The sequence below is a fragment of the Mchenga conophoros genome, linkage group LG23 (genome assembly GCF_057382185.1).
Source record: "Mchenga conophoros isolate Kocher_MC1m ecotype Shallow Benthic linkage group LG23, M_conophoros_male_GT1.1, whole genome shotgun sequence".
Classification (NCBI taxonomy): Eukaryota; Metazoa; Chordata; class Actinopteri; order Cichliformes; family Cichlidae; genus Mchenga; species Mchenga conophoros.
The window spans coordinates 13,277,451-13,421,629 of NC_140547.1; the positions used below are offsets into that span (position 1 = coordinate 13,277,451).

General features: G+C 42.6%; 4 protein-coding genes across 7 annotated transcripts; 2 read left to right on the plus strand and 2 right to left on the minus strand.

Moving 5' to 3' along the window:
- The first annotated feature begins 747 nt into the window (after positions 1-747).
- On the plus strand, positions 748-6,351 carry dpt (dermatopontin). The gene is made up of 4 exons (XM_085264180.1): positions 748-1,225; positions 3,604-3,729; positions 4,546-4,653; positions 4,823-6,351. Exons 1-4 carry the CDS (start codon positions 957-959, stop codon positions 4,887-4,889), a joined length of 570 nt encoding a protein of 189 aa, XP_085120306.1. The 5' UTR covers positions 748-956; the 3' UTR covers positions 4,890-6,351.
- A 15,789-nt stretch (positions 6,352-22,140) lies between these two features.
- zbtb11 (zinc finger and BTB domain containing 11) lies at positions 22,141-35,265 on the plus strand. Its single transcript, XM_085265986.1, has 10 exons — positions 22,141-22,708; positions 23,424-23,671; positions 24,599-24,830; positions 24,914-25,935; positions 27,761-28,078; positions 28,161-28,581; positions 31,983-32,100; positions 32,181-32,339; positions 32,884-33,059; positions 33,255-35,265. Exons 1-10 carry the CDS (start codon positions 22,399-22,401, stop codon positions 33,794-33,796), a joined length of 3,546 nt encoding a protein of 1,181 aa, XP_085122112.1. The 5' UTR covers positions 22,141-22,398; the 3' UTR covers positions 33,797-35,265.
- Positions 35,266-35,348: 83 nt separating this feature from the next.
- On the minus strand, positions 35,349-69,660 carry tp63 (tumor protein p63). 4 transcript variants are annotated; one of them, XM_085265987.1, is made up of 14 exons: positions 69,441-69,660; positions 64,104-64,238; positions 61,427-61,556; positions 50,498-50,755; positions 42,870-43,056; positions 42,666-42,781; positions 42,264-42,373; positions 42,045-42,181; positions 41,775-41,857; positions 41,568-41,692; positions 38,172-38,317; positions 37,771-37,918; positions 36,803-36,896; positions 35,349-36,704 (listed from the first exon to the last, which is right to left on the minus strand). In XM_085265987.1, exons 1-14 carry the CDS (start codon positions 69,491-69,493, stop codon positions 36,408-36,410), a joined length of 2,019 nt encoding a protein of 672 aa, XP_085122113.1. In that variant the 5' UTR covers positions 69,494-69,660; the 3' UTR covers positions 35,349-36,407. The 4 variants fall into 4 exon arrangements, with proteins under 4 accessions (XP_085122113.1, XP_085122114.1, XP_085122115.1 ...); XM_085265988.1 differs by having other exon boundaries at positions 42,057-42,181; positions 69,441-69,658; XM_085265989.1 differs by lacking the exons at positions 61,427-61,556; positions 64,104-64,238; positions 69,441-69,660 and adding an exon at positions 54,327-54,497.
- Positions 69,661-113,108: 43,448 nt separating this feature from the next.
- Positions 113,109-143,387, minus strand: tprg1 (tumor protein p63 regulated 1). Its single transcript, XM_085265461.1, has 6 exons — positions 143,229-143,387; positions 142,828-143,087; positions 141,675-141,766; positions 138,143-138,319; positions 117,762-117,915; positions 113,109-114,124 (listed from the first exon to the last, which is right to left on the minus strand). Exons 2-6 carry the CDS (start codon positions 143,065-143,067, stop codon positions 113,930-113,932), a joined length of 858 nt encoding a protein of 285 aa, XP_085121587.1. The 5' UTR covers positions 143,068-143,087; positions 143,229-143,387; the 3' UTR covers positions 113,109-113,929.
- Positions 143,388-144,179: the final 792 nt, after the last annotated feature.

Sequence of the window (144,179 nt, forward strand, 5' to 3'; positions counted from 1 at the left end):
CTAACTTGAAGCTGTTCCTCTAATTCCCTATAACCATGCAAAACAGGTCACAAATGTAGTGTTTAATGTCTTTAAAACGGCTCAGTAGTTTCCCTAAGCAGCTTGGCTCTTGTGTTTTTTTTTTAAGTCACACATTGCACGAGCAGGGGTAATCAGTGTTTTCCTTTGGGACTATTTTCTTGGCATGGTAGTGAAAATTCACAGCACAGCATTGAGTATGTGGGAGTGATTCGCACTTAACTTCAGCGCCCATGTTTATGGTCACCCTAAGCAATTTCCACATAGTAAATTTAGTATATATGGAAAACTTCATGTGGTGGTTGAAAAAAAAACATTCTCGGGCTAAAGGCTGTATATAAAAGATGGAAATAGCTACTGTGCTGCCATCCACTGTCCATTTAGAAGTTTGCTGTCTTGTATTTGTTTGTTTGTTTTGCTTTTATTTTTAACACCAGATGCTTTTTTTGAAAAAGCTGAATGGCAAATGGTCTTTTTATTCAATTTCTTGCGGTTAAGAAAAATACATCATATCAACAATTTGTATAGTTTTTCATGATTTTGAGCACAATATTTATACAGACCTGCTGTACTGCTCAGTTTTTGCTTAGCTGTTGCCAAACTTTTAAACAAAAAGAATTAAACATTTGGAAAAAATAAGACATCAAATATTTAAGATGATTTCATCCTCCATATTTAGACGGTTAACATGTGAATGCATTCTCCAGAGGATTACAGCGCTGTCTTTTAAGGTAAACCTTCATCTGCACTAGGACTTTGTGAAAGCTCTGTCTCAGAGTCCACCTTAAAATGACGCGAGGTCTACTTGTGGATTTATCCTGCCAGCAGCAAATTACACATCACTCCTGGATACAAAACATCTGGACAACAAAAGGCTTGGAGGAGTATAAGCTGAGGCAGATGTGAAGAAGTGCAGCAGATGGACTGATCTCCTCATCATGAATCCAGCTCTGGTGCTGTTGGCGTTGCTGGCCTCAGTGGCAGCTCAGTCTCAAGACCATTATGACATGGGCTGGGTCAATGGCTACCGTCAGGGATTCAACTTCCAGTGTCCCCACGGTGAAGTCATCGTGGCCATCAGGAGCTACTTCAGTGAGAATGATGGCTCCGACCGCCTGTGGTCGTTTGAGTGCCAGCCCACACCTGCGGGTCTGGGGGAGCCCAGTGACTGCTGGTGGGACGACATCAACCGTGCTGGGATGGAGTGGTGGGTCCGCTAAGTCTTAATCTGTCTTTTACTTGCTTGGTGCCAACTTCTATTTGCTTTTTAAAACTTTGACAGCTGTGTGCTGAGGCATGCTGGAAGACAGTCATATGCGTCCCAGGTTTATAGTTAGATCAGAAAATGTCATTCATGTTTAAGCAGTCAGCTGTAAGTCGGCTCATAGCAGTAAATCATTTAATGTGAAGATGCACAAAACCCAGTCTGCTTAACTGTTGGAGTTTACAATCTTTCTGAAAATGACATTATGCTAAATGGCTTTTAGGGGCTTTAGCCAGCTACTTGCAGCAATACCAAAATAAGTGATGCACAGTGATTGAGAGCATTAGGTTGTAAATGCACTCAAGGGACAATCCCCAATGGAAACATCAGGGAAGCAGGAAAATCTTGTTTTTCCTCAGTGGAGCAGCTGTGGACACGCTTGGATTTGTTCTTTTATGTAATAATTATACAAGTAATGCATCCCGGAGCCAATAAGCATCACTCGGCTGTTAACTTCAGGCAAATCCAAGAGGCACAGCTTTGTTGGTTGTTGCTCCAACTAGCCCATAAATGCCACTGTTACTGGGTGGATCACTTAAACACAGCAGCAAAATCTCAGGAATAGACGTCACAGGCTCAAACTCATAGGTTTTGTCATGAACTAAAGGTGGAGATTAAAGTGCAAAGCAGAGGAGCGAATATAATCCCTGTGAGGTGTGAAATCAATCAATCAACGCGCCACTGAGAGTTTAAAAATGGTCCAAATTCCACAGTAAAAAGATCAATGTTTCTGTTCTCCCTGGAGACCCAGTGCAGTTTAACGTCCACATCCAGCCGAGTTAGAAGTTAGCAAGAAGTTAGCTTGTCTATCTACAGATGATACACCAAGTTTTGATTGAAGGATCTCTAAATCAAACTGAAACACCGCGCTGAAAGAGCTTTGAATATAAACAAGGAGATTAAAAAGCAGTTTCTAAAGTTTCCACATATGTGGCCACCTGGTGGCTAGCTACAGAGCTATGGTTAATATAAACACATTAGCACAGGGAAGATGGAGGACAAGGGTCAAACTGTTCTTAATAAAAGTTTATAATGAGGGTTCCCAATAAGCAGAGGACCAAACTTCAGCTAAGAAAACCTCTGAGACAATCCGCAGCACATGGTTAGTCATTTATATGATAGAGGAGGTTCTCAGAATAGTAAGAGTGCTGAACCTGTGAGGACAGGAAAAAAAGTATTCAGTTATGACAGAAACCACCACATAAACACTAGCCCCTGCACTTGCTCCACTTTATTTACTCAGGCATTTCTTACATTATAAGCAGATGCAACCAGCCAAACATAATTTGAAAACAGTAATTAAATTACTTTTTAAGCTGAAGTTCTTTGGACCTATAAGGTTGTCATACTCAGAGTTAGTATGTAATAACTTTCAGCTGTTCTCAGACTTTCCACATATTTGTCCTTCTGTTATTTTCATAAAACATTGCTTTTTGTTCTGTTGTTTCATTCAGAGGAACAGATCCAGGTCCTCCTGGGTCTGTATGAATCACCATCTCACTGCAGAGCAGCCATAAGTGTTTTCCGCTGAAATTTCTGGGAACAGTGAATTTTAAAGAGCTTCGTCCAATTGTGTTCTTTAGGGATATCCGTGCATTTTGTAGGCCACATGTTTCACGTGTTTCTGAACTTTTGCAATATGCCATTCATGAAAAAAGGATTAAAAGGATCACTGCAATGCACAATAGGCTCTGACAGTAAGAATCCACTAAAGCGAAGAAGAAAATAAAATGAGTCCTTTCCAACTTGACATAAACATTTCTGACTAACTATCAGTTCCACTGAAAGGTTGATCTAATTAAAGGACTTGGGTCAACCTTTAGAAAACCGGTTTGGGTCTATGATTCAACCCGCTGTTTACACAGAGACGTCAGTCTACAATTCCCCCTCCAAACAGACCGCTTATCTGTTTCAGATGACTCTTTCTGGTTTGGACAGCAGAACACATTTGTGCTCTTTAGATTTATTTCAAGTTGAGCTTGACTGCACCCATCCCACTGATTGGTCTGCAAACACTGTGAAGGCTCTTTACCGCAGCCTCGCCTGCCCCTCTTTAACATAGCTGTCTGTTTGAATTACACCAGGGAGGACAGTAAACTGCAGGGAAACTTAGCCCCCGACTGAAAGGCTGCAGGCCAGGTCCATGTTGCCATGACAAACGTCTATGCATGCTGCATGTCTTTAGCCCAAACATAAAATAGCTGGTCTTTCCACCAAACTGTCTAAATGAGTCTCATCTAAAACTGTTTCTCAGCTTTTTAACTGTTGAATATATATTAAGTAAGTGTTACTCACTTAATGACTTTTATACTTCTTTGCAGGACTTCAACATGCACCCGTAACGGCCTGGTAGCAGGTGTTCAGAGCAAGTACTTTGAGTCCACTCTTGACCGGGAATGGCAGTTTTACTGTTGCTTCTACAAACGCCGCTGTCCCTACTCCTGCATGTAGGTTTTCAGATTGGATTTCGATTTTTTTGAGTGGGGATGCAAAATTCAAACAGAGAAATTGTGAACAACTTGAGGTTTTGAAGCGTCAAGCAGAAAATTTTAGACGTCATCAACTTTTTGAAACCAGACTTCACAAGTCTGGTTATAAAAGGATTCCTGACTCTAATAACGACCATAATGTGACCACAGAATTTGATCATAAAATAACGACAAAATAAAACTCGTGTTTTAGTGACTGAACCCATAAACTTGTCAGGAAAGTGCTTACTGAGCTCATTGAATAAGGGAGCTGAATGTTATTTTCTCACGGACTTCTATACAACTGGATATATCTTTTTTTAAGCCAGAGGAGTCGCCCTCTGCAGGCCATCAGTAAGAATGCAGGCTTAAGGCTCTTTAACTCACTTTCAGACCCAGTTGCTAGCCATGCCTTACATCATATCCTTCAGTATTACCTCATTTTTTTCCCAGTCAGACCACATTTAAAAAATAATCACACTGTTATAAATAGACTTTAAAATATCAAATGACACCATTAACCATTGAGATCTAGGCTAATTTTCACATAGACTTCTAGACAGTCGCACATCTTTTCTCCTGCCGCCTGCTGGACATTAGACAGAATTCAGGTTTAAGCCACATTAGTCTGACTTACATCTTTTGTACAGTATATAAGATGTTACTTAGTTGGCTTTAACGATGCTGTTAGGTAAACTGTGAGCGTGGTATTAATGTTTTTATTTGTATTGCTACAAAACAGACTGACTCAATCAGCAAATGGTTAATAAAATTGTGATTTGCGGCTTCCTGCAGGAAGACCACTGACATTCCTGAATACTACAAAGAAGAGGGAGAGCTAGTTGTCCCAAGTTATGGATACTTTATCCGAGGTGCCCAGACCACCTTCAGTGGAGTGCTAAGGTTTGTCAAGAACATTTTTCCATGTCTAACTGCAGCTGTATGTTTATATCTCAAAATCAGACCTACGGGATCAGAATTTATTGGCACAGTGGACGATACATGGAGGAAACGATAAAACTTGATTCACGTGTTGTGGTCACACTCACAAGATGTTCTTTCTTTCTTTCAGAGATCGGCAGTGGAAGTACATCCTGTGCAGAATGACAGACTTTGACTGTGAATTTGACAATTTATAGACATGTGAGGAGTTTTTTTTATCGGTGCATAAACATTTTTAATACATATTCACATATACATTTAAAGGTGACCTATTATGCCTTTTATTTTACTGTCTTATATCTCCTGTTCCACTGTCAGGTGCTCATATTAAACACGGCCAAAGTCACAACCCCTGTGAGCCAAATGCTCAGGGAAGATTCAAACATACCTGTATCCATCGCTTCAAACAGCCAATCGATCAGTGAAAGAGAGATAGGCGGTTGCTTTTTGGTAAAATTACCCCTCACAGTTACTGACAGCCGAAAGCTGTTCAAACCCTCTGTATGAGAGGAGCATCCAATCAGAAACAGTTGGTTTAAAGGGAGGCAGCTTTTGTATAACGTTTCTGCTCATGTTCATGGACAGAGATTCTCCCTTTTTTGTTTGATTAGACCTGAAGCTAATGTGTTTCTACAGGAAGTGCTGTAAGTTTCAAGACTCTTCATATGGGAGGAATCAGCCTGGCAACCGAGAAAACTGATCTTTAGAAAAAAAAAAAACTCTTCCTTTAATCCAAACCCTGTTTTTCCGCAGCTAATGTTGCAGGTAATTGAAAATCCAAAAGATGTTTCAGGCATTTTAAATGTTTGACACCACGGCCATTGGGGCTATTCCTGTTAACTTTATTTAAATGAGTTTAAACCAGAAAAAACATGAGAACGAGCTGCACCAGGGCCCCGTATAAGAATAAAATATGAAGTTGGAAATAGGTCCCCTTTAAAACAGCATAATACTGATGTTAATCATAAGTGACTTGGTTCATGTTTTCATCCATATGTATAGTATACATATGTATATTTTATTTTATGCATTTTTAACCACTGTTTCTATTAGTCTGGCATGAAGAATATAAATATATCATATAAACAGTTAAAATGAACATCTCCATGGTGGTTCTGGGGGGATTTGGGCTTCTCTGGGCTCTCTGGACAGCTTCAACCTTTTTTTGTTTGTTTGTTTGTTTGGTTACTGGATGAAGTGGAAGTCCATTGGCAGCACGTCACAAACAAAACAAAACAAAGTGAATTTGATACTCTGTTAATGGCTGTGGAAAACACAGCTCATCAGGCTCCCCTCCAAGATTTCCCGAACACGTGACTTTCATGCACATAATGGCATTCACAGAGCTGACTGAGATACTCTGCTGGTAGTAACATCGGATCAGTCATGTTGGGAGCAATGAGAGGCTCTCTCTGAGTCACTGGCGAAACAAGATTTGCATGCAATGAACGAGGTCCCACCTGCTTCCTCTGTCCATCCTTTATTAAAGTGTCTTGTCCAGTTTGGCAATTATAACCTGTACTTAAATCCATGTAACCGTGCTGTGTGAAAACCTGGATTAAAAACCTCATTTATTTAATGTGAAACTCTGTTGTGTTCAGTTTGAATTTTATTTCACCTAAAAATATAATAAAAGGGAAATAAAAGGCTGTGACGGTGGCAACAAGAGCTTTTATTGAAACATTAAAATAACCACGTTAGTATCTCAGAGAAAGAATAATGCAGCTACCCAGCTGTGATGACATCAGCAGCTTCTCTGGGCTTAAATTGGCTTAAGGTAGACTCCAGACTGCTTCATATCGCCATAAGCAAAAACTCAGAGGCAGATTGTTTTGATTATCTGTTCAACAGCTCACAGGGTTTTATAAAGAAAGCTGCGTTCAAGTCACACAACTGAACAAACAGATGGAAGGACCACGAGAATGAAAGTGTGCAGAGAGGTAAGAGACTGTGGAAGGTAAATCCCCCGGTAGCGCCTGTAAAGCTGATTAGTGAACAAATATCATGTTTGTTTATTTTTCAGTGACGTTGATTCCCGATGGCGTCGTGGTTTTAAGGCGCCTTAAAGTCATAAAACATGACAAAGAATGCTTGACCTGAAGCGCAAAGATTTATTCTTGTATTTGAACACAGAAAAGACGGAAAATAATGAAAATTTTTTTTGTAAATATGCTTTTAACACATCATTCAGTTGAAATCCCAGAAATGTATGTTGATGAGCGCAGGATAAAGTTTCAGGGCTGAAAAACACATTTAAGCTGTGTTAGAAACTGCAACCAAGACTCACAGTATACATGGCAACTGTATATTCCAGATAAGCAGATAAAGTAAGCATAAGACACACACCTTAACTAGAATTTAATCCCATATAGTGGAGTTAAAAAAGCCAAAACCTATTTTGTTTTTTTAAATTAAATCTTTCCTCTAAATCTTCCGAATAGCACATCAGGTCCCGACGGCCTAATAAAGCATCTAGCAGCCACTTTGTCCTCGTTCTCATCTAGTTTGTTTTGGATTTCTTTACCAGCTTGACTCTCAAAATCTGTCCAAACTTCATGGAATGAGTCGGGTGAAGGTCACTGGGGTCACTGGAGTGTCTTGAAAAGAGCTGGGGCTCGAGCCAGCAGCTGTTTGTTTATGGCAGCTGCTATCGCGGAGCACGAGCCAAACGCCGCAGCCGATCACAGCTGTCCCCTGAGGCAGCGGGCGGCAGACAGCCACACGCCTGCAGCGGCCTCCCGCCCTCAGAGACCTGAAGTCTCTGTGGTGCAAGTTTCCTTCCTGAACTGAAAAAGATGGGGAGATATATTGTCCAGCTTCCTCCTCTCCACCCACCAACACGTTTTCATTACGGGCAGATGAAAAACGATTCTTTCAAAACAATACTCACACTGACTATAATTAAAGTTTATAGGAGGAGCCACAAAGCTATTAAAGTCTCCTTGCTGCAATCACTTTTTGGATACTCTATAGTTAGACACTGTATAATTAAGAACTAAGTATGCATTTGAGGCAGAAAAGCAAGAAAGAATTTTAATTCTGATGAAAACCTGATTCTGTTTTGGACAAATCCCTCAATTTTAAAACGATCACACTGTATCTCTGCTCCCTTTTATGACCACACTTGCGGGCGTAAATCTGGATTTATGGTATGTAATATGGTAATGTATTACATGGAAGAACATTATATAAAAGATAAATGGAAACAGCTGCTGTACAGCTTTGCATGACAAAACAGTAGGTAGAGTTAGTGTAGTCACCTAAACATTAAACTTAAAACTAAAGTGTGGAAAAAATGAAATAAAAGACAAAAAAACTAAAACTAAACTGAAATTATATTGTGCACTTGTCGTGTGTCATGTCATTTGCCGCTTTTGCAACCTGGCCCCAGATAAGTGGAAGAAAATGGATGAACAATGAGACAGTGCAGCACCTCCATATGAAGGAAAAATAAGAATAAATAATAAATAAACGGAAAAGTTTAAACAATGACGATAGCGCCTAGCAGGGAGAGTTCAGGAGCTAATCAGAACTCTTGTTTTAATGGACGTCTTGAACCATTTGCCAGACAGGTGCAGCTGGAACGGGGTTAGGGTTAGTGAGGATACAGACTGATCACTGCAAACTGCAGAGGTGGAGCTGATATCTGGCAGCTTTGTTCAGCAGTTGTAATGACCCTCTGGACAGCTTCCTGTTCTGCCTTTGTGCAGCTGAACAAGCACAACAGAACTCTTATTGCACATTGGTTTTCTCCCCTCAGTTTCCTGAAGTAAAAGATGTGTTGTTGAGCAGCCAAAGTTGTGTTGGAGCCCCAGGACAGTTGTTCTCCTTTCCCTCTTCTTATAAGCAGACTCCATGTTGGGGATGAGGCTTGTATTAAAAGCAGGATTGTAGTCAATAGAAAGCATGCAGACATACGTGTTCTTAAGATCCAGGTGCTTCAGTGCTGTGTGCACCTGATCTCCCTGTAAGCAAACTGATAGCGTTCAAATAAAGTTGGTATAATACTTGAAGGTTTCCTGATCAGTCTCTCAGACTGATGTTGTTTCAGTTGTTCACCTTAAAGTTGAAATTAGTTTTCGAGGCCGGCTGTGTGGGGTCGCTCAGTCTGAATCAAATATTCAATAAAGCATAAAGTAAACCTATTTCTAATCTTAGCGTTAGAAAATGGACAGTTTCCTTTATGCTGAATGTCAACGGTAACTGTTGGGATGAAGAGAGCCGCTCACATGTATTCAAAATGATCGATCACAAGAGCACTTAACCATAATGCCTGTTTCATCAAACACCAAACACTTCTGTGAATAAAAGAGCGCATGGGATGATTGTACTCAAATCTGAGTGCCTCTTTCTCTCTGCTCAGAATTTAAAGCCAACTGGTGCCGGAGTTCATTAGCTGTGAAGCTGAAAGAGTTGAATAACAGACTGAGTGGCTACTGCATTCATGCTGGAAATCCTTTTGAAAATTGTTCTCAGTCTTCACAAACAGTGCTCGGAGTGTAAAGCTGGGTAAACACTTATTCAGAGCTGGCTTAATTGTCTCGACTGTTGTTTGGTGTTAATACATATGAAGACCAATTAAAATGTTCCAGAGCAAACCACCTAGACTGATGCCCAGCATGTTGCAGGACATCTGACAATGTCTTGATGCATGCTCAATCATGCAGGTAAATAAACCAAAAAGGTTGATTCTGATCATCTGGACGTAGCGTTTTCATTGGGAGAAACGTTTCATCACCCATCCAAGTCACTTCTTCGGTCTCAGCTGACTGCAGGTTTCCCCAACCTTATAAACACTACATTTGCACAAATAGTTCCTTGATCATTAATATGGAAATTGCTATGACCACTGATCAACAACCACTGATCAGTGACCATGAGTCCCATTCACAGAGAGTTGGGGAACGGCTGCAATCACAGCATTTTAATGTGGTGGAAGATGCACCCTTAGGCCCCCTCCTCCATTCAGAGGTGGTCTGTCCCTTTTCACGTAAATGGCCTCCTTGACTCCGCGCTCAAACCAGCATTCCTCCTTGTCCAGGATCTGTACATCCTCATCACTGAAAGAGTGTCCACTGGCCTTAAGGTGTAAATAGACTGCAGAGTCCTGGCCTGACAATGTAGCTCTTCTGTGTTGTGCCATCCGCTTCGCCAGAGGTTGTTTGGTTTCTCCGATCATGGCAATCCTGATGGCACTTAACAGCAAACACTACGTTACTCTGTTTGTATCGGGGGACCTGATCCTTGGGGTTGACCCATTTTTGGCGCAGCGTGTTTTGGGGTTTAAAAGCCACGGAGACGCGGAGTTTAGAAAAAAGGGTCTGAACTGTTCCGATACTCCTGACATACAGGGAGTGCAGAATTATTAGGCAAATGACTATTTTGTCCACATCATCCTCTTCATGCATGTTGTCTTACTCCAAGCTGTATAGGCTCGAAAGCCAACTACCAATTAAGCATATTAGGTGATGTGCATCTCTGTAATGAGAAGGGGTGTGGTCTAATGACATCAACACCCTGTATCAGGTGTGCATAATTATTAGGCAACGTCCTTTCCTTTGGCAAAATGGGTCAAAAGAAGGACTTGACAGGCTCAGAAAAGTCAAAAATAGTGAGATATCTTGCAGAGGGATGCAGCAGTCTCAAAATTGCAAAGCTTCTGAAGCGTGATCATCGAACAATCAAGCGTTTCATTCAAAATAGTCAACAGGGTCGCAAGAAGCGTGTGGAAAAACCAAGGCGCAAAATAACTGCCCATGAACTGAGAAAAGTCAAGCGTGCAGCTGCCAAGATGCCACTTGCCACCAGTTTGGCCATATTTCAGAGCTGCAACATCACTGGAGTGCCCAAAAGCACAAGGTGTGCAATACTCAGAGACATGGCCAAGGTAAGAAAGGCTGAAAGACGACCACCACTGAACAAGACACACAAGCTGAAACGTCAAGACTGGGCCAAGAAATATCTCAAGACTGGTTTTTCTAAGGTTTTATGGACTGATGAAATGAGAGTGAGTCTTGATGGGCCAGATGGATGGGCCCGTGGCTGGATTGGTAAAGGGCAGAGAGCTCCAGTCCGACTCAGACGCCAGCAAGTGGAGGTGGAGTACTGGTTTGGGCTGGTATCATCAAAGATGAGCTTGTGGGGCCTTTTCAGGTTGAGGATGGAGTCAAGCTCAACTCCCAGTCCTACTGCCAGTTTCTGGAAGACACCTTCTTCAAGCAGTGGTACAGGAAGAAGTCTGCATCCTTCAAGAAAAACATGATTTTCATGCAGGACAATGCTCCATCGCACGCGTCCAAGTACTCCACAGCGTGGCTGGCAAGAAAGGGTATAAAAGAAGAAAAACTAATGACATGGCCTCCTTGTTCACCTGATCTGAACCCCATTGAGAACCTGTGGTCCATCATCAAATGTGAGATTTACAAGGAGGGAAAACAGTACACCTCTCTGAACAGTGTCTGGGAGGCTGTGGTTGCTGCTGCACGCAATGTTGATGGTGAACAGATCAAAACACTGACAGAATCCATGTATGGCAGGCTTTTGAGTGTCCTTGCAAAGAAAGGTGGCTATATTGGTCGCTGATTTGTTTTTGTTTTGTTTTTGAATGTCAGAAATGTATATTTGTGAATGTGGAGATGTTATATTGGTGTCACTGGTAAAAATAAATAATTGAAATGGGTATATATTTGTTTTTTGTTAAGTTGCCTAATAATTATGCACAGTAATAGTCACCTGCACACACAGATATCCCCCTAAAATAGCTAAAACTAAAAACAAACTAAAAACTACTTCCAAAAACATTCAGCTTTGATATTGAGTTTTTTGGGTTCATTGAGAACATGGTTGTTGTTCAATAATAAAATTATCCCTCAAAAATACAACTTGCCTAATAATTCTGCACTCCCTGTATACTATTGGTTTTCGCTTAGGCAGCAGTTGTCCTTCTCTCCTGGATCAGCTTTATTTAGGCGCCTTCTCAGCTTTGACAAATGTCCAGCTGGGATAACCACATTTACTCAGGGCCTTCTTGATGGGATGTTCGTCTGCTTCCCTGGTGTTGTAGGATCCTGATTGACACCCAGTTTGTGCTCCAGTGGATGATGAGAGTCAAACCTTAAATACTGATTGGTGTACGTAGGTTTATGGTACCCATCAAAGCTGACAATGAACTAAAATCTGAGAAAATATACCTCATTTCAACTTAATTCCCTCTCATATCATTACAGTCCAGGGTTCTGAGACTGAATTAATATTCCAAAACAGGTTCCTAGTGAAAAAAGTGAGTTTCTGCTTTCTGTGTTTACTTTGCTGTTTTTCTGGATCATGCTCACATAGGCCTCCTTCTTTGCATGATAGAGCTTTAGCCTGCATTTCTCAACGGTGAGCTGGTTTCACAGACACTGATTTCTGGAAGTGTTCGTGAGCCCATGCACAGAATCTGTCATCTGTTTTTAAAGCAGCACTGCCTGAAGGCCTGAAAATCCAAGGCATCAAATACTGATGTTTGGCCTTGTCCTTTGTGCGCACAGATTTCTCTAAATTGTCCGAATCTGGACAATATTATGTTGTGCATTTTAAATAAGACAATAAGATACTCAAAGTCTTCACAAGTTCACGCTGAGGAACATTATTCTGAAACTGCTGCACAATTTGTAACTCCTTGTTTTCACGCTCTGACTCAATAAGATGCTCTTTTTATACTCAGTCATGTTGCTGAACTGTTGTTAATTAACCTAATTAGGTACAAAATGTTCCTCCAGCTGTTTCTTTTTAGTACTGCCTACTTTTCCAGCCTTTCATTTCCCCCCTCCCGGATTTTTTTGAGACGTGTCACTGCCATCAAACTCAAAATGAGCTAATATTTTAAATAAAACAGTAAAAGGTCACAGCCCAAAGTTGAACATGTTTTCTATTTTCTGCTGTGAATAAAATAGGAGTTTATGACATCTCAGGATTTTTTCTCACACTGGGAAAAAACCCCACAGTTCCTCTAAAACTAACTCAAATCAAATGTTCTCAGGCAGCAAAGAAGTGAGCGGCTTTGTTTGGCTGTTCAGGGATAGACCAAGTGTGCGAGTATCATGCAGCGCGACCCTGACCCAGCTCCAGGGCTTGCACAGCTTGCCTGTTTACTTTAGGGAGCCTCTGCTCGCTCCCACCGCTCTCACTCGAGGGCAAAAACAGCTGCCTGGATTCACGTCTGACGATAAGAGGTTCCACAGCGCCGTCTGAACACAACTCATATTGAACGAGTCTTTATTACAGAACTGCACCAGTGTTCTGAGAACACATAAATCGTAAAGGTGTTTAGTGTGTATGTACAGGGCAGGGGCCAGTTGGAAGCCCTTTAAAGGGTCAGTTCAATCAAAAATATTGATCCATGTGAATTCAGCTTCAATCCAAAACGTGTGGTGGAGTAAATTCTATATGCAGTGCTCAGAGGATTAAAAATGGCATTTAAAAGAATAATTAAACAGGAAGAATCTTTTGCAGAAACATTCTCATTAGTCTGGATAATCCAAAGAGCTGACTTTTAGGAATTTTAATAGGGACTATTTCTTTCTCAGGAAATCACTGAAGGAAAAACTTTTTTAACCACAAACACTGCAGAACTAGATACCACTGTGGCTGAGTAAGGACACATGGTTTCTGTATTTTCTGGTTTGGTTAAATGCTGGATTTTGGTCCTTTTTAAAAAGTTTAATTTGTTTTCGTTCGCACTGAAATGAGACCGTGGAAATTTAGAGGAACCACAGTCAGAGTCAGCGACTTTAAATATGCAGGATTATGGAAGGAACTGGATAAACAACAAAAATGTTTACTTCCTGTTTTTTTAATTTAAACCGATACAGGCCAAAATCACCGGGTTGGATATCGCATGAAAAGCAAGAGAATAACCAAACAAAATCATCACATCAACGACTCAGACACAACATGATGGTGAAGTGGATAATGCTGCTAGAGTGCTGTGTTTTGCTGGGAAACACCAGTTGATGTTACTTTGCTTTGTGTCACCCGGCACAATATCACTGCAGACCACAAACTGTATATTGAAGATGAACATGCTGTCGCCAACTGCTTAGCGAAGTCCCGTTGAGCTGAGAGCTTTTCTCAAAGCCAGCTAGTTGATTTTGAATCTGTGATTCATCGTACCATTTTATATGGAGCAGATAAGCATTTTTTTCTTTTTCTAAATAAATGTGAGCAAAATATCTACCGTCCAAGAGAAAAGTCGACTAATTATTGAATAACTGCCAACATATTACAGCAAAACAGAACTCTGTAATGCTTAAAAGAGATGTGATGTATATATACTTGCTAAACCGACGGGCTAATTCCTGAAAAGTTGGAGAAACAGATAGGGATTAAAAAGAGATGAAAAAGATCAAAACGGAAAATAGAAATAGAATCGAAATATACAGCTGGTCTCATAAACGCCCCCACTCAGTCACTTGGAGGTTGATATGTAATCCTCTTTTTGCTCCTGCACACTGTGCACAAAACTGCATATTTCAGAAAATGTGATGGAACCTTCACAAAGAAAATAGAGCGGCAATAAATACTAATAACTGTGTGAGTCCAATAGAAGAGCTCTTTGTTTTCCATCAGGCTTTCCCATAGACTATAGAATTGAAAGTAAATTTGGAGTCACACTGTGAAATGATCAGGACCCACACAGAGTTCAAGTGTCAATCTGAGCACCTTTATTTTTAAATACAGCATTTCCTGCTGATTTGGCCCAGTATATATTCCACCGGGAAACCAGCTTTCCAGTTCCTTCCCACACCACACACTGCTCCCCTGACTCCAGGCCCTAAAAAGGGGCTGAGTTCATTGGTTGTAATCCCTCTCACCTGTCCCCTCCATCCTCCTTACCGCACCACCATTGCAGCAGAGCCAGAGAGCACACCCCTGCTGCACACACCCTGCTGGTCATTACAAAAAGCACTTATACATTGGTTTTGCTTTTCAGACAGAGAATAATACATACAGCTTATGCTGTAGACCAAGGATGCCCTCACTGCAAAGGCACATGCCGACAGCATCAGTTTCCCTCAGCAGAACAGATGAATGAATACAACAAAGAGCTCAACGTGTCTATCTGACCTCCAAATTCCCCAGGTTCCATTCCAACTGAGCATCTGCAATTCGTCCCGGAACAAGTTTGATCCACCAAGGCCCCACCCAGCAGCCCACAGGACCCAAAGGATCCACTGCCATCATCCCAGGCCAGACACCACAGGACACCCACAGCGATCCATGCAGTGTCCACGTTTCCAAAGGCTGAGAGCTGTCTGTTTTAGCTGCAGCGCACGGTACTCTCGGCACGTATTTTTAATGTTGTGTCGGATTGGTGTCACAGTTTGAGCGATGTGCTGTAAAGACAGACCTGTCAGCAGCCTGTCAGCTCTGCAGAGTTATTTCCAGCACAAAGAAGAAAAAGGCAAAACAGAAGAAAAGTGTGAATTATGCAAGAACGTTTGCAAAGTGCAGAGTAAACAAAAAGCTGACAAAAGTTTAAATACAAAAGAAGCGGCACAGTCTGTATTCCTTTAGGAGAGTCGAACATTGGTTATGAATCATCAAACCGGGGTTAAGTTAAGTGCGTTCAGACAAATGTGTTATTACCAGGTTAGTTATTTAAGACACTGAGAAGAAATCAGTGTCTGTCAGTGTAAATGGGTACTCAAGATAGCAGGTTCATTATGTGTGAATGAACCTGCTATCACAATAGAAGTACATAGCCTTGGTTAGCAGTACGTGGATAGTAGCATTAATGTTGGTTATGCATTTGGCTAATACTGGCCAGACTTTAGCTTTAGGACCATTGCATCCCAGATTTCTTTGGAGCCAGAAGTGACCGTATATAAACGGGAGGACAGACTGCTTAATTATCAGCTAACACAAACTGCATCCAAACACTGTAAGAGTGCACCACTCAGACACAGATCCCTGCTAATTAATACTGAGTAACATTCAAATAAAATCCTAGAACTTCATTCACCAAACTGGAGCTCAGACTGCTTGGATGGACTGTTTGTACAGACTCCATATTACTGGTCAGATAATTGCATTAAATGACAAACATAGTCCAGAAATTCAGTTCAGGGACTGTCATAATAAACATGTTTATTCTTGTTTTGTTTTGTTTTTAATATGGGAGTCTGAAGGGGCCGACTCACTGCTGAAGACTCACGTGGACATTAGAGGTGCTCCAGTTTTGGGCACTCAATTATCCAACTGAGGCTGAAGCAGAAAGCCTCCCCGCCCGTATGAAAAAGACAAAATGTGTTTTAATTGCTCATAAATCTGCTATTCCTGTAAAAGGACGCTTAGGTCAGTCTTAGTTTTACTTTAATATTTGTTACCTTTCTATAACGTGGCACACAAGTGGCAGAATGCACAGACTGTGCAGATCTCAGTTTGGTGTCGTGAGATCAGCAAATACAGAAGCTGTACGGACAAACAAAAGCATGTGTAAACCTGCAGCTTCCTGGGCAGATGTGTCCAGGTGTGTCCTCTGCCATCTCATATTCCTCAACCAACGCCTTCAACCATCTATTGGCTTAGTGGGAAGAAAATGAAGAGTGAGCCTCCCCTTCCCAACGCGTTGGCTCTTGGGAAATATTCTTTGCATTGAGGACTCAGGAGGGAGCTCTGTGCTGGTGTTTACTCAGTCGGCTCATGATCACAATATTCCAGTGTCGGATAATAAAAGCTGGTTGGGATTTAAAGTTAAGAATAACAGCTTACTCACTTTTTTCCCCTCCGGCTCTGCACAGCAAAAAAAAGTGTGCGATGCAGCCAAAGCATTGTGGGAACACGAGGTGTAAGGTGAGCTCAGTGACCTACTGGCTCCCAGCCTTCCCTTTGGTTTTCTCACTTTCTCTGCTTGCAGCCCCCCTCCAGACAAAAGCGTCATTATTGCCCTTGGATTCTCTCGCTAGTGAAACAGAGAGTTAATGAGCTGCTTTACGGGCTGCGATGTCAACAGCCGAACGGCTCCGCGATGAGTAACCGGGGATCTGATGTTGACAGTAATTCGGACTCTTGGTGGGAAATGTTACACCGCAATGTTTCCAGGGGTGGTTTTGTCTCACTCATTAGCTGCAATGAGCTTGTGACTGCGCTCCCTGGAAGCCGAGAACCAAACGGATGGCGATGTCTTTGTTTTTAAGAGGTGTCGGAGCGTATTCTGTGTTTTCACTGCGCGTCCCTGCAGGTGAAAGGTCAAAGCGGTGGGTGTAAAAGATGCGAGTGCATTAATCTGTCTGTTGCCTGGAGGCCCAGAAAGAGAGAAAAGGAGGACTCTGACCATACTGGGTTGCACAAAACAGGCTTTTCTCACACCATGGAGCACGTGCTTGTGCCTCGGGTGTTCGGAACCCGACCGCGGGCCGGAGTTTACACACTCACCAGGAGTTTCTCAGGATATAGAAAATACAGCACAAGGTACAGAGCAGCGCTCACAGAGCACAGGTGAAGATGGCACCTTTTCTAGTATTTTTCCATTAAATATGTAAACATATGTCACAAGCTGACAGAATCAAATCTTTAAAATCCTTTGACTCTTTTAATAATTTAATACAAATATACACTTTAACAAGCATCAGTGGGAGAAAAGGTGGATGATAAAAGATGGATGTACTCACCTTGCCATGACCCATTTCTTAACACCACTATGAACTCTTGAGTTAGTCTTTTAAATCTGATCACTGAAGAACTTGTCATTTTTTAATACAGCTCATAGTTAGGGCTGGATCAGGTGACCCCGAGTCCTTCCTTTGATATGCTGCAATAGGTGTAAGATCCTGGGGGTTTCCCATGATGCACTGGGTTGTCCCTCCTCACTCTCTATGTGTTTATACAACACTTTATAGTTATTATTCATCTCTGCTCTCTTTAGGCCTTTTGTGTTAGGAAAAAAAACAAAAATAGTTAAGACATTGCTGAAATGTGAGAAACTGCAGTTCCTCAAATGGCCATTTGAAGCTGAGGCATGTCAGTTCCTACAGACTCGTATGTTAAACTTTACAGCAGGAATAAACATGTTTACAGCCTGCTGCAAAAACAGTTTTAGTGCCCACAGCAAATATATCCTTCCATAATAACTGTATGGGGAGGACAGTCAACAGGTGGCTGTAGCTGAGTTGCCCCCTGCTGGCTGTTTGAACGGATGCTCACCTTTTAGCCCAGAAATCTATGGTCAGTGTTTTTCTATATAGCTAATAATGTGACGCAGATGTGGCAGAAAATTGATCACCAGTAAGCAGTTCAAGTCCATGCTGGTCTTTACATTATGTCTCCTGGCTTCACCAGTTATTCTTTTGCTGGTTCATCTACTGGAACAGCTAACTGTATTATATCACGCTGGTATTGCACTCATAATGAATTTGGAGTGAAAATATTCAGTGTATTCCCTCGAAATTCACACATTACATTCTGACCGAATGAACCATTCAAACATCAGAAGGTTGCCGGCTGTTTTGCAGCCTGTTTGCTGCAAACACCCGTGAAATGTCCGTCTGTTTGCCAGCCAGACAACAAAGCGCTGAAGAATGAGTGAAAGCGATGACATAAGCAGAGCCGTGACCGTGAGCATCGTCATCCGCTTGTGACCTCTGTGCAGCGAAGCTCAGTGACGGTGACAAACTGTGGCGACGTCCTCCGTCAGCAGCTCTGAATAGCTTTCTAGAGCTTTCTGTCCCTTTTCTGAATAAAACTGTGAGCCACATGTTCATCTTCAGGTGCTCCTATATCTTCCCTGTCTCGGTCTGGAAGAATTACTGCTGGCACTGTGATCCTTTCTGGTCCTGTGTAATGGAAAAGTACTCCAGTGCCAGAGACTGTAGCAAGCTTTCTATCACAGTGCCTGGCCTTGGGCACAGCATGAGCAAGACAGTGACAGATAAGGCAGTCTCCATTCTCTCGGGTCTCCAGCTGAGTTTGTCCTTAGACAGGCAAACACCTTTATCGCACCCAGGAGACTGAGTCACACACAAGATCTTCTCGTCTGCTTAAAGCTGCAGTTCAGATCTATTAGTGCAGCAGGAAAGCAAATATACAAAACTAAAAGTCTTTCTTGACATTCACTTAGCAGCAGCAGTTTTATTTACCAGTCCACGGGCATAAAGTGAGGACTTATTTTAGTTAAAAGTTTGACATTTGAGTCAGTTTTGTGGTGTGGAGTTAGGTAAGACTAATATCACTGTCATGATGGAGTGAACCTCTGAGCCAGGAGGTGAAGCTTCCACTCTGCCAGTCTCTCTGCATTCCAACGCTCACCTATGGTTGCAAACGCTGGGTAATGACCAAAAGAATGGGGTCATGGAAAACTCAAGACAAACAAACAAGACCTGATAAATCTGGAGCTTACGCCGGGGCCACGCCTCCGCTGCTAATGTGGAATTTTTTAGGTCTATAAAATGGGGCCTCTGTCTCTTTGTGGCAGGTATTACTGCAGCTGGTGAGCGCAGTACTGCGAGACAAAGAGTTGTCTGACGAGACAATATTGGGGATGAGGATGCACTTTCAGTATAAACTAGTTATGGTACAGATTAAACTGATGTTTGTGGTGAAGCTTATTCAGCTGTCTGGGGATATTTTTGTGTTTTCCCTCCAAAAAAATCCCTTTTTTTTCTTGTACTTTAGGTTTTCTCTAATTGTTTGTGCCTTTTACACCATATTATAACTATACATTTTAGAGATACAGCTTTGAATAAACTCTAATTATGCACAAGTACTTCAGAGTCCACACAAATGAACGCTTTTTAGTTAATAACAAAAAATATCATCTCAAATTTTTGACATTGGAGAAATCTGCAGAGTTTAATGAATGCTGTAAAGAAATGTTTACAGTCGATATTTCTTCTGTGAGTGGAAAAAACCACTGGTGGTTTAACAGCAAACGCACAACCGAACACAAAATGGCCATTCCAGCGCGTAACAGGGGCAACGATCGGTGCTGTTTTTCTCCTCGGAAATGCCCGAGGCTATGCTGACTCTCTCTCTTATTTCAAGCTCTGAACTTGAGATTTTTTGGCTCATGCACATCTATGCATCACATGATGCAATGTGCACTTCTTTGTTACAACATGTGCACTGAGGATGAGTACATCTTTGAATTCTGAATGCATGTCTGACCATAAATGAGCAGGCTTTTTAGTCCAAATGTACAACTCCGGTGAGAAAGCACATAAATTGCTCGTATGGGAGGCTTTTATTGATAAACTTCCATTCTGTGATTCACTATGAAGCTGGGGAAATCGATGATAGTGGCTAATAAACAGAGGAAGAGGGTCCATTAGGACATACAGATTCCATGGAAGCTTTTTGTACAAAATAAATGACTCTGAAGTTAAAGCTGTTATCTGCTGTCAGGGTAAAGTGGTAAGAAAAGACCTGGTTTTCAGCTTTATGGTTAAAGTAGCGATCTAAAAAAGTGATCCCAAAGCAAAAATCCATCCACCTGGAATCAACGCTCAGTTATTCAACAAAATCTGTTTTTTTTTGTTTATTCAGAATGATCGCACCACATAAAGTATATCACTTTGAGCTTTAAAGGTGTGGCTATCCACACGTTGTTCATAAAAATTTCTAAAATGAACTTAATCTGACGCATTAAGATGTTAAACTACTGACTGAGACCTTAAACGCATCAAAACAGCAGTATGCTCGTTTTAGACCTACTTTCAGCTGCTCCCTTACTCACAAGGGAGCGCCACAGCAGGTTGATTTGACAGTTTATAAGTCTTTCATGAAATAACCACGAAGGATTTATGTCCCAGGAATATTTTGCTGATTAGGCAAAGTGTAACCCACTGCACTAAGAGCCACGTTATCCAATCAGGAGTCGGCCCCTGCTGGATATTGAATAAACAGGTTTACGACACTTCTAAAGCGACTTCGCTTTATAGAATTGGGAACTCTGTGGAGGCTTTATGCTATATTGTTTATGGATAAGGTGACATTATAGAAACATTACAATGAAAACATAAAAATTTAGACAAAATAAAATAGCCTTTAAAGCAATGTCAGTATTTAAATGAGCCTACACCCTCCCAGTTGTCTGACATGCATCATCAGTGGAGATGTCACTCCCAATGAGTTTCTTTAGCATAATGCTGCCTCGTAGATTTTGGGGGGTATATATACACACATATATAAAAAGAAAGCTTCCTGTTTGTATGATCCTGAAACGTTTGACTGAACAAAGAACCTCTCTTAGCTGGTGTTGTATTGTTTTTTTACACCAGCCTTCCTGTTCTGAGTAATAGGTGCCTTTGTCTTCAGACCAGGAAACCTGCATTAAGCTAAACAATAGTACAAAGGAGAAGGAGATTAATGGTGGAGCCAATAAGCCAAAGAGGAAGTGACAAGATGTGCAAAGTGGGCATCAAACTGTGACGTGATGAAGGAAACACAGGCAGCTCATGTTTCCCTGTGAAGGTGTCATACTTTAGATTCACCTGCTATTAATCCTCTAGTTATTACTGGAGAGACCAGACAAACGTCATGTGACACAGAAACACACTGACAGGATGCAAACGATCTTATTTTTTCCCCCAGCGCTCACACAAACACTCTGCAACACGTGTTGGGGTGTCTGCCAGCAGCAACTGGGAATAAACAATATTAAATCTCTGACTCACAGGAGAGGGAACCGGATACGTCAGATCAACTCTGCATGGGAAATTAAGCGAGATAGGAATGGCAAAAGAAGAAACAGCAGCACTTCATTTGAAGCTTTATGATACTTAAACAGTCTAGAAATCCAAGATTGATTCCATTTTCTTTATGAAAAGCAGCAGAGGAAGCAGTAAAAAATGTAATGACCAAACATCAGGCTCTGGATCTGAAACAAGGATGAGATTGCAAGTGTTACTTTGTCTCCCCCCTCCCCGTCGGCCCAGTGTAACTCTGTGAAAATATGACGCTGTGGTGAAGCCCTGGAATGATTAATTTCTTTTTGCAATAGCGAAAGTGTGCAACAGCGCCCCCCTATGGTCTGCTGGTCCTTCAAGAACCACACAATTCCTCAGATACACACACACATACATATATGTATATATACACATACATACATACATACTTTTTTCTTTTTCAAATATTACTTATAATTATAAACATTCATCTTAAAGTTATTTAGTTAGACAAATACAAAATAAATTCAAGATAAATACATATAATTATTTAGGTTAAATATTTATTTGTGGGATTTAATTTATATTTTTAAATAAATACAATTTAAGATTAATACATGTCCTTACACAGTGTCAGGCGAGACTGTGGGTTTTGTTACGCCCACTAAAGAATAATAAAGATTTATTTAAGTGCAAATATTTAATCTATAAATAAAAAATAAATACACTTTTAAATTGCTCGGGTTCTTTTCCATGACGTTAAAGCTTTGCACATTGTGCCCTCTTGTGGCAGGGAAAACATTTGCGTACTTCCGCCCCTGTTACGCCAAATCCGGTTGTGCAGCAGCCATTTTGTCTGTTCGGGCATTTCTCCCCAGTCAGTTGCGAACTGCAGTTCCACCTTCGCAAATAATTTGAAATGCGGTTGTAGCGGCTCTATTTCGCATTAGCAACGATCCGAGCGACGTCGAAAAATTTCCGTCCGATTTCGGTAAGCTGAGGAGGGCCCTCCTCTTCCAGAAAAATCCACAGTTCAGCCTGAGAAGCGCGGCTCGGCTCGGACATGTCGTGTGAGGAAAGCTACTTGGCCATCATACGCTACCTTACCGACGAGCGGGAGCCGTACGCGCCGGGGACGCCCGGGAACACCAAGAGGAAGATCCGCAAGGCGGCCGCCTGCTACGTGGTGCGGAATGGGACCCTATTTTATCAGCGCAGGTTGAAGGGCCAGAATGACTTCACGGAGCTGGAGGTGGTGCTGCAGGACGAGCGCAGGAAGGAACTTATCAACGAGGCGCACATTATGATGGGCGGAGAGCACCTGAACCAGCAGCTCACCTGGGAAGTCATCTCCCAGAAGTACTGGTGGAGAGGTGAGAGAGCGAGGGGTGCGGCTCATAGTTAGTGTGAGGAGTGTGAATGAGCCGGTGGAAATAAATACGATGAGCCTGCCTGCAGAAACGCATGCTCACTACTGCTCCCTGTCGCCATCTAGCGGCCAATGAGGAGATTGGTTTCGAGCGGATGGATGTTATTAGAAGGGAATATTAAATTAATATAAAGGAGAAAACGAATCGCTTCTTGTGCTTGCTTCGGACACATATCAGATACATGTCTGCGTAGAACCAAAGAGAACCTCAAAAATGTACTGCTCTGAAACTGTCCGATAATAATCGTAATGTGTACATTGAGATCAGATATCCTGGACAGGCGATCCAGCGTTTGCACAAACAAGCACAGATGCAGTGAGGAGGTCTCTGTTTACTGCACACACCGATGAAACTGCAGAAAGGCAAATTTAAGCGCTTTCTAACGATGCCCTGAGGTTATTGGACAGATCGAGATGGCTGGATTGGTTAGTCCTCATTTCAGATCCATCTTTTTATTCTTGGAGTAGCTTTTTATGATTCAGTGTTCAAAATAAGCCTCCCTTGTCTTAAACCTGCCTAATTTTAATCCACCACCAGTCAGGAAATGATTCCTTTTACTGCTACAGGCGTGACAGGACATGCTTTAATTTTCGCACGTGTGTAGAACAAATCAGTTTCTGGTATTGATCAGAGAGCTGCTGTCATGCATCCCCCTTAGGGATCCTGAAGCACGTGAAAGACCACATCAGGGAGTGTGCTCACTGTCAGAGCAAGCGGGGCACAGATGACGGCTCGGGGCAGCGATCGTTCTCCCGACCGGGCAGACGCAAGACTGCTGCCAACTCCAACGAAGAAGAGGAGGAGGAGGAAGAAGAAGAGGGAGAGGAAAATGTATTTTTCACAGATTCTTCTCAGCAACAGAGGTCCAAGATGGCGAAGGGGACGCCGAAGCATGAGCTGGTGTTTGTGAGTATCAGAGGTCTCGTTCAGTGTTTCCCACACATTTATGGTTGTTTGTGCTGCATGTTGATTATTTGACATGACTCATCATTGATGAAACAAAAGTCACGGTGTTACTGATGCTTTTCTTTGACTTTCCAAAGACATCAGGGGTGGTCCCTAGAATTTGGCTCTGGATTAGGGCGTGTTTGTGGTGCGTTTGAAGACATGAGTCGCTTTCACAGGTTCACCCTCATTAATGCGACTCTTACCTCCTCTGCTTAGATCTTGTTGAGCAGACGCTCATTTCCAGCCATCTTGGCTCAAGCTAAGTTAAATGAGCTTGTAGGGAGGGGTGACGACGGGCAGGAATGGGTGTGTGTGTCCCAAAATGACAAATGGCTGCGGTTCAGCTCAATCTCCTCCATCTTGAACTGCAGTTTGTAGTTCTGGTTCTGCAGCAGAACCACCTGTTGCAGGCTCTGGCTAGAGTGACCCTCTAGCTGAGAGATGATCTTAAGAACAGAACCAGGACCGCCATCGCGCTTCAGGATTCTGCAGACAGTGAAAACAGATCTGATACCAGTGATAGATTAATAAATTGTAATCTTTCACTGTGAAGACAAGTCTGGGAGGTGTTATCATCATCTGTAGCACACCTGAATCCATGACTGAAAGGATCCTGCTAGCTTGGATAGATTCCTGCCTTTGGAAGCAGCCGTCCAACATCTGAGACTGCCAACCAGCAAAAAACAGGAGGCAGGAAGGGCCTGGCTCATCTGGTTAGCATTGGCTGGACTTTCAAAATAAGAGCTGACCACTCGGTAGTAAATTGATCATGCTTGGTGTGGGAGGGAGGAGAGAATAAAAGTTGAAGTTTGCATGTGGGAGAGGTTGTTTTTTTTTTTCTGAATAAAACTGATGCTTTTCCCTAAAATGTGTTTTATTTTTCAGGTTGACAGTAAAGGCGTGGTCAATCAGTTCCTGTCCAAACACAGCCAGACCATGTTGGACAAACTCAACGAGCAGCGTCTCAACAATCAGTTCTGTGACATCACGCTGCTGATCGAAGGCGAGGAGTACCGTGCGCACAAAGCTGTGCTGGCAGCGTGCAGCGAGTACTTCAACGAGCTCTTCTTTGAGAAAGGCGCTGCGTCCACGCACGAAGCGGTCGTCGACCTCTCTGGTGAGCACTTTGGGGTTTTTTTTATTCCTTGCTGGATGTTTTCCTCCTTTGCCCAGCTTTAACATTCCTCCTTCTTCCTGCAGGGTTCACCAAAGCCAGCTTCCTCCCGCTGCTGGACTTTGCATACACATCCACGCTTACGTTTAACTTCTGCATCATGGCGGACATCGCAAACCTCGCCCGACACCTGCTGATGACCGAGGTGCTGCAGATCTGTGAGTCGGTACATAAGCAGGTGGAAGAACAGAAGCTGACGGTGTATCAGAGGGGAGACGTTCACACGGTGTTGTCGAGCAAGCCGGCCACTCAGGAAGAGCCGAAGAATGACTCTGAAACCTACATGGTGACCATAGAGAGTGACGGACAGGCATTAGTCACGCACAGCGGCGTCACCGTGTCAGGCGAGACATTGACTTTTGTTACACCCTCTGAAGACGGCTGCATCCAGCAACCGGTGGCGGTCATTACGCAGACAGTAGAAGGAGAGGAAGTACACGAAGGGGAGGCTGGACAGAGCGAGACTGTGGCCCTGATTGCACACACCGGGCAGGTGGAACCGGGCGAGACCGTCACTCTTATTTCAGGGGATGCTGAAGGTTTGGAGGGGGAGACGATGACTGTGGTCACCCACAGTGGGCAGGCCGGGGCCAGCGAATCCCTCGCCGTGGTGTCTGCATGTTTGGCGATGGAAGAGCCACAAGTCGCAGAGGCAGAAACATTTGTCATAAACGTGGAACTGAACAAAGAGAGCCCCTTGGAGGTCACCCAGCTGGCTCCTGCAGCGGTGACGCCAACTCAGGAGGCCACTACAGAGGAGCAGAGGGTCGAACCAGCACCACTGCCACAGAAACGCAAACGAGGACGTCCAGCAAAGGTGAGGAAGGAGGTGGAGATAGACGAGTTCCTGCCGCTGGAGGACGAGGAACCTTCTGCAGATGAAAGTCCCTCAGACAAGCAGGAGTTCACGTCAGATGACCCCAACAGGAGGCGACTCCGGCAGCGCTCCATCGCAGAGGGCGGTTACGCTCGTCTGCATATGGGGCTGGAAGAGGAGGAGGAGGCTGCAAAGAAAGGTTCAGCCTCACCGCGTGTTGCCACCCCGAAGGTACAAAACAGTCATCCCATAAAAAATTCGGCACTGCTTCAATGCTTCCTCAGAATCCATGTTTACAGCATTAAACAATGTAGATTTAACAAAGACATGAAAAAGTTCACAGGGGTGTGTCTAAAGCCTGAGCTCAGGCCTGGGGCTGAAGAACATATTTACTCAGTGAAAGAAGATTTCAGTTAACTGAAATCAATTTAAAAGCAAGAAATATTCGTAGTTTTTGTCTTTATCATTTTGATTGCTTTTCTCAACACTTCCTGCCTCACGAGGCTTTGTTTGTCCATACTTAGGATGTTCACATGACTCCGAGTTGGCTGCCTTCAAGCGTTTTGTGTTATAAGATCTACTCTTCCCAAAACTCACCTCTTCAACAAAACTCTCAACCTCACGTCTTTTTGTAAAGTGTCCCTATGATACAAAAATACCCTCCATGTTACAATAATTAAGAAGACTAAAACCAACCCCGAAATAAAACTAAATGAACTTGAACAATATAAACTGAAACTCTGCAAATCCATTCTAATAATGAACTGAAACGGAGTGTAATAGTGAAAAAATAATTAAAAAGCTCAAAATAAAATCTACTTGGAAAGTAAAAAACAGCTTTGCTCTAAAACTGATTTCTTGTAGAGAAAGATACTGAACCCCCCCCCCCCCCCCCCCCCCCCCCCACTGAAAATGCAAACTGGTTTTCTTTAAGCTCCGTGAGAGCCAAACAAGAAGTGCTTGTGACTAGGGATGGGTATCGTTTAGGTTTTATCCGATACCGGTGCCAAACCGGTACTTTTGAAACGGTGCCGGTGCTCAAACCGGTGCTTAAAGAATGGAGAACACAAAATTGGTCCAAAAACCTCTCATGTTTAGCTGTTTTTTTTTTTTGTAAAAAGATAACAATGTTAGCCTTTTCTGCAGCTATGTGGCATATATGGTATCACTCTTGGCTGGAAGCAGTGCTTAATCAATGGAAAAAACACAAACTTTGTCCAAAACCTTTCATGTTTAACCGTTTTCCACTTTTTCTTTGGTCATTTTAGCCTTTTTGGCCAGGGTGAAGGGAGTATCTGCCATCAAACAAGAAGACAGCCGCATGTAGCTATGATGATGTTTGCTAGTTCACCTTACATGCATTAATGTAATAACGTGGTTAGCCTGCTCAACGTAAATTACACTGGAACAACATTAAGCTACTCACGCAGAGAAGAACGGCTGCTGCCATCATCATCCGTCATCATTTCTGCTACACTGGCAGGGCTAGGGGCCAGGACTCTCCTCTTCGTGTTTTTGGGGGATGTTGCTAACTCCGGGTCTGATAACAGGCAACCCACCCGCAGTAGATGTGCTCGGTGTGATGTCTCGCAGCAAGCTATCAAATACGGCGCATTTCTGGGCTTTTAAAAAAAACGCTATGCGTCGCCAGGTGTTTCATCAGATTTGAGGTGTTACCTCCTTTGACAGTATCACAGTATCAGCTTAAAGCACTTGTTGCAGGCTGCTGAGTTTGCATATTTTGCTGTGAAGTACAGCCAGACTTTTGACCGCTCGCCTTGGGCATTTTTAATCTGTAGCTCTGCTCTAAAAGAACGTACGTACCTGGACCCGCCTACTATCCTCGGAAACGTAAAATGATTGGCTAAAATCTAAAGTGTATCACAGCTCAGGAAATAAAGCACTGAAATGTGCGCTGCTTTTCGGTCTGGTTACTACCGTTTATGTCAGATACTGGTACCCATCCCTACTTGTGACATTAAACCTTTGTTTTTATTAAAAATAACAAGATATGGCACATGTTCAAATATTTGTGGTGTTGGTACTTGTGTTCTAGGTTGGGTCGAGGCCCGGGAAGAGAGGCAGGCCGCCCAAGCAGCCTGTGGAAAGTCAGGTGGAAGCACTGCCTGAGTCTGCAACAGATCCGGCGGTCAGTGCTGCGGAGAGTGTTACGACTGAGGAAGTCGCTACTGAGGAGGCCGGGGCTCTGAAGGTTTCGGAGCCAGAGACCACAGCCAGTCCGGAGAAAATCCAGGCAGAGAGCACCGTAGACGGCGAGCACACGTGCTCCGAGTGCGGCATGTCCTTCCAGAGACGTTACTCTCTCATCATGCACACGTTAAAGCACGAGAAAGCTCGAGGGTACAAGTGCAGCGTAAGTGTTGGCGCGTGTCACTGCGTGGTGTTGAATTGTTAATGCTGCCCGCTCTCACCGTGATGTTTCTGTTTCCTTGCAGCTGTGCAGTAAGGAGTTCCAGTACGCCGCCTCTCTCCGCGCCCACCTGGCCCGACACAAGCAGCAGAGCAGCCAGCGAGCCCCCGTCGCCAAACCCTCAGTGGAGCAGGGCTCCGAGGGGAGAGCGGACAGCGAGGTGGACGAGAAAACGTCGTCATCGTCCTCGCTCACCAAGAGAGAATTTGTGTGTGACATTTGCGGGAAGACCTTACCGAAGCTCTACTCCCTGCGGATCCACATGCTGAATCACACTGGTGTGCGGCCTCATTCCTGCAAGGTCTGCGGGAAGACGTTCGCCCACAAACACAGCCTGAAGATGCACCGAGCGCTGCACGACGTCACCAAACAGTTCCAGTGCGAATTCTGCAAGAAGTCGTTTGTGAGCAAGCGGAGCATGGAGGAGCACACCAGCCTCCACACAGGTCAGTCACAGGACGTCAGCTTTCTTCTCTTTAATCCAGGATTTCTGAAAATTCTTCTTTCTGGTCAGGATCTACCTGACTGTACTTCTTGTTCTGCTTTGAGCAGTGATGGGAATAACGGCGTTACTTTTTTCATTAACGAGTAATCTAACTAATTACTGTTCCTATCGTTACAACGCCGTTACAGTTACTAACATGAAAATGCGGTCTGTTACTATTTTTCAACAAACAGACGGTTGAAGCTGTGTTCAGCTTACGCATCTTATATCAATCGCACGGAAGTAGCTGACTACATAAGTAATCTGGACGCTACAGCTTTAAGCAGCTGCGGGCTCCCGCGGACGGTAATCACGATCACTGTCTAGCACAACACCTGGAGCTCAGGGGGCAAAACAATCACATGAGGGCTGCTGTTTGACTGAGGAAGAATAAAGTAGTCGTGGTAAGCCAATCACACGACAACTTCAAGACAAAGCAACAAGGTGATATATACCAGTTTTTAAATTGTGCTGATAGGCCACGTAAAACCAGAGTCATGATAAACAATATATACGCGGTGTTTTTTCCTCAATAGTTTCGTTACGTTTGCTGTCTAAGGACAGCGCAGCAAGCACTCGCTGCTTATGAGCAAAAAAAACAAACAAAAAAACTGGAAGTTTTAGGAGTGACGGCGAGAGAGCGAGTTTTGAGATGTGAGAGATTTGTGACGTTTAGCGTGTTTGGAGTGTGTAGTTAATGTGTTGTCTTGTGTAGTTGGTGTGTAGTGTTGTGGATAGTTTTGTGTTGTGTGTCAGAACAATGAGGCGACTGCTGTCTCAAGGTAGAAAACAGGAGAGGGTCTGACACCTGCTGCTGTCAGACCTGCAGGTATCAGGCTGTGATGTTCTCCTTTATAGTGGACAGAAATATTTGGAGTTGCACAAATAATTTGTGCGGCATCGTATTGGAGGCAGAACAGCTGATTGTTCTGTAAATCGTTTGAAATGTTTTTTTTAAAAATCAAGGTAAAAGGTAAATGGATGCAACTAACTTTGTTGTTTGCAAAACTTGTGCATAGGATTTTAAAATTGACAATTTACATTTGCATTTAAAGTTATGAAATATGATTCAATAAACATGTTTGTGGTTATTACAGTAAAAAATATAACTTTTTCTACTCGGATTTTATGTTTTTTGTCTGATTTTAGATCAGTTGTGTTAATACAATATGTCAAAATGAAAACATGACTGTAAATTCAGACACGTGAGGTTGTGTTGATGATACCAGAAAAGACAAAGTAAATAGTTTTTAAAGGTAAAATGTGGAGGGAAAATCAAAAGTAGGTAAAAATGGCCCATTATACTCTGGACCCCAGAGGGTTAAACCATTTTTTAAAGTAACGCAATAGTTACTTTTCAAGTAATTAATTACTTTTAGAATATTGCAACTCAGTTACTTTTTTGAAGAAGTAACTAGTAACTAGAGCTGGGCGATAGAACGATAACGATATGTATCGCGATATAACTTTTACTCGATAGAGAAATTAAGCTATCGCGATAGACCTCGCCGCTCTTGTCCTCTTAAAATAAAATAAAAATAAATAAATAAAAGTTTAGCCAATCCAAACTAAGTAGCGCAGAGCCGAACCAATCACAGCCGCAGCGTCACGTCGCGTGACTTGTTACGTACAGCACAAGTGCCAAGCCGCACGTGTGTTTGTTTGGGAAGCAGCCAGCGGGTAATGGAGGAAATGAGTGTGCCGACTAGAAAAATCAACCGAGCGTGACCGAAGAGAAAACAGATGATGGTTCCAATGCCGGAGAGATTGTCGAACGGAAGAGCCATAGAAGCTCCGTAGTGTGAAGGTATTTCGGCTATTTCAAGTCTGACAAAAAACAGAGTAGCGTGCACTGTAAATTGTGCCGAAAGCAAGTCTGGAAATACAATGAACTGGTGCATGCGTCACACTGTGCGCCACGTTATTGTTTCGGTGAAATGAATTTCTACAATACTGTTAATTCTACTCTCTGCAGTGTTTAAATGCTTACATATACACACAGTTACTGTCCCTCCACACATACGACTCGGTTCTGCTTCTATGCCCCAGCTTTGTTTACTTTTTCCCACCGAGGCTTCTAGACTTCTGATTGGCCAACATTTCGGTACGGTTAGGAATCTAGCGCCACCTGCTGCTTTGGCATGTTCATAGCAGCGTTTTCCTTCATTTCTGCCTTTATGTGTGGACGGGATTATTTTTTAAAACGAAAACGGAAAATCTCCGTTTTCAAAAATACCCGTGTACGTGTGGACGTAGCCTCAGTCTCTGACTGGAAGCGCTAATTCGTCATTCGGCTTTTGTCAGACTAAAGTAACTGTTAAAACTGTTTGAAAAGCTCAGCTATACAACAAGGAGAGATCGAGAATTTCCTTTTAGTTCTCAGTTTATTTGATATTGACAAAAGTTAGTCAGTTTTGTCTGTTCTTCTGTAACACAAACTAAGATTTATTTTTAGAATTAATATTTTGTTTCTAAGTGGAATTGACAATTTAGTCTGTTTCGTTTGTTCTATTTTGAAACTTAAACGCTTTAGCGGCTGCCTTTTGTGTAGTTTGCAATATTTGCCTTTATTTATCTGAAAAAGTCTCATGTTCCTTAAGTACATCTACCCTGTTGAACTTATTATGGGAAATAAATATTTAAATAAAAACAAGCTGCTGATTATTTCACATTTTACTTGTGAGCAACGGCACATTTAAATCTTACAAATATAGTTATTTGGCTTATATCGTGATAGATATCGTTATCGCCTGAAATGAAAAAAACATATCGTGATATGAAAAAATCTCATATCGCCCAGCTCTACTAGTAACTATAATTAATTACTTTTTCAAAGTAACTTGCCCAACACTGGCTTTGAGACCCTCTGTGAACTGAACAAACGCTCAGCAGGTGGAGACTGGAGGGTCAAACTTGAGTTCAAAACAGGCTTTCTTTACATTGGTTGGCTCAACAAAACCTTAAACAGAGATGATGACTGTCATGATGGTGGTAGTCGACCAGGTTATGTGTTCAGCATCAGTTACCACGGTGATTTAGCCAGGAGAAAAAGAGCCTCTTTCACGATGGAGAAAACGCTTAACTTTGATTGTTGGTGGTTTTCTGTTTTATTTGTATTATTTTGGGTCTTTAACTTACAATAGAAAGTGTCTTGAGGCCCCTGTTGTTCAATTGAATTGAACTTGAGTTTTATCTTTGCAGTAGAGCTCTTGGGTTCATGTGCCGCTATGCTCTGAGGCTGCGGAGCTGTCAGGAGAGGCAGCTGATTACCGCTCTGACAAAGTGTCTATAGTGTTATATAAAAAAATCTTGGCTCAGTCGTTTGCAGTGGCCTTTATGACAACATCCCCATTTCCTTATCAGGTGAATCGAAGTACCTCTGCACCACGTGTGGAGCCACCTTCCACCGAGCCTCCGCTCTCAGCAAACACCTGAAGAAGCACCAACCCAAACCCGACGTCCGGCCGTTCGCCTGTGAACAGTGAGTAACTCTTCATCAACACCGTCCTCTTTGCTTCAGAGCCCGAGCTGCGGTCTCAGTCTGCTTCCTCTCTTCCACAGTTGTGATAAGAGGTTCTACGAAGCCAAAGATCTGCAGCAGCACATGAACAAGCACATGGGCCTGAAGCCTTTCCAGTGCCAGGTGTGCGGGAAATGTTACAGCTGGAAGAAGGACTGGTACTCGCACGTCAAGTCCCACAGCGTCGCCGAGCCTTATAAGTAAGTGTGACAGGGGTGATGTGCACCAGTCACATCCCAGAAATCAGAAGTAGAATAGCTTCAGGGAATTTACTCCTACAACACAACAGGAGCGCCCTGAGACACCTATCACCATGCAACTTCAGACCTCTGAGACGAACTTGATACGTAATGGTGGCCCCTCCCCAAAACTTCTCCAAACAGCCACATTTTTTGCTTTCACTCCTGCTGTGACACTGAAAAACAAAATGAAGCTTTCTGCTGATTATAAAACATTTTTACCATCCTTCAGAACTTCATGTTCTGCTTTTCTTGGTGCCGATTATCAATGATTTCATACCAGCTGAAATAAAACCAAACTCGCTGCCATGGAAACATGTAAAGGAAAGTAAGCGGTACCGTTATTTCACTTAAACTCCTTCACGGTTAATGAGTGATGTAAATTGGGAGGTGGGGACAGTTACAAATGCTATGGTTGTTGCAACAACACGATTGGCTGGCTTTGATCTCCGTTCGGTTTTTGCATCGTGCGCTTTGCAGTGACGCCCTTTGTTTGTGTCGTCAGATGTAACGTCTGTGGAAAGGAGTTCTTCGAGAAGGCTCTGTTCAGGAGGCACGTGAAGAAAGCCACGCACGGGAAGAAGGGCCGAGTGAAGCAGAATTTGGAGAGAGAGTGCGAGCACTGTGGCAGGAAGTTCACGCAGCTCCGGGAGTACCGACGCCACATCAACAACCACCAGGGTAAGTCCGTCATGCAGCTTTTCTCATGTAGAAGATGCTTTTTATCGCTAAAGTACGAACGTATAACAACGTAACCTAAAATGAGACCTCCCGTCACTCTTGTTGACTCTGCTGTCCTGTGAGGGCGGCGAATTAGTTTTCTGTGCTATAAATGCGATCATTAACACCCCTTCATCTTTTTTTTTTCTCTTGAAGGAGTGAAGCCTTTCGAATGTCTGACTTGCGGTGTCGCCTGGGCTGATGCACGCTCTCTCAAGCGCCATGTCCGCACTCACACAGGAGAGCGTCCATACGTGTGCCCCATGTGCCAGGAGGCCCACATCGACGCACGCACTCTACGCAAGCACATGGCCAAGTACCACGTGGACAGCCTGCCTGGGAAGATCATGCTGGAGAAGGACACCCTCCAGTTTCACAACCAGGGCACACAGGTGGAGCACGCAGTCAGCATCCTGGCGTCCGACCTGCCCCCCGAGCTACGGCCTGCGCAGCAGCCGTCCTCGGAGGAGATCGAGACGGTGCTGATCACGGAGGAGACGGTGGAGGCCATGGAGGCCGTCCAGGCTGTGCAGGCGGTGAGCGACGGCTCGGTGGCGACGCTCTCGGATCAGGGCATCATGCAGGTCGTGAACTACGTCTTGGCCCAGCAGGCGCTGACGGGGGGGAAGCTCGAGGAAAACCCTGAGGTGATTCAGACGATGGAGGTGGAGGTGGCTCACGTCGCCGAGGTAGAATAGCTGTGGGCCGGAGGACGGGGACTCCCCACATAGACTGATCACGTTGCTTCAGTCTATATAAAATGTAAAAAACAACATTCAGATCCTATTTTTCTGAACTTGTAAATAGTGTAATGATCTCAGACTCGAGGTTTTCACTGTGTGCATTGTCTGTAAATAGCTAAACAAACAGTAAGTGTCGTCGCTCAGGAGGAATGCAGGCAGAATTAAAGCTTTGGCTCAAACGTTTTCCTCTGGTCTGTTTTTGTTGTTGTTTGTTTTGTTTTTTTAGCTAATACCAAGATGATGATGACAGCTCAAGCCTTTGTCCTTGTGTTCTGTATAGTTTGTGGTTCTGTCACTGCACCAGCGTCCTGCAGGTCATCAAAAAGACAAATGTCTTCTGTAGATTTGCAGATGGTGTTTTTATGTGTAAAAGGTACAGTAGATGATTTTTTTTGTTGAATTTGATTTTTCACATACTTCTCAGTGTCACAGTAGCACCACTAAAAAGGCACAGCTTGGACCTCCTTCAGGACCAAGTCTCCTCATCTCAGTAAAACATTGAGGAGCTGTTTGGAAGCAGCTTGTAATTTATTGGTTTGCCCGATATTGTTTGATTACTTGTGTGGAAGGTAAAGCTCTTGTTGAAACTTGTTTGTGAGTCCTGTCATCCTGGGAGCCTTTTCTGTTTTTCTTTGTCTCTTGCCAAACAGCTGGCCTCCTTCTTTTTGTCAGGTAGCTTATAAAGTTACTGCAGGTTTTTTTCAAAACCAAACATTTCAGCTACAAAGAAAGGCAATTGCAGCTTTTCCTGTTTTTGGGTGTGCAGTGAAGGCATCGTGTTCCCAGTAATTTCGTTCCCAGCTGTTGACAGCTGTTTTCTTTTTCTTTGTAGACCAACACAGAAGGTGGTTCTTCTGAGAATTGGACTCTGTAGCAGGAGTTAGTTACCCTTTGTTAGGTAACTGTAGTTCTTTCCAATTTTAAAAAAAAAAAAAATGTACACAATCAGATCTCTGGAAAATGTCCTCACCATTCCTGGAAGATCCCTCAGACCTCCACATGCAGATAACAAAGAGTCTATTTAATTTTTTTTAAGAGCGTCTCAGTAACGTGTAGATTCGTGGTAAACAGAAAGCTCGCCATCTCGCAGTTCCAAGGCTTTTTGTTTTGCTTCTGTGTTTTGACTTGGTTATTTCTCATTAATGACATGGTGCAAAATGTCCTTAGTTCATCTTAGGTTGTATTTTTCTGGTAAGACAGGTAAGAGTCTCTTTCACTTCTTTGTGCAGATTCTTAGAAGCACTTTGTTGCTTTTTGCAAACAACTTTAAAGCTTCTTTTTTCTTTACACAGAAACCTTTTAGTTGTCGACTTCAGAGGCTCAACCTCCTCGCTGGTTTCAGTCCTGCTTTTGTGTTTGTCCTTTCTGCTCAAAGAATAAAAAGAACATGCAGCAGTGCTCCGACGCTTAAACAGCTTCGTGTGACTTCTTGAAATGACGTCAGCCACATAAGTTCGAGATATCTTTGAGTTTGTTCAACGCAGAAATAAACTGACACACAGGAGTGTTAACATGCAATACAGCAAGTATGGATATTTATTTCAGATTTATATCAAAATACCCTCGATATAATGAGACATATTTACAATACATTGTACAAAAATATGAAACTGCAGTCGGTTTCTGCTTCTAACAAATGCAGACTACTGGAGAGAAAGCTGGGCTAAATCCTGTGTCCACACAGACACACTGCATGTACTCCTGTGAACTGATTAATACATTGTTCTTAGTGATAAAGCTACCAAACAGTTTGGTTCATGAAGGAAATCATGCAGTTCCCTTAGAGCAAGTTAAAAAAACAGAACTATACAAATTTATATACATTTAACTCCAGTTTCCTCTACCAAAAGATCAAAAAAATACTTTTGCTCTGCAATAAACGAGAATAAAACGACATCAGTCATAACTGTGAAACACTGGGTGGAGTGTTAGGCCTATATGTGGCTACATCAAATGAAATACCATCATTTAAACACGCACGCACTCAAACACTTCACAAACAGACCTTTCAAGGCGATGCGTTGGTCTCACAACACATGAAAAAACATTTTTTTAAAAAGCAAAATACGGAAGCTACAGCAGAAAAACAAATCGCCCATCAGCTGACGTAATACTTCTGAGAAGAAATGTTTGAAATGACTCCTGCCACGAGCGAAAACCAGTGTACTCGACTAAAAAAGGGTTACAAACTAAAATACACTTTTGCTACGGCCCATAGCAGAAACACAGCCCTAATAAAAGCCCTCTTACGCGGTTCCATTCACGCTTTGACTCAGGAATGAATCGTGAACACTTGAAACCTCAAAGCAATCTGGGAAGTCCTCAGCATTTCTTAAGTGCTCTCAAGAAATTACAACATAACAATAAAATGTAAAAGAAACAAAAACAAAAAAATGCACCTTTTGCTCAACACCTTTAAAATAACTTGGCGGGACAAAATGAAAGTAAGTGCGTCTGTGTGTTTGTTCTCAGCAGGCTTTGCACTAAACAGCAGGTTTTCAAATGAAATGTTCATCAGCAGGCGTGAAATGACAAGTGGGGACGCAGCGGCGGCGGTGGCTGCGTCTTACTCTCCCTCCTCCTTGATGCGCTGCTGTTTGTTGCGGCGCGAATCCAGGTCGAAGGAGAAGTCGGACCACTCGTCGCGGGGCGGGAAGGAGATGGTCTGGCGCAGGGTGAAGCGCACGGCGTCGATGACGCGCTCGCCCCGCGCCTCGGAGGAGCCCACGCTGACGGTGGAGGCGCTGCCGGTGGTGCGCACTATGTGGGGAGGAGGGGAAAAATCCATAGCCTGTCGGTGCTCCATGATGCCCTTCCAGATGATGTGCTGGAACTCGGCAGGGATCTTCAGCCTGGACAGGTCCTAATGGTCATTACACAGGGGAGCGTTAGTATTCGCAGGGGGAGCCAATCTTCTCTCTAACCCATCAAATGACTCGTGTTGGATAGGGAAGGGCTCACCTCCATGTTATAGTTCTCAATCTGGTAGATGTTGGTTAGGCCCTGTGCTGTGAAGTAGTCCAAGCAGCCGGCGCAGCCCAACCGAATAAGGAAGCTGCAGGAGGAAGAGGAGGAGGAGCGTGTTAGAGTTTGACATTTTTAGAGGTTCTCACCAGAAATACGTACGGAATTACTCGGTATGTTTGGAATAAAGCTTAAAGGTCGCTCTGTTGATGCTCAGTGTAATTCTTTAAATAGTCCAGTGAGGTCACCTTTACAATCTGCACGGTTATGTTTAGTTTCTATTGTTTTCTATTCTGTTGCCGTAATTATGACTCGACTGTTCCCTTATTCTAATAAATCTACCGTTAAGTATTTGTAGGTAACTATAATGACACTGTCATTTCAAATAAATTCCATTTAACGAGAGGTGAAGCGTCACTGATCGTTCTCAGGTGTCGTGTTTGTTTCTGACAGTGGACTTTCCCGGTGCCCCCCTCTCACCACGCTGGCATTAAAACCAGAAAGTGGGAACGGACGCCACACGCAGCTCGAGGTTTAAACCCGCCTCTGCGAGCTGCTTCGTTCCTCCCGCCTCCTTCCAAAGAATTTTTTTTGTTGTGTTTGGGGTTTAATTTACTCGAGCGTACAAATAGTCCGAAATTACAGCAAAACGCACAGAATTGTGTCCAATCAGTGATCGTGTTGTCTGATCAGTGCAGCCATAAATCTACAGTTTTGTAGCGATGGCGAGGGAGTGTGACTGGCTGAAAAGTGAGGGGGCTGTGCTTGGTGAAACCACTGTCAGAAAAAAAAATGAACTAAAAAATGAAAAAGTGTGAAAACAAAGCGGTCTTAGATGCGTTTGGTCACGTGATCAGCTCGCTGTGTGTTGTTGAGCCTCCGCACGCTTTGAAGACGAGCACAGAGTCTTCAGAAAGGACTAAAGGTGATGAGTGGATGTGTGGCGCTGTGGTTTGGTGAGGTACCTGGAGATGCTGCTGTCCATGGGGTATGGAGGAGGGGGGGTACAGTGGGAGGAGGGCACCAGGGGCAGCTGTGGCTGCAGGGCGTGTGTGGGGCTCAGTGAACTCATGTCGGCATTCATGGGGATGTGAGTGCCCATCATGGGAGTCACTGCAGAGACAAGAGGAGCTACTGTGAGCCTTTGGGGTGCGGGGGCGTGCAGAGGTCACTCTGTACTTGACTAATAATGCATCATAACAGGTGAGGAAGCTGCACTGGGGGAGGGGAAGTGAAGCGTTCAGGTCCCCTCCCGCCTGCCTCGACCCGCCATCTTTACAAAAAACCCGGAAACACGGGATTTAGGGGAGCGCGGGGCGTCTACGACCCGAGAGAGATGGGAGGAGAAAGAAGGTGGCGCACTTACTGTCAGTGAGGCCTCCAGACATGCTTGACGGAGTGAGCGTGTTACGCTGCTGGGGGTTGATGAGCTGGCTGACGGAGGGCAGCTTGTTGACCTTTCCGGGAGTGGGCGAGGTGGAGCCGAAGGAGGGCTGAGATGACATGGAGGTTCTGGGGTGGGAGAGAGGAGGAGGTGACGGTTACTGACAGCATTCAGCAGAAAACAACATGGAAACATTTTTATTCTAGTGATACAGAAAAAAAACAATCAGTGTCTTCCCTGCTACTGTCACCAGACCCTCGCCCCAGGAAGCCAAGGAGATGGAAATATTACAAATATTTTACGCATCTCTACTGCAACTTAGTTTTTTTTATCGTTTCACTACTTTCTCCCAGAATTTCTCCTTCGACCACACGGGATATAAAAGATGGACGTAGAATCTGTTCTAAAGCTCTCAAACCAGATGTAACAGGCGAAGGGGGCTGATCAGAGTAAAAACCAGATGGAAACTGCACACTGATTCACTAGCTGGCTATTAGCACTCTAATAATAAGTGCTGAATAATCCTCTGACTCTAATAACGATCATAATTTTCAGTGTGAGCTGAAAGTAGTGCCTGAGATCATCACGCCATCAAAAAGCTGAGGGATTTTTCCCAGCAGACTTAATCTCCTGCAGAGGAGTCGCCTCCTGCTGGACAGGTTTATGAAACTGCTACGCTGGCTTCACCGTTCTGATCCAGGAGCTACATCCATCTTTTACACCAGGGCTGGGGAACTCCAGGCCTCGAGGGCCGGTGTCCTGCAGGTTTTAGATCTCACTCTGGGTCAACACACCTGAATCAAATGATTAGTTCATTACCAGGCCTCTGGAAAACTTCAGGACATGTTGAGGTGGTAATTTAGGCATTTAAATCAGCTGCGTTGGATCAAAGACGCATCTAAAACCTGCAGGACACTGGCCCTCGAGGCCTTGAGTTCCCCACCTTCCCCTGCTTTACACAGTCTATAACACAGGTGTCAAACTCCAGTCCTCGAAGGCCAGTGTCCTGAAACTTTTGCACGTGTCCCTGTTGCAACACACCTGAATAAATGTAGTAGGTCATTAGAGTCTTGCTAATGACCAGTGAGACTCCAGTGAGAGCACACAGCACAGGACTACTCGAGTCTCCAACAATAAAAAGGCTTTAGCCCCAATTTCATCTCTTAACAGGCACATTTTCCAACAGAACAACAGGGAAAATCAGCAGTGGGCGTCACAATCACTGCATTTATCAAACCTGAAAGTGAAACTCTTAATATTAACTGCAGCATTAACTTTCTATGTTTCGACAAAAATCAGCAAACGCAAACTTATAAACGGAGAAAAATTCAAGCCGAAAAACCCCATTTATTAGAATCTGACAGACAAAGTGCAGCAGCCGAGTAAAATCATCTGTTTTAAACAGAACGGTTCACATCTTCCTCCGTTTAAGGAGATCTTTTATTGAGGAAAATGAAAAAACAAGCACACAAACTGTCCCGCAGTGACTTTAGAAAACATGACCAGCATCAGCAAAAAAAAAACCAACTCAAAATTAAAATCTAGAGATTTGAGTCCAGCTCTCGCAACAATGCAAAGACGCAACACACTTAGTAAGAAATAAGAAATCTAAAATGATTCCTGTCCACAAAGTACAGTCTTTGTGGATAAAAATAATGCATGCAATTCACATGTTCATTTACAGTTCAGTTCAGATTAGGAGGGGGATCACGCAGGCCCGCAGCCTACCGAAACCCTCACACCGTCTGTCGCGGCTGAATAAAAACAAGACGTGATCATCCAGCATTTACAGCAGCAGCAGAGAGAGAAACAGAAAGTTCACATCCTCGGTGTAGAGTCCCGGGACGCACAGGAGGAAGCAGGTCACAGAAATCAGAGTTGATGAAAAGGAGGCGGAGAGGAGGTCCGTTTAAGTCGAGGGAGGAGGAAGAAGAGGAGGAATGTGGATTTCAGGAGGAGCTGCACCGCCGTCTCTGCTCTAATGCAGGTTCCAGGAGCTGGCTACCGAGACGGGTTTTTATCAGGCTGCAGGAAGGAACCAGAAAGAAGAGAAAGAGAGAGAGAGAAGAGCAGAAATAAGGGCTCACTGACAGAGGAGGAGGAGGAGGAGGAAGGAGCGAGGGACCCCAGAGAGGTCCAGATGTTCAGAAAACTCTACAAATGTTCAAGTTTGAGATTCAGGAAACTCCTACTGTACTGCAGTAACATGTGTGTCCAGAAGATGGCAGTATGCACACACAGATCACAGCCTTTTTACAGAATGGTGTTATTTGACATTTAAAGGGAAAGAAGGAAAGGTCTGAAACACTGCTGTTGACAGAACCTTTTATTTCCAATGCTGAATACAGTAATAAACTCCAACAGGTCAAAGGTTTTACAAAGAAAACTGGGAAAAGCATGCAAAAATGGACAAACGGGAGAAGGATAAACACCAAATCCCAAGATTCTGGGGGTTGGCATCAAAATCTGATAGTGTCGAATTTGAAAAACTCTTCAAAAATTCTGCACTCTCTGTCTGAAATTAAACGTCTGCTTTTTAAGCTCTTGTTAGTACTGAAGGGCGGACGGGCAGCAAAAACAGAAATAAAGTCAAAGAAAAACAGCGAGTGCAAGCACTACGTCACTGCGAGGCTGTCTGCCTTCTCTTAATGGGAAACTAGAACATAAGCAGTAATTATCATCACAGCGCTGTCAAACTATCACTTACTCCCATCTCCTCGTTTCCATAGCTTACAGTGAAAGAAGGGAGGCGGGACGAGGACGTGTGCGTTTGAGACACTTTTAATTACGCCGAAGCCGATAGATGAGGCCGAGGCACGGATTCTGTTTGCTGCTGTTGTGTAAAAACTTGGCAAAGCACCCAAAGGCGTTACCGGGAACCTTCTGGAAGCGTCTCCCTAACAAAGCGCAGCCAGGTACATTTGTCACGATTCATCAGTGTTGGCTCGTGTCCCATGAGAGAGAGCAAGAAGGAGGAAAGAAAATGACAAAAAAAACCCCAACAAAAAACAGCTTTTGCTTGGACGCGAGGCTGAGCTGATTCGGAGTAAATTCTGTGAAACGCTGGCTAACACCTACTCCAGAGCGTTTATTATCAGCTCTTCTAGCTGCAACGCTTCAGCGGCGGCAGTAAATACAATCAAGAAAGCTCATTTATCAGTGCAATCCACAATTCAAGCAACAAGTGAGCCATGTTCAGTCAGTTAGTCATCAGTGCCCTGCGTTCGAAAGACAAACAAACCTCCGCACAAGCAAAGAAGACGTTTACTGAGGCAGAGAGTGCAGCTGCATGCAAAGAAACAGTTGAATTCAACGGTGAAGCTTGCCCGTTCTGCACATCTGTGTTTCACTCCACCAAGAATCTGTTCTGGTACTCACTGTTTCTGCAGGAGGTTCTGCTGCTGCTGTCTGTATGACTCTATTGTGTGCTGCGGCAGGAACTGCATGAGTTCCAGCGACTCTTTGATTTTTACCAAAATCTCATAGATTTCGCGTCCTTTAATCTGAGGGGAACAGATAAGACGAGAGGTCAGTGAGCAGCTCAGACGCACCCCAAGCCGTGTGAGACAGCGGAGCCACACTTACAGGCAAACAAAAAACTTCCTCATCTGTGGATCTTCTCTTCTTGATGGCGGACATCTGTATGCCGTGGGAAACCTGTCGGAAGGCTGAAAAAGAGAAGAGGAGAGCGTGAATACAGCGGCCGCCGTGCTAAAGAGAACAAGTCGACCTAAGACAGAGCAGGAGGGGGAAGAAGCGAGGGGAAAGGCGGGTTAGTGAGAGTCCTCGACGCCAGCTGCATGTCGAGGAAGACCAAAAGCACGTCAGCCCGTCACCAGCCCCGGCCCTACTTACGGCGTTTCGTACCCTCACTGCTCTTTGTGGCGTCCGTTACGTGCTGCTTCCGGATGCTGTCCTCGTCGGCCTTGCGGTCGCGGCCCGGGCAGGCGCAGATCCTGGCTTCGAAGCAACGGCGCCCTAAAACCTGACCGCTGGGAGACAAAGACATCCTCTGTCAGAAACAAAGCACGGCCAACGAGGGGGGGCGACGGAGGTGGCGGCGGCACGGCTTACTCTCTGGTTTCCAGGGTGACGATGATGAGAATCGGGCGTCTGTTCATTCCGCCCACGCAGCTCGAGTTGCACATGAAATTGTACAGAATGGTGGTGAATTCGGTCCCCACCTGAGGAGGAGAATGAGACTGCAGGTGAGTGACGGCGGCAGGCGCAAAAACAGAGGTCGTATTTGGACATATTTCAGGTTCGGGTCATTTAAATTGGTTTAATTATGCAGAATCCAAATGTTTAACCAGTATTTGAAAAATGTGCGTCTTTGAAGCTTTCATGGCGGCACTGAAAGCTTTGACGGAGAGGTTGGCGAAGTGTCGAGCAGCTGAACATGACAGCGAACTCGCTGTCTGTCGCCATCCGAGTCGTTTGTCGCTTGGATACCCTGTAGGTTGATGGACAGCTCACCTGGGGAGGCTCATAAGGAACCAGGACGCTCTGTCTCCCAGTGATGGTGTCCTCCACGTACTGGGCGTGGCTGTTTCCCTCCACGCGGATCAGGTGGCTCGGCGGCGCTATCTGACCTGGAAGCAACGCGAGTCGTATGGTCAAACGCCAACAACAAACAAAGACGGCCGAAGTGAAACACGAGGCGGTGGGATTTCGACTGACCGTCGTTGAATTCGCGGCTGAGCTCGTGGTTCGGGCAGCGTTTCACCACCTCGGTCACGTGTTCAGCTTTTTTGTAAACAGGCATGGCTCTGATCACGGCACCCTGGGGAGGAGTGGTGAGGACTTTGATCTGAATGGGACATGTCTTGGCGATCTGGCAGTATAACTTCTTCAGTTCGGTCGAATACTGCAAAACAAAACGAGAGAAAACACAAAAGATTACAGAAAAGTTTTGATGGGGGATTGACTTAAATTTTAAAAGCACAGATTGATCACAGAAACACCCGAGACGTGATAGTAAATGGATAAAGTCAGGGGGGAAAGGCTTTTGGAAACCTTATTTTGGTGGAAACTCTCAGATTCCTGGTGACCAGTAAAATTTAATTAAACTAATTTAGCTTAAAAATAAGTGCACAGCGGTGTTTGAAGGACTTTGGTAACACCTGCTGCCTCAGCTGTGCACTTCTGGCTCCCCTGAAGCAAAAAGGGTTAAACTGAAGACTGTGATTATGACCCACTTAAATAAACACACACAGCACTCGGCCCTACAAGTGACTATTGGCCAACCTCAAAGATGTCTCACAGACAGCCTCTGGGACTTCCGAGGAGCACCATAAAATGGACCCCTCCAGGGGCAATTAAACAGGGCTTGGCTTTCATCTCTTTTAAAGCATCTGATGGCCACTCATCACACAGAGCAGCTTCTGAAGCGCCTGGCAGGCTGGAGCTGCATTAGGCTGAGTGCAGGTGGATGACAACGACTCCGAGTGAAGGAGCGGAGGGCTAATCGCGGCAGTCACAAAAGATTCATCAGCGACGAGCCAAAATGTGATGGTTGATCACACAAACTGGCTCAGGCTCAAGTGTGCAAGCCAGGAGTCTTGAATAATGGATGCACCTTGATCCTTGGCACTGTTAGAAGCGATAACCAGTAAAGGCATCAGAAAGACCGAGTTCTTACTAATAGGCACAACCCAACTGTGTACACAAGCCATTCAAATCACTGCTGTGCAAGCAGAGCTTTAAATCCTCTATGTGCACAGAGCTGAGGGTGGAGGGGCGGAGGGGAAATTTTCCTGTCAGTTTCATTTCTGAGTGATGAAAAGTGAACATTGTGAAAACTGCTCGGGGCTGTGTTCGGGAACAATGCAACATAAAATTGCACCTCTATTAAGTTTGCTTCCAATGAAAAGAAGCACATCCCAGGAACCGTCTGTGCTCACTTTAAATATTACACAAGCTTGGCACGGACATTTTCTGCTCTTCTCCTCAGGCGCAACCTCTCCTTTCATCAGGACAAACCTAAAAGTGCACCTCCCCGTCTCTGCCTTATGCCTGCGTTTCGCCCACTGATGCAGTCTGCTATTAAACGCAACTTTTCACATGTGCTGCTTTCCTCAAGTGACCCTCTTATAGTGACCCAACGCCAACGCTGCAGCGCTGATGCTCACTGCTGGGAAATACGAATGCAAAGCAGAAAATTTTAACAATAAAACTGCGTTTTGATTCGTGCACAAGGACACGATAGATTGACTGATGAGGGCAGTTTAAGCTCAACACGGCAACTGAACTGACTCTTCCTTAAAATCAAAGCGGCTTTCTAGCAGCTTTTAAAAAAAAAAAAGCCTCCAAGATGAATGGCTGTAGTTGCCCCCTCGCTCCTAACCTGATACTCCCCGTACGCCTCTGTCAGTCAGCTAAATGAGGTGGAGAAGCCAAGCAGAGAGATGGAGGAAGGGGGGCGAGGGTGTGGAAGAAGAGCAAAAGAGAAAGAGAGAGGTGGTGTGTAAAGGGTCTGCACAAATCTGAGCCTAAAGATCTAATCGCGAATGTTAGGCCAGAAACACAAAGTTTGTTTAGATGATATCCTACAGTTTCAAACACACACACATGCACACACACACACACACACACACGAGTGGCCCACCCCAGCCCTGAAGCTACAAACTTTGAGTGCACAGCTCTGTGCTGCTGCTGTGTTTGCTCAGCAGTGAGAGCAGGAGCTGCTGATTGCTGAAAGCAGCATGCGGTTAAAGCCAACACTGTTCAGGGTGGAGGACAGCCAGTTGACTGATGGGGATTCAGTGGCTCACACAGGGTGCGGCGCTCAGGTGTTAACATGTAATTATGAGCCTTTCATTGGTCACAATGTGAATTACACGGCCGAGGAACACAAGGCGCACAATGCAGAGCCGCTTAATCACAATCATTTGAAAGAAAACTTCTGCGAGTGTTTGCAGGAAACACACGTGATGCATTGTTCAGCTGGCACGGGGCAAAAGTAATAAATGACCTAAAGTGGCTGGACTTTTAAATTCTACGTGCACACCTGGAAAGCTCGGCTGGAAACCGTGCGGACACAGCACTGCAGCTTTCAAGCTACAACGAAAATGCGTCTCTGGGATAATCAGACTACGCGCAACATGCAATTTGTCCTGATACTCGGACATAGAAAGTAATTGCACACATGCAGCTAATGCACACAAACACACAGCACAGGAACACAGAGACACACACTTCCTGTGTTGCGCAGGTTGGGGCAGGCCCACAGTTGTAGCGTTCCTTTCTACCTGACAGGCGCTGCGGGCGCATGCAGAAGTCAAGTCCTGACAAACATCAGGCCTTAAACAAGCAACGTTTGGCGCCTCTGGTCTTGTCTTCTTCATACCTGACATGTCATGTCATGCCTACAGCGTCTCCCAAACCTGTTTAATTCAACAATAATCCAAAGAGTTCTTTTCCTCCCTCGCGCTACTTTTCTCTGAAACTGAAGCAAAGCACCTGCTTCTTAAATCTAAAACAGGGGGAAAAGTTGAACATTTTAGCGGACAATCTGCTCGGCCGAAGCTATCAGCACCAATCTCGACCACCCAATCTTAGGGATGACACCTGCCCCCGGGCAAGCAGCATCACGTAGCCGGTGTTGAAAGAGTCAAACATGTATCTGTCCCTCTTGGGATTTGCCAATCAAATGTCTTCAGCAGAACAACTGTAACTTCAACTTTAAAACTGAAAGCACAGCAGGTGGGAAGAGGTTTAGGGGAAAAAAAAGCAATCGAGGATTTTCTCCTTTTCTTTTCAGATGGAGAGCAGCCAAAGTTTGCTAAACATGCTTAAAATTATTTTCAAAAACTGTTTGATCTGCTTATCCTTGAAGGAAGCGTTTGAGCTGCCAGCACTTTTTTGTCGTTCCAACCTTCAATTATAACACAACAATGATTTCTGTGTTGAGAGCACTCCAACAAACTCAGTTTGGTGAGGTCTGATTTAAATTCCTCCTTTTCCCCCTGATGACAGACTAATATCTGCCTTTTATATTTATACCGCCACAGCATGAGCCTGCTTTCTGTTGCTGTAAATCACTGCTGCAGGTACTCTGTCAGAAAGCGGAAAAAAAAGGAATCTTGTAACTTAAACTGTAAAAGAAAGGGCTTTTCCGAGAAGATTATGGAGAAATCCCATAGCCCATATCATAAAAACCTTTTCAACTCTGCCTTTTTAAAAATTTTCCCCTCCACCTTTTCCCATCTGTAGCTTTCAGGGTTTGTCTCTCTGCGACGGGCGAGTCGTGACAAGCTTCTTGACACAAACAAGTCTCAGCCCCATCTCGTGAGGCGTGGGACGGGCCCGCAGATGTTCCATGGGCAAGTTGCGTCTTGCCGCCTTTCGCTAGAACACTCTTCTCTTTGAGCATTCCTCCTCCTCCTCCGGCGCAATGTGAGATGCAACCATCAAGCTTAACTCTCTCAAAAAAAGACAGAGCCCACTCCAAGAGCACAGGGTTCAGGAAAGAGGCACACGGTATTTACACAAGTATTATCTACAGGCCCTCAATCCATTACTGTAATCCCCCTGGGCTCAACAGCGTCCCAGTGATAGCCCGAACCATGACATTCCTCTCCTTTGACTAAATATGGTGGCAGTTAATACACACCGCAAACACAACTAGTCTTTACCCTGACAACAATGGCTGCCTCCTTTAGCGGCGCAAAGAAGATGAAACATCTCTAAACTTGTGTATTCATTTGACCCGGCGATTGTTTTTCTCTAACCGAGCGCTGGGGGAGGGAACGCCGTGCAGGCTGCAGGAGTGCCGGCAGGAAAACCGTGTGGGAGCAGTTTCTGAGAAACACTGACGTGTTGCACCTTTTGCTGTGTGCCTCATCCTAGACAGGAAGAGGTTAAGGTGTGGGTTAGGGATTAGGTGTGTCTCCATCAGAACAGTCATCAAACAGTACAGTACACAGTCCACTAAGTCCCCGTGGAAGATCCCACAGGCCTTCAAAAAGGGGGCATTAGTGGATCTATGCACAGAGCAAAGCTGCAGTGACATCTACGGTGGCTCTCTGCCATCAGTCCATCAGTCCAGCAGTTGAGCTTATTGGGCTGAGATTATGGGAGCTTTACGAAAGATCTCCTGAGATCAGGAGAGGGAGCCTCCTTTGAGATGGGAACCGACGCTGTAATCACTCTTCTTTAGAATCAGACTGGAAGCTGCAGCCCGCGAAAATGACTCTCTCTATGAGCCAATCTGGAAATCAACAAAACGATGTTCGGCGGGGAAACGCTGTAACGAATCCTCTCTGACAGGATCAACTGCATTTCAGAGTTGAGTGACATTTAACCTGGCTGCGAGGTACAAAAACAACAACAGAGCATGTGGAACCAGCCCGACCTCACAGAAAACATTACAAGCAATCAGTCACGTGCTGGTCATCATTTATTTGTGCATTATTGTTTTCAAGGCCAACTCCAGATGAGCGCTCTAAACAGGCTCTAAACTCTAAGCAGTGCAGTGCATCCACTTCCTGGCTCTTATTTATGTATGGTCAAAATCAAACTCCAATTAAAAACAGTCATTAAAAAGCAGTCTGTGTGTTTGTTTTCATGGACATAGATCGTAACAACAGGAAGTACGTGTCATGTCTGCAGTAAATAAAGGAACCAAGGAAACCTCCCCGCCTCTGTTACCACAGGGAAATAAATTGACATTTAAGTCAGACGTGTATTTTAACTTCTCAAATGGGCTCAGTTACTTGTTCCCAGTGCAATAGCTTTATATCAGCAGCACATTTGCAATCTCCACCAACACTGGTGGCCAGTTGAGGAGGATAATGATGGTGGTGCTTCAGCTCTGAAACAGGAACAGCTTAGAGTTTAGCTGTCACCGAGGGAAGTGAACAAGCTTGTTGTCGATTATGTGGTGCTGCTGATGTAAATGTCCAACTGGCTCCACAGCCTCTGTGCACAGACTGGTTATCCACAGGTGTGCAAAGTTGTTATTCTTGCTAATGTAAAAGTCATCGTAAGGAAGTGCTTTGCACAAAAGGTGATGCTAATGACTTTTTAATGGCTCTGATTTTGTAATGCTACCCATCCTTCGCTAGGAGAACAAACTTTATTTCGATTGGTTAACTGTACGAGACGATGTTGCACAACAGCACTTGTTTGTGTTTACTGCTCTCATATTTTAGCGCTCGTGCCCGTTTCTTATCCTTGTGGAGACTTTGGGCGACTGCACTTTAAAAAATAGAATTTATACAAAAAAAAAGAGTTTTTAAAAATATTTTTAATGTTTTTTTAAACTCTGAACTACTAAATAAAGTTAAGTCTTTAATCAGTGCAATGATTGTAAGTAGCAATCCCTGACTTTTCCATGTTAAGCCAGACCAATCAAACCAGTCTTGCATCATGTTATGACTGTGGGACACATCGTTGGTTCCCTGCATGTGTCTACGACGGGACGACTGCGACTGGGGCGTGCCGCTCACAAACCACAGTGTGAGCCACCTCACGGTTGCACATCAGACAAACACTTTTGTTTTTGGACTGAAAATGAGAGGGATGACTGAGGCACTGTGGGAACTGGGCAAATGTGACGATCCCACACTCGGCGTGGCCAAGGAGTAAGGCGAGATCGCCCAGCACTCCCTGAGTTTGCCTGGAAGCTACAGCACGTTAAATTCGGCGCATCAATGCGCTCAGCAGGTTTTCCTCAAAGCATTTTTGACTGTTAATTGGAAATTTTTAATAAATATGTTTCTGTATTAAGCGTTTTCTGCTCCGTTATGTAATAACTGACATGTCACAAAGTTACGTCACCCAGATTCTGTATGTGAACAGACGGGGTTTCCTTTGACGCCCACGCCGTCACTAGATGATGTGACAGCTGTCCCAAATTATGACGCAGGGACAAAAAGCCGCCGCCAATTTCGTCCGCTAGAGTGCATTAGTGCACCGACCTTGCGCCTCTGTTCCCGCATCGCCGCAGATCGCACACATTAACAACCGAGCAGGCGGGGCACTGATGCAACAGCTGTCCCTCAGCCCTGTGATGCGTAATGACAGAGCGAGAGGAGCCGGTTGAGTCTGTTTAATGAGTCGACGATGGTGACATCTAGCTGCACGGGAAAGGAGCAACGATTCAACCTGTTTACCTCTGTCATCAACAAAGCATCAGTAAACTTTACCCGACTTCTGAGGAAAAGGGACATTTCACTTGAGTGAGGTCACTGTGAGACTAATAAAGGTTTAAGCTTCTTCATTTTCACTTTAACCTGCCACACATGCAGGGCTCTGGTTTCCTGTAGAAAGTTGTTTTTGGTGCTTTGTCAAGAAGTTTTAACACTAAATGACCTGCACTGTTAGCAGTTTGGTTAGCTAAAATTAACAATTCCCAGACATTTTTGTATCTAAAATGGTCGAAATATGAGAAAATAGCACATTTTCTGTCAAGTGAGACAACTCAAGCCTTACTTACTCAAGCTAACACATTTCCTATCACATGAATGAGTGCATCCATGATTTTGACAGTGTATGCACTCTTCCCCCTGTCAGTGAGAAGTTAACTTAAAAACCCTGAGGTTCAGTCCTGATGTAAAAATATCTCAGGTGACATTCTTCCCAGCCAGAAGTCAGATAAGAAGTTCATAGGTGAAAGTGTCTCTTTAACCTCCACCCCGATAAATCATCACCTCCTACAATGATGGGTTAGGCTGACAGGCAGCACATTTAAATTTATTACACAATAAAAAAATGACAAAAGCTTTCATTCTTTTGTAGCTATAAAAGTCATATCTTTATCTTGAGTGCTGATTGTTATGATGTGTAATTAAAAACATAATTTATGGAACATAAGATAAAGAAAACATGAATGCAGCCTCTGTCCAGCAGGACAGGAACGATGGGAGATGGTGTAACAGAGTCTTTCTTCTTCTTCTCCCTATTTTCTGTCTTTATACTTAAGTAAAATTCCAGTTCATGTGTTACTTAGTGTACTCTCTTAACCTCCAGTACTCACCTGTTGATCAGAAGTGAAGCGCAAAGTTATTCTAGTTAATGCAAACTAAACCATAAACACATTTATCTGATCAATATTACAAAATTAACTTCAATTAAATATTCGGTAAATGTTCTTAGTCCGAGTCTTTTCTCACTCTGGTCAAATTTGTGAGTTCAGCACAATTATTATTAAGAAATAAATCATATTCACTCAAATCTGTCCCACCTGCAGAGGCCTATCAGTGGGGTCTGCACGACATTAATGCGAGACCTCTTGCAGAAAAGGAAGTGGAACCCCGCTAACTTTATGCAGGACTCCACAAACACTGAGCGAACACGGGTCTTACCGTCCAGGTGGCAGACTTTGCTGTGCTGGACTGCTGGAAGGACACGTCAAAGGTGTGTGGGCCTGCGTAATCTGTGTTGGATGGGATGGCCGGTGAGGGGGAAAGGGCATCGAAGGTGGAGCTGGGCTGGGCGTAGGGCGACGGGGCGGTCACGTTGTTCTGCGCGTGGTCGTTGTTGTAGGGGCTGGTGGAGGTCGAGCCGCCGTTCTGAATGTTCTGATCCATACCATTCAGGAGCCCCAGGTTTGTGTACTGTGACTGAAGATGGAGAGGAGGGGGAGGGGGAAGAGCGACAAAGGTGTTCAGTCACAGATGCTTCAGACGAAATGTTTTGTGCAAATTTTGTAATAAAGAAATAAAAACAGTTAGCCTCATCCAAACATCAGTGATTAAGGTAGAAGATTAAGACAACACATGAAATAAACACGTTCTCCCTACAAAGCCATTTCTTTTCCCACATATATTCAGACAGGACGAGTGGAATTAAAATATGTCCCCTTTAGAGAGGATGGAGAGTACTCCTGGGTGGTAGCCAGCCCCTTCTTGCTTGCTCTGCTTGCCATTCACCTCATTCCTTTCCATTTATAAACAGCACATTCCTGGAAGAGGTGCCATCGCTCGTGCTCTTTAGACGGCCATCAATCTTTCCAGGGCCTCTCGTTTATTTCGAGCACGGCTGGCCACAGCTGTCCGACTCACACCCACTGCCCTGCCAGGTGTTAGTGTTGCTCCAGATGATCAACAAAACACTAGGTTGGTAGGTTAGATAACTATTAGTCAAGGGAGTGACTTATGAATCAACGATGCCGCTTTATTACACACAGATCCATAGACACACCTGAGAGAGGTCACTGGAGTCAACCTCGGCATACCTGTGCAGCAGCGCCACAGGGGAGCGGCTGTTTGGCAGAGGAAGGGGGGCTTAAGCCCCTCAGAAACAATGACACCGGAGCTTATAAGGAGGCTGTGTGAAACAATTATGCCGGGCATGCAGGTGTTAAGAGACAAGTGTTTTGTGAATGGAGCACACACGCACGCACAGAAAGAAAGAAAGTCCTTCCTGGGGGAGCCCCTGCAGCTTTTAGTGGGGACACACACGCTCTCACACAAATGACTGATTATACGCACGTATTACAGGTCTAAGAGTGGCTCTGTGGATCTAATCAGGGGGAAAAATGGATGGTAAGAAAAACAAAGTTCTTTTTTTCCCCACCTACGCATATTTTAAAAATGAAAATAATCCCCGTTTCCCATGGGAACGAGCTCGGTGGATTTATTTCCTGTTTGTACACCGTTTTCCCGTAAATGAAGCGCGAGCGATGGTGATATCAGAGTGATTCTTTTGAACTATGGTGCAATTCCACTGAGGCACTCAGCCATTGAGAGATGACACAGCCCCAGTACCTGATGCTGGCAGCTGCTATGGTGGATCTGACAGGCACCAATTATCAATGCCAAATGATTATTCTAAAGAAAAGGCTGATGGTGGCCTCAGACCAAACATAGATAAAAGCAGAAGCATAAAGCAGACAGGCTGACGTAGACTACTTAACATTAAATACAGGGCCTGAGATAATGCTTCTCGTGGTGTAAGTGAAAATCAGGATCAAAGATGAGGATTTGAGGATAAAGCTGTAATTGACCAGATAGCGAGGTTTCACCTGAACTCATCGCGTTTTAATGTTTAATTGGCTGGAAGCAGGATATCAGCTTTTAGAAAGGGCAGCGTGAGGGACTTTCAGGCCTTCTCTTCATTTCCTTTAATCAGATCTTATTCCACTATAATACAGCCAGCATTTAATAACCACTTTAGCAGCTCTTAAAAATTCCTTCTGTTTATAGCTGACGCTGTGTTCAGGCCTCTGGGATGCCACGGCTGTGCAAAGCAGAAGCGCAGTAAATCAGCAGCAGCCTTTAATAAAGTTTACAAAAAGCTGCGCTTTCTGTTCGAGGCCTGAGAGCTCATTTCTTTGTCTGAGAGAAAATGCTGGGCTAACGCTTCAGACCAGCGGCAAAAGGACACTGTTGACCTTCACAGCGATTGCCTGAATTACCCACAACACATAGCAGGGATATTTTAAATACACGTGGCAGGGCTCATTTAGAAGTTGCTGCTGCGGCGTTGGGTTCGGCGCGTGCATGCATTCAAATCAATGCATTCCTCGCTGGGTATGCGACCAAATGAATTCACTGAATAAATATGAAATGTTAATGGTGAAAATGCTCTCTGCACTCCCGCCAAAACTCTTGTCTAAAGAGTCGGTTCGGTGCTTTTGACTCGTTTCTCATCAGTTTAATAGCGCGAGTGTCATTATCAGCAGCATCGCGAGGCAGCAGAGATTGTTTTCTTTGTGAGAACACAGATCACAGTCTCTGATAAACCCAGAAAATTCCACAGACGTAACAGCAGTCCCCTACGCGGAGCAGAAGCGCCACACTCTTTCAGCACTTATACTGACCAACTGAAAGCTCCACAGTTTCTATCTAGAGCTTCTAAAATCCTCCTGTTGCTGCTGCTTTGTGTAGCCGCAGAGCGCAAACACTGATAACGCCAAATCTTGAGAGACAGCAGGAGCCAGATCAGACCCAGCCTGAGGGGGAAAGAGCTCATTCCAGGCTCTCCGCTGACCCGCTCATCGTTGGACCAGCGTATGAGACCATCTGGGGAGGGAGACATTAAAGGCTCAACAAGGCCGAGAGGGGGGAGGTGAGGTGGGGCTGGGTGGGTGGGGGTCTATCGGCACCTCATACCTGCTGGGGTGGGCAGAGCAGGTGATTGTATCTACATCAACATACCATTAAAGCAATTACGACCCCGGACAAAACAGCAATGCCTGGCCGGCCACCATCTAATGGCTGCAGCGGCTCCCAGGAGACTGGGGACCGGGGGGAACCCGATACCCCGCACACGCACGCACTCACACTCAGACACACACACTGACCTGGACACCACTTAAAGACCCCCTGCTCAACAACTTAAAAAGACAGCGAACTGACACACCTGCTATCCGCAACCTGCAATCTGAGAATCTATCACCGCTCGGCGTTAGCTTTGGTTTGGAATTCAGTTAGTGGGAAAAAAAAGAAAGAAAGAAAAAGAAATAACAGACATATATATGGAAAAGCAAAAGCACGATCCAAGGAAAAGAGCTGAGATTGAATTGTTTAACTTAGAGTTCGGGTTGTCAATCATATTTGAAAAAGAAGAAAATAAAGATAAGATGATATGTTTGCCATCGAGCTCGGCAAACACAGATAAGGCAACAATTATGGTTTCCCTCTTAGGGTAAAATATGAATCTACAGGAACAGATTTTTTTTTCATTTTTTTTTAAAGAATATGTATCTATTAAAAACTTTTTCCTCACATTTTACTCTTTAAACTTTTGTTGTCTTTGGTTTCAACAGAACAGAAGATTTAATGGAAAGAGAAACGTGGCGCCACGTTAAATCAAAACCATTTTCAGTTTTGTCCCCCCAAATTTTCCAACTTTTACCAAGAAACAAACTCTGAGACATAGAAACAGATTAAATCCTTTCCCGCCACACACACACACACACACACACACACACACACAGCAGCCATTTCACAAGAAGGAAATATCCAGATTTGTGTTTACATTCCCCTGCTCTCTGGACTGTCACATCTGCAGTTTATGTCTCAGTTAGACGAATACACAAATCCAATCTACGGAACGTTAAATAGTGGCATAAAATCTACGCTTCAAACTACGAGGCCTTTTTCTCTGATGTGTCCTTCACGCCAGGGAGGCTGGGGGACCAAAGAATGGAAGCGAAGGCTGATGCCCTGTTTCCCGCACTGCTCTTACCTCGTTGTAAGAAGTTGTGGTCCCCGTCTCCAGGTACAACATGTTGGCACTGAGATTGAGCAGAGCTGCTGCTGTTTGCTCCACTGGCTCCAGGATTCCACAAATCTCTTTTCCTCACTCTAAAAGGAGTGATGTGGACTACAGATGCAAAGTGGACAAGCAGAAGCTCCTATAAGAATCTATGGGATGGTCATATATACCTTGGAAGAAAAGGGGGTGGGCCTGAGGAGCTTTACCTGTCCACACCCAGAAGAAGAGGCCTTGCTCTGCAGAGAAAACTCTGCAGAGAAAACGAATGACTTTGTCGACTTGGCAGCTTTGTTTATAATGAACTGCAACCAAAATAAAGCATTTCAGACGTTTTATTAATTTTTATATGCAACGACGTGACAACGCAGAAGGCAAAGCGACAGAAAATGGAGAAAAAAGTATGTTTTTGTCTTGAATTTTCAAAAAACAGCGCTGTTCTCAGACGAATTAAAACTAAAACATTTTAAATGAGTTTTTAACAAAAAAAAAGAAACGCCTCGGGTGGTTTAAAATAATTTTCCAAATTAGAAAAAAAGAGATGAGAGAGACGATTAATTCCTACAGTGCAGGCCGCTGAGTGGGAGCTGCGGTCTGGGTTCGGGACAGATACACAGTTGCTTGTTAGCATAAGAATGGCTCCCCTCTGAAGCCCCAGAGCACTCTGAATGGAGAGGCCTGCAGGAAAACAAAGGGACTCCCGTAGATTACTTGTATCTATCAGAGATGACTGCTGTAGATCTGTTTTGGAAACATGCATTGTTTCTCAGCCTGTGTAATGACGGTGGGACTGAGCCGCTCGCTCTCCTGTGACTCCAGCAGCTCCAATAAGAGTGGCCTAGTGAGTGGGATTCAATTTAATTGGGAATCATACAGTTTGTGCAGAGAAGCTTCTTACAACTGTTGGGTGATGCTGAGACATTTTTTAATGAATTGTTTTGATTAATATGAACTAAAAACATGCACAACGCAGATGTAAAAAATAAATAAATAAATAAAAATTCACAGAAAATTGACAATATAGGCTCAGATGAACATCTAAAAGAGCATGTGTGTCTTTATATAATCACATAAAATGAGAATTATTTTGACTTAAGAGGACATACTGCAGATATAATGATATTTAGATATGGCCAGCTGATCTGCTCCATGACAGAGGTAGAGGAGGAGGAGGAGGAGGCCAGTCAGCAGGGCACACATCACTCCTTTGGTGACGGGGGGATGAAAATCTTGCCCTGTGGTCAGAATGATTTGAAAGTTGTCTGAAATCTAAAGCACAACTGTGACGTGCAGTCAGTGTCTCCAATCATCAACCACACCCCGCTCAGGCCCCGGGGTTTCAGGCCTGCAGGTCAGCCTGTCACAAAAGGCAAATCAACACTTTAAAGAGCTCAAGCCAGTGGCCTCCTAAGACTCCCGGCCACAAACACGGGCCAACCTGCAGCTTCTGAGGGTGATCATTTGTTTGGCAAAACAAACTTCTAATTATGTTAAAACAACAGTGACCTGCGAAAGAGGTTAGAGTCCTCAGTTTGTGGCTAATGCAACGAAGGCAGGAGCTGAACTCCAAAACAGATCCATTTCTACAGCAACGTACTGATAAGCGTAAACATTAGATTCGTGATGGGTAACATTATGACTAAAAATGTCATGAAATAAACAGCTGGGTTCTTCAAAGACCCCAGTCGGTCACTTGAAGGTTAACTGCGTCACCTCGGCTGCTACAGCGGTGAGAAACTGAGTTGGAGCAAGCGGCGACTAAAGATCTGCAGATCCAGAGGCTCAGACAAAAGAGGCTTTGCTAAAGTTTTTCCTTTTAAAGAGGCTAGTCCTAAAGTCCGCTAGATTAGTTTAGTATCGGGTGTCGGGCTGCAGAGGCTGCAAAGGCACAGACACCTGACCTAAAACAGAGTAAGCTGCCGTCCTCACTGACAGACGCAGATGGTCGACCGAGCAGCAGAAAGCATCACTTGGGTGGCAAATCCCAAAATCCTCACAATCAACTGCCACCAAATCCTGAATCACTGAAGCTGCTTTTAGGGAAGCTAATTTATCCACAGACACATTTTATAAGTGAAAGAGAAACTGGGAACATTTTCAGCAATGATTTTTACGACCTTCACTGACCAAATGGCTGCAGAGTCACACTTTTGCACGCTAATTCAATTCTTTTATTTAAATACAAATAATCAGACAAGTGACGACACTGTAAAACAATGTGCTGGGCATCTTACCTTCATCTTTGCATTAACAGAGCAGCCGGGATGTTTTTACACCTGTTTTAGCACTGTGTCACATACATACTGGTAAGTAAAAGGGCTCAAATTCAGTGCTGCAGACTCCGTTAAAATCGAAACTTCACACACTGAGAAGATGGAAAGTATTTTAACTTTTCAACTTCACCTGCAACCACGGAAACCCACTTTTAGTTTTAGTTTCCGAGCTGAAGCTTCTGGAGGTTCAAGTACTGAACGCCTCAAGGTCCATGTGCGGGTCAAGCATGAGCCCCGAGTATTCGCACTCTTTGGTCGGGTTTAAATGTGTAACCTGTTCTTTTTGAGTTTTCCGTGTGAATCTATTTAAATGTTTCTGTAAAGCACTTTGCATCTGTTTCAAAAGTGTTCTTTTTCTATATTTATACGCTCTGTCGAGTCCTGGTTCAAAATGGGCCTACTGGAGTTGATCTTTATTACCTACTTTAACAGAAATCTCTCCGTTGTGCTATTTCTGACAATCTGATAAAGAAAAACGCTCATTTTGTTTGCATATATGAAACAGTTAAAATCATTTTGGAGAATGCCAAAAATGTTTCTACTCAGGAAAAACTCTGGCACTAGAAAATGAAATGTAGATCACGGCTCTGAAAACATGATCACTCGTACGGCCCGCTTTTCAAGTATCACCAACAATGAGCACAGAGACTCAGCCGCTTATTTCAAACAGAATCGCTTCTTTTTCATTTATCTGATCACCACAGACGCCGTGCAGAAGGAAACTGTGAAACACAAAAGAACCTTTTTTTAGCTCCTAATTGAATTTCAAAGTTTCTTTTACTGAATAAAAACATATAAACTAGTTAAAGATTTTAAACCACTGAGCAGTAAAACCCTGTTTTTTCTGCCCCAGCTCTCACAATACTGCTGAAAAACCTGGTTTCAAACATGATATTTCTTAAAATAATATCCATAACAGGTTTTTCCTGCTGGCATCCCTGAAGAGCCTCTAACTTTTCCTCTTAAGAAAATCACCTGGACTGGAAAAATATTCTTCACACCCTTGTTTATAAAAAAAAAAGCAAAAAAAAAAAGCACATCTTTATGAGATATGCACAGACTTCAGTTAAGCCTGTGTCCTCACCACATCTGGACCAGCCACACTCGAGTGCACAGTCGGCTCTAAAGTCTCATTCTGAGACAGATAAAATATTATCAAACAGTAGAAAACATTATTACTGAAAGATGTTTTCACCTGGTCACAACCTGCATGTTTTTTTGTTGAACCCGGCACCATATGAAACTGCGGCGTAAAAACACAGCTCACCATGACCAACAAAGAAAGTAACAGGGGCCCCACATCCCCACATCTAAACTCTGACTTCTTACCAAATCAACAGTCATTCAAGTGGACCGTGGCAAGCAACCGTTCTTTGGTCTTCACCTTTAAGTGCTGGAGGCAAACTGGTGGAGCATTAAAACAAAATAAAGGAGCGCTTTATGGCTGTCTACTTCATGCACCAGTTTGCTTCGGATTAAATAAAGTGTGATGTCCTGACGAATAAAGTTTGACGCCAAGCCTCTCGCTGCTTAGAAAGAGAAAAAAAAAATAACGTTGGGAGGTAAAGGCTGGAGGAAAGGGCTCAAACGCTGTGGTAACAAGCGCACCACATGTGCTAAAGTCTGCATTAAAAAGCATTAATTTCAGCTCTGTTAAATGTGGGAAACAAAAGAGAAAACCCCTCATCTGCATCTGCACAAACACTGAACACAGGGGCACTCACGCCGAGACACACAGTAGGTGAGGGGAAAAAAATCCAAACACAAACATGTAATTAGATCTCGAAGGAGCCTCGTGTTGATTGAGCTACTCCTCTGTAAAGTTGTTTAAACTCTAACCTGCGACTGAAAAGCACCTCGGTGCCTCTGCTCGACAACTGCATCTTCCACGCACAGCTGATCACAGCTTTATCTGGCTGTAAAATCAGCTGTTTGGGGTAGGATATAGCGTTTCTCCTGCCACGATCCCCGCTACATTCCTTCATGTTATTCTACCCTCTCCTTCCCCCTTCGTTGCCACCCCACCTCCACAACCTTTACATGGAGAAGACACGTACTGATAGATGAGACCTGGGACCTCTACAACAGAGGCAGGTGCTGCGTTAAATTGTTGCCCTGCAGCTACAGTGCAAAAAAAAAGAAAGAAAGAAAGAAAGAAAAAGTAGAATAAAAAGGAATTTCACATTAAACGTAAAGCCCACACAATACAAATAAGTCCCCCGGGGCACTAAACAGTGAGCTGCATTCTAATGACTCATGAAAGAGGCACACCTCCACATGGGTGGAAGAGGAAGGGGGGCAAGTTGAGGGTGGGTTCGCCCACCGCAGCTTTTCATCAAAACAGAGGTATGACTCTGTAATAACGGCTGGGGCTTGGTGATTGGCAAGCAGCCACCGGAGCGAGCTTTTAGCCCACAGCGATGCTGCCAGATCTGCTGCTGTGCCAATCGCTGCACCACGCCCCTCTCTGGTGCACAAAGTGGAAAGTGGGTGGTGGGGGTAGAGCCGTTAATCATCAGTTCAAGAGAGCACAGGCCCCCTTGGGGGATGCGCAGTGTAACGTTACTCAGCTCCCCGAACAAAATTTTTATTTGCTATTTTTTTCCCACCCTGGCTGGACAACGGCATTCCTGCACTGGGAGGGGAGCGTGCACATCATCGCTGAGCAGCAGAGCTGACAAGGACATGCCCCGTGCTACAGGTCAAACATGGATTTACAAACCTGTGTTTTAACTCAGCGTTTTCTCTGTGAGACGCAGAGAAGACCGAGGTGAAAAGATGGGTGAAACTGACACAACTGAGCTGAACTTTGTTTAACTAAAACTCAGCCCCGATCGTTTCTTTCACCAAAAAATATGGTGAGGTGTGGGATGTGAACTTTTTGGGGCTTCTAAAGTGGGGCATACCAGAAAAAGTTTGAAAACCACTGATCTAGAGCAAGAGAGATGATTTAGGAATGAGTTTCCTTGTTAAAGCCTTCACACACTATCCCCCATCAGTGCAGGCTGGATGTGCAATGAAAGCGTCGCTGCTAAGGATGCCATCATTGCACAAATGTAAAGAAAAATATCAGAACCGGCTGCGTAGCTGCAAAGAAGCATGAGAAATATGGAAGATACAACAAAAATTGAGATCATTCCTTAATTTTTCATAGTAAAACTAAGTAAGAGTGTACATGAAAAACCTAGAAATGGGAAAAATGGGAGTAGAAACACTTTATAGTTGTCACATATAAACACTGTAAATAAAAACGGCAGCATTCACCTGTATGCATATGCTGGTATAATCATCAGAGCCAACAGCCAATCATGTGTCGAACGTGTTTCCGGCCCTGACATCTCCTGCATTGAGGTTTTTATCTTTTTATCTTCTCGTTTTTTTTTTTTCCTTTTTAAAAACAGACCCAACCCCCAAGGAAACTATTCAGTGCTCAGCTTTTTATCAGCACTGCTTATACGCAGCACATCTTTAAGCTCAGTTTCTAGAAACGCACAATGTCCTGGACACCCAGTATTTATTTATTTAGTATTTTAGTATTTATATCTTGGGCCTACTAAGAGTTTAACGAGGACAATAAGCTTGGTATCAGGACTTTTCATACTGAAGAATATAAACCACAAAGACGTGGATGGACCATCTTAGAGGTTCTCTTGTCTGATGCTACGTTAGTTTTCGGCATTTTCTTCCTGCCTGACTGTGTTCGTCTCTGCCCATCAGAGACCCTCGATAGAACCTTTTATTGATAACGGTTCAACCCTCATGATCCATCTTTTCTTTGCAAAATGTGACTATATCAGCCTAACCGTAGCTCTGTGGCAAACCAGCAGGTAGCAAATCATTACACCTGAACTAGCCTGACTTCACCAATCTTCTTTTTAAATCTTCTTCTCATGGATGCTGGACTTCTTACAGAGCTTTGATTAGCAGTTAGCTGATTGTGTTGATGCCTGAAAAGCGTACAGCCAAGCAGCTGCAGAGAAGCAGTACTTGCAAAGGTGGGTTTCACACGTTTCCTGATATAAAATTCTTCTATAATTTTCCTTCCACTGCAGCTGCGTCTTGTTATATGTGGTGAAACTGGAAAAATCAGACTATCTGTACTAAGATGTTGCAAGCTTGAACTCCTTCTGTGTCCAAAGAGGGATGCGTCATGTGACAGTGACAGGCGCGCGCTACCATCAACTCACTACCTGCCTCAGAGGAGCCACCCAGGTCAAGCACAGCTCAGGCTAAATCAGATAAAATCGCCAGCTTACAGACAACATCTCAGGAAAAAACAGACCTTTCTTCACCGGTGTGTGGAACCACTCTGCACCACCTTCTCTTAACCTTCCCAGGGAAATTCCATTGGTAATTTGAAAGGAGGTTCTGTGTTTTACAACATATGTAATTTACACTGTGAATCCAATCAACTCAGAATGAAAGTGATAGCATACAGCTCATAAATGATGAAAAATGCACAAAATAATTAGCTACCGAGATAATGGTGAGTCATTTAAGGAGAAGCATGGTTTTCCGCTTTGGGGCATGAGATGAAGGCCTTGGAATTTACTGGTTAAAAAATAATAGCCCTCAAAAATAAATATTTGATTGTTTCTGTGAGTATTGAACCAAAAAACAGGCAGTAAAACTGGTTATTTAGTTTACTGGTTGCACTGTGCATTATTAAATAATGGGCTCAAACAATCCTGAGCACGTCATAGGTTACTTGTATTGTTCCTTTTATAAATTATTTGTTCTCAGGCAGCAGAATTTAAAGTAAATCATTTATTTTCCCACTGAAACCTCACATGTACTTACAGAAAGCGGTTCATCCGGCTCACGCATGGTTATGCAGTCCATGCTGATCTGAATGGTGTTTCCTGCCGACCCGTCGGCCGGACTGTCGCTGAAGTTCAGCTCGATGGGCTGGACTGAATGAATGGCAGATCTGAAACAGCAACAATACAGATTAATGGGTCGTTCCATGTAAAATAAACCAAATCTGAGAAACGTTTCTATACACCCCCCCTCAGAATCTGCTGATTTTTATTTACAGGGATTTCAATGAATTTATTGACCCATCATACTATGAATATTTTTAGCTTTTGGAGTACACAGTGATTGTTTTTAACTTGTGCTACATTTTCTAGAATTCTTGAGCCTTCATAACTTACAGTCCAGGAGATATTCACATTAAATATTAAACCCATTTAAGCTCTGTTAAGAACTGATTTCAAATCAATTTTGGACCCACTCCAAGAGTCCAAATCTAAATTCTTGTTTATAGCAGTGTGTAGCTGCGTGCATCGGTGTGAATAAACTGTCTGTAACGCAGAGGAACAGAATCGATTACTGGCATGCCGGATGTTTTATCCGTTTTCTGATAAATCACTGGCGCAGACTTCAAAAAATGAATTCTGGGTAAACTTTCAAGGTTCACCATGTCGTTAGCGTGTGGGATAGTTTGGCTAGATTGTGGTGTGGGCGTGAAATTGATCAGGCTTATGTGTCTCTCTCCCTCCTCTCTCTCATCTGTCCTGTGATTTCATGCTGTGATACATGTAAAATTATTACTCTGGGAGAAAGTTAGGGTTAGCAGCAGAAGCTCTCTGACTTTTGTTCTTGCACCGGTGCCCTCTGCCTCTCTGCAAAGTCTCACTGTTTGCTCACCCAGTGAACAGAGCAGAGACAGACAGAGCTAACAGAAGACAAGGGGGAGAGAGGAAAGTGAGACTTTTTTTTTTTTACTTAAGTCGACCTATAGCTCAGGAAATATGACACAGGAATAAAACTGACACATACAAAAGGAATTCAGGATGTTAGCTATTGACTGAAATATATAAGAGCTACACTGACCCAGCTCACAGGGACAAATGAGCCACCAGAGAACAAGACTTTAAAATACAACTGTAAATTAATTCTTTTACAAGTTAACTGTATATTTATACAATTAATAACAGAGTCCTTAATAATGTTGATGTTATTATTGACAAATAAATGAATATTGAAACTAATTTGTTTCCAGATATGAACATTTTTAGAAAAAGTACACTGCTAAAAACCCCCGTAAATGAACAATTTTTAATCAGAATACAGAATCAAGTCAGTTAAACTTGAAATTGATATAATATCAGTATAGAAGTTATACTGACAGAATACTGATCTGGTCAGTTAAGTAGCAGAGTAGCAGAGCATAAATAAAACTGAATTAAATTAAATTGAACAATAGGCACACTACAGGGGCAACCATTCCAAAATAGGAATGGTTTTACAGGTGAAGCCCACTGACATTTTTTTCCTCCACATCTTTTCTGATGGTTTTTTTCCACTAGTTTTGCATTTGGCTAGGGTCAGTATCACTGCTGGTAGCAGGAGGCGCAGTGTGCAGTGTGTCTTCGGGTCCTCTTGGTGCACTACAGTGCTGAACCTCATGCGGTACAATATAGGCAGCTTTTGGAGAACGAAGGAATTGATACCATCGACCAGGCTCATCTGACCTAAATCCAGTAGAACACCTCTGGGACTTTATGTGATGATCCATCCAATGCTGTCAGGCTGCACCAGACTGTCCTGGAGCTCATTGATGACCTGGACCAGATCTGAGATTAGATTTCCCAGGACATCATCCGTCGATGCGAAGCACGCGGTTGTCATAAAAACTACCGAGTACCATTCGGAGTTTTCAGCAAAATTGTGTATAGTTGCCTGCATGGAAGTGCAGCTGGTAAATGAAGTCAACATACACTGCAGTTCCTCTAATGTCCACTCGAGGCTCCGTCGGTGAGTTAGTCCCTATGGACGCCCATGTTAAAAAGTCCAACATTACAGTAGAAACTTGCAGTCTGAGTCCATAATGAATCTGAGGGGGTGAATTTTTTCTTATAAATTATCCACGGATGTGGCCACTTTGAAAGAGTTAATGAACTGGACTGCTTTTGCTGCCTTTACTGACAAGAAATTATGTCCTGCTTGGTGAAATTCTAGTATTTTAGTAGCCTCTTAATTAGTGCTTATTAGAGGGTATCGATGTATCTCTCCCACATTCTTACAGTTTATTTGTGCAGTTTGTTACTGTTAGCTTTACATCCTGTCCAAATACAATCACTTCTGATTTAAAAAACAAAACAAAACAAAACAATGGGGGGTTATCCTAACCCAAAAACAAGTGAGTGACGTCACGGTGGCTAAGTCCACCTTTTACCCACTGGCTGAAAATAACGTTGTTGTGTCCATAGGCAAGTTTTACACAGGGGCATAAACATGGATAAATTCAAATCTAGAAAAAAAGAGAAACTAAAGTGTGAGGATAACTGCTGCAAGTGAGAAGGAAGTCAGGCAAAGAAGCTGACATGGTTTATAATTTCCACATAAAAGAAGAAAAAAAATCCCCAAAGTGAAAACTAACGCACAAATATCTAAAATATGTGCATAGATGAATATTTCACTATGGCCTTTTTTTTTCCTTGTTTTGTTGTTTTTGGCAGTATTCACTTACTGGTCGAGCATATCAAACAGCTGGTTGAACACATCTTGGCTGAACAAGTCAGTTGTCTGTGCTGCCTGATTCTGGGACATGGTGGTGAGGAATGAGCCCTCTCTCCAGGACAGACGAGCTGAAGGGTCCCTGAGTCTGCAGAAAGACACCATCAATCAGCTGTAATCATTTTATTACACCCATTCCTGCTCACTTACAGCTGCCATTTCTGAAAAACTATTTTAAAGGGAAGCGTTTTATAGTTGCAAAGTCAGCGAACATAAAAGCTGATGTGCTGTGCTAAGATGCGGCCACCCAGCCAGTGGAGATAAAGGAGGAGGAGGAGGAGTCCTGCTGGCAGCCATTCATGAAGAGCACTTCCATTGTGAAGAAGTCAGCCTACATAATGTTGAATATTTGTACTACACATAATGGTGATTATGTACCATTCAGACAGAGGCACTTTGACCTGCTGCCTTGAAACATTACACCTGCTTCAGAGCTCTGCCCGCCATTGTTCCTGCTGAAGTGGCGCACGCTGCAGTCTGAGACAGGCGGAATTCCCCCCAACGTCTATATGATAGCACCGCTAAAACTTGTGGTATGCGTACAGCTGGGCGAGCTCGGGAGGGAGGCCGATGGGGCGGCCATAATCTGAAGCTGGCACTATTTTAGGTTTTGGAATTCCCCAACGCTGTGATGAATGATATTAATACCTGTCTTACAAACACAGGCATATCTAATGAAGCAAATAATTTCACGTATGCAGGAGGCTCATATGAGGGAGCGCTGAGAGCTGAGATGAATTTATTTTGCAAAGCTCAAGAATTATTATGGGTAAGATGTCACAGATTAGGGCCTACATATTAATCATGCCCAGACACATTTAATAGAGTAAAGTTAGATGTTTCTGCAACATTAGGACCACGACAAAGCTTGGATTGATCATAAATTACAGCGGCTTGCAAGGAAGCTGTATTTCAGCTCGCCTTGTATAAAAAGCTGCATGTATATCAGACCTGCACAATAATTAAACTGACACGATATGCAGCAAACCGAAACTCCAAAATGCTTCAGTGAAATCGTTCATCTGACCTCTTTCACCTGAAATGTAACGTAAATAATTTAATAAAGCCAGAAAAGAATTTAATAAATGTCTCAAGGTCAGTCGATCCGCTGCAAAAATAGCACGCACCCCTTGTAACCAACCTAAATATATAAGTTTTTGGGGAAGCCTGTAAGCCATTCATGGCATCTGACCTTAACATAAGATTTGAAAACTAAAACTACATTTTGGGACTTTTAAAACTTTTCGCATCCTATGTTGGATAGTTTTCGGTAACGATTTGCCCTTTCAGCAGCAGAGCGCCTCCAGCACGCTGTGCCCCTCTGTACAATATTTAAGTGATGGTGTTACGAAGTAAGGAACCATATACACTACGTGAGGAAAGTCGGCCAAAATAATGCTGCTAAATGCGATGATGATGAGAAAAAAAGTACTCAAGTATGTGGCAACTTTGTGTGGCTATAAAACACATTTGGGAAGGAAAACTACAAACTGTTAATAAAACAATATAGAAAGTGTTTTTCAGGTGTTCACACAGCTATAGTTGACATCTGCATTAATAGTCTATAACCTAATTTATTGCCTCTAATTGGACATTCTGTGCTCTTTTAAGGAAGCAGAATTATTTTGAGTCAAGCTGAAAAGTTCAAAATGTATTTAGAGTTTATTCAGAGGGGTAATACTTATCATTATTATGATGAGGAAAGCAGACAGAGCTCAATCTACAAATAACAATAAATATACAACTATTCAAATCTTTATGAAAAGTCACAGGGCTCTTTAAATAGATATACACATATTGTTATTTATATGCATACACATGGGTTTATGATCCAGAGCATATATGAAAATGCTCAAGCAAATCCAGCAGATTTTTCTTCTCTGCTTTTTTTGCTATTAATTTGTTAATTTTTAATTTCATTGTATGTACTCTTACTTTATGTAAAAAGTCACAGTGTGCATAGTTGCCATCTAGATCCTAAATTTATGTTACACTGCTAACACAGACCCCACACACACCAACTGGACCCCACTGAACAGACAAATTTAATATATTTACATGTTTTACAGTTTTTAAAAGTCTTTTTGTTTATGATTTGTGTTTAAATTGTAATGAAAATATAAATATATATTTTTTAAAGATATGAATGTTAAAAAGAATAAAGCATACTGTATATCTCTCTCTGACTGGCTAAATATTGTCAACTACTCACATGTGAGTGCAACCTAGCACATTTACAAAATAAGTTCACCGCAAATCGAATGCATTTGATTTTTATATATAACAAAAACCTAAAATATGAGTTTTGCAGAACTCAAACTGACCAGTGGTTTACAGCTGTACACTCTCAAATTGGCAGCTGTTGAAAATGTTTGAGAGCAAATGTGATGTTACATTAACGTTTCGTTAATGTAAAAATGAAAATGAAAACTGCTACAAACTTGTACGCAATAAGCCCCACCCAAACCAACTGCAACACAGATATCCTCCTTTTACATGAATGCATGAGTAAGAATATCTAAGAGTGCACCTCGTTGACTGCCGTCAGCCTACAGACACTAAGATGACATTTACTGATGGCAGCGATTGTTTATCTGTTGTGTCACATCAATTTTGTGCAGGCTAAATGTTTAAAGATCGCTAGATAAAGAGCATAAAGACTTTCTAAAGATTCATCTATGGCCATAATGAAGGTACCAATAAATCCATGTTTGCAATTACAGTGTAAAATCCTTTCAGTTCATCCAGACTAACAGTCTAAGGATAAAACGTGTAAAAGTATAACACTAAATACCTTCAGTACTTCCATAACAAATTTTTAAGGCATTATTTGACAATATGCTGTTAGTACCTTTGCTTAAGAACTCATTCCTGCTAAAGACTAAGCATTAAGTCACAGAAGGAATTAAACTGACGACAGATAGATGCCAAGATTTATTTATTTTTTAAATCTACGAATTAAAAAAAAATTAATCAACTTATTTGTGCATATTGTTGTACAGCCAACAGAAAACATGTGACATCGACATCCGAGTTATTAATATTTTTCACAGTAATTCATAATATAATATAAACTGCTTTAAAAATGCAGAATTTGCCCCAGAATAAGGTTTTAAATGCTTATTTTTTTCTACTATTTTTGCAATTGCAACATCGTCCCATACATTTAAATTCAGGATTTTATACGGTTTCTTCAGAAGCACTGAAGATTAAAGAGCAAAAAATAAATAAATAAATAATTTGTAAAGAATAATAGTAAAATAAATTGTGATATTCTTGAATTGATCCATTATGTTAGGGCTTACTGATTCATAAAAGCCATCTCTTCATCCTTATCAACATGTTGCTTTGTTATGAATACATCCAAATCACAGCAGTATCTCTTCAGAGTAGATGTCAAAATAGTGATTGATTTATTTTTATTATTTTTTTTACTTTGAACAGCGCCAACACGCTTTTGTAGGAAAGCATTTACAGCAGTACAGAAATCAAAACCTGGTGGCTTAGCTGCCTGCACAAGAGCACACGAGGAGTTTGAAGGAAACGTGCCAAAGAGGGGAAAAAAAAATCACAAAGGATGACTTTTAAAAAAAAACAAAAAAAAACAGGTAAATGGCAGGTAGAGCAGGTGAGTTGTCATCTGTGTTCAAGGAGAAAGGATTTAGGTGTGGTCATCCACGTGACCTGTGCCTCACATTAACTCCATTTCATTCTTTAATTTTCTTTTAAAATACAGAAGAACTAGTTTAACTGACATCCCATTAACTTGTCCAAAAGACTTTTGAGCTTTGCTTCTTGGTATTGTCTGATCACCAGTCAGCATCCAGAACTAAAGCTGTTTATCAGGTTCTGCGTGTACAGCCATCCAAGCCTATAAATACACTAAAACAGTTTAATGGAAGAATAAAATAGAAGATCTGCAGCCTAACCCTGCTGATGTCCTGCACTACTTTGTGCTTAAGAAAATAATTTTCATTGTTGTAATAAGGCACACATGTCCACGTTCAAATGCATACCACATAAATGCAATATTCTATCTTTTTTCATCATCATTTCAAAGCAGTTTTATTTTATTAACGAAGTTTCAAGATGGGCTTTGTCCCTTTTCTGGCTGCATTTTGTCTGCATTTGGGTGTCTGGTTACTCTGAGAGGTTTTCGGTTAGCCCGAGGCAAAGGCTGTTCAGCATCCACTTAAACACAGTGCAGCGCCTCCAGACGAGACTGGGGCAGAGAGGTCAGCACTAAACAGGGATGGCTATTGTCTCTTGGCAGGTTGTGCACACCGACCGATGAAAATGCAATCAAAACAAACAGCCCAGCCGATCGGGGTCCTTCTCCAGTGTCATTATTAATCACTTTTCAAAGGCCTAAGACCTTCTCCCCCTCATCCGTCAGCCGAGGCTGGAAAAGGGACACGAGTGAAAAACAATAGAAAGCCCCAGAGTTTCTCCTCCTTTTATTTTGATCATCTGGTGCAAGAGGGAAGGTAAGGCGTAGAAGGCAAAGGATACAAGACAGGTGGAGGGATTTACAGGCCAAGGAAGATACTTTTCATCCCTTTTCAAAAACAGTTACATTGTTTTCAAATTTGTGCCACAGCCAGAACGGTCAAAAATGTCATCAAGCAAAACAGAAAAACTAAAAAAAAAAATTACAAATGTAACTGTTAAACTCAACTACAAGAGTGCTGTGATGGTAAATTTAAAGGGGCAAAAAGCACACAGAACACATCCAATCTGCAAAGAATTTAAAGAATTTAAATATTTTAGAATGAGAGAAGAAACACTCATGTAGGTAGTTTTGGTGCAAAACATGTGCAATTATCAAAGCCTATAGAGCTACAGTACTAGCACATGCACTCCCATTGAGGTTCAAAAATCTCCAGAAGAGGACCTCCAGATGTCATGTAATCTGCCTGCCTTCAGCCCTGATTGCCCTTTACACATGCATTGCTGCCATAAGTATGCTGCCCTTATAAATATATCAGGACCAAGCAGCAGCAGCTGAGGATCCAGGCAGACACAACTGTTCTCAGGCCGTTTTGGACCTCCAGACAGCGTGAACTGCAGCGCGGGTCAAACAGGAGCAGGGAGATTCCCAGCCAGCAAGTCCTACATCATTCTTTTAAACTTAATGTAAGGCTCATTATGAAGGAGTATAGCTACACTTCGAATCCACGCAACACATATTGTTTAACTAATTAGGCAAAAAAACATGACCTCAATACAGTCTACCCTATAAGTACGTGTGAGTATAGGTCATCAATTTCAACAACCTTTAGGTACTTACCGCCGAAAGGGAAACTCAGGGTAATACTGCACAGCTGTGTAAGGTGAATTCATGTTGTCATGCCAGAGTTCACTTTGCTGAAAGCTTCAGAATGATCAGCTTGTCATAAATGGATCAATAGCTGTGTTTGAGCTATGAGAATCAATTAAAGTACAATAAAAAAAAAATACAGTTAAAAACACAACCAGGCCTGGATTAAAGTGCCGGAGGGTACAGTGCAGAGTGCAGAAAGTTTGAGAGATGTTTTGAATTTAGGTATTTTTTCTTAGGCTACCCAAAATAGGCGGGGCTTGTGCCTTCTTTCTGACCAATCCCCTGCTCCAGCTGTACAAGATATCACTCACTCTCAGTTGCTAGGATATAGATATCAAGCAACTACATTTGACCCCAACACACAAACACCCACACGCCAGGAAGCCACTATCCTGAAAAGCTCCCCACTTACACCCCACTCCTCCATCTATGTCTCTGGCCTTGTTCTGATATTTCCACCCAGACTCCCGAGCGGATTTTGCGGCCCGAGAGCACGTCTGTTGCGTCACGCTTCTCAGCGAATACTGAGAGGGTTTCGGGCGCGCTGAATATTTCCACAAACGCGCCCCAAATAGCAGCAACTGTTCACTGTGTGCCGATTCAGCAATTTTAAGGAAGTGAAACAAACTCTTAGGTCAAGAACTGACTGTTCTCGTGAAAAAACTAAAAATGAGAATCCCCTTTAAACCTAAACAGACACCAGATAAAAATACTTCATCATTACAGTAGCCTACATAAACTCATATTTAGGCAAACGCTGAAATCGTGCCACATCCTGGCACATACTTCCAATTCAACCACCCTCTTAGCCAAGCAGTATGGCAATGTAAACCTAGAGGTGTTGTGTGGTTTTCAGAGATGAACAGCAGATGAATCAGTATGCTAAAATAAAAGGAAGGGTCACCGCAGGAGGAATGATAATAAATAGATGTGGTGTATCCAGGGAACACAAACCTTTATGCTGCTCTCTTGTACTTTTAATAAAGATATAGAGCCTCTCTCTGCCCGCGGTGCACCTGTGAGACACGGCACTGATACAGCGGATACTGTGTGCCAACCTGGTGACGAGACACTGTGGACACACGGCCGCTATTTTTAACATACTGTATTGGAAGGTTTCATATCAGCATTTTCACACTCGGCTGAGTTCGTAATGAATGAAGCACCCTCTTTGTTTGCTTCTCAGTGTAAAGAACATCTGGACAGTCCACTCATCAAGTAAACCCGTACGCTTTTGTGATGCATGTCACATTTTGGTGACGGACTGTGTGCTTTCTCAGTCATCCAGGGCATTTGAGTTGAAGGTAACTGGACTTCTGAGAGACCTGTAACTACCTTGAACCCAAGCATTCAGGACCACATTTTGTGGTTTATTGTAAAAACAAACCCAGAATTGGTCACATTACAATCCCGCCAATAAATATCCACTCATGAATCTCCCACTCCAGTCTTTTGAAGCCTGAATGACCATCTCTTTCTAAATGTGACAAATTCAATGAACAGCCAAGAAGTATTTTTTTTTAATTCTACTGTAGGCTATGTATTGTTTTGTACTGACTAGTTTATGGAAAAGAGCCCCATCAACCCTAGAAAGGCTGAACAGGTGCACCTGTATAAATAGTTGCATGATTGCCATTAGCCACTCCTTTTATACTGCTGCAAGCTTGGAGTAAACCTAAAATACACATGCATTGCAGTGTAGGGTCTGAGCTGATGAATCAGCGTGGTCACAAAAAAACTGGAAAGCATGAAGACATCAACGCACTCACGGAAGCAACTACAACACTCGCTTCACATCGATGAAAACAGAGCGATCGCAAGTTTAGCAGCTATGAAAACAATTAAATAATTCACTCATATTAACAATATTTCAAAACATTTCATAGCTGTCAAAATGGCCTTACTCTGTCATGGACCAGTGACTTTCCAGACACCATTTCTTGCTAATCCATCCAAACTGTGTTGATGTACTTCGGTCTGGAGCAACCAGCTAAGAGACAGTGGATGAGCAGCACTGCCATCTCCAAGTGACAGTTTTAATTCTATATATTAGGTTTACCTATCCTGACTTCTGTTGTTGTCTTTGAGGTGCAAACTGGGGTAAATACCTAAAACGACAGTGTTAACATTCGGGATATTTAGGGTATTTCCTGTGTGTAACAAAGAACTCGCACCAGCAAAGGAGGTTTTGGGCTTCCCCAACGGTAAATCACCAGGAGTGTAATTTTTAAAGTTGGGTTTAACTTACCTAAGCTTTGACACATACTTATTAATATTTTCCTTAACTGCATTTCATATTTTGAACGAGTAAAAAAACGTAAACTTCAATTTATGGGTGTAGTTTATGAACGCTACATGAATGACACGACATAAATACACTTTCACGTGTAGCCTTGGAGGCTCCTAATGATGCTCACATCTAAACCTGCCACAAAAGCGGGTAAACAAGAAACACCCGAAAAACATAAGTTCACAAGCAGAAAGCAAATAAAAGAACAATATGCGCAACTCACTCACACACTAAGTTACATCAGATGTGACTGAGCTGTGACTTTCAGCCACTTCTTCAAAAATAATTTTAAAAATAAAAAAAAGAAGCTGAAAACAAGCTGAAAAATAATTTTAGATGGAAATTTAACCCCAGTGCCTCATCAGAGCCAGCAACAAACACTGCGCTTAGTTGTGGCGCTACATTGTGCACGATCTTCTACAAAAAACCACCAACGGATGTGAACACCAAATGATCAAATGTGAGACCGTGTTGTGATATGACCGAATCATTGAGAGGATCCGCCGTTCTGCTGCTTGTCTGCTGATCCGATTTCTAAAATGAGTAAAGCTAGGCTTAACTGCTCATAGTTTTAGAATGACATTGAGTCCTAATTTGGTTTAAAAAAGTCCACAAGCTGCCAATTTTTATGAAATTTTTAGAGACGTGAAAGTCTGAAATGAGTCACACCCAACGACCGTGCGAAAGTATGAGCAACTATTCCCCCAAGGTCACTGCTGGAAATACCAGCGACCGTTGTTGGGTTGCTCTGTGAAACATGGTTCCCAGCTGAAAAATGACAACCAATCACAGCTCACATAAACACGACTATCGTAAAAACCCACTTGTAAAATCCCATGGTGATTATTAGGTTATTTAAGCAACAAGCCTCTCTAAACCTAACACACACACACACACTGCAGCTTTGACCACCTCCCAGCACAACAAGGACAAACTGACCTCAAGATATCATTAAATCTGATATTTACACTGACACACGAAACCCTTACATCATTAATTACTCTAAGGCCCAGGCGCTGGAAACCAGTAACCGAGCCACTATTACTTCATTTGAGATGTATGTGTGTGTTTATGGGTTAGCAGCTACGTCAGGGACATCTCTGGTACTGTCATCAGTGGGAGAGCACATATGTCTAAAGTGGTTATTATTCTCACAGGCCTCTGGTTAGAGAGCGTTAATCCCGCTTTAATCTGCAATTGTATCTGCAGATCAAGCCAAAAATGGCAACCAGCCTGAGTGATCGGTGTGCTTAATTCATTCTGGTGTGTTCATCGTGCTGAAGGCATTATATACCCGGTTCACACAGCCTTATTAATGTCAGGAGTTTACATACAGGATGCCAACGAGCAGTTGGTGGAGCAGCTGATGAGGTAGCAGCGACGCTCGCTGCACTGTGGAGTGCTGCATTATCAGTGTCAGTCACACACACCAGGCTGAGGCCAATCACTCTCACGCCGTGTGGGGGTTATGTGGGCATACTTGTGTGCGTCTGTGTGTATATTCTAGTTGGTGACTAATGCAGGGGAAATCCAGATGAGTCAAAACTACCAGTGTCCGATGCAGTGTCTGAGAAGCGCTAATTTACAGCCTATGCACTAAACTGCCCAGCAACTTGGCATTGTTCCTGTCACCTCTATAGGGAAGTCTTGTGTTCGGGCAGTGTGAAGAACCGTTGAGGGAAGGGATGAAAAACGTAGTAAACAAGAAAACGAATCAAAACATTCCCAGCATAAATTCACTTCCTGGAGGGTGGAATATTTTGACACTCAGACAACCAGTCCTGTACTTCCATAACGACAAAAAAGATAAACAGCCGTGAACTGCCTCCAGCTTTCCCATGTGACCCACAGAACCTGTATTTCTATTGAATCACTGATTCATTTGTAGTAATATTCAGACTCCCAGACAATTATTGATGCTTTCCCACGATATGATTCAAGTTTTTCTTTATGCGTCTTTTGTCACAGTGACTTTTACACCTGAGATCATGTTGTTGCCACGTTGGGAAAATCAACCTTGCCTGCGGCAACTGAAAGACAGTGAGCCAGAGTTGAAAAATACATCCAGTATGACTGCTTTTAGCTGGAATCCAGATTTGTTTGTTAAATGTTTGTTATGCTCAGACTGATGAGTTGAAATGTAAAGAAGGGATATCTGAGAAATGAACTCTTAATGCTGTTGCGGTTAAAGTGGCATTCATTTTTCAAACCAAGGCAGATTCCAGAAGTTTTCGTTTATCTGTTTGATGATGCAAAGAGCATCCCTCTAGTTAAATGTTTAACTAGTATGTTGAGGCAAAACAAAAACCAAAACACACCACTAACATGCAGGTAAAGGTAGAACAAGTAAATGTGATTCCTAAGTTAAACAAACCAGGGAAACTGCATACCAAGAATAGCAATTTCAGAGGTATCGTAATTACCGATGTAACAGATCTACGGCGTCCGTGCTAAGTCGCTGAAGAGATTGGAGGTGTTGTCAAAAGCAGTTTCCCGTTAGCTGAGATCTGCTATAGAACGAAAAAAAAGCCACTATGATCATTTATAATTTTCTGTAAGATTGTTCAAATAACATTTGTGTGAAGTAGCCATCATTAACTTTTAGCAAACAGTGCACTTGAAAGGTAGCATGAGTCTCTCTGAAGAAACATAGCTAATGTTTGTGCATGTTTCAGCATGCATTTAACTTATATATATATATATATATATATATATATATATATATATTTTTTTTTTTTTTTTTTTTTTCCCTCATTTAAGGGACACAATACATATGATTTCTTTGGTCATTGATTTAATATCCCAGTTGATCTAAATTTACTCACAGCCACATGATTTAATCTCACTGTTGTTGGGGTTTACTTCAAGCATGCTGTGTATTTTATTCCAAAATATGGCCTTTTCCTAACCCACACTCAATCTTTCCTAAAAACAAACAGTGAGTGAAAATGAAAGTAAGCTGTGCGTTAAAGAGCAACAAAAAACTGTCAAAACTGTCTGACATCAGGTTTACTGGATCTTATTAAAATCCATTTTTCTCCCAGAAAGTATAAACATGCCTAGAAGTCTTCTTAAAGTGAAGGAACATGTGACTAATGAGTCCATTTTGTTGTTTTGTTTACATATAAATACGTCACGGTGGAGGTTTACTGTTTGCAGCTAAATCCCTGCTTAAATTGCAATTGTTCATTTATTAACGCTCAATGCAGGAGGTATAAATAAATAGTACTTGCAATGGGACTGACACATTTCACACAGCGTTTCCTCAAACAGTACTTTATGTACAGTTTAGAGACATGGATAAGCAGCAGGCCACAAGGGACTGAAGACTAAACAAAAACATGAAACTGTGGATTAGAACCAGCTCCAGTTCAGACGAGTACGACTGGATCGCTTTGTTTTTTTTCCCAGGGGACTGAATCCCTTCACCGACTGGCGCAGAGCACTTCTGGTAAACACAATCAAAGCTCTCCAACAACCGGTCCCAGATCTGAGAGGCAGACAACCAGTGAACCACAAACCATCAATCACAGCTAATCCAACACTAAACCTGTCTTTGCTGCCGTTTGAAGTCAGTTACCATCACACATGGTGCGCTGTTAGCACAGAGCCGTGCTAATAATTTTACATTTACAGTGGAGAAAGGAGCAGAAACACTGGTAGCAGTAAGCTGACAGTGAGACTTACAGCCTAATTACACAAATAATCTTGTTATAACGTGACATTCAAGAAGTACATTAAAATAAAAGCGGTTAATGATTAGCAAACTAAAGATAAAATGTAACCGAACCATTATCGCAGAGATGAATTACAGGGTGCTTCCTGCTTCTAAACATGCTCCTCTGCCTCACTAATCATTCCAGCGCAGACCATTTTTGAGGATTAGATGGCGATCGTCTCCTCAATTGAGAGCAGGAATTAAATGAGGAAATTGTCCGTCCTCAGGAGCAGCGGGGTGATGATATTTTACACTGGACGAGCAGGTGCTGCCGGGACCTGCTTCAGCACTTCTGTAAGGTAATATAATACACTTTCATACTCTAACTTTCAGAAATATAGCCCATGATGTAAAAGTTGTGGACCGGTGTTTAGCAACCACACCGCCGGTATCCTGGCAACAGGTTGACAAGTGTGATTGGTCTGGCCCTCAACCTATTAAAAAGCATGTATGGTAGAACATAATGATGCTTCCACCCGTCCACATGTAATCTAAGTGAGGGGTTAAAGTGTCCTTTGTCACCGGATACACTTTAAAAATAAAACACGCTGTCGACGTTCTGAGACGCTTAAATGAAAGTGGATATTTCAGAGGCATTTCTTCGAGACTCTGATGAGTGGATGGATATAGTTTGTCTGTAACATACCAAACCATCAAACAATTACACGTTTAACATGCTGTGCATCTCATTCATCACGTCGTAAAAAACTATGTACACCAAAAAAACTGGGACATCTTGGGTTTTTTTTTTTTATAGGTGATTTCTCATTTTGTCATTTTTGTGGCTCAAGTATTCAGATAATTCAGCAGAGAGTGTACGGCACAGCCCTGCTTCTGTCAGTGTTGACTTCACTGTTAAATTCCTTCCATGAGTCACAGTCAGTAAAACACCACGGAGCTCGCCATTCAACAATGACCTTGATTTTTTATTAGTTTTTCATTCTTCTTTTGCTGACATGAGGTCAGCCCGAGTGAAGAACCGTGTAATCCTCTTTGCTAATTGATAGGCTTACAGAACTTACACTGCTATGACCACATATGAAAGTTGATCCCAGACAGCAGGAGGTAGTGGGAAGGGAATGTTTTCAGTGTCAGGTATGCCAGGTTCCAGCGAGATAACGTCACGTCAATCTCTGGCAGTGAGAGGGTTTGCAATTGTACATGTGTTAAGGTGTCATGGCATGGTCGTACGAGCTTGTGCGAAACAGACATGCAGAGCCCAGCTCTTCTTCTTCTCGTCTTACTCTTGCTATAGCCGTACACGATGTATCGAACTGCTGCCAAATCATGCCAGGGCAGCAAAGAGCCTTCGCAGCAGGTGATGTATTGCAGAGCGCTCAGGATACAGATGCTGATCAAGGAGAACGGATCTGAACATCTGATAAGTTCATAAGTGGCGTCTGTTAATCAGCGGAGTCAGCGTTGACCTTCAGCTTCACATCACATAAGTGGAGTCTGAGTCACTTAGCAGGCTTTTACACACAGTGCAAAAAAATTTTAAGGTCATTTAACCTTTTGTTTACAAAACCTTTCAACTCAAAATCAAACTTCTTATAAAGAAAAAAAAAATCATAACACAAAGACCTGCCGGACATTTTTCCTGTTGAAAGGTAGTTTTTTCTTCTCACTATTACCAAGTGACTGCTCATTGGGGATCTTTTGGTTGTCAGGGTATTCTCTCGATTATTGTGGGGTGTTTACCTCACAGTATAAAGCACCATGAGGTTTTTGTACCTGGCTGTTATCATGTTATGAGCTGAAGATGTGCAGATTGCATCACTTCTAGGGCCAGCATGTGGTCACTGGAGAAACAGCAGATTTTTCAGCTCCAGAGGTTACCACTGGTTTAAAACCTATTCCTGGGTCATGGTTTGGGATATGTCAGGTAACTTCCGGTTGTATTTTGTAATCATTGCCTACAGTTGTTGGTCATTTGTCACTTTGCAACCCACCTTCGTCCCAGTTCTTCCTTTCATGTTGTCGGCAAGGTCTGAGATCAGAGCCATGCAACCAAATACATTTTGCAGCACACAGAATTAACTTCTTAGTTTATTTTCTTAGTGCAATGTCACTGCAGTCACGTAGTGTAAACAGGACGATCGGTGTTGGCTAGATAAATAAATACAGCCAATTTCTCACATTCTTAAATAGAAAATAACTCCAGTTCATGGTGTGCTGCACTGCTGTCTTTCTTTACTTTTTTCATTAACATAATGTATGATGCTATAAAATATTTGGGAAGTGACCCATCATTTTCACACTGCTGTACTGTTTTTTGTGAGGCAGGCACTCTTATTGCACTGTATAGACTATAATATATTAATACACAATATAAGTTTGGAGGACACTACAAAGTGGCTTAAAACTCATTGTAAAGTCCACTACACAGTATGTGATAAGTGACAGACAAGGTAAATACTAAACACCAACATGCTAGCTTCTGATCTTTTAAATTGGCACACTCCTTGGCTTTTAAATCAGAATGACTTTGTACTACTTTTATTTGTCTTATTTCTTACTCAAATCTTCTAATTTTATGATTCTTTTTCTTAACTTTTATTATGTCTTCCTATGTTTTTATATCATTTGATAATCTTAAACGTACAGCACCTTGGTCAACAGCTGTTCTTTTAAACGTGCTATATAAATAAAATTGACTTTAGCTTCGCTACTGTGAGAGTGCTTAAGTTAGCATTTAGTTTGCTGCAAGCTGCATCTCTGTCTAGAGTTCCAGAAATTGGAATTCACTACCACTGCTACTTATGAGTAGATATAAGTAGCGCTTCATTACCTTGCTCCCCCATATATATCTGATCTAGAATTCTGGCTACTGGTAAGTGGTGTCTGGAGCGATTCTGACAAAACAATGCAGGTTATTAATGTAACCGTACATTTAACCAATCAGTGATGAACCCAGCCATGAAGATCTCTGGGGGTCTTTAAAACCATCTCAGAAACGTAACCTGAGATTAAAAAAAAAACAAAAAAAAACACAGCGTGACAATGTATAAAACAAAAGATCTTTGAAGTTTTTGTTTAATAACGTATAAACTAAAAGACAGAGTTGAATGTCATTCTTGTTATTGTAAAGTTGTGTGATCAAACTTATTTTTTAATCCACTACAACTCGTCATTGCTCAACATACGACCTTACTCACTGCAAGTGTGACAACACACTGTACCAGCGGACACGGTACATTCTGAGTCACTGTTGTGAATGAAGATGTTGCATAACATTGACTGCTCCCCATAGACGATGGTAGTTTTGTTTACTGGTCCCATTCCAGTGTGTGCGGGTTTTAAACAGTCCAAAAAACAACAACAACCAAAAAAAACAAGACAAAATGTTTTTAGACGCTTTGCACTTTCCACTGATTAATGAGACGTAACCAGGAGGCCCTGATCTTTTAAGAGCGTGGAGTAACATGATATACTGAAAATACAGGAATGGCCCACTTTGTTTCTACAGTACCACTATTAAACTGAAAAGAGTGGAAGCAAAACATAATTTCCAGTTTTCTATTATTTTTGCTTAAACACAGCTAAACAAAACAAGCGAATCTGATTTTTTTTTTTTCTTTAATTACTCATATTTGCAACAGCAAAAGAGTAAGCTTTCATCTGGTAATACCAAACAAGAAGATGGTAAAACTCCTAGGAAAATATCTCTTTGCCAACAATGGCACAAAGCCACAATTACTGTGACCAATCAGGGTGTAGGAGGTTAAGAAGGAGCACTAATTGTGTTGCCGTGTCTGCATGAAATCCACTGTAGCTGCCTTCTCTGTTTGTTTTCAGTTTGTAATACAAGAAGTCAGCATTAACCAAGCAGGAAAATAACAGGTCTGAAAAACAAATCTGTTCTTAAGACCACAGAGGGCTGGCTGAGGAGGTTGCAGGACAGGTTTGTTGAGCCTCAGGGGCCTGCAGATCCCATTCAGCTTCTGCAATCGGGCTCTCTCCTCACTCAGCTCCTACAGCGCAGACGGTTACTGCTACATAAAGCACATAAACTCTGTGAAATGTGTGCAATCCTGACAGGCGTCCAACATATCCCAGAGCCCTGTCACTCTCACCTAGCCAGAGAGAAAAAACCCAACGTGATGACAAATCCTTGAGCTTTCACTTGTAAAGCAAACGCATCGAGCTGAAGGTAAGTTTAAACAAATGTGCGTCCACTGCTGTTTTGGGTGCTACACGATACACATTTTTGTGTTTAAGAACACATTATTCACCTGGTTTTTGTTAGGAGGGAGGAAAAAATGGAAGACTGGAAACTGTGATGAATATGTCATCAGTCAGCTTTTCCATGTAATCTTCAAATGCCAGATTGCTCCTTTTCAGCCCCACCCCATCCCGTCATGGCCAAGTGACTGTGCTCAGTTGCAACACACACACACACGGTTTAACACCCTCAGGTGTTCTGTGCTGATACACTGTAAAAACACTAAGTTCTGAGGCACCTTTTCTTGAATGCAGGAAAACCTCTGATCTGCATTTATTTAATCACTTCCACTGCAACCATTTCTTTTAATATTAACTTAAATACACATTTGTCAGTGCTGCATTAGTAAATCACTACCTTTAGAACTTGAGCTCATAATCACATGATTATGCAAAATTTGAACACTTCAACTTTTTCGAATGTGCGGTTTTGCAGCTTTTCTTTGTCACATGTTTATTTGTATTTGAGCATTTTCTGACTTTATTTGACAAATTAGATAAAAACAAAACTGATTGATAAAAAAAATCATCAGTTCAAGGCTTCAAATCAAGTAATTTGAAGACACTAAACTCTTTGCAGAGTACAGAGAGGTCAGACTCGCGACATCAGCAGCTTATCTGAGCTCAGATTGCAATACACTTTAGTTTAATGGGAATTCTCAAATCCAATGTTCTAAAATAATCCACAGGTCCAGATTTTAGAAGCATATGCCTTTTTAGCCCATTTATAATTTCTTTATATGCAGTAGATTTATACAATTTTATTGATATGTGATGACGTGTAAGAAACCTATTTCAGCATTGTCCACAAAACTGCGTACCTTCAGAAAAAATGATTAATTACAGCTATGAATAATAATGTAGAGTAGATTGGGATCGTCTTTGCTTATATTTCCCAACATGCCTTGCATTAAATTCTGCTGAAAACATTTGATTTTCTGTATGAAATTCATTATAAATTTACTGCTGTTATCAGGTAAAATCCTATCTTGCTCCATCTCATACATAGAGTCCATACAACTTTCTCTGAAAAGTTAACCAAAATAAAGGTTAAAAAACTTTTTCTTTTTTTTTAACTACATGAATCCACCAAAACTTAACCGAACGGCCTGTTTTTAGAGTGCAGAGGAGGATGGCAAAGAGATTAACGGCTGAGTGAACTCGGACACAGTTCAAGTGCCAAACTTACTGTAAGGTGACTCTGTGAAGGCAACAGCACAAACACATATGGACACACACACGCAGAAGGAGTCATCGCACCTTCTGTTACTATTACTCACACCGAGTCATCGTGCAAAGAAAAGAAGCTTATCTTTCATCATGCAAGGCCTTTCAAAACACCGCACTATCCCACTTATCAAAACAATTTTTAAAAGCGGTTGCACAGATTTCAGCAATGCCAGGAAGTACAGAAATGTAGCTTAGATCATTTCTGGTGTTGGTTCAAATGGTGTCGAAGTGACCGGGGAGTGTCGGCGGCCGCACGTGTGCCAGAGTCGGAGCTCTAGACGCCTCCGTACAACAGGAAATGCCAATGATGGTACCTTTTGCCTCATGGCAGACTGAATGCTGCTGGAATGTAAACTCCGTCCACATGCTGACATTACTGCCATCAGCCTGTCTGCAGTGCTGAAAAATCACTTTACGTTTACTGTGCTCGAGTACGGTTTTTAAAAAGTTGACTCTACTGCAATTAATAAAGGAAAATAGTTCACTTTTTACTCCAGTGTATTAACCTTCCAGTCATTGAGTAAGGTCATTTATGAAGCAGACTGTTATCAGAATAATGTTTCCAGCATGAATCTGTCATTCTGCTTCACCAAGAACCTTTTTTCTTACATGAATTCTTCCATAGGTGTGGCACAAATTATGGACAGTTGTTTGAAACAGATTATAAGGCTTTTATTTTATTGCAATTTGTAATTTATGGGTAACTATTCCATAACAGGACATCTCATTCTGACAGTGCTCCAAATACTTTTAAGTGTTTCACCCCCAAATATCTGAAATATTGCCAACATCTCCAAAACAGATGTTTGGTCTGATTTTAAATCAGATGGATGGAAGTAACAATTGGAGAAAACAAAACAAAACAAAAAAACCCAAAACACCCGACAATGACGACTTCACTGAAATCTGTTTGACCCGGCCTGTTAGTGATGCTGGCCTTTAACCTACGCTGTATGGACTGTGATCAAGTGAGTTTCTTGTAAACTGAGTAGAGTTTTTTTTCCAGAAGGTGAAATACTCATGAACGCGCTACAAGTGACTCTTTGTGTATTAGCATCATTACTAAACCACAACATTTCAAAGAGCGAACGCAGTTTGACATCTGCAAGTTAAAAAAATACTAAAACACACTTAAAATGCATTTAATCTATGTCATGTTTGAAACTCTGGACTTTAGCTTGGTGGAAGATTAAAGCGCTGGCATCTGTAGTACCTTGTGCATAATGAGCGCTTTTGTGTGGTTAAACTGAAGCTGTTAAGATTTTTTTTGTCATCCTTGGGCTGCAGAAGCAAGTTGTTAATGCAATCTCGCCTCTCCCTTTTGATGTATTAAAAAATGAGCTATTATGCTTATCTTTACTCTCTATCATGATTCATGTCAGCCTATAAAAATTTAATTTGTACAAAATTAACATAATTTAGTTTTGAATAATGCGTTAAGTGTATGCAAAGTTAAAGACCTGATGCTTCAGGCTGTCAAGCTTCCTTACTTAGAGCCAACAAAGTTGAGTGAGTGCAGCTCACAGGCTCAAAGGACAAAGGAAAGTAGGCTTTATGAGAAGGAAGCTTTAACAGGGGCTAAAACTGTGAGACAGAATATTCATTCAGTATGAAAAAAAGGGATTATTTGGAACAGTGACTCAAGCTAAGTTACTTTGAGATTCATCACAAAACTACAGATGTTGAAATGTGGATAACAGCACCCACGATAGCCAGGTACACAAACGCCTCTCAGCCTTGCTGCCAACGCAGTCTCTCATTGTGTATTTGAGAAAAAAAAAAAAACCCATTCCCACACCCCAGTCCTGGCTTTTTCTCTGGAACTGCAGAACCAGCCCACCTTTCCATCAATTTCAGGATCAACTGCCCTGCTGTTCTCTGTAAAGTGTACTCTAGGTTATTCTATTGATTGTTTTCACAGAAATATTACACCCAAAAAACACTTTAGGCTTAAGTTATTTCCATGTGAACATAAAACAACATATCCTCGTGCTCGTCCCCACAGTATTGAGCGTTTTGATGACAAACGTGTTGTTTTAACCACTGTTAATGTAATTTTATGCTTATAACTACCAAATATGTGATAAATGTAATATATGATATAGGATGTAAAATAAATTTGGCAAAAATAAAAAAGTAAGGCTGTTATTAGGTCAGAAAGGTTATTATTTTGAAAAAACAAAACACTTAACTTCCCTTTATATATCATTTCCTGAAGTTCTAGAAAGACTTGCTCATAGTAAATCCAGCGACTCTTTTCATTTATCAGATCCAGTGTTATCTTCCTTACAGGTAGATAACAGAGCCATTACTCTTACTTAGAGGCTGTAGGTAACACCAGTGACTCACATGTATAGAAAAGCCTTATCAAAAACTGCTCATTAAGTTTGTTTTGCATAGCTTATTGATATTTTAGGCAAATATCGTGTTTTCTTCATCATTATTAATCATCATGTCCTCAGATGGTTCATCGCATCATTTATGTTACTTATTGTTTGTCACATCTTATAAAATGTGTGATATTTGACACGATAACTTTACCTCACTGTCTACACGTGCTGAAGAGACCGGGGAAATAATCAGTCATAAAAACCTTTAACACTGCACAAAGAGCGACAAAGAAGCAACACCAGTGACAAAAAGACAGCATGTGCAAAGAAAATGAATACATTTTAATTTGAAGACATCTCGTCATCCTAAAAGCGTCTCTATAGAATGACATAAAACAGTCAGGACCAACGTTTTTCACTTCTCTGAAACTCGACAAGCAAGATTACTCATCAGTCAGAGCACCTTTCTGAAGAACTCCCCCCATCCTGCCCCCATAAGAAGTTCGCTAAGGAGCTCACAGACGAGTTATACAAATACTGTTGTACTAAAAGAAATTGTTTTACAAAAAGTACAAATTTATATCTGTGATTAATCTCCGCAATGCAGACCTTTTTAGGTGGGTAACTGCACACGTTGCAACTGAATCCCATTTATTCACTATTCAAACACAATAGTGTGATTTTTGAGCGTATCAATGCAGTGAGGACTGCTACACTTAAAAGAGAATTTCCATCTGCATGAATTTATATTTAATGCTTGTACTCTGTTGTGAGGGTGGCAGGAAGATCCCAGCACACAACAGATAAAGCAGTGATGACAGCTATGATGTTTAAGAAGTCTCACAGAACTTGACATGCATTTTAGATATTAGTGTCACAAAAACTTTCACATCTCAACCAATAATAAAGCTGAAATTATAATAACAGTTTCTAAAGCATAGAGAGATACTCATCACAGAAATGATTTACTTAGAAGCCGTAAAGCAAGACACCCAAGAATGAGCTTTGACTCAGAATTTAACTGAAGCACGGCCTCCGCTCTCTACGAGTGACTCAAGGAAACTGATGCTTGCTTTCTTATCTGCCAAACTCGACTGCTGTAACTCTCTGCTAATTAAAAACATTTTAATGTACTACAATTCATTCAGAGCTCTGCTGATAGGTGTAATGTGTTCTGTCCTTCTATTTTTAAGTCTCCACATCATTTTAGTCAATCAGTACAGAGTATATACTTCATAAACTGGCTGGCAGGAGGTCTGCTGGTTGTTAAAACTGCAGCTTTTACCTTTTGTCCTCCTGCTGGAAGACCTGAAAGCATTTGCTTTACAGACATTATTTATCTGTAGTTATTCACTTAATTGCACTTAATTTCATTTTAAGAGATTTTATTTTTTAATGTACTTTTTTCTGTATTTCATCTTAATGTTGCATTATTTAATTTAAACTTTATATGTTATTGCATTAATATTTCATCTACTTTTTAACTGTTTATTTTTATTGCGTACTCTCGCTTACAGTTTGCTTCAGTTTCAGCTTACAAACTGTTTCAAGAATATTACAGAATGGTTCAAATTTCATTTCATGTTCTGAGTTGTAGGAAACGTCATGTTGAACATCAAAGTAAAACAGATCTGCTAAATTTTAAGTTGAAATCTTTATATGACCTTAATTTAGCAAAGTTTACAATTTATAATCTTAGAACATGCCACTAAGGATGCCCTGGATTATTTTTCAAAAGTTGTACAAAGATTTTTCCATTATGTTTGAAGAGACCGAGGTCCTAGTTTTCACACTTTGCTGCCCGTTCCACTTCACAGGCTGGCTTATTCAAAAGTAACCCTGAGAACAAACCTGACTCGAAGTAATGAATCATGAATCAAAGTCTAAACACAGCACGTCTCAATTCATCATCACAACTCTACGAAATCAAGTCTTTGCCACGGTCCAAGTGTTTCATACTTGGAAAAATCAATTATTAACTGAAGTGAGGATGGACAACGGCAATCCTTAATATCAAGCCTCAGTACAAACTATTCATTTAAATTCTCTAATTTACATTCAGTTGGGATACTAGGGCTGTTCGATATAGCGATATATATCGGATGATGATATAAAAACGTCTATCGTTTCATTTTACGCTATCGTTTGTTTCGTGGTGTCGCAAAATAAACTGTTTACGGAAATATTTTTTCATCGTTTTGATGGTCACTGTAGTGGCTATATTAATTTTTAAAGTTCTCTCTTTCTCTTATATTTTATATAACCACACTACAGACGGACAAGTGCCTGTTTTTATGCTTTGTGGTTAGCAACAACGACGGTAACAGCATTGCGTGTCCGCTTGTTTATGTTCCACATAAACCTTTCACAATAAAGCTCAAGATCCTGTTCAGACTTTTCAAAATAAACTGAATCATGTGAAAGAGCAGATTATTTACGGATGAGAATTTAAAAAAAAAAGAGCCGCCAGGTGCTAAAAAATAAACCTTAGACTCAAACGTTAGAACAGGCTTTTCCCCGCAGCACGCCGTGTAATAAATACTCACAAATAAAACGGCGGCCTTTACAACTTATGTCTAAAAATGTATAGTTTCATGCATCGGTTAAAACACTCGACTCCAGCTACATGACGCGCAGCTGGAAACACTTCACGCAAGTCGAGCTGCCCGAGATTCACAGAATTTACAGATTTTGTTACATTTCTGTGATTTATATCGTTATCCGACGATAGAATTCTTATATCGGGATATGAGATTTTGGTCATATCGCACAGCCCTATGGGATACTGTTACATTTTCAGCTGTATAGATCTGTGTGTTGACACCAGCAGTACATCGGGTGTCAACACACAGACACACACACACACACCAGGGAGGTGATTTCCCACTTCCATCATGAAGCGTCAGTATTTATACCAGCACAGTGGGACAAGATCGCACTCATTCACATTCACCTTAACAGGTGGACCTGAGCAGCTGTGATCCTGTGTGTGCATTTTATTCAGATGTTTCTTTTTCACACGATGTTGAAAACACAGCTGACGCAGTTTTAACAGCAGGTGCTTCCTGAATTCTTGAAATGGTTAATGTGTTTTAAAAAAGCATTTTTGCATGTAGGCAAACAGGCACACAAACATTTTTGATGCCTAATCGCCACTTTGGCAGCGTTGGCCTTCAGAATTCACGAGTGCTAGTGAGGAAATTAGTAGGTTAAGACTAAGCAAACCAAAGCTACTGCTCAGTTTTTAGGCCTTGTAAAACAGAGCAAAATAGCATAAGCAGTAAGGATTCTGCTGCAAGCATCAAGATGTGCAACCTGAACTATGGAGGCAGCTGTTAGCCACATCTGTCCACATCTACTGCTAGCGCTGCATGCTCCTTCAGCTGTTTATGATGCTTGAACACATGAAAATGACTTCATTGACAAGGACTGGGTGGTGCTGAGGGTCATTTTGACCACAGGGAGACACAGATTGAACTTCAGATTTAGCAGGAAATCAAATTCTTAACTGCACATTTCTCTGAGATGTGATGTGTTTATATTCTGATGTTATTTATAACTGGCTGTTGGTCTGTTATGACACTAAATTGTCTGTGTTCACTGTGTATGAGTTTAACATATGCAATAGGAATTCAAGCTTTTACTTAAGCTAAAGATTGAAGCTTTTCATCCACCATCCACCATCACAGTGCCACCAGCAGGTTTTTGAAGAGTGGACAACAAAACTCCCCTCCAGCAGGAATTTCATCCCTAATGTGATCCGGTGAGCACCAGGAGCACAGATCCATACCGAGACTCCCGTCACAGCTCCAGCTGTGATTCTCTTCAAATCAAACACCGGCTGCATTTCATCAGTACGTGCCTGCGCGTCTTATAAATCATGGCCCAGAAGGCTCTGGCTATGCGAGCTGTGACAAACAAATTCTGGTTTGCGCTTTCTTTGAGCTTCGTGTTGAGAAAATATTTACTGTGCATGTAAAGTGCGTGCAGGGGGCGGCCAGTTCATGTCTGCTGAAGGTTAGCAACGGCAGACATCTGGTGAAATTGTAGCCCACAGCTGTCGCCAGCCTGACATCTCCTTGCTCTCAAATTTATCTCCCACCGCTGGGACATGTGCGTACGACATGCCAGCCATATCGAGGGCATATTTGCAAACCGCGAGGAGGTTGCTGGGGACACAGTGGCTGACACGAGGAGCCCACAGGCTGCTGCTCCTGCTGCTTGGGTGGAGGTGGGTCGGGGAGGAGGGAGAGAGAGGCGGAGTGCTCACTTAGGGTCAAGCCTTCGCATTCTTCCCTCCTGTGCCGGAGGTCAGGCTGGGGGACAGATAAAGGAGGGCTGAGACTGACATCTTAACCTCACTCGTAAACTGCTCCACTTGGTGAGGAAACAGGCCCACGGGGCAGAAACAGCCACTGGCTCAGACCAGTGCGGTTAACATTCTTAGAGGATAATAACACTATTTTGACACATGGGTCATGTGAGGTGTGTTTTCACACTGATGCGCTGAACAGTTTTGTATTTCTGAGGGGTTTTTTATTTCTTTAAGCCTAACTGAAAAACGCCTGAAAGTGCTTTAAAAATCCTTAAAACACGCCACAACTGGAAGAGGAGATAAAGTACAACTATAGCATTACATCAGGGTCGTAGTTGAGAAGGATATGGCCAATTTAATTACTTTATATGCATCTTATATTATAACAGTGCACCACCAAATTATACAGTCCAAACATTTACTTTGACAAAGTTCATCTTTGGGAATAAAATACACAACTTCACACTGATATGACATAGGAGTATGAAGTGAAATGGAAATACTGAAAAACATTAATCATCACAATAACCACAACATAAAATAAAATATAAATGAATGTGAAATAAATGTAAACACATACACAAACATTTATAGATGCAGAGCAAAAAGCAGTTTTTGTTACACTTCCTCTAGTGTTTTAGTTAGTTTAGACAAGGTGTATGCAGTTATCATTATTAATTATATACTAACTTGTCTATTGAAAAAGCATTTATTTTCTTTGCATGCAGAGAGAAAAGTAGGTTGGAGTGAAATTCCTTGTTTGTGTGTACAAACTTGGCCAAATAAAGATGATCTCTCTCTCTCTCCATATATCTATCTATCTATCTATCTATCTATCTATTAGGGCTGCACGATTTTGCATAAAATGAGAATCACGATTTTTTGGCTTAGAATTGAGATCACGATTCTCTCACGATTTTCTTTTCCAGTATAAATATTTATTGCACTTATTAACTGCACATCAACTTCGTAACAGTTGAGACTGAACATAAAAACAATAAATAAACATAAAAACAACAAACATCTCACATTTTGTCGTTGCCGCAAAATGTTGTACTGCTTGAAATTCCGTCTCCACCGTTGCTCGATGCTGCGTGTATAGAGCAGGTAGTGCAACAATAGAAAAATAGTTGCGGGACGGCACTGTGTAGCGTTTGTCTAGGGTGTTGATCATTTTCCTAAATCCCTCGTTTTGCACAGTGTTGATGGGAGCCATATCTTTGGTCAGGTGATAAGTGATAGCCTCCGTAATTTCTTTGTGCCTGCGGGAGTTCGGCGTGTATAGGGAAGCGCTGTATAAGGTTCCCGTTATTGATGTTTGGGTGGTTGACCGGGACGGATTTTCTCCTGTCACTTTCTCGTCATCCCTGACGTGCTCTCCGTTGTTTTTTCCCTGCTAATTTTAGCATCACACGGCACAACTTCTGTATCACGTGGTATAAGGCTCCGCCCTTGTCATTTGTTGAGCAGGAAGAGTGAGCGCTTGTTTTCATGCAGATTGTCCCAGATCAAAATGTGGTACAATCGTCGTCGTCTTTTTTTTTTTTTTTTTTTTTAAATCGTTGTCATTTGGAAATGAGATCGCACATAAGTATTGTAACGATGGTTAAGTGTTATTGTACAGTGACATGTTGGTGATCTCTGCACACTGTTGTTGTTCCTTTAAGATTCATGTTTGGTTGTGGTGTACAGGAAGGGGTGGGTGGGACCTGGTTGTTCTGTGTGTGTGCCAGGCTGAAGAGAGGTGGAGTTCGAGAGCGCTTCCCCCTGAGTTAACAACCCGCTGGCTTATGTGCCAAATAAACGGACAAACTGAGACCCCAACCGTCTGGTTCTTGTGAACGTTACATTGGTGTCAGAAGTGGGATAAGAAAAAAGAACCCCAGAACGCCCGACACCCTGTTGCTGGCGACGCTTGCCGTTACGAGACAAGGATGTTGCCGGGCAAGATTAAGAAGGAGACGGAGGAGAGGGAGGTTCGTCCGCGCTCGCCCGCCCATGGAGTGAGGGAAACGGCGCTGCGGCTGTCTGCCGAGGCTGGATTTTCTCCAGGTTTGACTAGGCTCGGGAACTGTTCGCACAGCGGCCGTGATTCCGGCGGGAAGGAGTCGACCTCGCTTGGCGCGCCGTCACGTGATGTAAACAAACATGGCGGCGCCCAGCAAGCTGCAGCGAATATAAAAACGCCTAAGTTCAGCGGCAAGACGCCATGGGAAGTGTTTATCGCACAGTTCGAGCTGTTAGCTGTCGCAGCTGGCTGGGCTGAGGAACATAAAGCTCTCCAACTGGCTTTGTGTCTGTGTGAGGATGCAGCTGCATGCCTGCTGCTGCTGACCGAGGAGCAGAGGGGAGATTATAATGCTCTGGTCTGAGCACTTCAGAGGCGCTTCAGGCAGTATAACCAACCAGTGCTGCTGAGGTCGGAGTTCCACAACAGACGCAGATTGCCAGGCGAGCCCCTCCGCATTTTGGCCCATGAAATCGAGTGCCTTTGCCGGAGGGCGTATGACAGCATGCCACCATCAGTGCAAGCGGAGTTAGCTCGGGACCAGTTCCTGCAGGCCCTGAGCCCTAAAGAGCTCCGTATGCAAACTCAGCTTGCTCGGCCAGCCACACTCAGTGCAGCCCTGGAGCTAGCGTTGGAGAGGGAGATGCTTGCAGGATCCTCTGGGGGCGCTGATGACGCACACGTGGTGAGGGCTGTGTCAGCACCTGTGGAACAGATGGAGACGCCAGCGGGCTTGTGCAGTTTGGTGCAGGCGGCTTCGCTGCAGTCGCCTTCCCCTCGGGCTGGCCCACACCGCCGACCACAGAGCTGCTGGGGATGTGGACAACCCGGACACCTCATCAGGCAGTGCCCCAAGCTTGCAGCGGTTCAGGGAAACGCCCACGGGCCCGTGTAGGCGGGAGTACACGGGCCTGGGAGAACGACATCCCCACACCACCGCCACCTCCACCCGGTGCGGCCTTCGCTGTGGGCTGGACCCAGGTTGGCGGCTTTTGCCATGTTCCAGTGACGATCGCGGGGGTGTCCTGTACGGCCCTGCTGGACACGGGGTCCAATGCAACGCTGGTTCGACCCGATAGTGTCCCAACCGGAGCTGCTGTGCAACCGACTAATGTGCAACTTAAGACTGTGACCGGTGATCTGGCCCCAATGAGAGGGAGGGGAGTGTTCCAGTTCAAGGTGGGGGACCTCGGTGTGTCTTATGCTGCCTGGGTGGCTGACGTGCAGGACGCCTGCATCCTTGGGCTGGATTTTTTACGAGCCATTGGCGGTGTACTGGACTTAGGCAAAGGCTTCCTCGTAACCCCTGATGGGAAGAAGGTGCCGCTTATTCCTCCCCCGGTCTGCACAGCATCTGCCGCGGCGTCCACCTCCACCGCAGAGACCGCTGCAGACCCGCCAGCAGAACAGCGAGCGGAGGAGGAGGAGGAGAGGCTCTTAGCAGTGAGGAGTATCTGGTCAAAGAACTGTGAGGGGCTGACTCCACAGCAACAAGAGAGTCTATGGCAGGTACTAAAAGAGTTTAGTGACATTTTTGCCCTGAAAGAAAGTGATGTTGGCTTGACACACTTGGTAGAGCACGTCATTGAGACCAGGGATGCCCAGCCTATTAAAGTGCGCCCACGCCGCCTGCCCCTGGCTCATCAGGAGGCTGCGGACAGAGAGTTGTGTGAAATGATGAAGGCGGGCATCATAGAGCCATCTGATAGCCCGTGGGCCTCCGCGGTGGTGATGGTGCCTAAGAAAAAAAGTCCTAGGATGCGTTTCTGTGTGGACTACAGACCACTCAACAAAGTGACGAAGAAGGACTCTTACCCCCTTCCCAGGATTGATGAGTCTCTCGACTTAGTAGCCGGGTCCTCCTGGTTCTCCACCCTGGACCTGCGGAGTGGCTACTGGCAGGTGCCACTGTCCCCGGAATCCAGACCGAAGACAGCCTTCTGCACTAACAGGGGACTATGGCAGTTCAAAGTCCTGAGCTTTGGTCTTTGCAATGCTCCTGCGACCTTCGAGAGGCTTATGGACAGTGTGCTGGCTGGTGTTCCACGGCAACGGTGTCTGGTTTACCTGGATGACCTTCTAGTGCACGGGAGCTCCTTTGATGCTGCCCTGGATGCCCTGAGACAAGTGTTGGAGAGGGTGGCAGCTGCAGGCCTGAAGCTGCACCCCGACAAGTGCCACTTCATGAGGAGGGAGGTGGAGTTTCTGGGCCACAAGCTGGGTCGTGAGGGCATCAGCACGTTGGAGGAAAAAATTCACACCATTACCGAGTGGCCCACACCAGCAGACCAGAAACAGCTCAAAAGCTTCCTAGGACTGGCGTCTTATTACAGGAGGTTTGTGAAGGGCTTTTCCTCCATAGCCGCACCACTCTTCCACCTGCTGCAGAAGGACCGTGACTTCATCTGGACCCGGGACTGTCAGCAGGCGTTCGACACCCTCCGCAGATCGCTGACAGAGTCTCCAGTCCTTGCCCCCCCTGACCCCGCCCTGCCTTTTGTCCTGGACACTGACGCAAGTAATGTGGGGCTGGGAGCGGTGTTGTCGCAGGTTGGGCCGGAAGGGGAGAAGGTGGTGGCGTACTTCAGCCGGGTCCTGAACAGGAGTGAGCGGCGCTACTGTGTCACACGACGAGAGCTGTTGGCTGTGGTGGCGGGGGTGAGACACTTTAAGTACTACCTGTGCGGCACAGCATTTGTTATCAGAACTGATCATGCTGCCCTTCAGTGGCTGATGTCTTTCAGGGAGCCAGAGGGACAGGTGGCTCGCTGGCTGGAGGAGCTCCAAGCCTTCAATTTCACTGTGGAGCACAGAGCAGGGACGCACCATTCTAACGCAGACGCCCTGTCTCGTCGCCCATGTGCTGCAGCTGGCTGCCGTTACTGTGAGAAGCGAGAGGAAATAGAGCGGGAACTCACGACAATAGACGGAGCAGCACAGCTCGCCTGCAGGGCTCTTCTGATGGTGGATGCAGCAGAGTGGAGGGCACGGCAGGAACAAGACACGGACCTGCTGCCGGTCCTGCAGTGGCTGGAGAAGGGGGAGCAACCCCTTTGGGATGAGGTCACTGGGTTTTCCATCTGTACCAGGGGGCTATGGGCCAAGTTTGCAGCTCTCAGGCTGAAGGAGGGGGTGTTGGAGCGTGCCTGGAAGGATCCTGCCACGGGGGAGGAGAGGTGGCAGGTTGTGGTGCCAAGGTCGCTGAGGTCAGCTGTGCTGGAAGCCTGCCATGGGAGCACTGGCTCCGGCCACTTTGGGGTCTCCAAGACTCTCCGCCGCCTCCGCCAGGGCTATTACTGGGGTCAACAGCGGAGGGACGTGGAGGACTTTTGCCGCAGCTGTGATGCATGTTCCTCACACAAAGGGCCACAGGACCAGTCCCGGGCTCAGCTTCAGCAGCAACCAGCAGGAGCCCCAATGGAGCGAGTAGCTGTTGACGTCATGGGCCCATTTCCTCGCACAGACAGAGGAAACCGCTATGTTCTTGTGGCCATGGACTATTTTACCAAGTGGCCGGAAGCATACGCCATCCCAGATCAGGAGGCTGAGACGGTCGCTGATGTATTAGTGGAGGGGATGTTCAGCCGCTTTGGAACAGCAGAGACCCTCCACAGTGACCAGGGGCGTAACTTTGAGTCCAAGGTATTTGCTGCCATGTGTGAACGCCTTGGGACTAAGAAAACCCGCACCACCCCACCTCACCCCCAAAGCGATGGGCTGGTGGAAAGGTTTAACAGGACGCTGGCCCAGCAGCTAGCCATCCTTACCTCAGAACACCAACGGAACTGGGATTACCATCTTCCCCTTACCCTCATGGCCTACAGGTCGGCAGTACAGGACTCCACCCAATGTACGCCTGCCCTGCTCATGGGCTTAGGGAGAGAGCTGAGAACTCCTGCAGAGTTGGCTTTTGGGAAGCCCCCGGACGCGCCAGAGGCACCACCGGGCCGGGACTACGCAAGGAAGCTGCAGGACCGGCTGGATTCTGCACATTCCTACGCCCGAGAGCAGCTGGCGAAGGCAGGCCTGCGCCAAAAGAGGAATTACGACATCACCACTAAGGGGAGGCACTTCCATGCTGGGGAGCTGGTGTGGGTCTACAGCCCAAAGAGGAAGAAGGGACGGTGTCCTAAACTGGATAGCAGCTGGGTGGGGCCTTGCAGCGTCCTAGAGCGAGTAGGGGAGGTTGTTTACAGGGTGCAGTTGCCTCCTAGGGGGAGGATAGTAGCGCTGCACAGAGACCGGATGGCCCCCTACAGAGGGCAGTCCCTCCCCTCCTTTCCAGAGGGACGTGTACAGAGCGTCCGTGACCCTGCTCAGAGGGACCCCCGACCGGGGCTGCGTTCCCCTCCCTCGGACTCTCCACCCCAAAGCCCCGAAGCTCCGCGTCCACCTCAGGGGCTCAGGAGGTCAAGGAGGGAACGTAGGCTACCACCCCGCCTCAGAGACTGTGTCGTTCCCTCGGGGACGAGGAACTTATTGCTGGGGGGGCAGTGTAACGATGGTTAAGTGTTATTGTACAGTGACATGTTGGTGATCTCTGCACACTGTTGTTGTTCCTTTAAGATTCATGTTTGGTTGTGGTGTACAGGAAGGGGTGGGTGGGACCTGGTTGTTCTGTGTGTGTGCCAGGCTGAAGAGAGGTGGAGTTCGAGAGCGCTTCCCCCTGAGTTAACAACCCGCTGGCTTATGTGCCAAATAAACGGACAAACTGAGACCCCAACCGTCTGGTTCTTGTGAACGTTACAGTATGAATCGAGATCGCGATTTTCTAACGATTAATCGTGTGTGTGTGTGTATATATGTGTGTGTATATATATGTGTGTGTATATATATGTGTGTGTATATATATGTGTGTGTGTGTATATATATATATATATATATATGTGTATATATATGTGTGTGTATATATATGTGTATATATATATATAGACACACACACACACACACACACACACACACACACACACACACACACACACACAGACAGACAGACAGACAGATAGACAGATAGACAGATAGACAGATAGACAGATAGATAGATAGATAGATAGACAGATAGACAGATAGATAGATAGACAGATAGATAGATAGATAGATAGATAGTAGGGGTGCAACGATATTCGTATCGATATTGAACCGTTCGATACAGTGCTTTCGGTTCGGTACGCATATGTATCGAACAATACAACATTTGTAATTTATTTTATCAATTTTCCTTCTGACGATGCTGTCTGTGTTGAGCGCTCAGTGAATCTGTGTTCGACTACTCTGCCTAGGCTGCACTGTCGAGCGCAGATCCACTGAGCGCTCCACACAGACAGCATAGTCAGAAGGAAGAGCACAGGGCAAGCTAGCGAGACAGAAGTAAGCTCTCCCTGCAACAGGCAAATTGAACCTCATTCAGATCTGGCGTTTGGAATTATTTTGGTTTTCATGTGACGTATGACCCTGAAGGTAAGCGAGTCATGGACTAAAGTAAAACAGTATGTTGGATGTGCCATGCAATGCTCAATTACATTGGTGTGAACTAGTGTGTTAGCGCAGTTAGCTCGTTAACGTGTTGGCCGTCTAGCCCCATGCACGGAGCGATCGGCGGTAGCTCGTTAACGGAGATTTGCCGTGTTGTGGCGTTAAGGTCATTTCAACGAGATTAACCTGAAAGCACTAGTGGGAACACAACGAATATGACTGCACATTTACGCCGACATCATCCTAGTGCAAAGACAAGTGGAAGCAGACAAAAAAAAGCAAGCATGCTACTAACTTTAGCCGAGTCATTTAGACAGCTGTTAGCACATGATTCTCCTTATGCTGCTGAGAATATAGCCCAGAAGAAGCGGATAGTATAGCTTTTATTTTGGAAAGAGCCATTTCTCTGTAATAAACTCTCTTTTCCAAAGATGAGTGATTCCTCAATCAGATACAGGGCTTGCAATATCGCTAGCCCGACGTCCCGGAGCTAGCGATTTTTTCAGTCGGGCTACCAAAATCTATCTCTTCCCTGCCCGTCGGGCTATTGTAGGAAAAATATATGTCAATGCTTTTGCATTCTTTCAGAAATGTAGCTGGGTAATTATGTCATTGGCATCGGTGAGCCACTGTCAATATGTGACATATTGAAGTCGCGTTTGAATTTGCGCTTGTTCTTTTGCTTTCACTTTGCAATCGTGCGAACTGTGTATAGAGAGCGACGGCACTGATCTGTGAGTGATGATAATTTGCGCACCAATTCCTCTGACATAGTCTTATTAATCGTTAGCTTACTCTGCAAACATGACAAGTGAAATCTCCCGCAGCTTAAACATGTGAGAGGTTGATCGCGCAGAGAATCGCTGAGCTTATGTGAGTGCGTGTGTAAAAGCATTTCAGTTCTGCTGAGCCAAATAAGACAGGTCAGGGTGAAGAAGTGACAGCCAAAGAAAAGCTTACCACAAAACGGAAAAGTTATGACAAATCAGACTATAAGGCAAAAAGAAAGTGCAGCTTTATGGTTTCATGGACAAAATAATTTCTGTGGCTGCAATATGACGAGCTAAATAACCAGGGCTGCACATAAGTGGTCCGCAGGTGCGCATTCGCTGTCAAAATAAAAAACACGCACAAGGGTTAGGGTTAAATTTAAAAACTGTACTTTTGAGTTAAAATATATATTTATAATTTTAATAAATGACAAATTAAAAATGCATGAACATTTTTTTTGTATCGAAAAAATATCGAACCGTGACACCAAAGTATCGAACCGAACCGAACCGTGAATTTTGTGTATCGTTGCACCCCTAATAGATAGATAGATAGATAGATAGATATATCCACTACTACCAGCCAAAATGAAAAAAACAAAACAAAAAAACAACCTGTATCAGTAGAATGGGTGGGTTCACTGTGGTTAAGAAGCTGCTGTAAAGTGTTAAGCTCAGTGTAAACCACAGTGTAAACCACAGTGTAAACCACAGTGTAAACCAACAGTGACTGTTGCTTTTCTGCAACCCTGAACACGCATTAATTCTCCCACACCTAAAGGAAAACTCAGTGTAGCTCTCCATTTAAAAAGGATCTTAGTACATGTCCGCGAAATGGAGCATTTAAAGGTCAGCAAAGCCAAACATCTGGATGGACTTTGACACAAGCACCTGACTGACCGGGGGGAAAACAAACTGATGCCCAAAGAGAAATCAGTGATTTCCATGTTCAGACTAAACATGGATTTGAAGATCCGCAAGTTGACAATTGTGTCCAACATCAGGCTAGCAAATTATCCTAATTAGTCTCTCACACTATTTCATCCACAGAGATCAACTCTATTTACACTAATCATGAATAACATAACAACCACTGACAGGTGAAGTGAATAACACTGATTATCTCTTCTTTATGCCACCTGTTAGTGGGTAGGATAATATTAGGTAGGAAGTGAACATTTTGTCCTCAAAGTTGATGTGTTCGAAGCAGGAAAAATGGGCAAGCATGAGGATTTGATAAGTGCCAAATTGTGATGGCTAGACAACTGGTTCACAGCATCTCCACAACTGCAGCTCTTGTGGGATGTTCTCGGTCTACAGGTGTCAGTATCTATCAAGAGCGGTCCAAAGAAGAAACAGTGGCGGATCAGCGACAGGTAAAAGGCGGCCGAGGCTCACTGATGAATGTGGGAGCGAAGGCTGACCTTTGTGGTCCGATCCATCAGATGTGCTACTGTAGCTTAAATTACCAAAAACAGTTCACGCTGTGTATTCTGACAGAAAGTTGTCAGAATACACAGCGCATTGCAGTTTGTTGCGTATGGGGCCGTAGAGAAGCAGGCCAGACCATGCTGACCTCGGTCAACCACTGAAAGAAGCAACAATGGACACATGAGCATGAAAACTAGACCAAAGAGCAATGGAAGAAGGTGGCTTTGAGATTGTTGCAGACCAACAACTGGTTTGACGAGCACATCAGCGAGTTTGAGGTGTTGACTTGGCCCCCAAATTCCCCAAATCTCAATCCAAACGAGCATCTGTGGGATGTGCAAACAAATCCAATCCATAGATGCCCCACCTCGCGGCTTACAGGACTTAAAGGCTCTGTTGCTAACATCTTGGTGCAGATACCACAGCACACCTTGAGGGGAGGAGTAGAGTCCATGCCTCAATGGCTGTTTAGGCAGTAAAAGAGGGACCAACACAATATTAGGCAGGTGGTCATAATATGGTGCCTGATAGGTTAATATTTGAATTAATCTTATAAATAATGGTTCCCACTCTTCAGTTAGCTGTGCAGTATGGTTATCTGCTTGACGTGTATCTGCTATTGTTGGACGCTTTCACAGGTCCACTAGAAAGTAAACTAAGGGTTGGTGGCACTGAAGCACTTTGAACATACATCAAAAAATGTGGAGGCATTTAAAACTGTAAAACATAAACTCACATGAGAGGCCTCAGATGTGATCACTGATAACTTTACTGATGCCCACAGCACATAATTGGACTTCCAAATAGCTAACAGCACACAAAAGGCAACGTGAAAATAAAACTTACTATCACGTATCAACAAATATACATTAGGGATCGTGACATCCATCGTCTCTATGTACAGCATGTACAGTATGCACAAGGCAGCAGGTGGCTGTTTGCCCATGTTGGCGAGCAGGTGATCGTTAAAAGCAAAAATGAATGGAATCCAACATTAATTAAAGCTAACGATAAACTAATGTAAATAATAACTCAGACAACATAAATCAAACACAATGTTTTCCATTGCAGCAATAAAATATTATAGTGAGCGTCAGATTGCAGACAGCTATGACATGCATGTGTATGAGGACTTAAATACGAATGTGGGTTCAGTGTGTGTGTGTGTGTGTGTGTGTGTGTGTGTGTGTACATGTCTGAGGCTCGGGCCGGTCCCTGTGCAGGCTCTGCTCATTCTCCTCAACTGCAGCCTTTCCAGGAGCTTGTCATCGGTGCTTAGTCCCACCACCGCTGACCGTCTGCCCTGCGTCTAATGGGGGCATCCTAAAACAAGAGGCGGGATGACTGACACGGCAACACAGACTCACTCTCATACCCTGTCTGACATGCGAAATATGGAAGGGAATGCAGTCCTCATCAACCCACCTCAGCCAGTGAACAACAGCCAGTGTGGTGATTTTCATGTATTGCACAAGCTGCAAGTACAGACTGGAAATAGAGCTCAGTCAGCACACTTTCACTTGACATTTTGAAACATAAATCATATCAGTACACTGTGGCGAGGCTGAATTAAGTAATAATGACAAGCTAACAATCAGCATTTATGTTTCAAATTATTCTTTCCATCATCTGGACATAATTTACACAGGACTGTCTGACAAATATCTCATCAGCTTCTGTGTTGTGTTGACTCATTTCATCAACCCTCAGCCCACATTTCTCCAGTCAGCTTTAAAGTCAAATCAGAAATCAGATATCACAGTTTCTTTTCTTTTTTTCTCTTCTCAAACAACCCCACGCGATGACATGACAAAAATATCACTATTTCGTTTAAAAATAAATGCTATATATGAGTTGTTTTTCAGGCAAAACTGTATAAGAAGACGGATGAAACTCTCACATTTGATACTTTCAAAGAAAGCAGAAGCCGGGAGCCACTTTAACTCAGCCGCAAACTGGAAAGTGTTTTAACACATTTCTGTTTCCACCCTTTAAAAAATTAAAGAAAATAATTTAGCTGACTCTAGCCTCACACTTGTGTGTTGAAAACTGGAACCAGCATGATTCTTTCCTAAACAAATACCTACCACCTCCAAAAGCCTGCAGACACACCTGCTGTTCCCTCTGCGCTCAACGAACATGATATCCTGCAGCTTCCGGTTAGAGCATCAGGCGTTCCCAAGATCCGGGAGAGCCATTCCACTTCCTGTTTATCCAACCGCACAGAAACGGGCTGCAGTTCAACCAGAGTTGCAACAGGGGGCGCTTAAAAGATGGTCCTACATGAATAATAATAAAGCGTATTAATGTCGTATGCTTTACGACATCAATACAATGTCACATTGACAAAAGAAATATAAAAGGATTTTTTTATCAATTAATTTTTTGATAAAGGATTTTGAGATAAAAATCAAAATACTACTTTAACTTTGTCGTAAAAAAAACCAAAACAAACAAAAACAAAAACCCCAGGAATTATTCAAATGAAAATTGGCCTTATACACCTTCGCACAAGATGCCTCACAAAATGAAATTGGAGGTGAGTTAAAACATGCAAAATATAAGGGAAACATTTAAGACAACCAGAAATTTCTTCTCTGATCACTAACTCATCAGGAAAGTGTTTACTGAGGTCAGAGGTCAAGTACATACGAGACATTTGGAGTGTCGCCCCCTGCTGGCAAGTGCAATGCACACAAGTCTACAGTATTTCCATGTTGGTTTCATTTATCAGACCCAAAAGCCACCTGCAACTTTTGTACTGCTGTAAAACTGCAACAGAAACTCACACATGTAAGAAACATGACAGATTAGCAGTGGCCGTTGCCGGATGCAATAAAGTATCTCCCTTGTGTTGTGGCATCAGAAAATTATTTCACGACAATCCGAACCTACAAAAAGAAATAAATGAAGAAGAATTCATAACATGATCAAAGATTGCAGAAGAAAAATGTCTTTCCACGTGAAATCTGTATTTTGTTCTACATCTTATGACCACTCACTATGAAAGCAGATATCCAGAGAGTAGAGGCTTTTAGTATTTAAAGTTCCTTGGCTATAGTTATGCAATATGCGCATAGAAGGTTGGGTTCACGCAGGAGCAGCATGTGATGTGGAAGACTCATTATCAAAACTGTAGAATCAGCAGGCATGTCAGTAAGGACAAAAACCCTTGGAAGCTTTAAAGACAAGCTTAAAAATTAAGAGCATTGTGCTAGCATGTGTTACAATTACTGGACAATGGAAAAAATATAAGAACAGCTGACAGTCAGAGTCATTATAGAAGTCATCTAAGAGGTAAATCTGAAAAAAATATATATATATAATAACCAATATCCAGTTTTCCATAGTGAGTAAACAAGAATGTTAAAAACATTATTAAAAATTATTGTGTCCAGCCAAGAATTTCTTTGACACTCAAATCCCATTCCATTTCTGTATATTGAGTATAACCAGTTAATCTGTCAGCACCAGCGACATTAAAAAAATTCTTTCTGAAGAAAATGTCCCATAATTACCAAAGAAGATTTAGATTTGAGTCAATCCATATAAGAACTAGTTTTTAAAAAGTGCACAGTATCTTTGCTGTTCCTATGACTGCATCTCGGATGTTATTCCTGGGATCTGCTAGAGCAACACTCGCCCAACTTGGAGGCCACAGTACTGACTGCATGTATATATATATGGAACGAGAGAGAGATTGTGAATAAATTGCAGCAATTCCTATTTAATGTCTAAAATGAAGGGGGGGAAAGTGTTGGTACACTGGATGTTTGATCTGTTTCCTGAGAATTCACTGGAGAAAACTTCAAAAAGGTGCATTCTGGGAAAACTTTCACGGCTCATATCACCCTGTGGGATAGGTGGCTGATCAGAACAAGTTGGAGCATGTGAAAGGTTTCATTTTTACCTACGGGTGATACAAGGCCCATCTTCTAGCTGCTTTCTCTTCTATGTCACAACAATTTTCTAATACTGTCATTTTTTAACACTTTCATGGCTGCAAAATGGAAAGACACATTGGTATTTACATGCTATAGTTAGGTAACTGATTAAACAACTTTTTCCAAAGCTAAAGTTTTTGTTTTATTTATTTTGACTTTGAAGGCCAGTCAGTGAAAATGGTGATAGTCTGAAGGGAAATAGCTTCACTAAATATGATCACGTTATTTTACACAAATGCTTTAGCTGATTCTGAGGAGCTCAAGTGGGAGGCAATTACATCTTAGAGAGAAAAAAAAAGTTGGAAATGAAATTATTAAAAAAAAAGTAGGTTGACTTTAACATTCAGTATTAATCCAAAAAGAAAACTGTCTTTTAAATGTTTCAAATGAAGCTGCTCAGTCTGTCTCTGAAGGAAATCACACAGTAAAAAAAAGGACGTGTGGAAGTTTATTCGTTATGATTTAGCAGTTATCCTTCAATCAGGCACTTGTGACATGATTAAAAGCTTCTAAGAAATTCGGCAGCCCTGAGGTCAACAGCACAGCACAGGGCTGTGAGTTAAGTGATGTTTTTCACTTCTTTAGAGTTTTGAATGCGCAAAGAATAAAGACAAATTTATAGGTAGGAGAGTCAAATGGAGGTTGCACATTTCTTGAATGTCCAGCTCAGCTTTTGTTTTCCATAACAGGAATCCAGGGTGTGTTCGGAGCTGCAACATTCTGCATAGTTGGGAGTGTTAGTGGATTTGACAGTTCTCCAAGTGTCCCATGGCCCTGAGTTCAGCGAACACACTCCAGACACAACAGTGACAGCTGGGGGAGGGATAAATAAAAACAGTGTCTCTAGCTCCGTTACAAGACGGCAGTCCAGACAAACAGCCCGGTAGCCTGTGTGTGTGCGCGCGGACACATCCGCACACAGCGCCGGACATGCGTGAACAGACACGCACGCGCCTCCCCTCACACGTTCGCTCCTTCACACTTACTGAATTCACCGCTGCGAGGGCAACAGATGGACAAACGAGAGAGGCGAGAAGAAGGGGAAAGCGCCACAGAAGATAATAAATGCTGTTGGACTTGGCCCGTTAGCAACCGGCATTCCTCTGACAGGTGTAACATGTTTACCAAACAAACAAGCAGCGCGCATGTCAGAGAAATGAAAATGGTGACTTGAGGTTGCATGACCTGTGAAAAGAAGCCTGGTATCCATGCTGGCATATGTATGAGAGCTTTGATGGTATTTCAGAGAGATGAGAAGACTGCGTGCCACACCAGGATTGCAAGAGTGTCTCGCAGAATTTGTCTTATGTTACTGGCCTCAAGCATCCCAGGCAGCTCCGGGGCCATCCGGGGTCACAGGCGCTGATGGGCAGTTTTTAAGCTTCTCACTTTGACGACTACATTCCACTTCAGGGCAGAAGGAAAAATCGTCTCGCATCACAATCAAGCAAAATAACCACTTGGACCTGTCGAGCCAGACATGGGGACTTCCGCTCTGGATTACAGTGACCTTGACCTCCAACAAAACAAGTTATACCCAACCAACCCTTCAACAAGGATCACGATAACAAGCCAATATAGTAGTCACTGATTTCATTTTGTTCCTATACTCGTCATGCATCTTTATTTTCCATAATAAGACTCAAACATATGCCACAGAGCAAGGGACTTTTTTATAGACCTCATCACTCTTTGTGTGCCAAAGCTAAACACACTGTCAGGAGACCATGGCTGCAAACTGCCAGTTGATTAGTTTGATGTTTTACTGGTGGAAAATAATTGGAGTGAGCACAAGTCATATTTTCTAGCCCCAGGCACAGGCTTACCTTTCCAGAAAGGAATGCAATCATTAGCTTTGAAAGTCATTTATCTTGTGAATCCATGTGCTTCGCTCTGACAAAGTAATGATGTACTCTTACTACACTGCACTGCGCTGTGTGCGGAAAGAAAAGTGAGAAGAAAAACAGTTTAATCGCTAACACTCCCAACGTAAACCTCTTGTTTAATGTAAAAGGTTGTGAATAAATCACACTGTCGTTCAAGCAGAATTCAGTTTATATCAGCTACTCAGGTTTTATCAACCCCAAAAATCACATTGATCGATATTTCATGTCAGTAGTAGATTATATGAAAGATGTTACTTTACTTTGCGAGCAGGAACCAAAATGTGTTCCGGCTTACTTTTGTGTGTAAAAAATGAGCAAATATTTAGTTAGAGTTAATCATGTTACAAAGTGGAGGCTGCTTTGTGTTATTGATAATTCATCATGGATGTCCCCTTTGGTAAAACGTGAAAGCAATAATAACAAGTCAAATATCTTTTCTTTTCATATGTCGTAGTAGGGTCTACATTTACAGTAAAACCTGAATGGATTCAAGCTAAGAACCGACCCCCATTCAATCAGGAAGGTCTAATATTGAAATTCCGTGAACTGTAAAGATTAATCTTGACTATGTCCAACGCAGCTTTGCACATCCAGTAGCAACAATTTGAATTTTGAAGTAAATGTCACGGCTGCCGAGGTGAGCCGTGTGGAGTTGGAAAAAGGACCCAAGAGCAAGCAGTGTATGAAAAGATTAGTGGAGTTTATTTACAAGGTGTCAGTGGCAGGAACAGAAAACGAATAATGAGACAAACTAACGGAAACCTAAACTGGGAAAACTAAAGAGCAACTAGAAATCCACAGGACACGGGGTGAAAGGCAGAGAGACGCAGACTGACGGAGGATACAAAAACGCAGAGAGACACAGATGAATGCAGAAAAGCGCGGACTTACATGGAGTAATACAGACGAACCGGCAACAGGCAGGAGAACACACAGGGCTTAAATACACACACCAGTAATCAGGGGATAAGAGACAGGAGGGCAACACAGCTGGGAGAAATCAGAGCTGACGGGACAGGGGAAATGTAAACTGAACACACTCACATCAGACATGAACCTTCAGAATAAAACAGGAAATTAACAGACAGAGAACCAGACAGGACACTGAACTTGACAGGCAGACTCATGAGCAGACACAATAACACCATGGACAGACAGAGGGAACACAGAGAAGTGGGAGCAGGCAGGCAAAGAACAGAAACCTAACAAATGGCAAAATAACAACAAGGACCATGACAGTACCCCCCCCTCAAGGGCTGGCACCAGACAGCCCAACAGAAACACAAAAACGGACCAAAACCAAAAAAAAAAAAAAAAAAAACCCCACGAACCAAAAAACAGAAAACGACCCGACCAGGGCGGGCGGTGGGGGTCCAGGACGGAGGGACACAGTCCGAAAAGGCCCAGACGGACAAGGTCAGGGGGCCGACCCGGAGGCCAAAACAGTTCAGTTCCGGGGGCCGACCGTGTGAAAGGCAGCGGCAGTGGGGCAGGTCCGGAGGCCGGCCACGCAGTAGGCAGTGGTGTGGAAACAGTTCTGGGGGCCGACCGTGCGGACGGCAACAGCGGCGTGGAAACAGCTCTGGGGGCCGACCGTGCGGACGGCAACAGCGGCGTGGAAACAAGTCCGGAGGCCGGCCACGTGGAAGGTAGTGGCGGCGTTCAGGAGGGCGTCCACGGTGGCGGAGATGCCCAACAAGCGGCCTGGCAGATGACCGACGATGTGGAGGTGGTAGTAGGGGACCTGAAGGCTGCGTGGCCCCTGCAGCCCCAGGCGAAGCGGAGGCTGGACCAGACGAAGCCGATGAGGACGCTGAAGCGGAGGCTGGACCAGACGACGAGGATGATGCAGAGGCTGGACCAGACGACGAGGATGATGCAGAGGCTGGACCAGACGACGAGGATGATGCAGAGGCTGGACCAGACGACGAGGATGATGCAGAGGCTGGACCAGACGACGAGGATGATGCAGAGGCTGGACCAGACGACGAGGATGATGCAGAGGCTGGACCAGACGACGAGGATGATGCAGAGGCTGGACCAGACGACGAGGATGATGCAGAGGCTGGACCAGACGACGAGGATGATGCAGAGGCTGGACCAGACGACGAGGATGATGCAGAGGCTGGACCAGACGAGGATGCAGAGGCTGGACCAGACGAGGATGCAGAGGCTGGACCAGACGAGGATGCAGAGGCTGGACCAGACGAGGATGCAGAGGCTGGACCGGATGAAGCCAAAGCAGACGCTGGACCAGGCGACGAGGATGAAGCCAAAGCAGACGCTGGACCAGGCGACGAGGATGAAGCCAAAGCAGATGCTGAAACCGGACCAGGCGAGGCCGAAGACTCTGAGGCCGCAGCAGGCGAGGGTGATGAGACTACAGCTGGTGATGAGACTGCAGCTGGTGGCTGGACGGGCTCCTCGGGCCCCCCAGCTGACGAGGCAGATGGCTGGACGGGCTCCTCGGGCCCCCCAGCAAAAACAGTCTCAGAACCAGTGGGCACTGGAGCCCCTGGCACACACAGAACAGAACCAGCAGGTGCGGAGACCTCTGGCAGGAACACAACAGAACCAGCAGGCACCCGGGCCTCTGGCAGGAACGCAACAGGACCAGCAGGCACACGGGCCTCTGGCAGGAACGCAACAGGACCAGCAGGCACACGGGCCTCTGGCAGGCACAGGACAGGACCAGCAGGTGCGGAGACCTCTGGCAGAAACAGAACAGAACCAGCAGGCACAGTGGCCCCTGGCAAACACATAGCAGACTTCAGCTGCCCAGAGCGTTGACTCTGCTCAGGCAGTGACAGCTGGGTGCAGTCCTCAGCTGGCTTCTTGACCTCCAGGGATCCAGAATCAGCTGGGGGCTGAACCCCGGCCTCTGGGGAGGCCCTGGAGTGTGTCGCAGTCTCAGAACTGGCCAGCTTTTGAGGACTGTTGACAGTATTGTTAGATTTGTCTCTCTGCTTGTAGTGGATGGGCGAGGAGCAGTGTCTTTCGGGTAGAATTGACTTGTATGGTTTTACAGGTGGAACAACTGACACAGGATGCAGGGCTGGTGGCTGCTGAACAGGAGGCTGAACTGAGGGTGACTGACATAGTGGTTGTGATGACAACGGTGGTGGAATTAGAGACTGAGCTTGAGGCCGCGGGGCTAACTGAGCTTGAGGCCGCGGGGCTAACTGAGCTTGAGGCCGCGGGGCTAACTGAGCTTGAGGCCGCGGGGCTAACTGAGCTTGAGGCCGCGGTTCAAATGAATAAACAGTCCTAGTATTATCAGAGCTGGTGTTAATGGTCTCTGGGTTATATGTCACAGTTTTAGCAGACCCTGGGTTGGCTGACACGGGTTTAACAGTTTCAGAAGAACAACAGCCCTTTGCTTTCACTGAAGTCTTAAAAATGCCAACCTGGGAGAGATCGGTTACCACGAAGGTACAGTGGGGCAAAAAAGTATTTAGTCAGCCACCGATTGTGCAAGTTCCCCCACCTAAAATGATGACAGAGGTCAGTAATTTGCACCAGAGGTACACTTCAACTGTGAGAGACAGAATGTGAGAAAAAAAAAAAAAAAAAAAAAAAAAAATCCATGAATCCACATGGTAGGATTTGTAAAGAATTTATTCGTAAATCAGGGTGGAAAATAAGTATTTGGTCAATAACAAAAATACAACCCAATACTTTGTAACATAACCTTTGTTGGCAATAACAGAGGTCAAACGTTTACTATAGGTCTTTACCAGGTTTGCACACACAGTAGCTGGTATTTTGGCCCATTCCTCCATGCAGATCTTCTCGAGAGCAGTGATGTTTTGGGGCTGTCGCCGAGCAACACGGACTTTCAACTCCCGCCACAGATTTTCTATGGGGTTGAGGTCTGGAGACTGGCTAGGCCACTCCAGGACTTTCAAATGCTTCTTACGGAGCCACTCCTTTGTTGCCCGGGCGGTGTGTTTTGGATCATTGTCATGTTGGAAGACCCAGCCTCGTTTCATCTTCAAAGTTCTCACTGATGGAAGGAGGTTTTGGCTCAAAATCTCACGATACATGGCCCCATTCATTCTGTCCTTAACACGGATCAGTCGTCCTGTCCCCTTGGCAGAAAAACAGCCCCATAGCATGATGTTTCCACCCCCATGCTTCACAGTAGGTATGGTGTTCTTGGGATGCAACTCAGTATTCTTCTTCCTCCAAACACGACGAGTTGAGTTTATACCAAAAAGTTCTACTTTGGTTTCATCTGACCACATGACATTCTCCCAATCCTCTGCTGTATCATCCATGTGCTCTCTGGCAAACTTCAGACGGGCCTGGACATGCACTGGCTTCAGCAGCGGAACACGTCTGGCACTGCGGGATTTGATTCCCTGCCGTTGTAGTGTGTTACTGATGGTGACCTTTGTTACTTTGGTCCCAGCTCTCTGCAGGTCATTCACCAGGTCCCCCCGTGTGGTTCTGGGATCTTTGCTCACCGTTCTCATGATCATTTTGACCCCACGGGATGAGATCTTGCGTGGAGCCCCAGATCGAGGGAGATTATCAGTGGTCTTGTATGTCTTCCATTTTCTGATGATTGCTCCCACAGTTGATTTTTTCACACCAAGCTGCTTGCCTATTGTAGATTCACTCTTCCCAGTCTGGTGCAGGTCTACAATACTTTTCCTGGTGTCCTCCGAAAGCTCTTTGGTCTTGGCCATGGCGGAGTTTGGAGTCTGACTGTTTGAGGCTGTGGACAGGTGTCTTTTATACAGATGAGTTCAAACAGGTGCCATTCATACAGGTAACGAGTGGGGGACAGAAAAGCTTCTTACAGAAGACGTTACAGGTCTGTGAGAGCCAGAGATTTTCCTTGTTTGAGGTGACCAAATACTTATTTTCCACCCTGATTTACGAATAAATTCTTTACAAATCCTACCATGTGAATTCATGGATTTTTTTTTCACATTCTGTCTCTCACAGTTGAAGTGTACCTCTGGTGCAAATTACTGACCTCTGTCATCATTTTAAGTGGGGGAACTTGCACAATCGGTGGCTGACTAAATACTTTTTTGCCCCACTGTAGGTAGGCTTAGCGAATTAGCTCCCACTGACACACCCCGAACAATCCCGGAAGAAAAAGTCTTAAGGTCCGAATTGGAACTGTTATCCTTCCTACTCACCTCAGTCGGCCGCTCTGATATCCTGGGGTCCGACTGTGGCGAGGGGCGTCGACGGCGTGAGTGCTGATCCCCATTTGAAGGCTGGATCGACGGGCCGGGCAGGACACTCTCCGTCGGGTCGGGGAGTGAAGCATGAGTTGCAGGGTGGGTGGTAGCAAGGGGGAGAAGATGAAGCTCGTTCAGAACAAAATTTTGTGTGAGCGGGTGAAGTGAGCTGAGCAACCAGGGGAGACCAGAAAGTAAGCGCTGTAGCCGAACAGCTATGCTTTGGCGGAATTCTCTCCCCTCATGCTCCAGCCATAGGTTAATTAATTTGTCCACTGAGTACATAATGTCCTCCCGGAGCTCCTCGGGCGGGTTGACTGCTGCTGGGTCCATAGTGGCCGGTTCGTACTGTCACGGCTGCCGAGGCGAGCCGTGTGGAGTTGGAAAAAGGACCCAAGAGCAAGCAGTGTATGAAAAGATTAGTGGAGTTTATTTACAAGGTGTCAGTGGCAGGAACAGAAAACGAATAATGAGACAAACTAACGGAAACCTAAACTGGGAAAACTAAAGAGCAACTAGAAATCCACAGGACACGGGGTGAAAGGCAGAGAGACGCAGACTGACGGAGGATACAAAAACGCAGAGAGACACAGATGAATGCAGAAAAGCGCGGACTTACATGGAGTAATACAGACGAACCAGCAACAGGCAGGAGAACACACAGGGCTTAAATACACACACCAGTAATCAGGGGATAAGAGACAGGAGGGCAACACAGCTGGGAGAAATCAGAGCTGACGGGACAGGGGAAATGTAAACTGAACACACTCACATCAGACATGAACCTTCAGAATAAAACAGGAAATTAACAGACAGAGAACCAGACAGGACACTGAACTTGACAGGCAGACTCATGAGCAGACACAATAACACCATGGACAGACAGAGGGAACACAGAGAAGTGGGAGCAGGCAGGCAAAGAACAGAAACCTAACAAATGGCAAAATAACAACAGAATACACACTCGGAATGAACAAAAGCATAAGGAAACACAAACACTGAGTCCTCAGACTCAGGACCATGACAGTAAATTTCATTTGCATTTTGGAGCAAATCTTGGGTCTGATGATGTGATGATGATCTTGGGGCTGTTGTAGCAACAGCGTTGGGAAAAAAAAAAAAAAAAAGACCCAGCGGCTGAAAGTCAATAAAAAAAGTCATGACTGCTGCCTTCATTTTAGTTTGTGGATGTGCAGCGCATCCAAAAACCACATGCAAAAGACCCCAAAAAATTACAGCTGAATACTTCGCAAATGTTTATGTGTTTATTTTTCAGGACCTGCAGATTCAAACCCACGGATGCAGGAGCAGACAAACTTCCCTCTTTTTGCCACCTTGCATTTCCATGCGGCCTATCTCCCTTTTTTTGTGGTGATTTTGTGTCTTTTCATTTTTATGCACTTCGACTTTTTTTTTATTGATTTATGGTCCTTTGCAGTCCTGTCACAGTAGTGCATACATACAAATCGTGAGCACAAATAAGAGTCTTATTTCAGTTGGTGTACCTTGAGGGCTGAACATAATTATCCCTAATGAAAAAAAAAAGAAAAAGAAAAGAAAAGGATCATCTAAGGACAAAAGTGGATCATACACGGCAACACACCCTCCTATCTCCCGCACGCACCTCTGCACACACACAGGCACATGTTTAATCTATATGCTGGCATTAAGAACAAGTCACATCACATCTACACATCAGCCAAGAGCAGTGGTGACCTGAACTTTTACAAAAACAAATGCTGAGAGAAGAGAAAAGGGGAATTTGAAGCTCCGTTCAAACATAATATCTAAACTACTGCAGCAAACAACACGATCACAAGCATGAAACTGGGAAGTCATTATTTCAAATGATTTGTGACAGGAGCTTCTTTACCTGAAGCTAAGGCAGAGTAATGGCATTTTAGGAATAAAAAGATTACAAGTGCCAATGTAGTCCATGGTAACAAAACAAAACAAAGGCACTCATTTGAATGTTCTTCACTTAATGTTTCCACTTTGACTGGCCAAACGTAAAACTCTCGAGGGGCCGAGGAGCTCCTTTGGCAGTTAATCCTGTTTTCTGAACGTCTTTTACAACTTAAGGAGCAGAAATATGGATGAGGTGCTTCGCTTCAGGCCAGAGGAGTGCTTGATCCAGGATAAGAGACACGTTTTCGTCCTGGGAGGAAACGTGTTAACCCCTTCGAACCCTAAGGTAATGATACGTGATACTGAAGGTGCTGAACTTAGACTTTCACTTGCAGAGTGACGGTGGTGAGTATTCCTCGGACACTTTCTACTTAACCTTGTTTCCTGATGAGAATGCGTTAAGAGAGACTAAATACCGCTTGGTCAGGTTGTCTGTATTCACTTATATTTGGTCCTAACTAGAGATGGCACGATACCACTTTTTAATGTACGATACCGATTCCAATATTATAAATTTGGATATCTGCTGATACCGATATGAATCCGATATAGCGTATTTTGTAATCAATAAAACTGTTTTTATAAATATCTTGCTGCATTTTGTATAAGTTCATACTCAAGTTTTAAAAAACAAGAGACTGAAGCTATTCTGTTATACCTGTATGCGAAAAATGCACTCCACCCAAAACATTTTATAGTTCAGCAACATTGATCAATCTAATAAATTTAAACCTACACCATCCTCCCTATTCTGGTATTTTAAAGAGTACTTACCTACCTAACTAATAGGGTTGCAAACTCCCAGCAAAAATATTAGGGAACCACCCCCCACCCTTAATCGATGTAATCAACTTTAATTTAATGCAAGTGTAAAACAAATGCACATAAATCAATTATTTTTCTACAATATTTAAATAGATTCAACATCTTTCTTCAACAGAATTGCAGACTGCACAGATGGTACCTTCCCAAAGGAAAAAGTACTATAGTTTACTAGGGTGTATATTACACTTATTAGTTACTATATACAATAATGGATTTCTATACATTTAATCAGGTGACCACTTTTGTTGTAAGATTCAGATAATTATTTATTCAAATTTTTTAAATGACATAACAAAGAAAAGTATTTCTTTGTGCCCCCCTTTCCCTGTTAATGCCCACCCTGGCCCCCACAAAACTTTGCTAGACCCGCCCCTGCACAGTTAGCAGCTGTCAGCTATGTAGAAAAGGATCCTGGTGTTATTTGTCTCTCAGAAACAGTTCATAAGTTCCATTCAACTCATTCGTGTCACCTAAAAGGTAAACCTGTTTCTCCATCACCTGTTCAGCTCTGATGATTCAGTAAGGACATCTCCTGGTTTCATCTTCATGTTTCCCTCTCACCAGATGTCCAAACGGACATCATGACCAGCAGCTTTTACAGCTGTGGCTCCAGCAAACCTCAGCTGATACTAGAAAGTAATATTAAATACATTCTAACAACAGCTTATCACGCTTAAACGTGCTGCTGTTGTTTATCCGATGGTCTTCTCTTTCTAGCGTAAACTGGGCGATAAACAAACAAGAAAGACGGGACTTGCAGCAGAAAAGCCGATCAGCTGATCGTTGATCAGTTTCATGTTTGAAGTAATAACAGGAGAGGAAGGGGGAGTGAATGAGAGAAGTAGATGCAACTGCGCAGCAAAGACAAAAATAACTCCAGCTTTGTGTCTATTTTTTAATTCTAGTTGAAGTCCGGGACAAATTGCTTCCTTTTCACCTCAATATGGAACTCTGATGGCCAGTCCAGCTGTGGCTCAATATATCAGTTGTTAAGCTTAACGTGGAAATACTATGCAAACATCCAGGGATGAACTTAGACACTTGCTTTACTTCTCTGGGAGAGTTTTCGCCGAGATAAAATGCCGCGGTTAGGAAGCATGTAGCGAGGCTCCAAATGCTCCAACAGACCGTGGACAGGTCCTGCAGACAACAGCCACTCTATCACCTGACACATACTGCTCCGATGCGCCGAGCTGGGTTACGCCAAGTAGCGCGTTTTGTGAGGTGATTTTGTGATGCTTCGGATCATTACATTTTTTATTTCTCTCCGATATCTGATCCAGTAATTTAGGTCAGTATCAGACCGATACCGATACGTAATATCGGATCGTTACATCTCTAGTCCTATCTAACAAAAATGTGAGACATACCCCTATAGCCATTTAATGTAAGTATAATTATTCCTATTGCTATGATGATTACCTTTCTATATGGTATCTGCCATCGTTATTGGGAAGAACTATTATTTCTTTAATGACTTAAAGTGCACACATATGCATGAGAAATTCAAAGGGGTTAGACAGTCATGCATTAACTGTAACAGTTTACTAATGGGATTAGTTTCTTAGAAAGAAAGTCTCAACTAAAAAGGAGTTAAAATTTCCAGAATTAAGAAATATCAAGGTTAACGCAACCCCTAAAAAGGGTTTCAACTTTTCCCCCAAAAGGAAAATGACCAAGATTTTATTAAAATATTTTTATTATTTATTAAGGGGTTTAATTTACTTGCAAAAATCAAAATAACAGCAAAACATTTATAGAAACTCATTGCCATAACTATATGCAGACCAATCATGCGGTGGCGTGTAGTCACCCCCCCCACAAGTGCCCCTAAAGTGGCCTTATTTACATGTTGTGTCTTATCTAAAATTAAGTGATGGGCCAGACCAGAGTCAACTTAGTCAATGAGATTCATGAAAAAGAAGAACGTCTATAGCTAAGAGGTGAGGCTAGCAACTAATGTACTACACATGACATCGCCCACTAGTGGAAAACACAGCAACTGCAGAGAAGTATAATATACCTTTAGTTCACATGCTAATGCAAGTCATACTTTACAATATGGAGTCATTAACATTGAAAATAGAATGTTGCAGGCCTTTATTAATATACTACAGGTGTTTAAAACAAACAAACAACTCCCTGAATCTCAGAGGATGAGGTGGAAGGAGTTCATGTAAGTTCTCAGTAGTTGTTTGCTGTAGTGTTGCTGTTCCTAAACCCACTGGAACTTAACTCCCCTTAAACAGGTAAAGCCAACTGCATGATTTAAAAACAAAAAAACAAAAACACAAGCAGTGTACAGGAATTTGCATAAAGAGAGCTGCATGCTTCATACCACTTTTGTTTTATTTCTGTTCCATCCTGACAAACACATAATGCCAATCAAGGCAGAGCGTACGGTAAACACACAAATCAAGGGGAAATTCCAGGACTGTATGCACTGCAAAAATACATGTGAATGATAAAACTAAGCTGACAAATGCGGCCCAATGCTCCAGTGAATCTCTAAGGGGCTGAATGGCATGGGAATGAGCTTTTAGCAGAGACACCGGGGGTGGAAGAAAGGAGTCTCATTGCAAAAGAGTTGAATTACCATATCACTGAGGAGCAAATACAAAGCTCCTTGAGAGCAGCGGGGGATCCATCATCCAGTGAAGAGCGGTGTTGAAATGTGGATATTTCTGAGCGCTCAGACACCATACACTGGTAATAAGCAGTGGGGGTGATCACGCAGTTGTTTGAAGCTCACATTAAACATACTAAAAAACATGTGAAACGAAGAAAAAAAAAGAATTTTCTTGCCAATCTTTGTAAAATATGAGCTGCCTGTAAACAAATTAACATGAATTAAAGGCTTATAAATGAGAGCAAACAGTATGATTCTATTAAATGCTAAAGAGATTAGAAGCCCAAGTTTCCTCGAGCCATACAGTAGCCCAGTTTGTTTTCGTTCCCCAGGAAAGACATGAAGCCCACATAGGCCTCGATTTGAATGGGCTGGTTAAGGACCAGCACGCCATTGGCTTTCCCGGGAATCGGCTTCAAGGTGTGGACTTTCTGTGCTGCATCCTTCAGCTGTTCACGAAACTTTTCGACCTGTGGACCAGAGAACAGGAAAATCAGAAATACAGAGAATTCAGAGCACTTTGCTGTCTGCACACTTTTTTGCTTTGTGGTTTTTCGTTTATATCACCAAACACCCAAATCCTGCTTTTTTTTTTTTTACTACAAAGGACTATATGTAGCTTTTTAAGGACAGAAAAAAGTCATTTATTAGATTGAAAGATAATAAAATGCTGAAAACTTGCCTAATAGATTTCAGTTTGTTCCTGTAAATCAGGAGTCTTCCTTACACATAAAGGTTGGTCATGGAGTTCCACAGGGTTCAATGCTGAGACTCATGCATTTTTACAATATACATGCTTCTCTAAGATAATATTACAAAATGTATCATAAATTGTCAAAGCTATGCAGATAATATCCAGTTATGTTTAGAAATTAAGCCAGATGACAAATCAATTGATTAAACTCTGGACATGTCTTAATGAATTTTCTAAACTAAGCTTCTTCTATTTCTCCCTAAAAAGAAACCCTCAGGAACATAATCCCTGCTTTCTTTTTATCTGACCAGTATCAATACTGATCCTGTTACATATCCTATCTCAGAGTGACACTGGGACTAACTAGCTCATGTATTTGTTACTTCTAGGCTGAACTATTGTTATTCATTATCAGGTTGTTGTACAAGCTCTCTAAAAAGACTTCGGTTGATTTTAAATGCTGCAGTGAGACAAGTAACAGGGGTAAGAAAGACAGACCACATAATATTAGTTTCTGTTCATTGGTTTCCTTTAAAATCCAAAGTTTAATCACAAAGCCTTCTCCTTAGATACAAAGTCCTGAATGATCATGTAGAACATTATTACTATCCAGTCTGGATTCAGGAGAACCATCCCTTAGTTGTCCTACTATAGGCTCAGACTCCTTTAGTTTGAAGGCACAAGATAATCTGTGCTTGAATATCTCAGAAAAAAATTAAACTAGACTTATTTTAATTAGGTGGAGCTTGTTTGCAACAGGTTTACTGTTAAGCAAACCAGTTGTGAAGGCTGGGTCTAACTCCTGGCTGTGTCTGTGACTGCACTGATGACTCCTACCTGAGTAAATGCGTGAGTAATAGCGCAATATGTGGGTGCAGCAATTTCCCTTTGATGCTTTTCACCCTGGGGTGAAAGAAGTAAAAGAACTGATGTCTCATTAACATCTAAACCTTTCTGCATCTCACTCGTATTCTCTGAACTTCTTTTTTAAACGTTGATTTAAACAGCAATCTCTTGAGATTAAACCCAAGTGTCTAAGAGCATTAAAACAAATAAGACAAGAATAAATAAATGAAATCAAGTGATCTAAAATACCAGACAGTGAAAACATGCTGAGAACACAATGTTCCAACCTGGAAGATGTGTTTTAATTAGTTTAACCTCCTAAGACCTGAACTCTTCCACAGCATGCATTTTTAATTTCTCTTTGATATTTGGGCTGATTGGGACCCGATGAATGTAAAAACAAAGAATTACCAGATTTTTTTTTTACCTTATTTTTGTTTCTAAGACAAATAAGAGCCACATATGAGGATATTCGTTTAAATTTTGATAGAACAGTAGCAGCATAATGTCCTCGTAAGTGGATATCAGGCCCTTGTAGAGCAAAATTGAGTATTTTGGGCTAAATAACCAAAAATGTGATGTCCACATATGTGGACGCCAGGTCCTAGGAGGTTAAAGGCCAGATGGTGCTAATAAAAGGACTGTTTTGATGCTAACTGAAAGAAAATCTATCAATTGATTTAGCTAGAATGACATTGTATGGCAGAATCTTAATAAAGAGTGAGATGTTTAATCCGAAATATACTCACGTTTGTGAAAAGGCTGGATTTGTCAGCGATATAAAATATTAAAGACTCTAAATCGCATCCATTGACTGTATTGACACGACAACTCAACACAATATGGGACATATGCTGAGAAAAAACCCATCCTCTAATTTCCGCCACACATTACATCGTCTGTAGTATCTGCCCATAAACATCTTATACTGAAGTTCTGCACAAATTTCCCCTTAATGGTCTTCAGTGTCATCGCGAAGAGTCTCCCTAACCTGAAACCTAAAATCCAGTCGTTTAAGTTGCTGTTCCAACACCTTTAAACGATGCTTTCCCTCCTTTCCATCCGTCATGTGTTCATCCACGCAGAAGTCAATAACCTTGTGTCACGACACTATTTTTTGTAACTCTTAATCTATGCAGAAGTGAAAATAAAACCAAGCAGCTTGTTTTGAAGTGGAACGGAATTTCAAATGCAACGTTTCATGAAGCTCAACAAATGTTTCTGTGTACTTTTATATACAGCCTGTCAGTGAGCTGAAAGTACAGAGGCTGTATTTGATAAATAAAATGTTAATGTATGATAATGCAACTCAGAGATGGGGAAAGATGCAAGAGTGAAAGGACGCGGGAGAGACCTGCGAGATTAGTTGCACAAGTTAAGAACTCACATTTTATGAGCTGTAAATTTAAAGCGATTCCTTTTACAGATCTTTATTAATCAGACAGCGCATCAGGACACGATGTGCTGCTGGTATTATCTGGTGATTTCATACCATCAAATGTAATTCACAACAAACTGCTGTTAGGAGACCGTTTTTACAATTTAAAACTGCCAAGCTGTTTGTTATGTGTCGGCTTTTTTGTGTTTGAATGATTCATAGGTCAGTGTCAAGGTGGATTAACAACGTTTTCTAAAAACTGTTCTTTGATTTGTCGCTTTTAAAAGGGACAAGGGACAAGGATTGGAACCAAAATGAGTGAAAAAGCAGCCAGTGTCCAAAGAAGGACCATTAGAAAGCCTGAAGAACGATTGCTCTGGACCACTTTTAAATTAAAAGAGTAAGTATGGCTGATTGGAAGTAAAATACATAGAAATGAGGGATGACTTCAGACCCTTGCATGGTACTGTAATCTGCAGTAGTGCAATGTGTTGGAGTGGTGAAGAACTGGTTGTGGTGTCTGTGCTCACTCTTAGATTAGATCAGTTTTGCCTCACTTGACAAATTCCACTGCTTTCTATTAACTAGGGGTGAGGGTTAGGATTCTTCCACCTGCCAAATTCAACTTTAACCGCTGCATAGATTCAGATGGGTGTTTATCTTCAGTAGCTCATTAGGTGTTGAAAATGATGAATTACACATCAGGTGTTATCTGATGGCTAATTCCAGCTAGTTATTTCGCAGTGCTGACTCATTTCGCCAGACAGGGACTCCCAGCACACGGTTTCATTTTTGTTCACTTGATGGATCAATTCATCCAAATTACAAATAGGTATGTTGCACTCACAGAAGGGAGTCATGCAGCTGCACACTTGAACTGTTTTGAGAAATCTGAGTCCTCACCCTGTGCCAGCCTTCACAGGAAAAGCTCCTATTGGAAAATGTTTACATTAAGATTAAAGAAGATTACGTGGAATTGAAGGTGCAGTGCTTGGACCCACGTCTATAGGGTACAGACTGAAACCTACACAGGGGGATACTTCAAAAAGCATGCAAAGCACTGCATAGAACCAGGACACTGCTACTGGAAATAAACTCCAAATAAACCACATCTACTTACATCACGAGATAAACTGGAAAATGTTTTGTGTGTGATCTATAGAGATCCATGCATGCTTAATCAACTTACATCAGTGAGAGCAGTGAAGACATCGCTGATCTTTCTCACGGGGTGGTACGTGAATGTGATGAAGGGGAAGTCAGTGGCGAAGGGGTTCCACCTGGAGGTAAAGGAAGGCTCTCTCAGCCGGTCCCAGAAGACTCGCACCCCTTCTCCGTTTCTCCTGAAAACGCACCAAAACGCAAACATGAAAAAGTGTTCTCCTCTGCCAGTGACAACCGACTGAACCTTCATCAGATGAGTGATAAAAGGGCTGCGTTCAAACAAACAAGTCCTTGTGTTATTTTGCGCTGGGAGCCATGCTTCGCTGCCTCACTGCACAAACAGAGACAGATACCATAGATGCTTACAGGTGACAATTACAGGTGACACTTAAAAAACACTGACTCATTTTTTTGCTTACAGGTTTTAACTGAGGTAAATAGTGTTAAAGTTCCTAATCAAGCCAAATGAGCATTAACTGCATTCGGGCTGGGTAATACTGAATCGTGTCAGCCGTAGTGGTGTTTTTACTCAGCAATCGGTGGACCAGAACCCTCAGTCACACTTTCTCGATTACTCTTTTTCATAGGCACACAGCCCGAGGACAAAGTGAGAGAGAATGATCCAGAATTGTGTTCCAGCACCGTCAGTCAAATCTGATGGTCAGTTAAATACAAAATAATGTCAAGCAGGTTTATTTTTCATGGTGTGGAGACACTTGCTACCCTCATCCCACAGTCCCGCTTATACCATATACAGTGTTTCTTTCTCATCCCTGCAACGCATTCATGCACGCAGATGTCAATAAAGTTGTGGAAATTCAGCATATGTGACGAATCCCGGCTACACACAAAAACAGCCGAGCACTGACGCCATCAAGAACAACTGGACTTTCCAATATTTCCAATGTTTGTTATCTTAGCTTCACTGTCTGCAAATATCTCTCAGAACTGTATCTGAAAAATGTTTATCACACATTTCTCTTGCATAAGATGCAAATAAACAGCATAAATTTTATCCAAAATCATCATCCAGTAAACCTGTCAGCTGTGAGGGGAAATCCTCAGCTCAGTGCAGCCTCACACACCTGGGGGGTGGGGTTTGATCTGTCAGTCAGCCAATTAATTCTGTTCTATTGGCGATCAACTGGCAGTTTCTAGTAAACCTAGTGGAGTTTGTATTAAATCTCAGTTACAGTTTAAAAATTTATGGAAAATAAACAAATGTTTGGGGTTTTTTTGCATGTTAACCCAAATGTTTCAAAATTTTAGTTTACTAAAACATAAAAAATGAAAGTGGAAGGAGCATAAATGGAATAGCTCTGTGCAGAGTGGCAGGTAATCTCCAGTGCGGTGCTTCAAACAGTTTAGCAAAAAATCAGCAAACACACAAACTGTTTCTGTTTGGATCGTGGTGTTTCGTGGTGACATCTCGTCATCCTAAAAGCGTCTCTATAGAATGACATAAAACAGTCAGGACCAACGTTTTTCACTTCTCTGAAACTCGACAAGCAAGATTACTCATCAGTCAGAGCACCTTTCTGAAGAACTCCCCCCATCCTGCCCCCATAAGAAGTTCGCTAAGGAGCTCACAGACGAGTTATACAAATACTGTTGTACTAAAAGAAATTGTTTTACAAAAAGTACAAATTTATATCTGTGATTAATCTCCGCAATGCAGACCTTTTTAGGTGGGTAACTGCACACGTTGCAACTGAATCCCATTTATTCACTATTCAAACACAATAGCGTGATTTTTGAGCGTATCAATGCAGTGAGGACTGCTACACTTAAAAGAGAATTTCCATCTGCATGAATTTATATTTAATGCTTGTACTCTGTTGTGAGGGTGGCAGGAAGATCCCAGCACACAACAGATAAAGCAGTGATGACAGCTATGATGTTTAAGAAGTCTCACAGAACTTGACATGCATTTTAGATATTAGTGTCACAAAAACTTTCACATCTCAACCAATAATAAAGCTGAAATTATAATAACAGGTTCTAAAGCATAGAGAGATACTCATCACAGAAATGATTTACTTAGAAGCCGTAAAGCAAGACACCCAAGAATGAGCTTTGACTCAGAATTTAACTGAAGCACGGCCTCCGCTCTCTACGAGTGACTCAAGGAAACTGATGCTTGCTTTCTTATCTGCCAAACTCGACTGCTGTAACTCTCTGCTAATTAAAAACATTTTAATGTACTACAATTCATTCAGAGCTCTGCTGATAGGTGTAATGTGTTCTGTCCTTCTATTTTTAAGTCTCCACATCATTTTAGTCAATCAGTACAGAGTATATACTTCATAAACTGGCTGGCAGGAGGTCTGCTGGTTGTTAAAACTGCAGCTTTTACCTTTTGTCCTCCTGCTGGAAGACCTGAAAGCATTTGCTTTACAGACATTATTAGTGTGAATGCTTGAAAAGCATTCACAGTATTGTTATTCGAATCTTTATTATTATTATTATTATTATATATTCCGTACGTTTTTTGGCATCTCACTCCTTCAAAACCGCTCAACTTAGAAAAACCATTCAAACACCGTTAGATTCCTATTCTTTTGGACATGAATGCTTCTACTTTTCTCATTTTTAACATTTATATTTTTAATTTTATTCAACTTTATTTAACAAAAATTTATAATGTATTTCAATGGAGAGACCCTTCAAATTCTCATTCAACTTCCTCCTCTTTAAACTGTATCTACTTCCACATACATTGACATAGAGCCACCATTCAAACTTTAAAACGAAGACAAGACATTCAACTATTCAACTTGTATTTATCTTTTCAATATCTATTATACTTTTTCTTCAGTTCCAGTTTAAGTTTCATGATGTTTTTTCACCCGTTTCAGAGTTTATAATGGGTGTGTATGGGACGGAATGTTGGGGCTAGAGTGAGGCAGCTCAACTGCTAGAGTGAGAGGAGCAAAAAAATTAATCTTAAAATCTTTTTTAAAACTGCTGCTGTGTCTGCAGCGTTTGCTCTACAGGTATGATTTTACCCTCAAAACGTAGCCATCGCTGTCCTCTTTCATCCAATGTTTTTACTATTGTCCTAGGTGTTATGGTTCTTTCATAAATGTCACCAATGCACAGCCTCCTCCCTCCAACTCTTCCATAGACTCTAATGTTAAAATGGCTCAGAAGGTTCGTTTGAAAATCAGAAGAGCATGGTGTCTTTCCACTGTCATCACGTCCATATAATAAGCTCCACAGGCATGAAAACTGAGAATTAGGTAGACTAGACATTGCTGTCGCTCACGGTGAAAGAATTTCGTCAATACGACTTTTACTTTTCATTTGGGAACGATTTGTTTCGGCCTGACTTTTCTGTTCATTTTAAGCAGCAAAAGTGAGGCGCATGTCTGTGTACGTGTGTATGGAGCCATTGGGTGCGGTCACTATAGCAACCAGGCTCACACCTGCCTGCTTAACGAGCTCTGCCTGCCACTGTACCAAGATTCATCTTAAGCACTTCTCTTTCAACTGCTGCTGTGTCCACAGTGTTACAGCCATCATTTTACCCTCAAATTGTCGCCATTATTGTTCTCTTTCCAACACCGTATCTTTCAAAGCTCAGGCATTTAAACTTTTTAAACTGTGTGGATCAAAGTGGAGGGATCACATTTGAGTCATTCAGTGATTCAAAGAATATGACCTTTTAATATTCATTCACATGTTTTCTGACTCTAAATGTTCTTTTCTCATTTCTTAGGGTTTTCTAATTTACAATTAAAACATTTTCAGCTTTTTTCCAACTTCTTCTTCTGTGTAACCTTCAGCTTTTAGCAGTTCAGCACTTTTGTTTTCAGGTTAAATTCAGGTTGTTTTTTTTTTTTTTTTATCTCATTCAAAATTTTTAACTCAAAATTCAGCAATTAATTCATTTCAGTCCATACATTCAGATTCAAGCATTCACACTGCAGTTTCTTCAGAAAATGCACTTTCTAGTTTATCTGTAGTTATTCACTTAATTGCACTTAATTTCATTTTAAGAGATTTTATTTTTTAATGTACTTTTTTCTGTATTTCATCTTAATGTTGCATTATTTAATTTAAACTTTATATGTTATTGCATTAATATTTCATCTACTTTTTAACTGTTTATTTTTATTGCGTACTCTCGCTTACAGTTTGCTTCAGTTTCAGCTTACAAACTGTTTCAAGAATATTACAGAATGGTTCAAATTTCATTTCATGTTCTGAGTTGTAGGAAACGTCATGTTGAACATCAAAGTAAAACAGATCTGCTAAATTTTAAGTTGAAATCTTTATATGACCTTAATTTAGCAAAGTTTACAATTTATAATCTTAGAACATGCCACTAAGGACGCCCTGGATTATTTTTCAAAAGTTGTACAAAGATTTTTGCATTATGTTTGAAGAGACCGAGGTCCTAGTTTTCACACTTTGCTGCCCGTTCCACTTCACAGGCTGGCTTATTCAAAAGTAACCCTGAGAACAAACCTGACTCGAAGTAATGAATCATGAATCAAAGTCTAAACACAGCACGTCTCAATTCATCATCACAACTCTACGAAATCAAGTCTTTGCCACGGTCCAAGTGTTTCATACTTGGAAAAATCAATTATTAACTGAAGTGAGGATGGACAACGGCAATCCTTAATATCAAGCCTCAGTACAAACTATTCATTTAAATGCTCTATTTTACATTCAGTTGGGATACTAGGGCTGTTCGATATAGCGATATATATCGGATGATGATATAAAAACGTCTATCGTTTCATTTTACGCTATCGTTTGTTTCGTGGTGTCGCAAAATAAACTGTTTACGGAAATATTTTTTCATCGTTTTGATGGTCACTGTAGTGGCTATATTAATTTCTTAAAGTTCTCTCTTTCTCTTTTATTTTATATAACCACACTGTGGATGGACAAGTGCCTGTTTTTATGCTTGTGGTTAGCAACAACGATGGTAACAGCATCGCGTGTCCGCTTGTTTATGTTCCACATAAACCTTTCACAATAAAGCTCAAGATCCTGTTCAGACTTTTCAAAATAAACTGAATCACGTGAAAGAGCAGATTGTTTACGGATGAGAAGTAAAAAAGAGCCGCCAGGTGCTAAAAAATAAACCTTAGACTCAAACGTTAGAACAGGCTTTTCCCCGCAGCACGCTGTGTAATAAATACTCACAAATAAAACGGCGGCCGTTACAACTTATGTCTAAAAATGTATAGTTTCATGCATCGGTTAAAACACTCGACTCCAGCTACATGACGCGCAGCTGGAAACACTTCCCGCAAGTCGAGCTGCCCGAGATTCACAGAATTTACAGATTTTGTTACATTTTTGTGATTTATATCGTTATCGGACGATAGAATTCTTATATCGGGATATGAGAGTTTGGTCATATCGCACAGCCCTACTAGGAAGTGTACAGTAGTTTAGTTTAGGCTAAACTAATTTGGACTGCTGTACAGCAGGCTGTTGTCTTCGTGGTCACAGGTTAGATCAGTGAAACAGGAAGTCCAGAGGGTTGGAGTTCTCCATCATATTAGAGGTTCTTTGTGTAGAAGATGACCATAAAAAAGAAATCTGTGACACGCTGAGATCAAAATCAAAATTGCTGTTAATAAGATATATTATAACATAATCTACAACTAAGCTAACTGGTTAGCTCTGAAACAATGTAAAAAGGTTTAAAGTAATATAGATTAAAGTTCTGTTTTTATTATATCGCCAGTTTTTTACTCCTTCAATTAAAAGCAAACAAACAGGATATCAAGTGTTATAGAGGAAGTGGGTTGTATTAATCCGTAAATTAGATTATTATCAAGCATTAAAAAGTTATTTTCTTAAGAAATTAGCCTGTTAAACTGAAAAAAAAAAAACAGTTTTTGTTCTGATTAGATTTTATCTACTGCAGTGATTTTTAGCTGATGAATAATCTGCCTCAAAAAACAAATAAAGCTCTGAGGTGTACCCAAAAAAACCTGCCAAACACTGTACAGTAAACATTTTACATGCACAAATAAAACACACAGCAACCTTCTGATATTTAATTCCTACATATTCGTGTATCATTTTGTTTCACTTATGTCCCTAAAGGGGACAAGCAGACCTGCTGGTTTCGTATTAACAACGTTAGAATAATACAAATCTGCACTGATCTGTCCTCGGGGTAAATACTTAATGTGAGGGCAATCTCATGTTTGCCACGCTCAGAGGTAATCCACAGCGTGCTCATCATATTCTCTTTATTCTGCTGTTCTTTCTTTAGTCCTTCTAAAGTAAATACTGTAGGTTTTAATGAAAAAGCCCTCTAGTCATATATTTTCTGTTTAATGAAACCTCAGAAGACTGAGAGCAAACAGACGTCTAAACACTCACAGATCCCGTCTTTGAAATGATGGTAATGTTGCTCCACATTTTGCAAAGATCGCCATAATTCTCTGTTTACTCTGCTACAGAGGACTCACTAATAGTACTGCTGCTACTACTCAAAAGGAACAAGGTCAAAGAGAGTCCCACGCAGCCCCTCTGCACCTTTCAGAAAGTCAAATCAAATCATAAATATATCTAAGAAAATTTACACATGACTTCATTCATTTCAAAACCTCTGTGAAAAACACCTGGTAACGTTTTGAGTTATCCATGGAAATGAAAATTTAAGTGCAAGCTTAAAAAAACAACATCAATAGCAAAAAGTAGGGCTGAACGATATATCGCATTTGCGATAATATCGCGACATGATCAAGTGCAATTTTCTAACCGCAAAGGCTGCGATTATACTCTGGACATGTCCAAATTCATGGGCTGCATCCTCCTGAGGCCGCATTTGTAGACCGATTACGTCACAGCGACGCGCCGAAGGCTGTCCAAATTACTACCATATCCCAGAATTCATAGCGCGGCCCAGCCAAACTCCAGTTTCCAGCAATGGCGGCCGCTACTAAGTTTTAAAATTACTCATACTAATCTTTCTGGGTCACAAAATAAACTTTTAACATATTTTCAGGCGAGAAAGTAGTTGTGTAAACATCAAATATCTGCTCGGTTTATCAAGATATCCCATATTTGCAAAAGTGCTTCGACGTTTTCAGAGGCGTCTGCTACCCACCAGCTCGACAGCTAGCCGGGAGCTCGAGGGTTACTGATGCGGCCGAGAACGGCACAACTCCCGGCACATCATTTTCAGATCACCGCGGAGTTTCGCTGCTCGGGTTAAACGTAATATATAAGTCACTTAGACAACCTAAAAATGTTATTGTTGGGCTTTTTTCAGTGTTTTGTTTGTTCGTGAGTAAATCGGTTTGGCTGAGATTAAAGTTATTAGATTAGATAAAATAAAACTTTATTAATCCCCCGGGTGGGTTCCTCCTTGGTTTTCACACAGCTGACTAAACGTCAAACAGAAAACTTATTAAACAGAAGTATGAGACAGTCGAGAATTTACACCAGTGTCTGGTTATATTTTAGATAGCAAGAAGCAGACGGCCGAGTTTATTAAACTCCACCGAGACAGCGGTGACGCTAATCAGAAGGCTAGACCGTCCAATTTCACGCCTTTAAACTTTAAAGGCGTGTTTGTGTGTGTACAATTGCTATTATGTTTGCACTTTATGTGTAATGTTACTGACTGCAGAGATCAGTAAGATGTGTGTATTTTTTATTTATTAGTTTTATTTATTTAATATTATTTTTTAATTGAATGACTGTCTAGTAGTTCACAGATGTCGAAAAACTGAGTGTGGTAAAGCCACTGATTTTTTTTATGTATATTTCTGCAATCTGCACATTGTACTGACTTTCATTTTAATGTTTACACCAGGGTTCCTTGTCAGCACTTTATGCTCAGATGTTTGTAAGCTAAAAATAAACCATTGTGTATGTTCAAATATACTGTTGTGATTGAAGAAGTTAAATAAAAATGTCAGTCATCAATTCATGCATCACCTCATGTCATCATAACAGAGGTCTGTCTTCCAGGAAAGAACAGTTTAAAATTAATGTAATATAGTATTGGCCATACTATATGATGTATTGCTTGTCTTTGTTTAATAATACAGCAGACAAAGACCTTAAAAAATAATCGCATATCGCATCGCAATCGCAATATTGGGGCAAAAAATCGCAATTAGATTATTTTCCATAATCGTTCAGCCCTAGCAAAAAGCTTACACATATCTTTTAGAAACTGAACATCGATACAGCAGAGCTAAGGCAATTAACAAGGATGCTGCATGTTACTCTTTGAGATCTTCTCCTTTGTACAGATCCGACACCTACATTTGTTCTCCTTTCTTCACATCTAGGAGTAAAAAACAAATATCCAGGGACATTTCCTTCTCTCCTAAGTATTTAATTAGTAAAGAAATTAATTTGCTGCTTTGCCAAGACGAGAGGTGAGACAGGAGAACAAATTAAACACCTGATTATTGTTAAAGGCGCTGCTCCAAGAAAAACTCTACTGGATGTCACAGTACAAAATAATTTGGAGTTATTTTGGGTGTATGTTTTGTTTCCCTGCTGCACCCAGGTGGCTCCAACCTGCCAAATCCCACTTTAACCCCTGATGTTACCTCAGCGAACACGGAGGAGTAACAGTGTTCCCCGCAGCACTAAAATCTCTCTGATGGCGCGTTGCTTGGAAAAATGCACGACTACTTGCAGAGAGCTTTAAAGAGCAGAAGAATAGATGTAAAGCAACAGTATTTGTGGCGGCTGAATTTGCCAATAATGTGATTACTGCGGTGTAATAAGTAAAACAATGTGTTTCGGATTATTATGCAGGTTGATACACTGAGTCTCAGTCTCTGGTAAGTGATGGTTTATTTAAAGGAAACATTACTTACAGATGTTCTTCCACTTTAACGAGCGAGTTAAAGTGTTTTCTTGCAGTGTGAGGAGGAAGAAAGATCATTTAGCAGATAAACAGGAGGCATAAGATCCCCAATATCTGCTGAAAAGTGAGGCGAGACCATCACACTGTGAAAGCCCAGATAATTGATTCAGAGCAGAATGTATGCAGTCTGATAAAGAAAGGTTTAAAAATGTAAAAATCGGATGGTGTTGTAGGTGGGCAGGACTGCAGCTTTAGAGAGGAGGTACTGGAGTTAACACTGGGGCTACATAATAAAAAAATGAAGGCATGAACATTTATTTTTTAAAGTCTGATCTACTTGCGCAGTAATTGCAACAGAGTTGTTTTGAGCTTATTTGACCTACTGAACTAGAACACAGTTGAGGGATTTACATAACCATACATACAAAACCAGCTACACAACCATCCCTGTTTTTTTGTAGTGTCTGTTTAACACAGCAGGTACCAAATAAACATTTACTCAAAACAGCGGCTTGACAAACTTGCTGCAACAGGTTTGACTACTCCGTCCATTGCATCTGCGGTTGAACAACAAAAAGAATACTGTTGCAGCAGCTTCATTATCCTTCTAAAGATAATTAAGAAGAAAAGCAGCGGGGAATTAACTGCTGTATATGTTTTGCTTTTTCTTCAGAACATTTCGTCAGTAGAACAAAAGCAAAAATGGTGGCATCACCATTTTTATGTCAGGAGAAGTTCAGGTAACATTGAACATTTAAGTCAACTGACTGAGTTTAAACTAGTTTGCAGAAGGTTCCTGTTCTGCAGGACATGCAAGTTAGAAACACTACACATAAAGCATTACACAATAAATCATGAAAGCAAGACATAAACAGCTACACAGTGAAGGCAACCAAAAGTGAAAGAAGACCAGAAGCTCTGTGAAGACTGCTTTAGTCAAAACGATATCACAGTCTTTACTTGCAGTCATTCATGTTTGGTGGTTTCAGTTCTGGGATTAACTGCACTTTCACACAAACACTGAAAGCCTAAAGGACCGTGAACAGCATTAAGACCCTCATAACACAGAGTAAATAAGTAAGTCAAAGATGGCACAAATAAGAAATGAAACAGAGGAGCTGAGGTTGGGGTGGGTTGCAAACCTGTTTGCAGGGCCACCAAAAATTGTAGGCAGGCTAAGACAACTTGCATAGTGCATCCTGTATTGCATTTTTCAAAAGGACATGAGAGGATCCATCAGATGATTGGTGGGGATTGCAGGCTTGGATTAACTCTGTGACCATACAGAACTAAAGCTATGCTCAGTTTGCCTGTTGGAAATGTATGAAAGAAGTTACTACCAATCATCCAATCATCCATACATTCATTCATCTTCCCCTGAACCAAAGACACGTCATGGTAGCATTCCAGCCGTCCTTTTCCCAGTAACATTTGACAGTTCCTCCTCGGGGATCCTGAGGCGTTCCTAGGCCAGATGATATATAACCTCCCCGCCTGGATAACCTCCGAAGGTAGGTGTGCAGCAGAAATCCTTGTCAAATACCCGAAAAACAACTAGCTCCACTAAACAAGAGGAAGCAGTAAATTTACTATGATTTTCCACCAGATGGTCGATCTCCTCGTTCTATTTCCAAGGTTGAGCCCCACCTCATTACGGCGCTGTACCTGTGGCCTTATTCTATTGATCTTCATCCAGATCTCATGACCACAGGTCAGAGTTGGAAAATAGATAAGACTGTGTAAGACTGTGAAAGCTTAAGACTAATCTTTCTCTTCCTCCTAGTACAATGCTTGCATTCCCGTTGACCCATCTGTTGGTCCCAATCACCCATGTCAGCACCAAGGTTTTCTGCTGGAAACCACTGGATTGCTCACTCTTGGGTGGGGGAGAGATGCTGCCCCAAGTACTTTTGGATCTGAGTCATTTGAAGGTATAGTGTGAAGTTATTTTGTGTAAAATGTGAGATCTCGTTACAGTTTTTAGGGTTTTTGTCAAAAAAAAAACAAAATCTGTTTTCAAGCTGATGCTGGAATAAATGAAACTGATATTGTCTGAGGGAGGTTTGGGCGTTTTCCCTCTAATTTTGTAAGGTCTATGATATAAATAAAATTGAACTGAATGGAAATTTAGTTATCATTTTGAATCTGAAAGTAAAACATTTAATGGCTTGATTATTTGTATAACTGTTGGGGTTAGTGTCTAATGCAATGGCTGGTCTACTGTGGTTTAAAGATTTCTTTTATGATGACGGAATATATTCCTGAAAAAAAACCCATTGTATTTAATTTTTCCAAGTCCAACTTTTAGCGTTTCTTTGTTAAACACCCCTCTATAGTTATACGCTTTTTTGTAATGTTGTTTATATGCAGCTGATGCGTTTTTCACTTTTTCTTGGAAGGCAGATATGATCACTGGAGATAAGACAAATGCCCACACACCACCCCCGCTATCACAGATTCCTGTGACGATTTGCACCACACTGTGGATTTAACTCATTAACCTTCTGCACATTTTTAACACTGACAATCAGGTATGAAATAACACTGAACCCACACATTACTGATCGCTGCTTAAGTAGCACGGATGCGTGGAAGCACAAACACTCAGGTTTTTTCAGTGTTCAACACCATGCAGAGACCCTGAAGTGAAGACAGATTTCAAGAGGCAACTTGCGCAATTTACTAAATAAAAACTGCAAACTGTCGCTTGCAAAGTGCTACTGTAGAACGCAGCCTGAGACGGATCCTGCGATTCTGTCAGCGGCTGTCACGGCTCAAGGTGGCGTGAGTGGTCGCAGTTTTTGGTGGCAAACGTACCTGCTGGTTTGCATATAATAAAAGGCGACAAAGAGGAGAAATAAATCAGGATGGAGATGATTTCCCAACAGTGTTCTCGTTTCCTTAATGACCTGTCATGCCTATGTGCTCATTTTACCACATGCCTTGTGCAACAGAGCACTTCCTGCCAACCAGAATTAAACACCTGAGGCTAAACAATAGTGGTGTAGCTGTTGATATGTCACGGTCCCAGGGAGGGGCTGCATCATAATGCAATCATCTAGCCCTGTTTACACAAGTGCTTTCAAAATGACAATGTGGCTGCTGAACACTTTGTGCCTCCTCCTGAGCAAATGTTGTGCAGGTAGAAAAAGAAAAAATGGCACAAAAGCAAAGCCCAGCCTAAAAGACTGATTATATTTCAGCTCCAAGGGTGAGGATGGTGGAGTTAGGTTTGTACACACTGCCCTTTGTAAAAGTGCGCACCTATTGCCCGAGTATCAATGAGGATATAAAAAAGCTTTGGAGAATTCCACAGGTAAGTTATCACTGTGAGAGGGACCAGCCCAAACAGGCAGAGCAGGGCTGGGCTTTCCAGCCAGAGGCCTTGGAAGTTTTCACTGTGTTTATTTGGCAGAGCTGGGGTTGGACTTTCACTGCACCTCATTTCGTTACAGCCACCGAATCACACAACTGGAAAAACAGGCAATCAGGGCCGATTCAAGGTTTGCACCAAAATAAAGGCGAGAAAAAGGTCAAACTGGGGAAATCCACCCTTCCCTGACCTTCTCATTGCAGTTCCACTTAATACACAGTGTTTATACAAAATGCACACATGCCTAAGAGACGCATGTGTTTTCTGAGCTTTAGGGCAGGTGACGATAAATTCCTCACTGGGCTTTCAAGCGCTTCGGACTCATAAGTCAACATGCAAGATAAATATCAATCCCAGCTCCAGTTATCATGGCAAGTGTCCCACATTGTCTAAGAGCACATAAACAAATCTGGTCTGATTGCTCAACACAGCCTGCGGGTTTGTCAGCCATCCATAGATGTATCCATCAAACAAGGTTGCACTGAAAGGACTAAAAACAGATGAAAAGCAAAGGTGGATTGGTACGTAGAAAAACAAAGAGAAGATGGGGAATTGAGCTGCACACATGATCAGACTGCTTATGCAACCTCTGAAGCCTAAAACACACAGCCGTGATACTGTACATACAGTCGTGCATACGCTGCGATATCATAGCTGCAGGCTGTTGGCAATGATGTTTCCACCGTGAAAAAGCAGAGTCCACAGGCTGAAAGCTGCTCCCCAGGTGTTTGAATTTACAGCGGCCTGCCCCAAACCATGAGTCTGAGTCTACTGCCGTTTATTAATTCATACTGTACACCACGGGTGCAACCTGCGTACACACTCTGCTCCTCATTTATGCTTTGGGCTTCTTAGCTTGTTTGTTTCCTGTTGTATTTACAGTTGGAACAAGACTTGCAGTACAGGTAGAGCTACAAAGCTAGGCATTATATTCTTACAGTTACGTATGTGATTTTGCTGGGCTTTGTTTCACTTGTGCAAATTCAAATCTGATTGTTTTTTAATTTTGCATTTTTTGCAGAGGACAGTTTGCGTTTTTAAAAGTGCAATTATGGCAAAGCCCACTGAACCTTTTTTGCACGTGTTTCAGGTTTACTGTTTAGCTTGATCTAAAAAGACTACAGACTGAACACATTCCTAAGTCCTGGTCCTGGTAATGAGTTGATAGTCCATCTCATGATATTTTTAGTGCTTCTCTTGTGTCTGTGGTGAACTCTGCTTCTGTTTTCTTTCCTGTTCACTTTTCAATGAATCCAAATTCTACCTATTCATAGCATCAACACCATAGACCAAAAAAAGATGTCTGCAGCACCGTAACTTCACCTTAATGGAAATAAAGGATCCACTGGTGGACCATGCAAGCTCAGCAAACATTTACTGCATACTTGATGCTGACTGTGGCACTTGCACAAATTTATTTAACACTTTTCTCCATAATTTTACTGATACAAATGTGAAAAACCTCCCTCCTCTTCCAATTTTTGCAAATTTGTATTTATGTGACTAACTATAGAACATTTGCCCATCAAGTTTGAGTTCAAAAGGTAACGTTCAAAAGACTTTCTTATTTTTCTTTATGATAAATGTACAGATTGAAAAATCTAGCTGAGTTATAATACAAATATATGGAATTAGCCTGCTTTGGTTTACAACAGCTGCAGCTGCTTTCACTTAATGCTCATCTCATGAGGTCTGCAACTGTGTGTTTTGCTGATGATACATTAAGTACCTACTTTGTACTGCCTGCCACCTGCTGTCTGAATGTATATGCTGCTTTAGTTTGTATAGGTGTGGTCGAATGACTTCACTACAGCCTAAAAGCAGAAGAAAGACGTTTGACACACCATTCATCTGTAACAAGTTAATTACCTCGCATGTATTAATGAGGAAGCATTTTATTTACTAAAACTAACTTGAGCAGATGAAGATGGGGGCTAAATAATAGTTGGCTACACACATTCTGAAGCCTTATAGAGAGAAAAGTATCCGACCAGATGAGAAGCAAAGGAGAGCAGAGCTGGGATTACTTCTAGCCCTCTTAAATATATATTTTTTCTTACAACAGTTACTGAAGCAACCTCTAGCGGGGCTTCTTTAAACCTCCACACCCAGCTCTCTCAGACGGGAATAAAAAAAATAGATGATGTGCTGGGTAATTAGATTGTCTAGACAGTTTGGAAAGAAGGCACTTAAAACACATCTTTCCCCACAGATGCAGAAGAAACTGTGCTTTTTCTTCACGGGTGCACCTGGAGAATGTGTGAAGAAAACACAATAATCAGGACTAAAAATACTGACACTCCCTCCACGGTTTCCAGTGACATCATCAAGGTTTCGGGAGACTGGTGGGGTGCACACACACACACACACACACACACACACACACACACACACACACACACACAATGTGCTTATTTCTGAGGAGGTTGGGAACACTTGAGGTCAATTGTTAAGAGAAGTGCTTTCACTCAGGAACTTTAATTGTATTATTACTTTTAGGCAATCAGACTAAAAATGGAAATAATCACATTAAAGAGTCATCCTTTGATGTCATCTCTCTGATACCGTGCCTTTGATATAGAAATGTAGCCAACAGTAGTACATTTAATGCCACAAACTGCCTCACTGCGGTCAGACAATGTGCTGATTTTTTGCCAGAGCCGTATCCCATACCATGAAAGGGGTTTGGACGTGATCCTATCATCATCCATGATGACATGACATGAAGAAATGTGATGTGGCGTGCTCCTGACTTGAACCTTCCCTTCACCAAGGGTGCACACTGACATCAAGTGGTCATATGACAACTGTCAGCATTCAAATCACGCTGCGGCTGCCTCGAAGAACAACAGCACAAAATCACACAGGTAGCAGAATTTCTCTGCTCTAGGTCAGTAAAAGAATTGTTTCATCACTCTGTGAGCTTTTTGATTTATAAAGGAAGAAGAAGCCTTTGTATTTGATTAATGCAGCCCCGCTGGGTGGGATCAACATTGCAGACGGAGGTGGAGCATTGCATATTCCTGATAAGGGAATGTGAACCAACAGGCATTTAAAGGGTGCTTTTCCAGTCATACTGACCATCCAAAGCTCGTTTACACTATAGTGAGCAGATCCCAACAGACAATGCAAACAAATAGGTGCAGGTATTTGAATGTAATTTTCCCAGCTCCTGCGTTAAGTAAATGCAGTGAACATACGGCGAGCACTTTGTATCCCAGTGGATGGAACGATGACTACAGCATTTTTTAATCTGGTCACCCTAATTCACCCACACATATAGTACTTTCTGGACCACCTGTATATTCAAAGGTTTCTAGAAAGGTGCTGGAAACAATCCCAGCTGACTTTGGGTTAGTCCAGGGGTCCCCAATCCCCAGTACACGAGGGCTGGTGTCCCTGCAGTTTTTAGATGTGTCCTTGATCCATCACAGCTGATTTAAATGGATAAATTACCTTCTCAACATGTCTTAAAGTTCTCCAGAGGCCTGGTAATGAACTAATCATGTGATTCAGGTGTGTTGACTCAAGGTGAGATCTAAAACCTGCAGGGACACCGGCCCTTGTGGACTGAGATTGGGGGCCCCTGGGTTAGTCTGTTACAGGGAGAGCAGAGACATTCCAACTAGGAACCTTCCTGATGTAAGACGCAAGGCGACAACGCTGCAAACTGCACCATCATTACTTCCCCGCATTATTGTTTGTGTTTTTAAATTAGGGCTGCCACAAATGATTATTTTGATAGTCGACTAGTCACCGATTATTTATGCGATTAGTCGACTAATCAGATCATCATCCACTGGACTAAAACTACAGCTTATTGCACCAGCAGCATCTGCTCTTATATAACTATCATTAGCTTACAGCTTTAAGTGTTTAAGGTGCTAACTAAAAATAGAGACAAGATGATAGTTTATTCAATTTTAATGAAATTTGCAGATTGTTTCGGTGAAGTTTAATGAACTCCTTGCTATCTAAAATATAACAGGACAACGGAGTATATTCTCCAGCATCTCACACTTTTGATAATCAGCTGTCTGCTTGACGTTTATTCAGCTGTGTAAAAACTATAACTTTAATCTCAGACAAACCGATTTACTCAGGAACAAATAAAATACAAAAAAAAAAAGCCAAACAACAACATTTTTAATTTATCTAAGTGACTCATATATATTTAACCTGAGTAGCGAAAGACGGCGGTGGGTTAGAAAACAATTTGCCGGGAGTCCGGTGTTCTCACCGCGCTAGTGACCTAGCCCCCGGCTAGCTATCGAGCTAGTGGGTAACAGACGTCTCCGAAAACGTCGGAGCGCTTTTGAAAATATGTGGTGTCCTGATAAACTGAGCCGATATTTGAGGTTTACACAGCTACATTCTCGCCTGAAAATACGTTAAACGTTTATTTTCTGACCCAGAAAGAATAATAAGAGTAATATTAAAACTAACTAGCTACCGCCATTGTTGGAAACTAAGCTGGGCCGCGCTATGATTTCTGGGACACAGCTGCTTCTTCTTCTTCTTCGGGGTTTAACGGCAGCTGGCATCCTTGTACATGCAGTGCTGCCATCTTCTGTTTCAGTCCGTTATTACACTCTTAAATCCTGCTACTTATTCCTGCGTCTTTTGGGATCTTACAAAGCTTCAAACGACGCGTCGACTATTAAATCAGTCGTCGACGATTTTGATAGTCGACGTAATCGTGACTAGTCGACAAATCGTGGCAGCCCTATTTTAAATACACAGGAAGTAACTAGAACACCTGCATTAAATTTGCCAGCAGCAGATCACAGTTAAATAGTTTCACAGCTTTGTTTTGTGTCCAAAGATGTGAAGTCACGACACAATTCAAAAACACATGGCTTAAGCCAAATATGTACTGCAGGTCACATGGATGTGTTCCTCTGGACATCGGCTCCACACAGAAGATTCTCTGACTTTTACATTGGTAGCTCAAAGTACAGCACTGCAATAAAGACTTTCGCAATACGACTGTAGTCGCCTAAGATTGTTGTTTATTTTTTATAAATTCATGTTTTATGCAACCTTAAGTGAACACCATTTCCCATAAGCCCTGGGGTGTTAGCGAGACACATGTTTCGAGTGAACAGAAACTCATAGAGGAGCTATGGGGACATGACGTCATGACTTTGGCTCTGTCTTCTCTCTGTTCGCCACTGAGCTCCTCCATCACTCAGAAACGAATCATTAACACTGCAGCTCATCTCCCCAGCTGGCCTCGTATTAAGGTGTCGTGTGGAAACAAAGTTTTCGTGAAGCGTCAAAAGAGGAGCGAAGCAGGAAGATTCATTTCCATATATACATGAACATTACTGTAGATCGGCTTCTCTCAAAATAGGAACGACCTAGACAAAAAAAAAAGAAGACACTTCCTGGGGGAGAGACGAAGAGGAAGACGGGGAATGAAAGGGAAGGAGTGCTGAAGATGAAGACAGAAAGAGGAAATGTTTGAGGCTCCAGTCTTTCTCATTTGAAACCGTCTCTTTACTGCCGGACTCCCGGGTGGCTTCCACGAGCATTTTATGTATAATTTAATGTAATGCGCGGAGATAAAACCTCCAATAAAGGCCGCGCTCTCTAAGCTCTTCACAGCACATTACGTTTTATTCATCAAATTAGTTTTAGTTGGTTTGGTATCCCCTGAGCCGTCTTTAAAAGGTTTAGATGAAAGGACTGCATTAATTTTGCCACTAATCAGTTAAGTGACAGCTCCAAGTGACAGCTCTGCACTCCTTACCCTCAAAAACCTTGCTGCAAACACTCTTGCCATCCATGCTGTCCCCATTTGCTCCTTGCACCGATCCGCCGCACACATTTCACACTTTCTCCTACATCTTCTAACGTTTCTTTAAATTTGACACCGTGTTATATGATACTAGATTAAAATCAGCTGTGAGATGATTACAGACCGGCCACAAATGTGACCGGGCATGTTTAACGTTAAGGCGTAACGGTTAATGATGAAGCAAAGGGACTTATTCTTCACGGGGAATTGAGCTTTGTGAAACAAATTAGAGCAGAGTGAAGATAATTGGAGCTAATATTTATAATTCTCCAGGTAGACATTTTCGTTTGTTAATGACCGACTAAACCCCACAAAGAGTAGTTTAATGTAGTGTCAGGAAGCTTTCGTGGTTATGATTCAGAGCCACGACACTCTAAACTTCTGCATTTAACCCTGAAGTCAGCAAACTAGTTTAGGGACTAAAATGACCGTCATAATCCCATTCAATTTTGTACAGTAAAAGCTTTTTTCTTTAATTAACACCCCTGTTTGCTCAGTTTAAATACCAATGTGAAATTCCTGCAAACATTTGTAGGCATACAGGACATTTCTCGAGCTCCCCCTTCTCTTTTTATTTTGCTTCCTAGGACCAAGACAAGGAGTCATTTTTAAAATGGTCTTGAGCAATAGTTCTTCTGTTTTTTCAGTTACTCTATGGACATTAGCTGCTTATTCTCCCATTTTCAGTCCAGTCCTTGCATCTGACAATTTTCAGAGGTTTTATTTGATCTTTTTTCTCTGAACTAACCCAAACAAATCAGACAACTTAGCAAAAAACGATTTCAAATTGCATCCTTGGGCATTCGTTAATAGCAAAAAGCTACTTTGGCTGATCTGTTATTCACAAAGGCTCACCACAGCAGGTAGCTCCGTATGATTTGGCAAATTTGTTTTACATGAAATGGCCTTGTTAACATTAGATTCAAGGTCTTTCACTTGTTAGGCAAACGTGTAAACCACTAAACAACAGAACCACTACTTTATGTTTTAATTTCTAATTTAGCTGAATCGATAAAAAAAGAAAACTGGGCAAGTGGAGGACAAAAGAAGAAGTTTCAGGCCTAAGAAACTATCTATAGCACACAGTATCGTAGAGTCATGTCCTTAAGAAACAGGAAGCAACGGTTCACAGAAGCCTAATCAGGAATGGTCTCAGCAGAATTTACAGCTGTCATTCCTAAGGAAGGGAAAGAGGAAGGAAAGGCTGAGGAATGCCAAATGACACAAGAACTGGACTGAAAGCCAGTAACAACAGGTCTGATGGAGAGATAAAGCCAAATTTGACATTTTCGGTTCAAATCATAGTAGGCATGTACAGAGAGCCATCTGTAAAACATGGTCTGTCGTGGTTTGGGTTGTGTTTCAGATCAATCTTGTCAAAACTGATGAAATTACAACAGCTGAAAAGTATGATTTGATTTTGATCCACCATAGCACTGTTGCCTCATAGCAAGAAGGTCCTGAGTTCAATTCCACTATCAGGCCGAGGTCTTTCTGTGTGCAGTTTGCATGTTCTCCCCGTGTTTGCGTGGGTTCTCTCCAGAAACACCGGCTTCCTCCCACAGTCCAAAGACAAGCACTTAGTGGGGATAGGCTAATTGGAAACCCTAAATTGCCCATAGGTGTGAATGTGAGTGCAAATGGTTGTCTGTCTCTATGTGTTAGCCATGCAACAGACTGGTGACCTGTCCAGTATGTACCCCGACTCTCGCCCTAAGACAGCTGGGATAGGCTCCAGCGCCCCCCAAGACCCTGAAAAGGATAATCGGAAGCAAATGGATGGACAGATAACATCATCTGCAAAACATCTGATTGGCAACAGCTTAATTTTTAGCATGAAAATGATCTTAAACACACTACCAATGCAGTAAGACATACCTGAATAGAAAAAACACACAATGGAGCACTAACAGTCATGGACTGGCCTCCACAGAGCCCAGACCTCAACATTGTTTTAGCAGTGTGGAATCACCATGATAGAGAAAAAAACAAAAGGCAGCCAACATCCAAAAAGGAGCTTTGATTGTCCTTTAAGAAGCCTACCTAAAAGAAGACTACCTAAAGAAATGACAAAAAAGCTGAATAACAAAGTTCAGCCTGTGTTGACGAATAAAAGTCAGACTAAATATTGACTTTCAAGCTTGGCAGGATAGTACAAACACTGTCTTTGCCTTATGTAAAGTATTTCCATGTATGTTTGCACATTTCAATTAATTCCTGCACCTAATTTAAATTTTCCAGAAAAATGCAAAGAAATGCACAGGACTGTAGATGATAAGCATTAGTAATCAACTGACAGTCGTATTGTTTTTGAATGTCATTTTTACAGTCCACTAACCCTACTCAGTAACTCGAATCTTAAAGCTTAAAGCTTAGAAGGCACGTTTTACTGTTGGACAAAATGAGCGGACTTACTCCAGCAGGGAGCGCTTTGGGAAGCTGAAGGTGCCGTGGGAGATGCGGTCCACAAAGTTAAGCGGGATCCTCTGCATCTGGTCACAGTTGAACATCATGAAGTCGTACTTGAAGACCAGGAGAGAGAATTCTGTGATGAGAACAATGCGCTCCTTTTCATTGTTCCAGTGATCCACTCTGAAACAACCAAACAGTGTGTGAGCAAGAACAAAAAGAAAAACAGAACAGAAAAAAGCAGGTTTTTAAATGTTAAATAAAAAAATATTTCAGCTTCAGTATTCAAATATTACAATGTCAGCACTCAAACCGCTTCCAACAAAAGGTATTCTTAAGTTATTTTGCTTTCACTGACTCGTCATAGTCTTCTTCAAGTAAACTAACTTGTTTATTCACCTGCTATAAAGATGGATTAGCAGCATTGCGGTATTAGGAAACAGCAACAAGAAAATCAACCTCACTCATTTATTACTTCACTAAAAACCTTTCAAAACAAAACACTTAATGAAATGTTTTACATTTTTCATCAGCAAGTTTAAAAAATAAGCAAAAATAGCCAAAAATGATTGGAATTCTGGAGGTCATATAAAGTTAACACACACGCACACATATTGTAGAGCTGCTCAATTATGTACTCTTACAGTTCACGAAGTAAAATAAAAATGCCCTGGGCAAAGATCATACAATATGGATGTAAGCATTTCTGAAGCCCTACATTTTTACTGGAAAAATGGGCTTTCTTTTATGCCCTCAAAATGTCTCCAAAAATGTTTGCAGTACTAATTGAAATCACAAAAAAACCATCATTAAACACACATTCATCTACACACTCCATCCCTCACCGCTGTGCGAACAGCTAATTCGTGGTGGCATGGATTCTCTTGGAGAAGCTCCCTTTCTTACAGCCCACTGAGCTGGGCGCACTTGGTCACCTCAGAGTGAAACACTCCTGATTGCTGCTGGCATCCGTAAGCCAGAGAAGACAGTTCACTGAACAGTCAAAGCTTTATAGAAAGGTGTGGGTGAAGTGCTGTGACTGTGCTGATGAAATGAGTTAACCTTGACTGGGCACGGGGCAGCAAGCATGCTACAGATGTGATGCACACTGTGGGTGGGCTGACATGCTGTTAAGCACTTGAGCCTGACAAAACAAACTGTTGGTCAGGACAGAAACCGACAGGAAGTACCTCTGCAGGACCCTGCACACTGTTTGGTAGGGTACATTTTGAAAAATTGTTTGTTTTCTTTCCGCTAGCTTTTGCTACAGCTAGCAGACTGTTAGCATAGCTTAAAATCTCAAAGGAGTTGGTGAGCGGCGGCTGATCAATGAGCTCAACTGCGTTGCTTAAAACTGAGATAAATATCTATCTATCATTACCACAATTCACACAATTTCCCAGACATGTCTTTATCTCTGGTTGCCACATTGCTGCCGCCCCTTTAGAAATATGGTTGCATGCAACTCTAAGCTAAATATGAAGGCACAGTGGCTTCTAAATGGCTTGGCTTGTCATGAAGATTGTAAAAAGACACAAGTCTATCCTGAGACAATGAGATCTATGTATGCTAAAAGTAAAGCCAGCTAGAAAACAGGACAGACCAGGTTTTATCTCTGGACAATCAAAAGAAGCATTTAATTGCCCAGATTTACCCAAAGTATGTAAAGTATGTCTTTAAGTAACTTAAAGAATCTTCCGGGGCTTTTCTGAAAATTAACTGATGGAAAATAGTGTAACTAACATTATTTCTCTCATTTTTCCTACATAAAAAACACCACCTAGTGTATTTTTAAAAGATGGCCCTATTATAAGAAATGTACAGCAATTGAGACGACTTTTTGTAAAGCAAGTGACAACCTTCAGCTAAGCCAAATTTGAGGAATTTCTCATGCTTTGCTGACATAAGTCTTCGGCCTCCCTTGGGGCAAATTCTGCAGCAGAGTCGCAAAATTACCACATGATGCACTCTTTCTGTTGCTTGAAGTCCTACGCTGGCTTCTATGGCCATGATAACAGCGGGCCAGATGTAGGACAGGCGTTAACGTGCGTGTGTGTGTGTGTATGTACCCAGAACCGCATAAACTGGGATGCATTATTCATTCTCACATGGCCAGCCTTTTAAATGTTTCCTGAAAGCTTGTGCAGGAGTGATGCAACCTGACATCACATCGAGTGCACTTTGTAAATGTCTTGCAGTCACTTTGTGTTGCTCTGTGTTCAATCACTATCTCTGCTTGAGATTAAGAGGTATTCGAGGAGGGGTTTTTTTCTTGGCTTTGATGAGAACAGAAACATTTGGAAATATAGCAAAAATAAAATATCAGCTGTCTTTCCATTTTATCCTGCGGATGCACACAAACTCCACAATTCACACACACATTCATACAAACACTTTTTCCTACATCTAAGTGTTTTAGATGTAAAAACCCCACACATTCACATTCTGATGAGCGCATTAGGAGCAACTCGGGGTTCAGTATCTCGCCTGAGGCTACTTTGGCATGCAGATTGGAGGAGCCGGGGATCAAACCACCATCCTTCAATCCCGCATTACTTCCTGAGCCACAGCCACCTATTAGCTGATCAACCTGCGTGTGGTGAGACAGGAAAGGCTAGCGAATTAGCAGCAACTGAACTTTCAAAATAAGTGCAAATGGACTATCCACTAGTAAATCGATCACATCGTTCTCTCAAAGACATGAAAAACTTACGGTAACTGGAATACACCTGTGTTCAAGTTTGAGTTAGCTAGGTCAGGACAGAACAGAATATGATTTAGAATGAATTCATATGAATGAACACAATATGAAATTGCTCATTTATTCTAGTGGTTTTCAGTCATCGATTATCAGGGATGGGTAATTAATTTTCACAAAGTAGAGAGCAAAGACCAAGAAGCTTATCAATAAATAAAATGAATATTGAGCAGAATCGAGTTTAGATTATTTGTGCGGCCCTCCACAACAGCCCCAGCTTCTCACGGGCCCCTTGGGAAAATGAACGACCGACCTCGATATATAAAAACAACTCAAACGTAAAAGCTGATACAACATTTAAATGGATTTTACAAATGACTTAGGCTTAGGTTAAAGCAAACAGCCCTGACTAGCAGAACTCATCCTTTTATACATGTTGCAGCACTTTGGGTGTCATGTTTCCTTTCTGCTCTTTAATGTATGACCTCTTTTACTTTGTTTGACTTGGTTTCTACTGTGGGTTTATTTCCCTTTTAGTCCAGGGAAACAAACTTATGTTTAGTCACAACTCATTTAGTGCCACCTCTTTTGTCCAGTCTGGTTATAACAAAACAAATGCATTCAAAAAAAGACTTTTAAATTCTTTTGGTACAAGTGTACTACTATATTATAATGAATTATTAGCCTTTTATTCAATGTTTAATAGTGTTTCTAAATGCTAAATGTGGGTGATGGTGTGGGGTTGAGGGTAAAGGTAAAAGGTTTTCACTTGGCGCACAAGGCGCCGCGCACTCAAACATGGAGGTGTATAACAAACAGAACATGATCTCATGAACTCACTCTGCCATCAGCCAAACGCTGAGAACGCTGCCATCTACCTCCTCATTCACCAGAGCTTCAACGTCTTTGATGGCCTGATTCAGAGTGCCAGGCTGAGGAGACAGAAATGCACGGGTGTCACTTTCTAATTTTCCATTGTGACAATCACAACGTGTGCACAGAAAGCTTAAGGGGTAATCTTTGAGGCAGATGTGCAGCTGGGACTAGTAAAATGTCAGCGTGTGTGCGTGTCAAACGAAATCACAATAAACATAAGCATGAAGCCCGGGCGTGTGAAAATGTCTGCGAACGAAGAGAGCCGAGCGTGTAGAAATGTGAGTAAGTCAGGTATTTGAACACACAAGGGAACACTCCAGCGCAGAACACACTGTCATCTGTGAGCATTTCTGGTTTTGAATGCTCTGCCAGTCTTGCACTTTATGTTTTATTATTTCAATGCCAAGCTGAAGCGAGTGAAAAGATTAGGAGTTCATATTGAGGTGCTCTTGACAGTCATTCTGTAATCTGAGGATGGTGCTGAGCTGGCCTGGCAACATAGCAGGTATGACTGATTTCCCATCAAAATCCAAAACAACAGGCCTCCAATGAACAGAATCTTAGCGATCCTGATAACGTTCAGCTTGTTGTTGGTACTTTTTTTTAAGTAAAAAAAGGTATTCCAACCTATATACTCATTTTTTTCTAACATAAACTCGCCTTTATTATGTTTGGTGCTATACAGATTACTTATATGCTTCTGTTGAAACCTTTGCACACTTTATACTTTATCATTATTTAAAAATAAAGTTTTTAATGACGTTACCCAGGTGTGTGGTCCACTCTGGGCTGATGAGTTTAAGCCACAGACAGGAAACAGCTTAGGCATGTTTCAACCACAAGTTAGGCATGTTTCAACCACAAGTTAAGTGTGGGACTAAAACCAGGAAGAAGTTTGCTCCTTCGAGCCAGATGAGCTACTTTCTCATATGGAGTCCTATGAAATGACAAATTATATGTTGTGTCTCTTAAATATAGTAAATAAAGAAGATAGTGTATTAAAAAAATGAAAGTATTCTAAATAAAAGTCTAACCCAGGCGTCAGTGCGCTTACAGAAATGTGTGACATATTACTGGGAGCACTTTGCGTCAAGAGGAAACGCTGATGATATTTTACCCTTAACACGAAGAACTTCCTTAGTTTAAACTGGTCCAGGGTGGGCTCCACCAGTAGGTGACGGCCCTGGGTCGAGGTGGCCACGCTCTCCGCTGGCCGCTCCTGCGCGTCCCCTTTGCGGCCAGCAGCTGTCTGAGAGTCCTCCGGAGGGGTCGGAGAGGAGCTGAGATCAACCTCCTCCTCCGCCTGCTGCTGCTGCTCTTCACTTCCTTTAACTACTTCATCCTCCGCGTCTGCCATGATGAGGCTTCACAACTCTTCTGTTAAAAGAAGTCAGAATACTGATGTGTCTGGATCTGATTCTGTCGGCGCCTTCCCAGCGACGGGTTCCTGCACGCAGTTTTTCCGAATCGATACTTAAGTCGAGTTATTCTTAGAAGCTGGTAATACAGGTTTCTTACCTTAGATTATAGAAAGCGCAGTACGTGTGGAAAGGTACAGTAAGGCAGGAGCAACAGGTGCACGACTTCCTTGTTCCGGGCCCAGTGTTTGTTTTGAATGGCGGCGGACAGCAGCGCTCACGTTTGCGCACATCCGATTTACACAGACGGCGCATGGTCTGCGCTTCTGACAGCAGCTCACTGGAAAGTCAAATTCATCTTATAATTTATAACTGCAGTGCACAGAATGACCAGTGGAAATCAGATGGAAGTTCATTATCCGCAATAATATGTGTGATATTACTGGATCAAAGTTATGGCTCACTCATTATATATAATTTTATCCTCTGCAGATGCTTTAAATTGCTTATATACAGCTAGGTAGCTTTATTTTTATAATATAGCATTATAAAACGGTCTATTTATATTTTAAAATCTGAAAACTTTTAAAATATAAATATACTGTGATTAAATAACCAACTATTTTTAAATAAGCAATATTAAATAAGTCTAAATACAGCTGTACTGGTTGTTCCACGCACTCATCCATCCAAAGATTAACAGTAGTCAACGAACTCAGTGGCATTAGTGGGACTGGTGTCACCCCATGTGTCCCCCCTGGACACGCCCCTGTTGTTGTAACTCAGACTGACTTCACTTACAAATTGCATGGACAGATTTAATTAAGGAGTCCATAGAGCAAATATTTTGGCACCCCATTCACTTAGCTTGTTGTGCTCCCTGGAGTGAGGCAGCATAACTGACATGAAAATTATATTGATGTAATTTTTCTGAAGAAAACTTTGTCCTCCTCAGTGCATCACCATAAATTACATGGTACTGTTTGCTGGTTGGTTTGTGAAATAGACCCAGCTTTTAAACAGCTGGTTTGAGTTTCGGACCAGTCTGATATATACTGATTCTTGTCCATCTACACAAAATGAAATGTTTTCAGCTTTAAATGGTGTAAAA

What these genes read in the sequence shown, in the direction of transcription:
- zbtb11 (XM_085265986.1), top strand. Translation starts at nt 22,399, where the DNA reads ATGTCGTGTGAGGAAAGCTACTTGGCCATCATACGCTACCTTACCGAC. An exon ending in CTCGAGGGTACAAGTGCAGC is followed by an intron (nt 28,079 to 28,160) that starts GTAAGTGTTGGC and finishes GTTTCCTTGCAG; the next exon opens with CTGTGCAGTAAGGAGTTCCA. An exon ending in AGCGTCGCCGAGCCTTATAA is followed by an intron (nt 32,340 to 32,883) that starts GTAAGTGTGACA and finishes TTGTGTCGTCAG; the next exon opens with ATGTAACGTCTGTGGAAAGG.
- dpt (XM_085264180.1), top strand. Translation starts at nt 957, where the DNA reads ATGAATCCAGCTCTGGTGCTGTTGGCGTTGCTGGCCTCAGTGGCAGCT. An exon ending in CGCTGTCCCTACTCCTGCAT is followed by an intron (nt 3,730 to 4,545) that starts GTAGGTTTTCAG and finishes GGCTTCCTGCAG; the next exon opens with GAAGACCACTGACATTCCTG. An exon ending in ACCTTCAGTGGAGTGCTAAG is followed by an intron (nt 4,654 to 4,822) that starts GTTTGTCAAGAA and finishes TCTTTCTTTCAG; the next exon opens with AGATCGGCAGTGGAAGTACA.
- tp63 (XM_085265987.1), bottom strand. Translation starts at nt 69,493, where the DNA reads ATGAATTCACCTTACACAGCTGTGCAGTATTACCCTGAGTTTCCCTTT. An exon ending in CCTGAGTTTCCCTTTCGGCG is followed by an intron (nt 64,239 to 69,440) that starts GTAAGTACCTAA and finishes GTCTTTCTGCAG; the next exon opens with ACTCAGGGACCCTTCAGCTC. An exon ending in AGCCGGATGAACCGCTTTCT is followed by an intron (nt 50,756 to 61,426) that starts GTAAGTACATGT and finishes CTCCATCTTCAG; the next exon opens with TCACAGTACACAAACCTGGG.
- tprg1 (XM_085265461.1), bottom strand. Translation starts at nt 143,067, where the DNA reads ATGGCAGACGCGGAGGATGAAGTAGTTAAAGGAAGTGAAGAGCAGCAG. An exon ending in GGAAGTTCTTCGTGTTAAGG is followed by an intron (nt 141,767 to 142,827) that starts GTAAAATATCAT and finishes CTGTCTCCTCAG; the next exon opens with CCTGGCACTCTGAATCAGGC. An exon ending in CCAAAGCGCTCCCTGCTGGA is followed by an intron (nt 117,916 to 138,142) that starts GTAAGTCCGCTC and finishes GTGCGTTTTCAG; the next exon opens with GAGAAACGGAGAAGGGGTGC.